This window comes from Pagrus pagrus (assembly GCF_965226575.1).
Source record: "Pagrus pagrus genome assembly, chromosome: 1".
NCBI lineage: Eukaryota > Metazoa > Chordata > Actinopteri > Spariformes > Sparidae > Pagrus > Pagrus pagrus.
The window spans coordinates 5542425-5686603 of record NC_140185.1 but is presented as its reverse complement, the minus strand read 5'-3'; the positions used below and the strand labels follow the sequence as shown (position 1 = coordinate 5686603).

At 41.3% G+C, this 144179-nt stretch overlaps 2 protein-coding genes and 1 pseudogene across 3 annotated transcripts in view; 2 read left to right on the top strand and 1 right to left on the bottom strand.

Annotated features, from left to right (window-relative positions):
- Positions 1-22400, top strand: part of aldh1a3 (aldehyde dehydrogenase 1 family, member A3) — a 25040-nt gene extending 2640 nt beyond the window's left edge. Inside the window, exons 4-13 of the mRNA XM_084349754.1 lie at positions 776-905; positions 7710-7771; positions 12299-12427; positions 13496-13609; positions 14456-14558; positions 15677-15861; positions 17045-17209; positions 20009-20166; positions 20323-20397; positions 20498-22400. Coding sequence (XP_084205880.1) covers positions 776-905; positions 7710-7771; positions 12299-12427; positions 13496-13609; positions 14456-14558; positions 15677-15861; positions 17045-17209; positions 20009-20166; positions 20323-20397; positions 20498-20567 — 1191 coding nt within the window. The 3' untranslated portion in view covers positions 20568-22400. The remainder of the gene's footprint in view (positions 1-775; positions 906-7709; positions 7772-12298; positions 12428-13495; positions 13610-14455; positions 14559-15676; positions 15862-17044; positions 17210-20008; positions 20167-20322; positions 20398-20497) is intronic.
- A 1304-nt stretch (positions 22401-23704) lies between these two features.
- Positions 23705-128352, top strand: lrrk1 (leucine-rich repeat kinase 1). The gene is made up of 38 exons (XM_084354121.1): positions 23705-23850; positions 29275-29421; positions 38173-38363; positions 46619-46790; positions 50374-50553; positions 55943-56079; positions 57216-57442; positions 58531-58658; positions 61477-61640; positions 63327-63464; positions 65587-65699; positions 66242-66312; positions 67622-67751; positions 69246-69358; positions 71519-71733; positions 79394-79558; positions 80405-80577; positions 80733-80853; positions 81323-81482; positions 82080-82258; positions 82359-82456; positions 83791-83962; positions 84056-84225; positions 84884-85023; positions 86550-86868; positions 91791-91960; positions 98005-98208; positions 98283-98422; positions 98607-98744; positions 103668-103862; positions 104241-104392; positions 104894-105011; positions 105976-106092; positions 112082-112279; positions 112405-112619; positions 122563-123012; positions 123887-123988; positions 125584-128352. The coding sequence occupies exons 2-38, from the start codon at positions 29352-29354 to the stop codon at positions 125759-125761; spliced, it is 6123 nt and encodes a 2040-aa protein (XP_084210247.1). The 5' UTR covers positions 23705-23850; positions 29275-29351; the 3' UTR covers positions 125762-128352.
- On the bottom strand, positions 70601-71350 carry LOC311259044 (prohibitin 1-like; annotated as a pseudogene). The gene has a single exon. The product of its transcript is annotated as a prohibitin 1-like (transcript).
- Positions 128353-144179: the final 15827 nt, after the last annotated feature.

Below are 144179 nucleotides of genomic sequence, written 5' to 3'. Positions count from 1 at the left end.
TTGCCACAATCTGTAACACATCACTACAGTAAAGTCTGAGCAACCATATGATCAGGCAGGTTGGAAATAAGGCAACAGTTTATCCAGGTGATCCTTTCTGTGGAGGTCAAACTGAACAGTTTGTCTTCTAAATATCTTTCCAGCCTGGTGGTTAGGACCCCCAAGATCTAACATAATTACTGTTAAAAAAACAATTGTGTTTTTTTCTTGTAAAATACTGCATATTTTTATGTCTTCCGACTCCTAAAAATTATTCAAATCAAGTGACATGAAAAGACAAAATCACTCGTTAGTTCAGTGGTTTTCAAACTATTTGTGCCCAAGGCACACCACAGGGCCGGCACAAAATCTCAAGGCACACCGGTATTAATTTCTTTGCAAAATAGCCTCTATACGGTGTTATCTAATCACTTGCACATGTCTATTATTATATAAAGGCCACATAAAATTTGACAAACATACTGGGACTTCCTGTAAGGTTTTTAAAGATTTTTAAAAATTTAAGTAACTAAGTACAATTATTATTATTACTTATATTAATGGTGTCCCAAACTGCAGAGTTCAGATCCAATTTGAAGTAAATTATAATTACCCTTCAGGTCAAAGCTACTGAATTTGTTTATGAAAAATGTTTTTTTTAGTGACCCTGCACTACTTACAGTTACAGTGACAAATCATATTCCTCTGGAACCATTATTACTTTGCCACAATTTTAGCAAACTTACAGTAAAAAAAGTCAAGAAAATGTATTGAATAGTTTTCCTGCTTTTTGTAGACCCTTGAGACTATGGACACAGGGAAGCCCTTCCTGCAGTCCTTCTTCATCGACCTGGACGGCAGCATCAAAACCCTTCGCTACTATGCAGGCTGGACCGACAAGATCCACGGCAAGAGTCTGCATGTAGGTGAGTGTGTCCTCATCTTCTTACTGTCAAGAATTCCACGAATGAAACCATCAGAGAGTTGAAATATCCTGTGTGGTTGTGGTTGTGGCTGCACATACAGACAGCTTTAGTAGCTTTAGCTTCTATCACAGGACAGGCTCAGGTCCAGTACTGCTGTTCAGGTCACCAGCATTTTAGCAGCACTCGGAGCTCAATTCACCATCAATGAATACATCATTATGTACATTTGAAAAAATAGACTTGAAGACTTTCCCTTGGTCACAGTTATGTGTAAAGCATGAGTGAAATTGAGCTATTGTGTGGCCTGTTTCAACGGCCTGTTTCAACAGCTTTAATGTTACAAATATCTGTTCTGTTAGACATAAAAAATGCTGCTAAAATGTCTCTTGTGGCCTATTGACAGGGGTATGTGCTAGTTTGTAGTGCACAGCATAGTTTATAATGTACTCAAGATAGTTTCTTGAGCACAATTGCTGTGTCACCTTGTAGTCAGGACCACCTAGTCATGGCCAAGACCAGAGTGTATGAAGACCAAAGCAAGACCAAGACTTTGAGGTGTTGCGACCAAGACTTAGAACAGTGTCCTACACTGCATGACACTCTTGCACTAAAATGTGAAGATCTTCATTTCCGTAAAAAACACTCACACAAAACAAATGACGATTCCTCTTCATCCACTTCATGTTTTCTATTTGCAAATACAAATGAACACTAAGCAGCTGAAATCATCTGACTGTCACCTTTATTCAACATTCTTTTTACATGTTTTACACAATACAATTTTTCATGCATGGAAAGGAGGAAAGGAAAAGACAGCAATTTTTTCCAGTAACGGATTACTTTTATGAAAAACTAACTCAATAATGGATTACTTGAATTGCAGAACTAACGCATTACGCTACTTGTTAAAACAAAAAAGTAATCCCGGTACTCTAACCGATTACTTTGTAACAAGTTACCCCCAACACTGATTGTGATGGCTGTAATTACTCAATTGATTTATTAAATTTAGCAAACATTTGAGAGCATGAAGTAATTATTTGTGCTCACAAAAAGACAAAATAGTGCAAAATGAGTATATGAATAAGAAAAGTTATTTAATTAAGCACAAGCTAATGCACATGAGATGAGTTTCCAGCGTGCACTAGAAACATGGAGGAACTGTCCCCTCAGGGGCTCTGTAATCAGTGCATCATTGGAAAACAAGTTAATTACCAAAGAGCAAGTGACTGGACCTGGCTCAGGACTGTCCTCAGCTATGGGTATTATCTCATCCGGCCTCTTAACACTTCCCCCTCTTGTCAGATCCTACTTTGTGTGTCCTCTGCGGGATAGCACATAGACAAAACACACTTGCCTTTTCCTCACGATTAGATGCCAATAGAGTGGTGAGAGACGAAAGGGACGGCAGGACAAAGGAAGAGGAAGAGGCTGAGATAGTAATCATTGAGGTGCAACAGTCTCTGAGGATTAGCAATCAGTGTTGGCTCATTGCCTCGCCAAGGCAGCAGCCACTTAGCCACTAATCCCCCACTTTTATACTGGAGCAGTCGTCATGAGGCACATGGCTGAGTTGTAGTTTGATATGACATACATTATATGTATAATAATAATACATTATAATATTATATAGTTCCGTATCAACTACAAAATCCTCCTTCTCACTTACAAATCCTGTCATGCCCTCAGACAGAGCCCTCAGGGTCGCAGCCCCAACCCTCTGGAATGTTCCTCCTGACAACATGCTGACATCTGTAACGCTTCCTCTCTGGACATGTTAAAAAAAAACTCCTCAAACATCACCTGTTCACTATATCCTACAACCTCTAGTCCGTGAAGTCCATTAATTCAAGGGCTTTATTCCACTTATACTATGGTCACCAAAGAAAAAGACATTAAGACAATTTGTTGTGTGTTTTCAATCAAAATATAGTTTTTCACAAGTTATAACTGCATTTCCCTGGCAACACCTGAGAGTTTGACTAATAGCTGAAACAATCACTACAATCCCATAAGGTTCTTTTGTATTGGAAACACTGTTCACTACTCCAGTAAATAGGATGGACCTCAGGTATGCTTAGCAACGGGAGAAAAAAACCCTCAGCTCATTGAACCGTTCGTCTCAGCCTTTAGCCAAAAAGCTAACATTATGCTAGCAAGATTAAAAGTTAATACGTTGTGTACGGTCGACAAAAATATAATAGAAATATAATTTCACAGCATGTTAAAACATTTCACGAACAAATGTCCAGCCGGCTGCAGCCTGAAGAAGTGGTTAAATGGCGAACAGGATGTGGAGTATCGCTTGATACAGCGCGTGCAGAATGACAGTGTAGCAGCTGTAGTGGGAAGTAAATGCACATTAAGTCAATTTACCCAGCTTTTTAAAAATCAAACAGAGTTACTGACCTATTTATAAGTTGCCCATTACTTGTTATGGGCAGTTCAGCCAGCGTACACTTGTTACCCACTTTTTAATTTACTGCAGCCTTGAGTGTAGGCTACTTGTCACAGCCTGTGTGTTACGAGCTCCACCTGGTGGTGTTCAGAGGATGATGCACTGAGGGACTACATTTCATGTTGTAAATAAGATATTCAGATTTCCCTTTTTTATTTCAAGCACTGAGGTGTCAGCCAGCTGATGCCGCTGACGTTGTGTTGTTCTGTTGTGTTGTGGAAGAAAAATCAATTGATAAAAATACAAACAATGCAAAAGTTGAGCTGAAATGAAAAAGGTCTTTCCATGCAAAAAAACAACAATTTCTTTACATTTTTGTATCAAAATCTAGTCATGTCTTTATCCTGTAAAAAAAAATGTCATGTGTGGTCACATAAGCTTGAATCAGGCAAGTATCAACCAATAATTCCATCCACTCATCAATCAATCTTTTATGTCAGAAAGATGTGTATTTCTGGGGCCAGGCCTCACTGATAACTGTACAAAAACACAAATGTTTAACTTTATTCACTAATTTGGGTGATACTGGATCACATTTTATGGAGACAATGTTTTCTTTCTGCTCTGCGTAAACCTTGTGTGATTTACAGAGTTTCCTGATAAACAGATCCTTGTTGCTAAAATAACAGTGACTAACTGTCCTGGGCGTCAAGTGAACATGGCCAAAACCAACTTTGGTCAGTTTGACATCAGTGAATCAAGTACTGAGGTTGTTTTACTACTGCTAGACAGTAAAGCCCAACCCTTAAACGGAGAGTTTAAAAAAAAGAGTAAAGTTTACAGTATGAAAACTGGACATTAAATTACACACAACTTGAAAATGACAGAGGACGATACAAATCCAAGGATTATAAACAGAGCAATGATGCAGTCCTGGTGACATCTAACGACCATTAAAAAACAATACAATGAATACCAACATCAATAAAATTGCTCCCAGACAAACAGTTAAAAGTATAAATCATAAAAATTACATACAACTTATTGTGATAGTTTAATATGCAATTATAACTTTTCCAATTCCTGGTGCCACAGAATCTAAAAGACCTGTTGCCCACCTTGGTATTAAACCTCACCAAGCACAAGTCAACAACGCAAGACTGTTGGTGTGAATTTCCCCAACACTATAAAGGCGTACTTTGAAATAGAGTTTTCTTATGTATGTAAATATTATGTATCACACTGACTTAAATATATATATAATTGTGTGGGTTTTATATATAAAATTACCCATAATGGTGGGATTTCTATTTCTTTATTAATGAATCAAGCATCTCTAATCAAAAACCTAGTTCTGTCATTCACTTTCTCCGAGGTATTTAACACCATGCTCTCACACCTCAAACTACTGTCCAATACCTCTTTCACACTGGACACTAACCCACTAACTTCTGGCTTCTGTCTTTGATGTGTACACCAAAATTAGCCTGTATATACAGGTTTTTTTAAATGCAGGTAAACCTGCTAAAAATAGGTGATTGACTCATTTTTCATTACCAGTGAACGGTTTGCTTATTTTGTTGTGTAGCATGTTCTTCATCACAAATGCCCTGGAAAAAACAGGGAACAGTAGAAAGCAGCCGATCATACACCTCCCAACCTCATCACACTACACCCAGGAGACGTTAACCTTATTTTAAAAAGTCTTAAAGCTGGGGCTGGCAAGACAAAATACAAGCAGAATTTAAAGTACGCAACTGAAAAAAATCCCACCTTCTCCCTTCAGAGCCACTCCTCCATAACACATGAATGTGCACTGCCTGACTACACAAACTGCCCCGTAGCTCTCGCTGTTTGCCAGCTGCAAGATGCATTAGCAGCTAGTTTGCTATGCATGCTACAGTCTCTTAACTTTTTAGATTAATAAATACCTAAACAAGCCCTGTTAAATGGCACAATCATATAAACACAAGCAAAATAGCCACCATGACCGTACCTCAGTCCAAAAAGCTACCCAGCACAGTACTTGCTCCTTACTGCTGTAGGTCTGTGCTTTGTGCCGGCGGAGGCTGTTGCTGCCTCTGCAGCTCTGTTCAGCTCGGGGTCTGTGTGCTTTAAGCTGACTTTAGCTGCGTCAGGAGTGTGTTGCTGCCGCAGGATTGGGCTGGATTGTTCGGATTCAGGGGTTGTGTGCTTTGTAGTACTCAGTGGCTGAACGACAGCCTGTCAAAGCCGCTGCTGCTCACTCAATCATTGGGTCAGAGGCTGTGTGCTTGGTTCTACTGCGTTAGCTACTGAGGAGCAGGCTCCATGGCTGTGTAACCCCTAACCCTAACCCACATTATCATCACTAACTATACCCAACAACCTCATGTCTCACACTGACATGGTAGAAAAAAACCTAACATTATCATAATGAACATAAACAACTAACGTGGCCATTATTAGTACTCACTGCTGTTAGTATTGGAATGTTTTGGCTGCAATTTTTCTGCCATTCCAGTGCCACTAGCTCACTAATAGCAGTATACCTGTCTAGCTCAGGTAGCGAGTCACTGACGGTGTTACAGTGGTTACTTTTTAATCTTTTCTTCAGTCGTTCTTTCAAACTCAGCACTGACTGATCCAGGTGACTGTTTTTATTCAAGTACAAATATTTCTGAAAAGACGAGCCGGACCTCAGTGACCTTGTGGTGATCTTTATGTTATATTGTTTTCATACTCTTCAAAGCCCAAATAGTTGATTAAGCATATAGTTTTTCACATATAAAATCTAAATATATTTAAATGTATGTAAATGTATGTATAACAAAATTATTACTCTTAAGTAGGTAACATTAACTTAATTTCAACCAGATTAAACAGTAAAATGCAACTTAATGCAATAATATAGAACTCAATATTATTTTGCCATTCTGTTACCTAATGAGTTGTTTTACTTTTGATTCTTTGAAAAACCACACCAGTGGGATATCGCTTCCTTCAGTGGAGCTCTGCCGCTGATTTTATATGTAGAACCTGGTATGAGAATATCAGTGCATGTCAGTGTTAGCATAGCCTGAGGCTGCCAGGCCCTCTGTATTCTTGTGTTACATACTGCTCCCTGTTACACTTTTGTACGGGGGACATTCCCCACTGACTTCCTCATTGAGTGAATGTAACCTTCAGTAAGCTCCGATTGAATGTGGACTCACCCAGTGACTCAAAGATAAAGGCAGCTGGAGGTGAGTTCTGTTGTGGAGTCTGCCAGTCTGTGATCAGTCACACAGGAAACTAGAGAAGGTCAGGGTGTAGACTGGGAGGCTAAGTCTGACAGTTGTATGGTGCAACTTTACTCATGTACATGGAGCATTGATCTCACTGTTGGAGCTGGTGGGTAAAAGAATGAATGTAAAACTGCTTAACAATACAAAAGATAAATTGCAACAAAAAGTTAAAGAGCACAGTGGAATTTAGCAAAAATGTATGGGGAACTTAAACATGGAATTTGGTTATTATAAAGCCCAAATTGCGACTTATTGCTCAACTTTGCCTGTTTTGACTTTGGGTTGTCATCATGGCAAAATGGGGTCCTGATGGCACCTTTTGTCTGTGAACAGATTTTTTGCCATGCAAGATTCAGTCATGAAACCTTACAGGTGTGTAGTTAAAACCAAAATGTTCGAGGAACACATTACCTACTTCCTTTAGAGAAGCATTTTCACTCCTACCATAACATGATTTTTTTTTTATAAAAGTTATTCAATTTAAGAGAAGTTTATTTAAAAAATCAATGAGTCCTCTGAATTAAATGTCAAGAAATGTCTACTTGATCATCCCATCACAACAAGGAAAATATTGCCATTGCTGCTAAAGACTCCAATGAGGGGCAGCATCAGAATTTCGGTTCGAACCCTTGTGTCCATGAATTTAAAAAAATAAAAATCATGTAAATTGATTTAGCTTTTTCCTCAAAGTGTTCCTCACTTCTGTCATGGAGGTAATGTTTTCACTTGTGTACATTTGTTGGTTGGTTTATCAGCAGGATTAATCAAAAACTGGAGAACAGGTTTCCACAAAACTTCGATAGAGGATGGGTCTTGGCCATGAATAGACCCCAAAAAGTTTTGGTGCAGATTTGGGTAAAGGAATGGATCCAAGAATTTTTTTCTCACTGTCTTTAACATTACAACATTTTTGTTACTCTCTCAGGGAATAATGTATGGATCTTGAACAAAATCAGGCGTATTTAGGTGGCTGGTATCCATGATTGAGTACAAAATGTGACTGTTGGGTCTTGGTGTAGGTATGCGCTGTACTGAGTGCCATTCTAGTTCCAAATGGGTCTGTTCATGATAAACAAATAAATCAATATTGGAAGTGCCCAAGTAAACAATTGTGATGGTGCTGTTTCTGTTTTTTTACAGATGAAAGCTTCATGTGTTTAACCAAACACGAGCCTGTTGGCGTATGTGGAGCCATCATTCCAGTAAGTCCAGGGGGGATCTGGTTTGAATTTACGAGCAATAATGTTGCTCGGAATAAGAATTCTTATTACTGTTCGTACTACTTTGGCATGGTGTGAAAATTAAACACACACATACACACTGGGGTGCTGAAACAAAATAAAACAACACATAGCACTGTTGTTTATATACTGTTGCTGCGTGTGTGTGTGTGTGTGTGTGTGTGTGTTTAAAATGTACTTCATGATGTGTGACCATTCTCCTGTAACACAGTCTGTTCTTAATAAGTATGTAAAAAAAAATCAGAACATTACGCAATAACTTTTTTATACCTCGAGGAGTCCAACACACTAATGTGGTGCGTATGTACTGTGGTAAGACTCTGCTGTAGTCTGGTTTACTGTATATCTACGTATGTTTAATAATCCTCACACGAGTATGGCCTCAGAGTTCAGAGTCTGAAAATATAGATATAAGTCTTATCTCTATAGCTCAGTACAGAAGGTAGGTCCGAGCCCTCAGGAGCAGAGCTGGGCTGTGACAATTATACCACAGTCGAGTTCACATGACTCACTGGGAGCCAGAAAAACAGCTATAAACGTCTGAAGAAATATTTCTGATCATGAAATATGTTCCATGTAAGGGCTGTCACTTTTTCCAAAAATCAAGGTAATAAAAAATGAAGGTCAAACTAATTTGCAATGACACGCGATGTGAGTGAATTTCATAGCAAGCCAACATAATGTTTACTTTAGCTTAATTTCCTGATCAGTCAGTAGGGCATACAATAGGTCAAGATGACAGTGAAGTTTGAGTGTGCCCTCTGTTGGATCACAAGGCAAACTACAACAAACCTGCCTTAGTGTTTTTCATGTCTGCCTGTTCCTTATATTGCCATGATCCTTACTATAACCTCATCCCTGCCTGCCATCTTATGCATTTGGGTCTACCTTCCCTGCTACAGCATGACAAACTTGAAATATGGCCCAAGGTCCCCCCAGATTTTCACTATCCTCTGACTTCTCAGTTGCTGATAAATCAAGAATCAGCAAAATTATAACAATTTGTCTCTATGTTTATTAGACTTGCAACCGAGAACACAGCAGTACCACATTTGAGCTTCCCACCCTGACATTATTGACCTTGTTTGCAATTTAAGCTGTCCTGTTCTACTGTAGTGTCTTAGTGGAAAATGCTTTTTGGGTCACAGGGAATTTCTATGTCTCTGTACCAGCACCGTACTGTAGTTTCCCACTGGGACAAACTGGCAGCAAGGCTGACTTACAGTATAGCACCATATCCACCTCTATTAATTGATTCATATATGGGACAAGCAGAGATAAAAAAGCTTTCAACCTTCTTATCTGACTCTGCACCGGCTGTAACAACCTAACAGTGTTCCTTTTAATGAAGGAAAGCCCTTCAGCAGGTTAAAGTCTTTAAGTGAATGGTTCTGTCATTTACAGTACAATGCTAACTTTCTTGGAGCTAGGCTTGATTGGAACCACTGAAGACTGTGCTTAATTTTCTAAGAAAGCACAGATCATGAATATGTAGTGCTAGTGAAGCAACTGTACTCAATTGAAAAGCAATGTGTGGGTGTGAGGATGGAATGAACCTGTGGTAAGTGCACTAGAAACCTTATCTTAATCTTTGCTGTCCCTAAACAAGACCTCCTCTCTGCTAATCCCTTTAGGGCTATTCTTAGAGGAACACACAGCTCCAATGCTGTGCTGCTTGTATTTACTTTCACACATTGGACTATAAGTATTTTTTTTCTTTTATTATAACTTCATCAAATTCAGGGTGGGGCAATGTTTGGTGTTTCACCGTATTGTGTTTTTTTGTCATAGCTCCAGGCAGAAACATGAGTATAATTTCAACATCAAGACAGAATATGGCCATTCAGTTTTTATCTTGAGCCTATAACCTCTAATGTTGCTTTGGCAACAAAGGAACAAAACAGCTGTTGTTTAACATAGGCGATGATATCAAAAAATGAAATTTATACTGAAGGACGTGTAATTACTGAAAGTACTGCTGGCACACACACAACATGAGTCATTGTAAGAGGCAAACAGGATACCTTTCTCTCAGCTTGTGATCCCAAGATCCCTTAATGGTGCTGTGTGTTTCCAAAGTGTTGTAAAAGTTAACAATGCCTAAATAATAAGCATGCAGCACTCACATGTATTGCTGTCTTATTTGGGTTTAAGTGCCCAATTATTCGTCCATTGGTTTCCAACATGGAAACGAGCAACTGGAAAATAAATTAGCTGTTTTTCAAAATGTGTTTACTTTGAATAATCCCCAGTCGAGATGATTTACGGCTTCTTTTATGTTCTTATATATTAGGGCCAGATCCAGAACAGCATCCAAGTGATGAAGCAAAGTACTGATGCCTGGAGTTTGTGCCTCTGACATGATTGATGTTATTTCCATGTTAGACTGTTGCAGTGATAATTAGAACTAAGTCATGGAAATAAACTAATGCTCTCAAAAAAAACCAAAAACTTAAACACAGGTCATTTGACATACTCCTATTCCAAAAATGACTGATTGCTCCTTAAAATATAAATAAACAGAATGTGATCATTTTCTGATCCTCTTTGACAATACACTTTCATAAGCAGTACAAAGACAACATATTGTAAATATGTGTTTATTCTGAATTTATTGGCAGCAACAAGTTGCAAACAAGTTGGGACAGGGGCAACAAAAGACTTGAAAAGCTGTGGAATGCTCCAAAAACACATATTCCACAGGTAAACAGATTAATTGATAACAGGTGGTATTGTTATGATTTGTAGATGGTTTGTAAGTCAGACCCAAAAGCAGACACCAAGACAGGGAAAAGGCTGAAAGGAATTTATTAGGAAGCTCAGGCTCTGGCTCAGGCTCAGGCTCAGGCTCAGGCTCAGGCTCAGGCTTAGGCTCAGGCTCAGGCTCAGGCTGGTTGCTCAGCAGGCGGATTAGCTGGGGCTCACGATGGTGCAGGCTGAGGCTAAGGTGAAGGCACCGGTGAGTCAGACTCAGAGAATCCACAGTAGAGTTAAGGCAGGTGGCAGAGGTGCAAGAGGCTGGGCGGCAGGATGGCTGTGCAGCTAGAACACGGACTTCGCACATGCTCTGGTGAAGGTGAAGAGAGAACAAAATTAGTCTTAAGGAGCACAAGAATACACAGGAACAAAGAGTTACAAATAGTAGTACAAGCCTTTTAGCCATATACCACAAGGACGAGCGGAAACAATCAGGCAGTGAGTGGAGAGAAGACCAGAGTATTTGAGCTGGCACTGATGATCAGATGAGCTGCAGGTCCGTTAGAGGCAGGAGCTCCAGCCATCCAGGTAAGCCATTCCCAGGCTCTGCAGAGCTCCTCTGAGAACACATAACACAAAAAAACAAGGCAGGAAGCAGAGAAAACTCCATACAAAGTCCAAATCATGACAGCTATCTTATCAGTGTCTCGGTAGCAGTGGCAGTAGGCTAGGTAAGGTACCTTGACATCCTTCTTAAAATGTTTGCAGGCCAAACTGGACATGTAGTCCCTCCAGTGCATTCTGGGTCTGCCCAGCAACTCCTCCCACTTGGACATGCCTAGAAAACTTGTAAAGGAAGGCACCCAGGAGGAGTCCTTATCAGAAACCCAATCACCTAAAGTGGTTTCTCTCAATGTGAGGCCCTGTTCAGACCTGGTATTCCCACCCCTGTTGAGTGATCCGATCACAAGTGGACAGCTCTACCCAAGATGCTTTGAGGATGCATTGGAGATCCGATTACTCAGACCACATTCAGAGGTGGTCTGGTTGTGACCACTTTCTTATAGCCATGTGTATGCACATTTAGAGTGAAAAACTTTCCAGGACGTTTGGTTGGTCAGGATCTCAACCACAACACATTATAACAGCATCCATATGATTATAAACAGTCAGTGGGTACATGTTTAGATTAACAGGGGGACACCGGGGGAAACACGTTGAACAAAACACACAGACGTCATCATCATGACGTGTACCATCACGCCTCTTTTGGATCTGCAGCGCTGGCGTGCTGTGTGAATTGACACAGTGGTGCGTCTTTATGCCGGAGCAGAGTCTTTTAAAATCACTCTTTTATTAATTCAGCAAAATGTAAACATGAAGTTCTTTCTTTCTTTGTGTAAAAAACATCTGCATTGCATCTGTTTCTTCCAGCAATGTATGTGTTTATTTGCATGTAGAGTGAGGAAGTGAGATCTGATCACAAGCAGTCAGTCGAAACACATGTCCAGACCCTGTTAAGGACAGGTTTGAATTGATGGACTTAATTTCAGAGCTGTCCACTTGTGATCAGTTCACTCAGGATGGATGCTAATTCCAGGATTGAACAGAGCCTGAGGGAGCAGGGGATCTACTCCAAGCTCCTTCCAGATGTACAAACTCCTCACCCTGTCCTGAAGGGTGACCCCCACCACCCTGCAAACAAATTCTTTGTGACAGTGTGCTTTAACAGACTCGTAGTGCCATTACCTATGAAAAGCAGTCAACTAACATGTGTTCTTTTGTCTATAGTGGAACTTTCCTCTGCTGATGTTCATGTGGAAGATAGCACCGGCCCTGAGCTGTGGAAACACTGTGGTCATCAAGCCAGCAGAGCAGACCCCCCTCACAGCCCTCCATGTTGGATCGCTCATCAAAGAGGTCTGATGTTGGGCTCAACATGTACAGTGGGATTGATCCAAGCTGTGGACTGAGAGTGGTTTTGTCTTTAAGCCTCTGACAGTCGTCTTCTTGAACAGATGTGTTCTTATAGAAAATCCTACTTTTTATGTGATTGGACTGCTTATGTTTTGGTAGTTACTGTTCACAGCAGGGGAGACAATCTGGACCTGAATACTTCAACTGTTTTCAAAGTGTGGTTTCACTGTCACTGTACAGTAATCTTCTAACAGCTTCACAAGAATGGACTTTATGTGCTAACATACACGCTTCAGAAGTAAATCAACAACATATTGGACAAAACTTTACACAAAAAGTGTACATTTTTTACTTCTGTCCGTTTATTTTAATCTGCCATCATAGAGTGCAGCTATTGCACACCTTAAGGTCGACAGGTGCGGAGGAGAAGACCGAAGGCCGCCAAAATCAGGAAAAAGACTCCCGCACACTGTCCACTTCACCTGCAATTAAGTTTATTGACAACAATGTTTCGGTACTTAGACCTTCATCAGTTTATCTTACAACAAAATGGGGGAGGCTGTCTTACGTAGGGTTGTGGACTCGCGTGGCCCAATCAGGCCACATCGTAGACAGACATCCCTCAAAATCTCTGGTGCGTTTGATGAGATTTTGAGGGATGTCTGCTGCAAGTGAAGTGGATTTTTTCTTGCAAAGCTTTACACAATAAAATGAAATGTAGCCTTCTTGTTTCTGAGGAGAAAAAATGTGTAGTTTAAGTTTACTCCAGGGTATCAGCAGCCCAATCTGTTAGTGCAAGAAAGTCACATAAAAAAGAATTAGGCCAATTATACACCTATACCTCTTTTCAGCCTTTTGACAGATGCAATTTAATTCAGTTTAATAAATGTTAATATGTTACAATATGTAGACAAAAAAAAACATGAGACACAGTGACAAGTCGTTTAATTGTTATATAGACAGATGGTAAAAACAATACTGAATTACTGTTCCATAAAACATTTTTTTTTGCTATTCCTTATATAACTGCTGATTCCCTATATCAACATGCACTCTGTGTTGCCATTTCAGGCGGGGTTCCCTCCTGGAGTTGTGAACATCGTTCCAGGGTTCGGTCCCACAGCAGGAGCAGCCATCGCCAACCACATGGACATCGACAAAGTGGCCTTCACTGGTTCTACAGAGGTACATTATCGTGTATGACAACCAGAGCTAGAAGTGGGCCAGTACTCACTGGTACACAGTACTGTAACTTCTCATAAGCTACCGATACTTTTTTCTGCCCTCTCCATATGAGATTTTCTGGGTGATTAATAATGGCCCTAAATAAACTGCATTACAGCCGACATGTGAGTAATGACAACACAGCTCTCCTGCATAACCATCATTTTGACAAACTAATGAAAGTTAAATACTCTGGAAGGCATTGGAGTGGTGCAGTGCTGCTTTTAACAAGATCAATCATTACCTATACATAACACTCACAGTCCTAATTTAGAGGTGGCTGGTGAATTCTAGGACTAAAGTAACAATTGAATTAAGTTCACAATTAACTGCAATTCTTCCTCATTGAGGAGCTGTGTAGCAGTGTGAAGCCACGGGACATGGTCATGGTAACACTTATTGACTTTTTGCTTCCTTACGGAATGTTTTATTTGTACACCTCCTGCCGTTTCGGAGAAATACTGCCATGGGTGGTGCAGTGAGCATTAACCTTTCTATGCACACGCCATTCACAGAGACCCACAACACAGTACCTTGCACGAGCATAAACAATGAACAATTATCATTATTCACCCAAGATTTTTTTTTGAATCCGCAGGACTCTGTTTTCCAAAGACTCAATTCTTTAACATAACGGTTTCATCAGCATTAAAAAGAGATTCCTATCATCAAATCATCGGCTTTACACTCACATCTCTCTGTTTCTCAGTATATGGCCTGGTATATGGTACAGGTTTTTTTTTTGTTTTCTTTGTATAATTACCCCATGACAGAGTCAGATATAGCTGTTTACTGTCATGTGTGCAGGTGGGCCAGCTGATCAAAGAAGCTGCAGCCAAAAGCAATCTGAAGAGAGTGACTCTGGAGCTGGGAGGGAAGAACCCCTGCATTGTGTTTGCTGACTGTGACTGTAAGTGAACATCCTCTCTGTCTCTTTCCCTTATATTGAATAATGACATGCAACATCAAAATGTTGGATTTTGATTATTTCAGGATGCACTGGAGTCACAATATTACCTAGTATATTGCTATCTCACACCTTTGCAGCCCCAGGCAATAATGAGAGGCAGATTTGACCTCATGAAAGTCTACTCAATTACTTTACTCAGAAATGCTTTGCTCAGAAATCCTGTGGAATTAAGCCTGCAAGTCTCATCTTTCACCTGTATAACTAACCTTTTTTGTGTCTTTCCTGTCATGTCACAACTGTAAGATCTCACAGACACACTGTCAAAAAAATACTAATTGATTAGTGGTTTAATGCACAGCTGCAGAGAACCCTGTCTGGCTTCAGCTACTCTGCTGCTGAATGTGCAGTAGAGCAAACTGTACCAGACTAAACTGGAAATACAGCCACTACTGAACCTTTCATGTGTAATATGTTGATATAATGCCATTTGACTGATGGTATTTGTGTTTGCTGGACTGAACACTCCAATGTCATGTCCTTCAAACAGTACCTGTTAAAAGCCAGTAAACAGCAATTACTCTCTTTGCAGACAACTCGAAACAAGCACTTTTTTGTATGAAATACATATGGAAGTAGTAGTGGTTAAGATTTAATGATATGAATAATTAGGGATGGTTATGGTTAAGACAACTAAGACCAACGAGAAGTCGTGACTGTAGGAATGACAAAGGAGCCAAAAAGTTGGCACATCACACATGTAAATTATAGCCCATCATCAACTCCCCATCATCATCCCAGACGGATGATGCATAATGGAAAAGAGAAAGTGTAATTTTCTCCTGAAAAAGCAAAAGTTTCTTTATTTGGATCCCTGTTAGCCTCTACATAGTGGTCACTCATCTTCCTTCAGTGTCCATAACAATTTAAATCACACATAACAAATAAAACAAGAAAAGGTGAAAAAATCAGAAGATCTGTAAAATGACTCTGCATTTGAAAGGATAGGCAATAGGAGCTTTCAATGAAAAAAACAACAACCAAATTGTCAAAAATACACAGTTAAGAAAAAAATTGAAAAGGTTCCAAAACGGATATAACCAATACCAATGTGTCCACAGTGCAGCTGGCTGTGGAGGAAACCCAGAAAGGAGCGTTTTATAACCAGGGTCAGTGTTGCACAGCTGCATCACGTGTCTTTGTGGAGGAAAGTATTCATGAAGAGTTTGTGCGTCGCAGCATAGAAAACGCCAAGAAGATTGTCATAGGAGACCCACTGGACCCCCGGACATCACACGGGCCACAGGTAGGAACACACTCAACATTCTAGAATACTTATAGACGATGAATGTTTAAACCTGCAGTAACTGCACTGTTTGCCAACCTGTAGGATTTTTTTATTTTTTTTTATTTAATTTTTTATTAATTTAATATTTTGTAGCAATGGTCCAGTGTGGTTTTTACACTGGTGGGACAATTTATGTGCTGTCTCTACTTCTGCTGTTCATGGATGAGGTTTGTCTGGATGGTTGCACTCTGTGGAAGTTATCTGATCAGCCAGGTGTTGTAAGGCCTCACCATCACAGGCATGAAGTGAGATGTGAACACAGACTAGAATAAATAAGCAAAACTCTGTCAAAATCTCTGTAAAACTTTCTGGTTGATTGAAAGGTAGTAAAAAAGTTTGACAAGTGTATGATCAGATTTTAAAATGTTTAAATGTTTCCTCCCTGGTGAATGCAATCAGAGCGGGAGAGCTGAAACTGCACCAATAAACAGAAACCAGAAAGCAAAACACCAGGCACCATCTTGTTGAGGGCAGTACACCCACTTTAATTATTGAATACTTAAGTCACTTAAGGAGTAGGTCAACAGTTTGAGAAATACATTTTTTCACTGTTCCTGAGTGACATGAGCTGATGGGTATTCATGTCATGTCTGTCTGTGTGTGAAGTACAGATATGGAGACAGGACATGGTTAGTCTCGCTAACTGAAGCAGAGGGAAACAGCTTGCCTGGCTCAGTCCACAGCTCATATATACATGTATATATATATATATATATATATATATATATATATATGAGCTGTGGACTGAGCGCACACATATATATTTATGTAAATATATATACGTGTGTGTGTATATATATGTATATATAAATATATATATATGTGTGTGTGTATATATATGTATATACATATATACTTAAGTGACTATATATATATGTATATATATATACATGTGTGTGACTCAATATTACACATTCATTATTTTATATGAAGGGAAGTCCGCTCAAAGACACACCTACCAACACTAAAAGTTCACTAATTTGCATGTTGTATGATGTTTATGTAACATGTGAGCTACACTGGGCTAAACACTATGGTTCAGTCTCTGTTTAGGGGCAACAAAAAAGTGAATTTCCCAAATTCTGGTTTTGTTCCCATTTGATAAAACTGTCTCCTTCCCTTGTCTACTTGTCTGCTTCAGATTGACCAACAGCAGTTTGACAAGATTATGGATCTGATAGAGAGTGGGAAGAAGGAGGGAGCCAAGCTGGAGTATGGTGGAACAGCTGTGGGCGAGAAGAGCCTCTTCATTCACCCCACCATCTTTTCTGGGGTCAAAGACCACATGCGCATCGCCAAGGAAGAGGTAACAGTTTGTTTCAGTTCATTGCAAACAGGCTGGCCTTACAGGATACGTGTGTAGTGCATGGTGGCTGCATTGCTGAGCCTGCCCTATCTGTTAACATGGAGTTTGACTTTGATAATTATCAGTAAATATGATCATGTGATTTTCCTTTACCCCACTGACAGAGCAAGAAAGTGGGAGGGGAAACAGGGAGTGAGGGAGAGAAAGAATAAGAGATTTCACAGGAAAAAAACTGCCCTTCACCTCTTGTGTGTATTCTCTTCGTGTGTGACATATTCTTACAGACACAGACTATAAAACATTAAGGGCATTTATGATTGATATGATTGTCTACAGGTCTTTTTCAGGTCTATTTTTGCAGAGAACCATGTGTGTTCCGTGGTAGAAATAGGTGGGACTCCGACTCCAGATGAAGCGATGCAGCAACCTTGCTGTTAGTATACATTCAGACTAAATCTGATGGTGGGGCAAAATGCCAGGTGTCACTCCAATGGATTACACCCCGCTTTTCCAAAAACCCTGCTGTTCCGAAAATAGACTTCCATTCATCGTAATGCCGCGGTTTCCCATTTTTTCTAAAGACCCCGCTATTCCGAAAAGGCTATTGTGGAACCCCTGACCCTAAACATATTGGGAAGTAATTGGAAGTTGAAAGTCGGATTCGGAACAGCGGTGTGTCGGAGTGGGGTGTGTCGGAATGGAGGTGTTTCGGAACGTCAGGCTGTTCCCACTCCAATGGTCCGTGTGTGTGTGACTGTTGGGAACCCCCGTTGATCAGTTTGCCTAAAGACGAAGCTACTATGTTGTTATGCTATTAGCATGCTGGTCCCACTGGTAATTGTTTGTCCTCATAAACGATCAAAAATTAACAGTAAACAACCAGGATGACAGGCAGATCATTACTGTGTTTTAAACTGGGACACAAGACGAAACCAAAGTGAAAGTGAAACTTAACGCTACACAATCTATTGTGTTCCCTCTGTAGTAATTATCCATGCTAAAACACATGGCCTGTAAGGGGTGGGAAATACCACAAAATTTGGTTTCCATCCAATACCAAGTAATTCAAGGCCAATATCCCGGATATACCAATACAAATACTTTTATTTTGAAAACAGTTTTTAGAGGCAAATAACAAGCACATGTATTTTATTAATGTAAAGTGAAAGTGCATACATACAAACCAGAATCAGAATCAGTATTCCTTTATTAGTCCTGCAAGCGGGGAAAATTCTTCTACATACAAAAAAGGTTATCATATATAATAATAATTATTATAATATAATTATATATTTTAAAAGGTTACTATATTCAGCCATTTTCATATTTCAGGTTTGAGATCTATAATTTTTTTTTAGTTTCATTAAAATAATTCATTTAGGTAAGTTCCAATGGGCTCAATATATTATTTGGATGTGTGAACAAAGTATGCCATATTTAAAAATAGCCAAATAGTTTGACTAAAACATTTATTTTGCTGTATATACCTGGATATTCCCTGCCTCTCTGAAAAGACTCTAACGCCATAGTATTGAACAGCTTTACTACACACATCACAGCTTCATCTACAGCTGTGAAGTAGCTCCAAACAATGCTCCTCTTGTGTTCAGCTATCACTGCATGTTGGATGAAACATAAATAAATGAGCACAACATAGAAAAATCTACAAAAGGAGTATGTAGTATTGGTAATACTGATATTTTTGGATCGATCCACCCACCCCTGATACCCTGCTACTGACCCACTCTACTCTGCTTATGATCTCCGGTCATGCCTCTACCACAGCATGCCTACAGTGATCGTCTGCATCCATGTATGTGTTTTAAACTGGTGCACAATGCTAAACTTAGTGAATACGCACGACACATTACGTTGCACTCCACTGTGGCTTCAGTCATTGTCTGATCGCCAGCTTGTGACTTCTCCAAAAGTTGACTCCGTCTCAAATCTTTCACCGCAGCTGGCTGCGTTTTTTTTTTGGAACCACCTACGGCCCGCACTGCCGAACGACCCTCATTAAAATGAATGGGATAACCTGTGTTTTCGCGTAACGGTGGATCCAATGTGAATCCAGCCTTAGGCCCAACACAGACAAGGAGAGTGTAAGTAAAGTCTGACACCCTGTGGACCAGTGTGTAATTACACCACAGTCAGTGCAGAGTAACAGGCTGCACAGTGAACAGGCGGAATTCCGAACCGTCCCCCTACCTACTGAAATCACAATAAATCTGGTCATATGGACAAGGCTAGTCCATCAGTTTTGTGAGCAAGCTCTGAACCTTCTGAACTACTTCTCCCAGGTGCTGGATCTGTGCACAGTGTTGATCAGTCTCCAATGTACTCTGTCGCCTGAGTTGTTCCAACCTGTAATCACTCTGCCAGGTCTTCAGGTTGAGATCATAGTTTTGCAGCTTTAAGTCCTCATGAAGTAATTTTTCCGCATCAGGTTGTCGTTCTCTGTACAGCTTGCAGCGGTGCCTGTCCATCTCAAGTTGTGCTAATGCATGGCTGCTAGTAATTAAGGCTTTAACATGAGGAAGCATGAAAACATGGCTTCACAACTAACTTTATGCACAACTTCCTATCTAAACTAACCGCACACTCATCAGCAGTCGACAGAAAACGAAACACAGAATCCACATTATTAACAAAGAGAAAGATAACAAGTTTTTCTCCCTCATTACCACATCGTTAACAAACACCAGACCTTTCTGCACACAGCAAGCTACTCACGAACATTGGAAAACGTGTGGCTCCACTCTCTACATGTGGCTGTGACTGATATCTTTCCTCTCTTAGATCTTTGGTCCGGTGCAGTGTATATTCAGCTTTAAGAGCCAAGAGAAGGCCGTAGAGAGAGCAAACACCTCACAATATGGCCTGGTGTCAGCAGTCTTTACCACAAGTATGGACAAAGCTCTGTCTGTGTCTGCAGCCCTTGAGACTGGCACTGTCTGGTAAGTCCCTGTCCACAGTCCTCACAGCAAAGAGGATTTGATTTATCTGTTTAATTTAATTTAGTTGAGCCGTTTAAAGGTTTTTGTATGTTCACTTGACAAATGAAAGAGCTGACAACAAACAGAATCAAACCATTACTCTCCCTCTCTTTTAAGGATAAACTGCTATAATGCCCTTCATGCCCAGACTCCCTTTGGAGGGTATAAGATGTCAGGCAATGGACGAGAGCTGTAAGAACTATTACTGTTTCTTCATATTTCATATTCTCTAATTATTCTTGTTCACTTTGTATTCCCTAACCTGCCTCATGTGTTGTCTCTGTCTTCTCAGTGGAGAGTACGCCCTGGCTGAGTACTCAGAGGTGAAAGCAGTAACAATCAAACTGAGTGAAACTCTGTGAGAAGAACGGGGAAAGTCCAGCGCTCTGCACTTCCTATTCCATCAAACCACATCACAATTCCCTACAACTCACACACTCTCTTCTTTGTCTTTACGCTCATGATGTTGGGTTAAGGGTAATGACAGTGGCTTCAGTAATGTGGCATTAATGTTCTTCTGTATTTCACAGTCTTATATTTTTCTAATAATTTAATCCAGAATTTCCCCAAAAATGTTCAGTTGCTTAATTTCCAAATAAGAATTAAATCTAAGTAATTACAAGCTAAGCCCATAGAGCACAGCAGGTCAGCTGAACATGTTGAAAAATGAATTTGTCTACAGCTAAGAAACAGATATAAGGACAAATATGAAGCGAGACTTCATATTTCTAGGAATACAAAAACTGAAAAATAAAGGAGCACTGATAATAAAGTTTTACAGTTGTCTTATTTCTGAGCCATGACAGGGGTGACTCTGGTCTTATCACAATGTCTCCCTCAGGCCTCAAGCCCTGAACCCTCACAGACTTAGCTGATGTCCCCTGGTTAGTGTTTGAGTGCGAGAGGCTGCAAGGGGCCGAAATAATAATGGTAATAATAAATAGATAATCACTTTATATTATAGGTTTGGAAAAAGTTACGTAATTTCCATGATGTTTCAGAAGCGTATTACTTTCTCATTGTTTAATTAAGTGTGATTTAACTATTTCTGTTTGTGAATAAAAAAACATTGCATACAGAATAATTAAATTAATCACATAGGCCTATTCTACGACTACAGCACCATTATCTGGATAATTAAGAGGGGGGGGGGGGTTCAGTACACAACCTTGCAGACTTACCTGGCACACACCTCAAAGAGTGTGGACATTGGGATTAGGCCTATCTCCTCTCCTTATACAACCAGAATTGAGTAACTAAAATTCCATATTAGATGACAGCTGAATCATCATGTGGCTGAAAAGCTGTGAAAAATTCTCCATAATTCTTCTTCAAATTAATCTTCCCAAGGTCAATAATATACGTTCTACTTCATATGGTCCTTTAACAAGCTGCAGACCCTGACCCAACATTGAGAATTAAATCGATGTTGTTGTTTTTTTCATTTTTTTTCTGTTGCTTGAACGTTTGAGTGTCTTCTCGGTCAACCCCAAGGCAAAAGTCAACAGAATGAGTCCAACTCCTACACAGGGAAAGCAGTGGAAGGAGATGAGAGGATATCTCTGATGTTGTTTTCTGTCCTGCTGACTGTTTGTGAGGTCACTGAAGCCAATAGTGTTCAAAAAGTACTCCAGTAGTTATAATGATAATTTTTTTCTAGCCTGGTACCTAAAACAGATTGATTACATGAGATACATAAATGCATAAAACATAGTGATTAATCAATAATGATTTTTGAATATAAATCAGTTGATTGACATGTGGTCATCACATATCCCTAAATGAGAAAATGTGGGAAAGTCTGAGAAAAAACACTGTTTATTTTTGTTATTGTTGTGTAGCTGATGTGTGCAGACACTTTCTGTTTCTGATCCGAAGCGCTGACTCTAACTTGGTGTAATCTACATTGAACGTTCTCTGCTGAGGAGAACGTACCTACCCTTTCACATGTTGGAAGGGCCTCTGTTTCTTGTCCCAGATAAGGTAACATTTACCTTGCCAGTTACATGTTAGTACTGTAACAGCAATAATGTTATCATTGCATTGATAGTGTCAACTTTAACTTCTTCTTTTCTTTTTTTTTTACCAGCTTTTGAGTTTCAGTGTTTAGTGGTTATTATCACACGAGATTCAAGTCTGTCTCTGCATTTTTATAACAATAGTTTGTATTTAAAAATAAATTCTGAATAAAGAGATTCAAATACACTTTGTGTCATTCTTTTCACCTGATTTATGGGAATGTATGGTATATTTTAAAGAAAACCTAGTAAAGTTGCTAAAATAATGCATTTTCCACATCTATGCACACACACACACACACACACACACACACACACACACTTTTCATCACTCTTGTCACTCTTGGAGATATTGTAAAGAAAATTTAAGAATTTACTTATGGAACTTGCATTTTGTCCCCATAAGGCTGACAAGTCCCCACAGTGTGAGTGTAAACACATTTATGTCCTCACAACGTGACAAATACACATTCTTTCTCTTTCTTCACAGTGCAGAACTGCAGAAAGCGATAAACACCATGACCCGATTACAAGATACTGTATCATCTAAATGATTCTGAAGCTGTTATTTTAAGGTAGAAAAAGCTACATCATGATACTTTAATGTTTGTTATCATTATAACAATGAACCAATGTCACATACCACATTACTTATAGATGAGATATATGGCAAAAAAGGAGCAAGGTATGGAGTGCCTCAATGGAACAATTGAGGAAATACTCTATAGAAAGCTGTTGTTCACAGTGACATGGCTCATGGATATGAATGGACATCTGTCAAACATTATGTGCTTAAATATTTCTAGTATTGGTGTTTTTTGATAGGCAACATATTGCTTAGGTAATGAATAATTCATGGAGCATTTTGCTCATATACAGTCAAAAGGAGTTGTTGTCATTATCTATCAAAGTAAAACTCCATGTAGACAGACAGACAGACAGACAGACAGACAGGACTGACTGTCTGCAGCTGTGCTGGGAGCTTGTGGACTGACTCTGATTCTGTCCTCTGTACAGCCCCATGCATTTAAATCACTCTTACTGTCACACACTGATCACAATGTCTCCATCATGCTTATTAACAGCAACACCTCGCTGTCTCTACCCATGCACCACCATAGAACTTAATCAAATCACGATAATGAGACATTAGTATGCATTATCTCGTTATAACATGAAACTTATTTATCACGTTTTAACTCACGTTATTACAATATGTCATCACGTGGTAGTGTTTTTAGTCTTCCCCTCCTATGGCAGCAGGACTGCTGTTGCCGTTGGATCGCTGCTGGTGGAGGATCTCCGGGCTGCTGGAGGATCTCCGGGGCTGCTGGAGGATCTCCGGGGCTGACGGAGCTGCCAGCTTTTATTTCGAGTTTTTATGTGGATGCGCTGTTTTGTCAAAAGCGGAAGTTGGACGTTATTTTGAAAATTATTAGCGGAACTGCCTCCCTTGTCCAACATGACTTGACGTGCGTGCGTCTGCGTTTGGATTGGAAAGTTTGCATCGTGAAGCAGGAAGCCCAGTAAAACGTTAGTGTCCAGCAGTGATCTGAGCCTGACGCTGCTAACGAGTCTGGACCCGTGAAACCAGGTCGTGATGCTCACTGGACGTGTCCAACATGTGGTGAGTGGGCAGAAATCACTGTTGTGTCAGAATATTGTGTGTGTGGTGTTTGTGGTGCAGCTGAGAGCAACAAGTCGTCACGTTCTGCTGGGATCTGGTGCGTGACGTTGTCATAGGAGGAACCCGATCTGTATTTAACAATCTGCCTAAAAACGCATTGTGTCCATTTATAAATAACTTACACTGTGAACTATGGTAGTTAGAGTATATAGTTTAATTTTCTTACTCCCGGGAAGGACTTCTTATTTCGACATTATTATGATCCAGAAAGAAGAAGTGATTTAAAAAAACATCTCAGGCTCCAGAATAGTTTTTAAACTGACACATGGCGCAGCAGAACACGCACCTTTGTGCTATTTAGTAACGTGTGTAGAAATTAATCTGGAAAAATATCCAAACTAATTATGAAAGTTAAACCCAATAAACCAAAGTACTGTTTTACATGAACTACTAACAGTCAAGTGAGTGCAGATCCGAGCTGACACTGGCTGAGAGGCAGGGACTGCAGAGTTTCAGTGAGTTCGGTTTTTAAAAAAGGGGACCCCACAAACACTGTATTGTCACGGCCCCTACTGATGTTGGCAGTTCTTGGCTATATAAAAATAAATAAATACCCAAACACAAATACTCACGCACACACACACACACACACACACACACACACACAGAGAGAGAGAGAGATGGAGAAGATTTCTATTTAAGAGACAAAACTCAATAAACTCACATACGCTTAACACATCTTATGGTTGATAAGAACTACTTTTTCATAAACTTTGACATCATGGATTGTCTTCTATGGGGTTCCATTTGTGCCAAAAATATGTCGCCATGCGCACTTGTCTGTCTACTGAACATGTGAGAAGACATTTGTCTATGTCTATTAAACGTTGAACTGTCCTTGTGTCATCTGACTTTGTCATTACATCCTGTCGTCATGATGTGTCATTTGACAAAGTGTTGTTATGATGTGTGTTGTGATGTGTTGTTTGACAGTGTCATTATGATGTGTTGTTTGACAGTGTCTTTACGTCGTTACTACGTGTCGTTACTACGTGTCGTCTTGATGCTTCGTCTGACAACGTCGTTATGCCTGGCTACTCAGTAAACTTTGAAGTTCAGTGGACACTCCTTAATGCAACAAGCCAAAAACTGTGTTTATTGCCAGAATTGGGACTTTTCTTGGAGGGCATTGTTGCAATGGACATTGGTGACAGTTGGCCCTGTGTTTCCAGTGTAGTTTTGTGTGAAACTTATATATTTTGACTTTTATTCAGATTGTTCTTGTTAGTAGGCTGTGATGCATGAAAACTAAATAAGTGTTAGGGGACAATACTGAAGTGGTACAGCTCTGCTGGGAGGGAACGGAAAGGGGCGCCCGGTGCCACCACGGTAGCCAGGCATAACGACGTTGTCAGACGACGCATCAAGATGACACATAGTAATGACACGTAGTAACGACACGTAGTAACGACACGTAGTAACGACACGTAGTAACGATGCATAGCAACGACGCATAGCAACGACGCATAGCAACGACGCATAGCAACGACGCATAGCAACGACGTTGTCAAACGACACATCAAGACGACACGTAGTAACGACACGTAGTAACGACACGTAGTAACGACACGTAGTAACGACACATCAAGACGACACGCCATAACACACATCATAACAACACTGTCAAATGACACATCATGACGACAGGATGTAATGACAAAGTCAAATGACACAAGGACAGTTCAACGTTTAATAGACATAGACAAATGTCTTCTCACATGTTCAGTAGACAGACAGTGCGCATGGCGACATATTTTTGGCACAAATGGAACCCCATAGTCTTCTACTTCTCTTGTTGATCTGCTTTTGTAGATGTCATTGTCTCTGTGGTGTCATCTTCTCTTCAACGCAAAATCCTTATTTTTGGAAGATTTTAATGACCTCTTTTCTCTTTTAAATAGGGATTTCCTTCTCAATGGCAAGAGAGTCTGTTTTACCCCTTTCACACTGGCCAAAAAATCCACTTACACTCGCTAACATGTGGCTTTTGTTTCAGTGTGAATGTGTATTACCAGGATTTATTCCATTGGGCTCGGCTTGGCTGTGATGTGAACACAACACCCGGTTGAACACACAAATTTACTCTCCTTTTTCAGGTGCGGTGGTATGACATGTGTTGAAGTTTAGGCCCTTGGCTTGTTAATATCTTTCCAATCTGTGTTAAGCAGTGCTTAAACATAGTAATGGTTGTTTGTGGCTGCTGTGTGGTCTCAGCCTAGTCAGCTGCCTGATTGATACTGCGCATCTGCAACTCTCAACAGAGATAAAAAAAGAAGCACAATGTCTTTCTCCTTAGCAACTTACAGTGTCTATAAAAAGTATTCATCCCCTTGGATGTTTTTCCCTTTTATTGCTTTTATAAATGGAATCATGGTCAATACAATAAATATACAAAACAAAGAATTTACAAAAGATTCATTTTGGTCTCATCAGACCAAAGAACCTTCTTCCAGTTGACCTTGTAATCTCCCACATGCCTTTGGATGAACTCTAGTGGAGGTTTAATGGGCTTTCTTCAACAGTGGCTTTCTCTTTGCCACTCTCCCATAAAGCTTTGACTGGTGAAGAACCCGGCAACAGTTGTATGCAGAGTCTCTCCCATCTCAGCTGCTGAAGCCTTTAACTCCTTCAGAGTAGTCATAGGTGTCTTGGTGGCCTCCCTCAATGGTCTCCTTCTTGTATGGTCACTCAGTTTGTGAGGACAGCCTGCTCTAGGCAGATTTACACATGTGCCATATTCCTTCCATTTCCTAATGATGGATTTAACTGGGGATGTTCAGTAACTTGGAAATGTTTTTGGATCCATCCCCTGACTTATACTTTTCAATAACCTTTTCACAGAGTTGCTTGGAGTGTTCTTTTGTCTTCATGGTGTAATTGTCTCCAGGAATACTGGTTAACCAGTGACCGGACCTTCAGACACAGGTGTGATTATACTACAATCACTTGAGACACATTCACTGCACTCAGGTGATCTCCATTTCAATAGTTTTGAGACTACTAGCACCAATTGGCTAGACCTTGTTGAATTAGGTCAGTCATTTTAAAGGGGTGAATACTTATGTAATCACTTATTTTACATTATGTATTTTTAATTAATTGCCATTACTTTGTAGAAATCTGTTTTTACTTTGGCATTAAAGAGTTTTGTTTTTGTATTTTTTTTGTATATTTTCTGTATATTGATCACGATTCCATTTATAAAAGCAATAAAAGGGAAATACATCCAAGGGGGTGAATAGTTTTTATAGGCACTGTATCAGCTCTGGAAAAAATGATGTGTTGATGTTATTGATTAAAGTAATAATCTCGAAGATTTTCATGTAAATAAATATCTGTTAGTCACTATCTATCGCCAAATGAGGTTACACAATGATGATTGAGCCTATGGCCCACTGATGAAAGCCCTTGCATTTACTGTAAAAGCGAAGATGTACATTGGGTGTCGGTGGTGACTTTCGTGGAAAAAAACGCAAGCGGTGCACAGTTAGTGACGCCTTCAGCCAGCAGTGAGCAGTGGTTGATCGGCCAGAGAGAGGAGGTGGTTTGCACGGGACATATAAGTGTGTGACTCACTACTGCAGTGCTCCTTCATTTTTTGTGTGTCCCAATTGGGGTTTACCCACTCCAGATTTCCATCCAGTCCTTCTCTTATACTTTTCATCATTCAGAAACAGTCTGTAGCTGAAGCAGCACACTGCATCATCTCATCTCGTTATTATCCATTTGTACAATGTAGTGTGACATATATCCTCTTTACAGACTGACCGTCCTTTTGCCAATTCTACAGTATATGTCTTTACTTATGTCAAGGCTTTTTCATGCATAACTTCACAGTTTTTTTTATATTTATTGTTAATAGTTTACTGTTTATTTTTGTATGTAGTGCTTTTAACATTTTTGATCATTTATAATTACACAAGTGTTTTTAACTTGCTAGGGTAGCCTGTCAGCTAGGCTAGCTGGCTTCCTAAAAAGATCTGCATATACACATAATGGAAGAATCAGTCACCCTTCTCTCTGATTTGTGATTTAAATCCCTTATCCAGCAGCAATGAGGTGGGCAGAGACGGCGCTACACCGGGGCAAGGGTGTGCTATAGCCATGCCACAAATCTGTATAGCCCTAGTTAAGCCCCCTCAAACATTTTAATATTTTATATCACTAAATAAAGAAACATGTAAAAGTTGACTAACTTGTCATTTATATTTCAATATTTTATTCAGTCATCTTCAATCATCGATAAACAAACATGACAAAGTATGCACTGCAGGGACACACGGACCATGGAGTGACACTCCCACACCGCCGCACCAACCTGCGGTGTTTCACCGCACCGTTGGATCCACTGTGAATTTAGCTGCCCTGGCTAATTGGCGTAAATCGTAAATTGACACGATGCACCAGCCCTTATATAGATAGATAGATAGATAGATAGATAGATAGATAGATAGATAGATAGATAGAGTTCATTAGCAAATGTTAAAGATATTTGTTAAAATTTGTTACAAATTATGTTTCACAAATTTCATATAGGATACAAAGTAAAAGAAAAAAGATACGATCAATTTGCATTATGGGATGTGTAGGTTCTTTTTTTAAATCTCTCTCCTGTTGTTTCCTCATCTTTTACGGAAGTGCAGTACGGAATCACTTTTATGTTGTCTCACACTGAATAACCTTTCTTGAGAGTCTTGTTTCAAAACAGGTCAACTAGTATACAGTACAGTACAGTACAGTAATATTGTAACACAAATACGCCTGTGCAATCTAATGTGATCCAACATGTTTGTTTGTTTTCTGTTTTTAGAATTTCTCAAACAATGAAGATCGAGTTCAGTAAAATTTGGTCCAGGAACAAAGCTAGTTTTTGGAACAGATGGACAAATTTATAAACTGACTTCAAAATATAGTGTATTGGAACATTTTTAAACAGCTTTTCTATTTTTATCCAATAAACTGTCCACTATAATTTAATACAGAAATTTTGAAAACTGCATCAGCTTATAAAATGGTAAATTTAGATGGTAATGTCTTTTCAGAGATACTGTACTTTGTGTTTTTTTATAGGACTGTATTATTTTTAAATGCATTTCTTACATTCTGTCCACTGCTATCTCTGTATACAATGGAGAAACATGGGAAACACTTTCATATACGTATTTAGCAAACCAATGAAATAACAACACATTGCCTCAATTTTTCAGAAAGCTTTACAAATAAAAATACTCAATAGTTTTTAAATAAATGTTGCACCATTTAGGCTTTAATGCTAAATTGTGTCGTTTTGACTAGTGTGTTTTTGTGTGGCTCCAGACAGCTGTGTGGTTTGTTCATTATCACTGCCACTTTGTCTCTGTGTAGGGTGATAGCTGAGTCCAGGCTTCCTCCCTGTGGAAGAACTCTTCTCTGATATTGATGAACCAGTCACTCAAGTAGGAATGTCCTACTGGTCAGTTGGCCTTCCCCAGGACTCTAGAGACACTCTCAGCAACATGGAGCAACAGATCAGTGAGTAATCTGCATGCAGCTCATTCATCTCTCTCTAAATTGTAACACTGTACTTGTTTTCTTGTTGTGGTGTTAGATGCATCATGCAGGTTCAAACTAAAATGAATTGATGTGTGAAGCCACTGCAGCAGTGTTTAAATTTAGCAAAAAGAGAACCGAAACTGATTGTTCGACCGCTACAACCCTTATCTGTTGCTGTTTTAACTGTATTTGTAAAGCACACTGTGCTCACTGAAAACAGGGAGAAAGTTTCAGTCTACATACAAGACTTTTCTAGCCTCGCTACCAGCATATTATAGTAGACTGTAGTAGTTGTGTGGTGAATGATTCCAGATAAATAATTCTATAAATATAGGATGGAGTGTTATGGAATATGGCAGATTAGATCACAGAAGTTTTACTATCCATCGTTTTTTTCCCCATCAAGAAGGAAGCTGTTGTGATCTGCTGTCAAATTCTTAAACTGCTTCTGAAGTGGAAACATGTCTTGTTGTGTCCCCCCTGTCCTGCAAGAGACGCCACTGAGTCTGTCAGGTAACTGTTCCTTCCCAGGCTGTGTTCACTTCACAGACGCTGTGTGTGTGTGTGTGTGTGTGTGTGTGTGTGTGTGTGTGTGTGTGTGTGTGTGTGTGTGTGTGTGTGTGTGTGTGTGTGTGTGTGTGTGTGTGTGTGAGAGAGAGAGAGAGAGAGAGAGAGAGACAGAGAGAGGGAGAGGAAGGGGCAAGATGGCAGACGTGGGCACGTCAGTGGGTACGTAACATCAGGGGCTGATCAGTTGAGGTGGCCGTGAAACTTGAACGAGACAATGCCGGAAACAGTGCATGGAGACCTAACACATGCCCTTTGTCATGGTGTGGTTTTGGACAGAGCTAAAATTTGGTGTGTGTCCTCACACATCAGATGTCTGGTTGAACAATGGCTTGCAGACAAAGTTGACTCCAAACAACCTTTTCACCAGAATGTGTGTGTGGATGTTTGCAGGTGTATGACTCAAAAAAGCGACAAAATGCTAGCTTTTAAACATACAATACATGCTAATACCTAGTTTCTGTCCAGACACTATGTGTACTACTGTATGTGTGTGTAGTAACAATTTCCATATTTGATTAACTCTCAACCAAAATGCCAGTCATTCTCAGGTTGCAGCTTTCTGACATTATCTGCTTTTCTCTGTTTTATATCAGTAAAACTGATTGTGTTTGGGTTCTTGACCATTGGTCAGACAAGACATTTGATGACAGCCCCTTGGACTCAATGAACAATCTAATAAAGGTTCCACTGGACAGTGTGAAATTACAGCAGATCATAGCAGAGACCGTCTGAGGGAGAGAGAGACAGGAAGCTCAGAGGCTGGCAGAGCTCTTAAACAAAGGAGCCTCTCCCTCCCTGCCTCCCCATCCTCCCTCTCTCCTCAGCCTGTCACAGGGTTAGAGAGGAGGGAGATCATCCAGGGAACACAGCCAGGATGGCTGAGGATGCTGGGTAGAAGCCACACAGCAGCTGAAGACAAGCTATGAAAAGAAAGTGAGCTTTAAATGTGATTGAGGCAGGAGTAAGAGGAGGATTCGCTGCGCTATGAGCAGGTTAGTAGGGGAGAGGAGCAGTGGGGTAGAGCTGAATGCTGACCGGAGCCTTGTTAATATGCTGCACATGTAGGACTGACTGAGCCTTAAAGCTAGTCTGCACTGAGCTCTGACTCTGCTGGCAGTTGACTGCTATCATATCTGGATCAGCTTTTGTGGTCTACAAATCCATGTGATGGATCTGATGACTTCTGTACTGTAGAGTTCATTATTACAGCAGTGGTATTTTAGGAAAATCCACTAACCTGACTCTGATGTCTCACTGAATATATTTGTTTCAAATACGCATGGATGGATTTCAATGGAGCAGTTGAGTGGGAAATAGTCTCAATGTTGCTTCAGATAATTTTCAACTCATTCAAGAATACATTTCACATTTAAAAGAATAAAGACAGATCCTGGAGTTTGTTGACTGACCAGTCTAGAGATACAGTAACGCTGCCGGGAACTGATCCCCTGGTGGAGGGGAAGTGTTCTGCACATCCTGTGTGCCGAAAGGTTTTTATTTATGTAACAACAATGATACCGACATGAGAATGAATTTTTACAAACCAAAGGAAAGTATTTCTTTATTAACAGAAATCAGATTACACCATTACACTATGTTGGTACAAAAAATAGGTAGTATTTATTGCTGTGTCTGCACTACTTTGCACATGAAGCTCATGTTGGCGTGATTTTATCTTGCTAACAGCTGGAGCTGGGTATCCCCACTGATATCCCGAATCTATTCGGTTTTGGTTTGAAATATTTCAGTAGCAACAGCCATTTTGCTTAGATATGAAAGTGATTTTAAAAAAAGCTTGTGCTCTAACCTGGTGCATCATTAAAGATATTAATGTTTACATTATGAATTGAGTTAAATGATTTGGGAGATATGTGGTTAAATCTGCTTATGGAGAAATTAATTGTTATGATTTTAGCTTCTAATTATTAAAAATTCTGTAGTAAAAGACCAAGAAAGTAATAACAGATGTAGGCCTATGTATCTCAACACAGGAAAATAGGAAAAAATACAAACTTTCCTATTTCAAATAACCTTTTGTGGCCATTTGAGTACAGATTTCTGAGTTTACATGGTGCATTCAAGTCCAGGACTGGCCAATTTCAGAGGAGTCTGTTTCCTTCGGTACAAAGCAGCCCTTTGCTCTTTCCAGGAGGATGGGATGGTGCCTTTTGTCTGTACCCTCTGCAAAAGCTTCATAGCCTGTATAGTAGCATAGGATATCGCTCGCATACCTTGTAAGGTATACCACTTGGTCCGGGAGCAGATACTGATCAGGCTTTTGAAGCTGCTATGTCATTATGCTGCTAGCATGCTGGTCCTGTCTGTCCTCATCAAAAATAACAGTAAACAACCAGGATGAGGCATGTCATTGCTGTGTTTTAAACTGGGGGACAAGACTGAACCGAAGTGAAAGTGAAACTTACAGTAGCGCGACACAGAGAAGTGTCTGCTGTGGTCCCTCTGTAGTATTTATCCATGCTAAATAAAATGCTACCGACCCGTTCTACTCTGCTTATGATCTCCGGTCATGTCTCTGCCACAGTAGGTCAAACATGCCGGTCCTACAGTGATCGTTGGCATCACAGTTTAAACTGGTGTGCAATGCAAGACTGAGTGAATAAACACGACATATAACACACTGATTGCCAGTGTATGTGATTGGCCACCAGATCGTGAGGTCGGATTTTGTTTCTCCAAAAGCTGAGTCGGCTTTAACTTTTCTGCCGCAGCTGGCTATGTTTTTTTTGCAGAACCCCCTGCGACACACAGCGCTGCGACCCTCATTTAAATGAATGGGGAAACCTGTGTTTTCGCCGCAATGCTGGATCTAATGTGAATACAGCCCTAAAGGCTTTCCCCCTTAGTGCATCAGTGTGGCTCTTTGAGAAACTCCTCAACAACTTCCTTAGGGCTAGTCAGTCTCTCTGATCTTGCTTCACCCAACAGATTTTTTGTGAACCTGTTTGGGTTCTTGATGAACGCTTTGCCTCTCTCTCTCTCCTTCCTCATTCTCCAAGACCTCTCTGCCTTTCTCAGTCTGCACAGTTTCCCTCGAAGTCCACTGGTCAGATCTTTGATGCCCACCTTTTTCTCAGCGCTAGCTCTTTTGAACTGTCTGTTGAGAGTCTTGATTTCCCTTCTCAACTGCAAGAGCTCTGTCTCTCTCCTTGGTGTATCTTTAGTCCCTTTAAGTTCTTACAAACCTTTCTGCATTGGCACTTGACTTCCAACACTCCACCTGTGAGTGTAGAACACTTCTTGTAATGTCTTCAGACATGGCCCAGAGTTCACACAAGTGTCAGCTGACCTCAGACCCCCTGTTTCACTTCACTGTGCCCATTCAAAGATATCAATATATTAACACATCAATGTATGTAATGCTTATGAGATGATTGCCATTCAAAATTTCAAACTGAATTAATAATGTATGTCATACATGTCTGAATATGTGGTATGGTGTTAATTTATTAACACCATACCACATATTGATTTATTATTAATTTATGTATTTGATATTTGGTATAATTAAGAAGCTTGGAGTGCCACCTTGTCAAATCTCTAAACCTCAACCTCGTCACAGACTTTGATACAATTTTTATAAGATTTAAGTAAAATGAAAGTTTGATAACTGAGAGGAACACAGGGGAGGACTGAAGTGTCACCTCTGATGACATCACACATACAGAGACACAGAGAGAGACACACACACACACACACAGACAGAGACACGCACAGACAGAGACACACACAGACAGAGACAGAGAGACACACACACAGACAGAGACCGAGGCAGAGGGCCATATTTAGACGGTCTATAGCGGATGGTTTTAAGTGCAAAGCGCGAGTGAGTTTAGGGGCGTGTCCAAGTCCATTCTGCTCATTAAACGGCAAATGATCTGGGCGCAGAGTGCAGCACACGGCACAAAGAGGTGGCATTTAGACTCTGAATTAGTTGTGTATGTTTTGGGCAGAACATAAATTAAACCAATCCGAGTGTCATCTCCCGTTCCCTTTAAGAGCCAGGTGCACCAGGGCACATATTAAACAGTAGCACTTGTCTACTGAGGGACAGGGATGTGATCCCCAGCTGCTGGACCCTCTGCCCCGCCGTTACACAATCATCTGTCCCATCAACAACTCTGTTTGACTGCATATGAAAAAATACACTGATATTAAACTGAGGAGGAGGAGGAGGAGGAGGAGGAGCGCTGCTGCTGTCCCTCTGTGTGTGTGTGTGTGTGTGTGTGTGTGTGTGTGTGTGTGTGTGTGTGTGTGTGTGTGTGTGTGCGTGCGTGCGTGCGTGTGTCCATGGAGTCCATGGATCAGGTTTCTTTCCTCAGCTCCCCACAATCAAATCACACTGATGTTTAGTCTCCCCTACTGTTAATTCATGTACAGTAAGTTGGGAATGTGTGTTTCCTTTGATGTCTAAACCAGATTGACTATTGAAAGGGAAATTCAGTAATGGAGGAGATATTGACAGCGTCATTAGTCTAGAGGTCTTTTTTTAGCTTTCCCCGATTGTGTAAGGATGTGACTGGGGAGTACTGATGGTGGATGGGAGGCACGTATGGGTCTAATGGATTTACTCCTTTGGGCTTTCTCATATAGCCTCAGCAGCCAAGCCAGACTGTCTTTATATTAATTATTCATTGTGAAGTCACCGGGCGGCAGGAAGCAGGCACATCACAGCTGAAAGAGGAAACAGAAGTGTACGCTGGTAAAATGAATAACCAGTCTAAGTGTGGTTCAGATACATCAGCATTGTGAAATAAAGAAATGTATATGCAGTATACATGGTATGTAGCACAAGAACAGCCCTGAAAACTAGAGATTACCAACTGCTAGTTCTGATTAACAGGCTTATTCACACATTTTACTGCTGAAAACCAGGATACATTTTCTGTGGTCTGACTACTGCTTTTATAGGACTAATATTACCTGAAGAAGTTGACTGATGCCTGACAGAAATGCCAGAGCTGTGAATCAGTGAGCGATTACAGAGGAAGACCCCTGTCCAGTGCAGGCCCTGGCGTGCCACGCTGTCACATAGTGCTGTACAGTGTCTGCTGTCTGATAAACTTCAAGGATCTGAAACTGGCCTTGTGCCATAACATCGTGCCCCAACCAAGGCAACCTTGTTTTTCATTGCAGTGCTGTTTTTGGTCTGGATGCATGGTTTTGGAGTGTGTGTACCTCTGATGTGTTTTAAGGATATCTGAAGTGCTGGTAAATGCAGGATTAGTCACCATACATTTCTGACTGTCTTATGATGATGCTGGTTCTACGACAAAGAAGAATTCTCAGTACATTGCAAGACAGTAGGTCCTGGGTTTGAGAACTAGGGCCTTTTTGTGAGTTTGCATGTTCCCTTCATGCCTGTGTGGGTTCTCTCTGGGTACTCTGGCTACCCCGCCACTCACCCAATGTCAGCTGGGGTCGGCTCCAGCCCCCCAATGACCCAGCAAAGGATATCCCAGATTGTTCCTCAGATTGAGCAAGACAGGAAGTCAAACACTGAAACAACATAAAAAAAATCTGGTTTATTTTCAAGAATAAGTGTTGACGCCAGCACAAACACGAGACAAAACTCCTCAGTCCCCCCACTCCAGTTTTCCGGCAGTGCTGCGATGTGCTGCACTCAAAGCGCAGCCGGTTAGGTGTTGACGGACGAGGGAGTACGGAGCAAAACTGCAGCTGAGCCGTTCTGCAATGCACATGCAACAAGTGGAATTCTGGAATAAGCGGTTACAGATGATGGATGGAGCAATCAATAACAAATAACAATAAATACCAGAATAAAGATTAAAGTTAAACTAGAATGGCACTCAGTAGAGTGCATACCTCCACCAGCAGTCCCTTTTGAGTTAAATCAAGCCCAATCGAATATCAACCTTGATATCACTCTAAATGTTAAATCTTGGTGCTTTATTGTAGGCAACTGGACGTGTTTCAGTTTGTTGAAGACATTTCACCTCTCATCCAAGAGGCGTCTTCAGTTCTAACTAACTGGAGAGGAGTTGCAGGATTTTAAACTCTGTATGGAGGTGTCTGTCTCATTCCTTTGAGGACAACAATGTAAACATCTTGGCCAGAGAAGACAGATAGATGGATTCTTTTACTCCTCTTTTAAACTATGTCAAACTGGAACGGCCGTCTTTGAACAGAGGAGGTGGCCTAAGACATTACTTATCACCCACCTACAATGCAGTACTGAGTTCCCTCCCCAGACAGCTTAACAACCATTCACACCTGGGCTCACCTAGCCTTAGAAACCCACATGAAGGCCAGTTGGGCCAATGACCCACAAGTGGCCCTGACGTCTCTAAAACTCAGAGCTCGCACGTGTCCTTAACGACCCTGTAAGGACACTCCCACACATAGTTTAAAAGCCTGCAACTCCCCTCCAGTTAGTTAGAACTGAAGAATGAATGAAACGTCTTCAACAAACTGAAATAAGTCCAGTTGCCTACGATACAGCACTTAGAATTACCATGACCTGGATGACTGAGAACCTTCATCAACATCTAAATGTTAACAACCTATAACTAATTAACAGCAATTTAAGCTCACCAGATCTGGGATCTGTATCAAATTGTACTCACTCATAGATACCAGCCACCTACCTATTTTTTTCCTCAAGATTCAGGCATTATTCACAGAGAAATTAATTACATTGTAAAAAATTCCTTATCACACAATGTGAAGGGAAGTGAGAAAAAAATCCTGGATCCATCCCTTAATCCAGATCTGGACCAAAAGTTAATAGAGACCCATCTTTTTTAATCCAAATTTAGTGGAAATCCAGTCAGTTGTTTTTGTGTAATCCTGTTGAAAGACCAACCAACCAAATGGACACGGGCAAAAACATGAGCTCCTTGGCGGAGGTAAGGTACACAGGTTAACACTAAAAACACTACACCAAAACATCTGTGGAAAGCGGAAAAGACACCCCAGAATCCAGGGTACAGTCCCTATCTCACAGCTGGGAATAGGGCAAATGATTTTTTCAAACTGCCAATAGCTGGTTGAATCAAAGATCTTCATCAGATTGGTGTTTGTGCAGCCCCTAATGTGGATGTCTGAGCTGTCAAACCACTGTCCTCAGTCATCTTAGTTTGCATGCTAGTCTTCTCTTTTATCTGCTCTTTTTCTGTTATCAGCCTTGTAATGTATTAACTCTGTGTGTGTGTGTGTGTGTGTGTGTGTGTGTGTGTGTGTGTGTGTGTGTGTGTGTGTGTGTGTGTGTGTGTGTTGGGTCACGTTTGTAGTCCTAGAGACATCTATTGTTGGAGGATGCAGCTTTGAGTTTATGTGACTATCTCTTCAAAATGATTGATATTCATAATATTTTATCATTAAGAAGATTTTATGATCATATAGATGCTAATTCATTCTGAGAAGGACTGACTTGTCATTGACCCACCTAATTGAGCTAATTCTCGGCTTTGATGAAAGACATCAGCGGTCTGTGTTTTATGATGGTTAATGCTGTCTATAGGAACATGGTAACCTGAGTTGATTTGTTATTCTGGGAATCTGGTCAGATGCTGCTTCTGATGTTGTTAAAATTAAGACACAATCCTTTTTATTTACATGTTATATTTCTGGGTCACAGTGCAAGTAAAGTGCTTTTTAGGTTAGGTCCATATTTTTTATAGCGCAACATATTTTAATTTATGTATAGTTTATTTCACATCCTGTTAACCCATACTGAACAGATTATAGGTATCTCACTTGCTTGTTGTACTGATGTACTATTTCTATTTTATAAATGAGTCCTCAGAAAATGAAATCGTTCACCACACATCTAGCTGGAAAGGCTTAAAACTTGCTATCAGTAGATTGGAGATAGAAAATCTGAGCTAGATATTGGGCATTTTAAATCCTGATATCAGTGTGTGATTTGAGTTAGGTCTCAACTGCTTCACCTGCTTCAAGAGGCTATAACTCATTCACTGCGTGCACTAATCTGCTCAGCTGTACTTGCTATGAGAGCATTCATTGAGAGGGTGACCTAGATTTGGGCATGTGCTGCTAACAAGACTCAATAATGTGTGTGTGGTGTTCAACCTGCAGCATGCTGCCAAAAACCTCCTTCCCATTCCCATTCCTGCCATTAGCCACTGTTTTCCCTCTGTGTGTCCTATGTGCTGTCAGGCACTGGGGAGGACATGGGAGCGAAGGCATCGTCGGTGGAGGGTCCGGGAGCCGGCTCTGCACTGGGTCCTTCTCCCACCCTGGAGAACATCAAGGCAGCATACGAAGAGAAACAGGAGGAGGCTGCCAGGGAGCTGATCCAACAAGCCTGCTGTACGGAGTGCAGCGCAGGATTTCCCCGCATCGATGGGGTGAGTACCCCTAATGTATACAGTACATGGCAGTCACAGTATCAACTGCCCTGCTGGTAGGCTATAACAGTATGTGCTATCATGGTGGAAACTAGGTCTTTACCTGGCGTTAAAGGGGAAAAACAGGTTTTTACTTTGATTATATATTGTCAGTGTGGTACAGTGTTAGAGAAATTTGTATGACAGTATGTACAGCATGAACTAGGGCCTCACAATTTATTGAAATATAATCGAAATCACAATATGGACAAGTACAATATCCAAATCGCAGACCCTTAATTTTTTGAGTTCTTCAATGCTGCAGAAATGCCCTGGCCAACAACTCTTGTTCTCCAGATGTAAGAAAACATGTTGGTTTGGTACAGACTCCATCAAAATCATGATGCTTTTTTCAATGTTTGCAATTGTGATGCAAAAATGGTCATTCCCATCATGAATCATATCACAGAAAAAAAAAAAAGATCTGTCAAAAATAATTGGAATATAATTTTTTTTTAACATCTCATGCAGCCCTAGTATGTACAGCATCTGTTTATTAAAATGTTTAAATGTCGTGTTGATGTTAGCTTTGGCTAATAAAAACTCAAAGGTACGTCACGAATGAAATAAAAATGGTGATATTGGAGCTCTAAGGCAGTAGTTCCCAAGGACCAGGATCAGGACCCCATCAGGGTTTACAAGATAAAATCAAGGGGTCTCCAATTAATCAACAGTACAGGAGAGCAGAAAAAAAATAATTTTCCTTTAAAAGAAAGTGAGACACTCAACGGTCCTATATTTTGTCTCTCAGGACAATTTAGATCCACAAAACACATTTTTGGCCATAGACCAATAATTCGTGCTGATTTTGAGAATTTTACCCAAATATCTAATAGGATTAAAAGATTAAGGGTTGGGCTGACGAATGATGTCATCAAGAGTGGCAAGAGTTGTTGTTGTTTGTGATATGTGGGGAGAGGAAATGAGAAGAAGTATGTTGCTTCCCAGTGCACCAACAGTATGTCTCCATGTCCTGTTTTTAATTATCTTATTAAACCAGCTCAGTTAGGAGAACGCAAGACACTCGGTTAAATTTGTGGCAGCAGTGTTTCTTTTCCTGCAGGCCGCTGTTTCTCTCAGTTGTGCCATTTTTACAGTTTTCTTAGCTAGTCGGCCAACATTGTTTTATGCATACAAGGCTGAACAAAGCTAAGTTGGCTAAGCTGGATATGTGGTGCGGAGACAAGGACGCTTTTACACATATAGCATATACCTCGACGGATATATGACATATACACCGATCAGCCACAACATTAAAACCACTGACAGGTGACGTGAATAACATTGATCATCTCATCACAATGCGATGTTCTGCCGGGAAACCTTGGGTGCTGGCATTCATGTGAATGCCACTTGACACACACCACCCATCCAAACACTGTTGTGGACCAAGTACTAGAGTTGGGCGGTATCCAAATTTTGATACCGTCAAACCTCCTCCCTATTTTACCAGGGTATACGGTATTACCGTGACTAATTAAAAATTATGACGTAAGTCTCAGACGGCGTCACCAAACTTTTGGCTTGTGCCCACACCGTTCAGAAACTGAATACCCAACACTAATATTGAAACAATAACAACATAACATGCACAATATTAACAAGTTTTATTAGCAACAAATAGCAGCTTATAAAAAAGTGCAAATACAACAGTCAAACAGAATTAAATTAACATAAACATCCAGCACAGTTTTCACGCACACAAATCATTTAAATTAAATCACAGCCCAAATAACTTTTAATAACAACAAAGAGCAGCACTTTTTCCGGCTTTAACAGGGCACGTTGTGGACTGACAACTTTACCTGCGGTGCTGAAAACCCGCTCCGATGGTGCGCAGTATTGGCGAACCGAACCAGTGTGAACTGATAAGCTGGCGGCGCGGAGCGAGGGTGTGTCGGTCTGATGGTGTTCACTGTGTGATAACTGTACAGATCCTTCACTCAACAAAATATAGAGAATTGTCCCACAAAGCAACGTTACAGGACCAAACAACAGTAACGTGGTAACTGGTCGTTTCTTTGGCAAATTATATGAGGAAAAAAACACCACAGTTATACGTGGAGAAGTGTCTGTCAGCCTGTCGGTCCGACCGACTCTTCATCACATTTCTGCCCGAAAAACAGCGTCCCCGACAAAAAACTTTAACTCACCAACTGTTTGTCACTGTGATTTTTCAGTGAACTTTCCCCCAGAAAACAGCCTCTCTTCCCGAGTGACAGAGTCAGACAGCGTCCTGTTGACTGATGGCGATTATGTAATTATGTAATTTAGAGAAGAACGTAACTTTGTCACTTTCCAGGATGTTTGGTGGGCCAGGATCTCATCACAACACATTATAACAGCATCCATATGATGATAAACAGTCAGCAGGTACATGTTTAGATTAACAGGTGGACACCGGGGAAACACGTTGAAAAAAAACACACGTCATCACCATTCGTGTACCGTCACGCCTCTTTTGGAGCTGCAGCGCCGGCTTGCTGTGTGAATTATACTCTGGTTCATCTTTTACTCCGGAGCTGCTCGCCTCTGTGTGAACAACCAACGGCGGAGAATTGGAGAACCGCTGCTGCAGCGATAATGCGGCGACTCTGTGTGAAAAGGGGGTGCGCTGTTGTTTCGAAGATGCGTCCTTATTGCACAATTTACAAATTGCCTTGTCAGTATTTACCGCCTCTCCCTTCTCGTTAGCTCGGAACCACAAATACTGCAACTAAATACATTATATTTAATATTTAATCCTTATCTCCTATATAAGTACATCTTTTTTTTTTTTTAATGACGGTATTGAAAGGCAATTTTGGCAATGGCAAGTTTTCCAAAAGTGGGAAAGGTAAGCAGAACTGAGGGAAGCAAAGTCAGTGGCAGGATTAGTGTTAAAACAAAAGTAGAAAAAGAGTAGTAAGTAGTAGAGGCAGAGAAAGAAGGAGAAAAACAAAATTATGGTTCTACCTCCATATACTGTCTCAGTACCTACAGCTCCTCCTCCACTGGGGACACCTCTTCCACATGAGGTTGCATGAGGTGGATGCCACCCATGCAGCTAAACAACTTCAGAAAGGCTCTGTATGAGGAGGGAAGGGAAACCAATGTACCCTGACCTGTCAGCCCTCTGACTCCCAAAAAGACACAGACTAATCCCAGAGTCTCCTAGTCTCTTTCTCGTATAGCAGCATCTTTTAACAATTGGCTTCGGAGCCTGATGCCCATGATGATGTTTCCCAACCCTCAGCCACACCCACCAGAAGTGTTGGCAGGGATCCAGAAGTGTTTGTGTATAGGCCATGGCAGCCAGATAACTGAAGGAGGTTGCAGAGTGTCGTGGTAATTTCTTGTGAACAAAGGACTAAACACAGGAGAGTAGTTGTTTCTTTATTCAAACACTTGCAAGTGGATGCTTGAACCATCAACATGAAATGCTCGGGCTGAAGCCGCAAAATGCTTTCTTTTGGTTTTTCTTATAAACATCTAAACAAAAGAGCTGCATTTAATACTACAATTTGATACGGCACATAAAAAACAAACACTCAAAGGAATACAACAAGTTTGCTCAAGCAATACAGGCAAAGGCACCAAAGCAACAAACACTTCACGGATACTTACAAAAGGAAAGAGAAATATCTTCGAGACAGCGACATGGCCAAAAATATTACAGAGAAGGTAATTTAATTCATCGCTCTGGATAACGAGCCCATCTCCGTGGTCGAGGATCAGGGTTTAGTTACTGACTTTGTTTACTTGGTTGTTTTTTTGTTAAAAAACAAAAAACAAATGAAAACCAATGTTGCAATACGATATGCAGAATAAGAAAGAGCCGTATGAAAGTATTTACTTTGTTTCAACAAAATAAAAGAAAACCTATTAAGGAACAGCTTGGATGCAGGTAATTTTTTTTTAATGCAGCTGTATTATTTAGGAAAATATTAGTTAGGGCTAAGTATTGGATCGGGACTCTGTATCGGCAGATACTAAATATTAAATGACTCGGATCGGGATCGGGGTTAAAAAAACCTGATCGGGACATCCCTAGTTAAGATATTGTTGTGCACTTAACTACAGTATGTCTTGAAGCTTGTCTGAAGGTAAAAGCTGCCCTTCAAACTCCACAACATCTAGCCTGGAGACCTGTTGACGACTCCAACTGCGTCCAGATAGCTAGGGAGGCATGGATCCTTGCATCCTAGTGCAAACCTTTTCTCAGCAATGCCTCTTCTGAGAAAAAGACAACCTAACCATGCAATTAAACATATTTGAGATTCAGAAATTGATGTATGGATTAGAACATGTCCATACATCATGTCAATCTCTGAATGGCAAATGGCTGACAGTCATTGTCCTGCAAAACATTAAAGGGCCATTGCTTTGGGGAAGGCATGATTGACAACTGTCATAAGGTATGTAACCACTGTTATGTTGTTACCTGACGATATATAAGTCAAGACAATCTGGAAGACTGGGGAGAACACTGTGGGTGTTCTGTCCATGATGAATGTTTTAAAGAGATCTGATTCATCACACCAAGTCTGTAATTCTTTAGAGAATTAGCATCTCTCAAACCTCAACAAGGAGAATTTCCCTTACAGGGTACATAACATTTTTAACTATCAGTAAGGCTGTCCAATAGAAAAAATGCCAATTGCTCAAGTGAGTAGGGAGACTCTGCACCAGCTCTCTAGTGTAGTCAACGCTGCTTCCCACTGTCGCTCTGACAGCAACCTCCGACTGGAGCTGGCAGCTCTCGCATTCATGCCTGGCGAGTGTCCAACATACACCTTTTTATCTTTGTCTCTGCGCCACATGTTACCTAAACTGAGCTGTGATCAGCCTCTGAAGCTTGAAACAAAGTTAGCTGGCTAGCAGTATTAAGGAAGCCAAGCTAAGAATAGCTCAAATACGAATGGCACGATTAAACAAAACACACTAACAGCGGGCTAGAGAAAAGAAACATAGCTGCCACCAATGTATCTGAGTGTCAGTGCATTGACCAGCAGCAACAGTTTCTTTCCATTTTTTCTCCCACGTGTCACAAACACCAACCACTCACATACTTGCAACTCAAAGGGGACACACTACTTTTTTGTACTCTCTGGTGGAGGGCCTTTTTAAATCATGATGTTAGGATGGTACAGGGCTCAGTTGTTGATGACTGTCACTGTCGATGGACGATGGTATCAATCAGCGGCCCAACTCTACTTTCCAGGCAGTACTGCAGGAATATTAGAATTCAGTAAACAACCAATTCTTCATTCCTGTCCTTATCTTCAGGTGGTCCCTCATATAAGCTGTTTCAGTACGATTGCTTTCTCATGTTTGCCTATTTTCAACAGAATCCTATATGAGGGCTTATTTCTTAAACAGGGTTCCCCTTAATCATCCATGTTACAAAACATGTACTTGACACAGTTCTTGTTTGTCTCAAATGGTTTTGAGGAAACAGAAAATCTAACAACATGATGCTTTAATAATCTGATTCATGATAACAAGGAAGTGACATTCATCTGTTACAGATATGCCAAACTGAAGTATTAAAGGAAGCTTGAAACCTTACTTCTGTTCAACCTGAAAAACCAGTCCCACATGATCAACATGCTGCTTAAAGTCGAGACTAAAACTAGTTCTTCACAGACCTTCTTCAGTCTTGATTTATTTTGGAGACTTAAAACAGAGAGAAAATTTAGTCTGTATCCCAGTCTGTTCAAGTCTGCAACTCTTTTCATGGAGGCTCAGCAATGTTTCAACAAAATATATTAGGTTTTTCCACTTTGCCAGCTGTTTCAGCTTATAAATGTATTTATAAGATTGTTTAGAAATATTCCTTATAGTCCTAAAAATGTTTCTTTATTTATATAAATAAATTGACGGGCAGATAAATGCCATCCCCAATTACCACGCAGACAGCAAAGTATCAAGTTGAATATTTTTGATGTGGTAACTGGAAGTAGGGTAAAACAACAATACACCTGAACATCAGGATGATGTCCCTGCCCCTGGCTCTGTGCTTCCTGTTTCTCCTATTTGTTTCTCATTGCTCTTCGCTTGAACTGGAAGTTGCTCCTGTCCACAATCTTGCACTCGGCCCCAATTCTCTTATTTGCGCTTCACTGAAGTCTGTTACAGACCGACACGCCCAATTAGTTATTGGTTGGACACTGCAGCGGATCTGACTGATCTGATACATCACAACATCACTGGAGTTTCATTCTGGAGTGAGGACAGATAACAGATTAATTGTATAACCTTCAAGTTTTAAATTTTGTTTGTTTTCTGGTTCACCACAGAGTTAAAATGTGTCAGCCGGACTGTAGGAAAACAAAAGCACCTGTAAGATAACTTTATTGATTATTTAAATCTCTGGCCATGTTTAGTTCTGTGTCATACTTAAATAAGTATAAGTAAGTAAGTAACTTTAATAATGGCATTTTTGGCATAAATTCATCTGACTTCTCTACAGCTGTTAAAGCTTACTGACGCCTGATCCAGCTGTGATCAACTACAGCCGTCATCAGAAGCGGACGTTGCTTCATGTGAGGCTGCAGAGGAAAGGACGTCTAATTTCTCTTAAAACCTATTTCCTTGGTCCTCTCTCCTCCCATGGTTTCCTTGCGTCTTAGTCCCACCCACCGAAGATTTGTGGACAGATGCAAAGTGAAAAAACGCAAGTGAGGGAAACGTGTAAAACAATTTAGGTGAAATGGGAAGCACCCCTTGAGGACAGCCGAGTTAGACTGACCAACCCACCAACCCAAAGAGATATCACCAAGGACATTCTCCTGAGGATGTTGGATCCATTTATTGATAAGGATGGCCTATTGCGAGTTGGAGGACGCATAATCATTCCTGGACAGCATCATGTTGCATCCTTCCTTGTGCAACAATGCTATGGCGAGTCACAATATCAACAACCTGTCTGTGAGGTTTAGACCTCGTATGGCATACAGGAATGATGCCTACCAAGCCCTGTAACTTTCAGGACGATCGTTGAATTGCAGAAGCCCTGAAGACACAAGTTCCCATCTTACGAAAAAACCTGACAAAGTGAATGTGAGACTGTGCAGAAGCCTTGGGTGCATGCTGTGTCAGTGTCAGTGTCTGGTTGACTAACTCTGTCAGTAGAGGCTCCTTCCAATGCAGACATAGACTGAGAGGTAACATGCTTTGCCTGCTCTTCTACATATTCTTTGGTGCGCTCCACTTGATCATCGGTCTGAAGATCGATTTTGGAGCTGAGGTCCTCACTGTGCTCTTCCATGGCTGCATCTAAGGCTGGATTCACATTGGATCTGGTGGTGTGGCGAAGAACACAGGCTTTCCCATTCATTTGTAGGGCAGTCCTATTTAGCTGCAACAGTGCTGGCCGAAGGTGCCTCCGGCTGCAGCAGAAACAGTTGAAGCTTTTGGAGAAACATAGCCCGACATCATGATCCGGTGGCCAATCACGTAAAAGGGGCGGAAGATGGCCCGAGGAAGAATGAGACCTTGTTTATCTTGTAGCTTTGTAGGATTTTTTGTTCAACTTTGCGGTAAGGAAAGGAGAGGAAGATCCGGGTTGGGGCTTAAAAGCTGTTCTTCTTCCCTTTTCTGTCTAATGGGGGTGGCCAAACGGCTTTTTGGAACAATCCCACCACCTTCTTGATTGGGGGATGGCGAAAGATCCAAACTTGATGGGTTTTTTTTTCAGCACGACTTGAATATAGCAGACCAGCAAATGCATCAGACTGTCAGTATAAGAATGGAGAATTTGAAAAAGTTTTAATGTCATCAGACCAATCAAATGAAGACTAATATAACACAGGCTACTGAGTGGGGTCAGAAAAGCAGTAAACTACTCTATCTGTTCTCTTTGATATTCACTGACAAATAAGACTTGCTCAATGTCTTAAGTCTTAATAGCTTGAAGCCTGCCAAGATTAAGGAGTTACATGATCACACAAATCCAGCTGCCTCATAGGGTAAAGATTAAATAGCAAATTACACAACTTTAAAACTATTACACCCTTTATTCTGCTGATCGGAATACACATTTACTGAGCAATTTTCCAAATCTTTTTTTTCCATTACAGTTTATTGCTTTATTTGCGAAGATTGCTTGCAACTGTGCGATGTAGGAAAAAGACTGAACACTGACATCAAAATCAACTTCCCTCAATAACGATGCATATTCCTAACTCTCACCAGTAGTGATTTTCTCATTGTGTTTGTGTGTGTTGTTATAGGTCCGTCTCCTGTGTTTGGCCATTCAGAATGGTGATCTGCAGAGTGTATGTTATCTCCTAAAAGAAGCTCGTATCACTGTGCCCCAGGAGCCATCCGACACCAACCCAGCCATCCTGGCAGCTTACCTCGGCCACACCAGCCTTGTCAAAGAGCTGCTGGATTCCATACCTGGTAGGAGACAGGAAACAGCTCAGCAATCATGATGTATTGAACAGAGCTGGCTTTAATTTTGTTAATAACATGTATTTATTTTAAATCAAAGGCTACTTCATGTCCTGTAACTTTGACACAATGACAGTTTATTTAATGACATACTTATGATGTTGCTGTTGTCAGAGTTGATGTATTAACACCTTACAATAGTGAGTTTGCTAGTTATGGATAGTACTATTCATCCTGTTAAAACAGTTGTGTAATGTCTCCTGTTGCTGTTCAGGTGCTGTGTCAAGTCTGAGAATAACCCTGATGATGTAATAATGATGTCATGAGGGTTATCTTTGCCTGGAGTTGGCCTGAGTATAAAACTTACGTACATTTGGTTCCATGCTTGGGGCTCGTGTCCATTTATATTTTTTCAGGCAGATATCTCTGGCAGAGTGCTGGGGAGCACTGGGACGAAGTGCTTGGGTGGCGAGACAAAAAAAAAACATTGCATGATATGATGTCAGAATAATGATGACATCATTATGACATAATAATTATGTCAACATTGTGATGTCATAAAATAAGATGTACCTTTATTGTTACCCGTAGGAGAAATTCAATTTAAACAGCAGCACAAGTTAACAAACAGTGTGTAAACAATAAGAAAAAGTAGAATAGAAAAGAATAGAATAAAATAAAAATATACTTAAATCAATAAATAAATAAGACTGAGTAGAACAGAACAGAAATGCTTTATTCACTAGAAGGAATATGTATGCATATACTTGTGCAATGTTCATGTAAATGTGCAATGTCTGAGATATACACATTGTGTATACACTTGTTGGCTGTTAGTATATACATGTGCAACATCTGTCATTAACTATAAGTGCTGTATGATAGGAGTCTTAAGTGGGTTAGGAGGTACTGGGTGCTGTGGTGTTGTTCAATCTGATGGCTGATGGTACAAAGAGGCCCCCCAAAGGCTTTGAGGCACGTGACTGGATGAGTCTGTGGCTGAACGTGTTCCTGAGCTGCCTCAGTTTGGCATATAGAGAGTAAGAGACGGATTGTCCATGGTAGCTATCAGCTTTCCTCTCATCTTCTTCTGAATAACTGCCTCCACACTCCCCATTACATAGTGGCCTTCCTGACCAGCTTATTCAGTTGGTTTGTGCCACAGCTGCTGATGGCACCTCCCCAGCACACCACAGCAAAGAAGATGACACTGGCCACCACAGACTGGTAAAATATCTGTAGCAGCCTAGTGCACACATTGAAGGACCCGCGCCTCCTCAATAAGAACAACCTGTTCCAGTGTTTCCCACAGAATCAGACTTTAATTGTGGCGGTGGCTGTCCAGCTGGGGTGCCATAGAGCATGCGCACTCAAGACTTCCATCGACTGAGTCGGCTAACTTCCGGCGCAGAGCTAACTTGGATGGGGATAAAATGTAATCTGGCGGCTCTTCTAGACTCTCCAAATTTTATTGGACTGAATTGCTCAAATTCTTTTTGTGCATTTCATGTATTCATTTCAATTCTTAATTCATGTACAATTCATAACAGCCAAAAACTACAGAGAAAACAAGCAATAAACTAGAAGAAGGACACACACCAATAATAACAAAGAAAAAAAAAGAAGAAGGAAAGAGAGAAAAAGCAAAAAACAAAAAACATACTCTCATGAGACATAGCAGTCATGATCTATCATTTTGTTTTAGGTATGGCTAACATCCATAGTGTCCAGACATCAACAAACTAACTTTTTTTAACTTTTTCCATTATGAACACCTCGTTCACCCCTGGGGGTAGGGGTATCAAATTGTGAAATGAAATTGTATTTTAATTAGAAAGTAAATGTATTAATTGATCACTATTAATTTTCAAATAATCTTTATACATCCCCCCTTCATAGTATTCGACACCAGGTTTGATATTACAACTTCATAGATCATTTAAAGCTCACAAAATAATTGTTTTTCCCTCTAGAATAGTTGCAGTTACAGTGAATCTTTGTTAATATAACGTGGTGGCTAAAATGTAATAGTACAGTGCCTATAAAAAGTATTCACTCCCTTAATTGTTTTCCTCTTTTATTGCTTTTATAGATGGTCAATATGCAGAAAGTACACAAAACAAAAAATGTACAAAAAGTCTTTCATGTTAAGGTGAAAACAGATTTCTATTAAATAATGTCAATTAATTAAAAATATATAATGTATAATAAGTGATTGCATAAGTATTCACCCCCTCCAAGTCAGTATTTAGTAGATGCACCTTTGGCTGCCATCACAGCACTGAGTCTGAGTGGATAGGTCTCAATCAGTCCTGCACATCTGGACGCTGCACTTTTACTCCATTATTCTTTGAAAAACTGCTCAAGCTCTGTCAGGTTGCACAGGGATCAGGCATGAACAGCCCGTTTCAAGTCCAGCCACAAATTCTATATTGGATTGAAGTCTGGGCTTTGACTCGGCCACTCCATAACATGATACTGCCACCACCTTGCTTCACGGTGGTGATGGTGTGTTTGTGGTGGTGTACAGTGTTTGTTGCTCCATTTTGGTCTCATCAGACCAAAGAGCCTTCTTCTAGTTGACCTTGGAGTATCTCACAGGCCTTTGGATGAACTCTAGTGGAGATTTAATGAGCTTCCAGTGGCTTTCTCTTTGCCACTCTCCCATAAAGCTTTGACTGGTCAAGAACCCGGCAACAGTTCTATGCAGAGTCTCTCCCATCTCAGCTGCTGAAGCTTTTAACTCCTTCAGAGTAGTCACAGGTGTCTTGGCGGCCTCCGTCACTAGTCTCCTTCTTGTATGGTCACTCGGTTTGTGAGGATGGCCTGCTCTAGGCAGATTTTCACATGTGCCATATTCCTTCCATTTCTTAATGATGGATTTAACAGAACTCCGGGAGATGTTCAGTGACTTGGAAATGTTTTTGTATCGATCCCCTGACTTATACTTTTTAATAACCTTTTTACGGAGTTGCTTGGAGTGTTATTTTGTGTTCATGGTGTAATTGTAGCCAGGAATACTGATTAACCAGTGACCGGACCTTCAGACACTGGTGTCTTTATACTACAATCACTTGAGACACATTCACTGCACTCAGGTGATCTCCATTTCACTAATTGTGAGACTAATTGGCTGGACGTCTGTTGAATTAGGTCAGCCATTTTAAAGGGGGTGAATATTTATGCAATCACTTATTTTCAATTACATATTTTTAATCAATTGAAATTACTTTGTAGAAATCTGTTTTCAGTTTTTTTTTCTGTAGATTTTATGTTTTGTATAGTTTTTTGTATATTGACCAGTGTAAATACTTAACTAGAGAGAATACAAACGGAGTACCCCTTTATTTTGTTTGACCTTCTCAGTAACACTAAAAACCATCATTAAGAAAATGATCTTTGAGCCATGACGTCTCATTTCAAAGTCAGCTCCTCAAAGTTTTAAACTGTCTCTCCCTGTTTGAACTTCTGCCAGATTATTCAGTGGACTAAAATAATTTCCGTGGTCCAGTCTGTGTGGTTGTTAATGATGTAAGGAAAGTCTTGGACCTGATCTCCTCTGACTGGTTTTGATTCTCTGCTTCCCTCTCAGGTCCGTGTCTGAGGAGAGACTTGCTGAACTGGATGCTGGCCACATCTTGCGAGCAGGGTCACCTGGACACGGTCCAGCTGTTGGTCCACAGCTATGATGCAGATGCCAAGGACTGTGCCATCCATAGCAATGAGTTTGCAGTCATCACTGGACTGCCTCTCTATGCTGCTGCAAGAGCAGGTAGGGAGACACACATGAATACACTCCAGACTTCATTGATATGATACTCCAGACTTATTTATGTGGGAGATGACAAATTACGGCAGCTCATCAATCCTGTGTGTTTTTGTCTCCTTTCCATTTTTTTGTTTTTGCAAAGGTGCTGTTTTGTGTTTAAATTCTTGAACCACATGTGAAGTGCCACATGTTATGACATGATGTGACATTTATGACATAAGATACAGTCGAAGTAAAACAGAAATAGCATAGGACTATTTGACTGATGTTTCATGAATTTAATAAATCCATTCACACCGTAAGAGCTGTGCAGAGAAACAGCGAAATATATCTTCACAATCATATCACTGTCAGAGAAACAAAACCAAACTATCCCTAAAATAGCTTGACAATTCGTTTCATTGTAAAACGAGCCTCCTTTGTGTAATCAATTACAAAAAACCATCCAAATACAGTCTAAATAAAAAAAGGAAAACAAAGTGTTGCAAAACAAAATAGCTACACGTTTTGGCTGAGTTAAGTACGTAAGTAACTAAACAGCAAACAACGAAATTAATAACATATTTCATACCTTGTTCCCTCTCCAACTGAGGCACTAAATCCATACACTGTTTACAGAAACCAAAACCTCCTGTCAATATCGGGTAATGTTAGAGTTTAACTGTAACTACCAAACATAACAACAGGCTCTTGTTCATAACCCTACGGTACTTTTATTCTTAAAGGAATAGTTCACTCTAGAACGAAATTCAGTCATGATCGACTTACCCTCATGCTGATGAGAAGTCCGGTGTAGTTTCTTATTCCTCAAAATGCAGCTGGAGACTCGCGGGGGTACCCTCCTGCAGCAAAAATCCATATAACGGGCGTAAATGGTGTCCGAGAGAAAAGGTCCATAAAACTACACAAAAACTTTCTAATGTTCCTCCATACTGCTTGTCCGCTGCAATCCAAGTGTCCTGAAATGGCAACATCAAGATTTTACTCGAAACGACGTCATTTAGTATATTTTTCTAGCCTAAACAGTCACTATACTATATTTGCCTGGAGACACGCTCCCGCATGCACGCGAGTCTCCCTCACGGCCACTCACACTACAGAAGCTGCGCCAGACAAGATCAACAGAACTCGCAATAGATACACACCAGTATTTACATCCTGCTGTGAGTTTCAAAGTTTCAAATCACTAGTGCAGGCAGATTCCTCTTGTGTTTGTGTGTCGCTCGGTCGCTCACATCTGGATGTAAATACCGGTGTGTATCTATCTATTGCAGCCACAACCCTATCAGTATGATGCAATCCAGAATTCTGTATTCCAGTATTCTGCTACCGCTTCTGTGTGTGTGACGTGGTCTAGCCTGCTACATTAGCTTAACAGATAGATAACAGTTTCCCAAGAGAAGGAATGAAGCTCGAAGTCTTTTCCAAACCTTTACTCAGGAAGTACTGTAAAATTTGACAAACAAAGGAATACATCTCAGTATTACATTCAGTTACGAACATTTTTCAAGCGCATTACGATAGAGTTACCACTAGAGGTTGCTCCAGATAACAACAGGACGTCACAGAGAGTTTTCTCACTTCTAAAGAAGAACAGCTTTTAACATTTAAGACAGATTTACAATAGGGGCCTGCTGTCCTGGCATTGGTCGGAAGTTCGTTCCACCACTGAGGCGCCAGAACAGAGAAGAGTCGCAACTTCATTGAGCGGCCTTTGTTTGCTCTCAGCGATGGCGGTACCAGCCGGCCAGCTGATGTAGTAGAGCGTAGTGCTCGCACTGGGGCATATGGTCTGACCAGTGTTTGGAGGTAGATAGGTGCAGTTCCGTTGACGGCCTTGAAGGCCAGAGCCATTGTCTTGAATCGGATGCGGGCTGCAACGGGAAGCCAGTGGAGGTCACGGAGGAGGGGGGTTACATGAGAGAATTTGGGTAGATTGAAAACAAGGCGCACTGCAGCTTTCTGGATATGTTGCAATGGTTTAGTTGCGGAGGCTGGGATTCCAGCCAAGAGTGAGTAGTCCAGGCGGGAGATGACCAGCGCTCAGACCAGGACTTGCGTTGTGTCCTTTGTGAGGAAAGACCGGATCCTGCAAATGTTGTAGAGGGCAAATCTGCAGGATCGGGCCACCGCAGTGATGTAGGGGGTACAGGATAGTCTGTCGTCGAGGATTACGCTCAGGTTCCTCGCAGTCGATGAAGACGATACTGTGACATCCTCGGCAGTGACTGACAGGTCCATGTGGGGGCAGTCTTTCCCTGGGATGAAGAGGAGTTCAGTTTTACTAAGGTTGAGCTTGAGGTGATGCGCAGTTGTCCAAGCGAAGATGTCTGCCAGACATTCCAAGATGCACGTTGCAACGTGGGTATCGCAGGATGGGGGAAAAGAGAGGAACAATTGGGTGTCGTCTGCATAACAGTGGTAAGAGAATCCATGTGATGTGATTGCAGAGCCTAGTGATCTAGTGTATAGTGAAAACAGAAGTGGTCCTAGTACAGAGCCTCTAGGGACACCAGTTTCCAGAAAGCAGTCGTTGGACAAGGAGCCATTCCACATGACCTGAAAGGTGCAATTTGTCAGGTATGATGTGAATCAGGTTAGAGCAGAGTCAGCAATGCCAAATTCGGCCAGAGTGGAGAGTAGGATTTGGTGGCTGACTGTGTCAAACGCAGATGATAAGTCGAGGAGAATGAGGACTGATGAGTGGGACGAGGCTCTGGCGGCACGGAGGGACTCAGTCACTGTGAGGAGGGCCGTCTCAGTGGAGTGAGCAGTCCTGAAGCCTGACTGATTAGGGTCAAGGAGGTCGTTTCGTGAAAGATAGGAGGACAGGTGGTTGTAGACGGCGCGTTCCAGGGTTTTAGAGAGGAATTAAAGATACAGGTCTGTAGTTGCGGATGTCAGTTGAGTCTAGGGTGGGTTTCTAGGGTGGGTTTGTTATGTTATGCCTGAGTGTTTCGACAAATTGTGTTTTGATGCTTTGGCAACATTGTTGTAAAACTTTCATGCCAGTAAAGCCCCATTGAATTGAATTGAACTGAATTGAATTGAATTGAATTGGGTTTCTTTAGGAGTGGTTTTACTGTAGCTGTCTTGAAAGGAGCTGGAATACGGCCTGAAGTGAGGGAGGAGTTGATCAGGGTGGTAACGAAAGGCAATATGTCATGTGAGATGTTTTGGAGAAGAGAGGAGGGAATCTGGTCAAGGAAACAGATTGTCATTAGTGTGTGAACATCTTCAGAGGAGACAGGGCTGAAGCAGGTAAGGCTTTCATAGGTGAGGGTTGGGGGAGGTTAATTGATTAATTATTAATAATGAATTCTGCTGTCTACATATGTAGACACAGGATACATCTTATTACAATTAGCGAAGGAAATGTTGTAGAATCCTGATATTGTTTAGTCAAATAGTGATGAGAACCATTCAACTGAACCACACTTCGTCTCTGGGACCAGAACACCCACAGTTCGCCATGCAGGGGTTCCGTCCATCACATCCAGTGCTTTGTCCTGATCGAGTTCTCAACTCCGGAGTTGCCTTCACATTTAAAAGTAGGCTAAACCACCCTCTCAACTACTCATGACTTGGTCAAAATTAATATTATAATAATAATAGTCTTATTGACAATAATTCAACATCCAATTTTCACATTGCCTTTCAATATTAATTACTTGAATCTGTAGTGAACAGATCATTTCCTCCACCATTCCCCAATTCCTCACTCAATTCACTATCATCATTTTGAATGCTTGTATTTGGTAAATATTCATGTTTGATCATCATTTCATTTAAAATCATTTGTGTTAATATCTACTAAGTTAATACAAATTTTCATTTAGATCCAGTCGGAATTCTGTGTATTCCTTTGAAGTGGAGAATGGAGGTCAATTTAATCGAGAAGTCAGACTTTTAGATATTTGACTGATAACTTCATATAAATTATTGATTTGATTTCAGTGGTGGTGCAACATCATTAAGATTCTGCTACTCTGTATAACAGACCTTATCTCTGTCTTGTGGGTGTCCTTTGTCCTTTTGGCCCTAGGTAATTCCACCAGGCCCCTATTGTAAATTAGTTTGATGTTTTTATGGCTGTTACTTGAGCAGGAATCGGTTTGTTTGAGTGTACCTAAGATGACTTTGTTGTGGAATGTAACAGTGCTGAGCTGGATCTGCTACATAAATAGTGCTGTGTTTATGATGACGGTTTTCGTTTTAACAGCTAGCCCCCAGGTGTTGTCCAATATGCACCAGGCACCGCGGACTTGATGCATTCTGTGACTTTTTCGCTCCCCCTGACCCACCGGGCAGTGCCCTCTGTGCTCCCAGAACTTCTGATTTACAAATTAAAGACTGGATATTAAGAGTGCCTTTTTTCTGTGATTTCAAAGCAGAATTAATGAAATAAATTCATGATGAATTTTGTCTTGATTGAACTTGTGACAAAAATCTGGGGTTGAGGGTTTGAAAGTACCTTCATTACTTCCATGATCTGTGTGTCTCAGCCACCGCTGCTGCAAAAGTTGACACGTTTAGTAAGCCATTGGGCTAAACTACAAAAACCTTCATTTTCCTATTGCTCCTAACACTGACATGCACATGTCTCTTTCATCTCACGGAGCATCTTTCCCTCACATCTTTCCCTCCATGCCACCACTGTCACAACTTTCCAGGAGGGCTTACCTTACAATTTGAAAATATCTGGACTAGACGAACAACGATTGTACCTTGCCCAATTCCATGGTCTAATTTCCTCTTATGGCTGCTGTCAAACTGTAGTTAGCTTATGCTCATATTATTGGAGTAGTAGTTGAAGTTGAAACTGTAGTCTTGACTGAGACTGCTGTGCTACAAAACTGAATGCTATTGCTGAACAGACAGACTTCTGTATACAACTTGAAGCTGCCTACAGCTTAATGTTTGTATTTTTTGTTTGTATTTTCTCTTCATAGGAAAATTTTACAAATAATGCTTCCTTTTATCTCTTTTTGTCAGAATTGTAAAGGGTGTAGTCTTCTTGTTGGAATAGAGTTTATCAGACTAGACAAAACAAACAGCAGGTTCATTATGAGCATCACATCATGGCTAATCAATTTATCCATACACTGTATGGTAACAAGTAGTGTGATATAACACAACATACAACAACACTAAATCAGAATGCCATCAAGACTATGGTTGTCTACAACACATTGAAAAGATCTTTTTAGTTAAAATATTGTTATATCTCTTTATGACAGAAGCACAGATTAGAAAAATATAAAGCCATGTATTTGCAGAAGAGCTGGAGATGTACTGGTGACAGATACTGAGTGAAAACTGTCCACGGCTGGTACAGTGAACAGAATAAGTGGAGTGAGTAGTGGAGTGAGCAGTGTGCTCTGTGTTGCAGGTAATGAAGAGATAGCTCAGTTCCTTCTGCAGAATGGAGCAGGATTCTCCTCTTACACTCTGATGGACCATCCAGCTTTCAGCAAACACCTCCTCAGACTCAAACTACAGGAAACCTCCACCGCAGAGGGAGAGGAGGTATGTGTTCTGGAAATGTGTTTCTGAAACTATAAATGTGGGGAAGCGCCATCGTTAGGGTGTATATTTATCATTGTTTCTTCTTCCTGTTTAGCTTTTGACCACAACAATGAATTGTGACCGATGTTCTCTCAGAGAGCTCTGCAGGGATAGATGGGTATCTAAACAATATCTCTGTAAGATGTGGGCCCATGTAAGGGGTAGATAACAATGCAGAATAAAAATAAAAACAAATGTGAGAGTTTATATTCATGCCATTAACTTCATGCATCATAAAAGTAATCAGTGTGATGGTTGTGTAGAGTTCAGGTTTTTTACTTGGATCAGTTTTTAGGCAAACTGAGGAGAAGAAATGAAAGAGATTGTCTGGGATTATGAAAATAATGAAAAAAAGTGCAAGTACAAGTAAAATTTATTTACAAAAAGGTAAACAATCTTAAATAAGTAACCATTAATTATATGGTCCTCCTGCATTAATTGAAGAATAAATAAATGGCGGGCAGCTCTTTCAAGTCACTCAGGAGGATATTCATGATTTTCCCAGTTCAAGTGTATCCAGATAATGATTTCACTACATCAACTTATCCCGAGTTTTTAATCACATTCATAAAATCTTATTTTGTCCCATCCCTCGCGTGTAACAATAAGCAGTTTTCAGCAAGTTTATAATGTAAATCAAATGACTGAAAATGCCCTTATATAAGCTATCATGATATGGTGATGATGACTTTTCAGAAGCACACGTATCCTTGTTTGTTTGTAAATTGGAAACCTGTCTATCAAAATAAAAATGCATGAATAAAATTGAAAAACAAAACTCTGAAACGTGTAGGAGATCTTTTTGTTTTCAATTCATCTCGACTAGACTGGATTTTAAAATTTCTGACTTAAATCAAACTTCGTGTTAAGCTTCAAAGAATTTATGCTTATGAATAAAATATTTAACAAATACAGTAATACAAAATAACAGTTAAGTACATTTGTTTGGATATAACATAGCATATAGCTGAAAATGGAAATACATTTGCTTCATGTTGTCAAAAATAAACGTGATTAATCAATGTCTGTGTGTGTGTGTGTGTGTGTGTGTGTGTGTGTGTGTGTGTGTGTGTGTGTGTGTGTGTGTGTGTGTGTAGGCTGTCAGTGTGTGTTGGAGTGGTCTGCAGCTGCCCTGGTTGGAGCTTGACTGGTTCATGGATGTCTCATCACGTATCACCCACCTGGATCTGTCTTCCAACAGCCTGGCTGCCCTGCCCTCTGTGGTGCCCTGGGGTCTCATCCGCCTGCAAACTCTAGATCTGTCTAATAACCTCCTGAAAGAGCTGCCGGCTGCTCACACCTCCCAGGAGGTCATCTGCTCAAGGTAAATACATCCAAGTTAAATGCAGTTGAGACAAATATATTTTCACACCAGGACACCAGCAGCTAGTCAGTGTCCTCCATCTTGGATATGATGGATGTCCTCCAGTTAAGGACGTGCAAACGAATACACATTTTCTGTCCACATTGTGACATGAATCAGTATCAAATTCAGCTGTGTGTCCATTACAGAGATATCTCTGCAAAAAAGTTTACTGGTAAGCACAATGAGGAGGAACAGGCAGCTTCCACCAAAAATAACAGTGGTGAACAATGGTCAAGTACTTTGCACTGAAATGAAGTGAAAGTCTGATGTACTACTCTGCATTGCAGATGGAAATATTGTGTCTTTTACTCCACCTCATTTATCTGACAGATATTACTGGTTACACTGCAGATTGAGATTTTAAAAACCTATAATGAGCATATAAAACCAAATACATTCAACCACATAACTGTATATCAAATGGTTTAGATAAGCCCGTTCTTTACCAGATAGCAAGAAATGATACTTGCCTGTTAATGCATCATTGATAATAATTCAATATTATAATAATACAGTACTGAAAGAGGCTTTTCCCATTAGTAATGATCACTTTTAGTTTTTACAGTTTGCTGAAGATACTTCTGTAATCCTGTAGTTTCAATCACTTAAAGCCCCCACATTGTAGAAAATGAGATTTCATTGTCTTCTTTGATTATAAAGCAGGTCTCGGTGCTATATCAATACTGTGAACGTATCAGAACACTCAGTCCACAGAGAAATGTACACAGCCCATATTCAGCCTTTAAATGAGCTGTCAGGGGTCTGCAGTGTTGTGATCAAACAGTCTGTCTACAGTCATCGTCCGTCCTCAGCCATGTACCCAGCATGGACCAAGTTGTAAAAACACCAGCAAAGTGGGGGCAGAAAAATGGTGAGTGGTGCCTTATCAGGCCTGTGAGAGCTGACCGAGCAGAGTGGACTTTTTGGGATGGGGGTCTTAAAGAGATGAAACATTCAAACCAACACTGATCACTAGACTCAGTCATAATCTGGTGTATCTGTGTATAAAAGAAACCCTCTGAGCCTCTCTCTGTCCTGTGCTTCAGTTTACGGCAGGTCAATCTCTCCAACAACCAGTTTGCCAGTTTGCCACTTGGACTTCTCCATCTGACCCACATCAAGAGACTTTGTGCTGCCAAGAACCAACTCACTCTCCTGTTTGACATCCCTACCAGTATGTCCCAACTCATCTTATATCTAGCTACGTATTTTGAAACAAAATTTGAATATGGATTTTATATAGATTTAAACAATATAGAAACTAAATTGTAGTCAGTTCCTATCAAGGTCATTTTAAAAGGGTTGCATCAGTGAAGAAAGCTCTGCAGCAGCAGTAGTTTTGCTGGCGGTTTTTAGATGCACATACCGGACATACAGTCCTGGTCAAAAGTTTACATACACTTGAAAGAGCGTGTCCAGTGTATCATGACAGTCTCCAGTTCGAACTATTTCTTTTTTTTTTTATGACCAAAATGTTTTTTATTGTTTTTATGTTTACAGAACAAAGTAACTGTCAGAAAATACAAAACAACCACAACAAACAATAGTGAACAGACCTCATAAATCAACAAAAACAGAAGGAAAAAAAGGATAGACTGTACTCAAATATATGTAAAATAAGTACAATAATAATACACAGCTACACTGTACTGGAGAGCTTAGTTGTCTACTAGTTTTAAATGCCAACACTGAACCACAGGGGCCGCATGCCTACATCACCAGCTCACAATGAGTCACTCATTCAGTCACTCACACCTGTATGTCAACTCTTCATAGGCTGCCGCTACACTTAATTGGGTAAACCATAGACTGGATGGAGGAAGATCCACCAGTTTCCATTCTCTAAAAAGGAGGTTTTGGCCCATGATGACTGGTGGATCCACCCCGCCAGTGGTTTAGGGGAGCCCTTTAAACGGGCACAATCACCCAAGACATCCAGGCTAGGTAGCAATGGGATTTCCTTACCAACAACCAAAGCAATGTTGTCATGATTTGCTGACCACCATCTCTGAACCTTGGGACAAGACCAAAGTAAATGAACAAGGGTCCCTGGGGTGCCCCCACATCTCCAGTGTGTTGAGTCCTCTCTTAATCCAACCCCATATCATTTTGCAGGGGTCCAATAAACCATATTTTGAATTTTGAATTGCACTAATTTGGTCCTAATCTCACGAGAGGATGTTTTAGTGTTTAGTGCACAAGATGGCACTCCTCATCACTAAATGACTGATTGAAGTCTGCCTCCCATGTCTGTTTGAGGCCATCTGTATGATCACCTAGCCTATCCCACAGCGGCGTGTTTTTGACGCTTCCTTGCTCTTTCCAAAGACATTAAGTGTTTCACCAAGGGTATCGGATCCGAACAGAGTAACTTGAGGATTCGGAATAGGCTGGTTAAGTAAATTGGAGATATTTCCAAAATTGATTCTGAGGTGTATGATATTGCTCCTTTAACATAGTGAACTATTTAAGTACAGACCCATCATACATATCCTTTAAGGACATATGCCTTTTTTGGCACATACTTTCCAGTAGAAGGGTTTCTTATCTATACAGAGCTTTGGATTAAGCCACAGACCTGCTGAAGGGAACATGTAAGGATTACCTCTCTACAGAGATAAAAAAAAAACACGTCACAGAGTTCAGCAATGTCTCCTGTTACTCACTGTATAAATATTTTGGCCATAACCATTACACTTTTTTCTAGACCTGCAGGAGTTTGGGAGGTGTTTTCCCATTCATTCTTATGGGGAAATTTTCAACTTTGGTTCTGCTACTGCTTCAGCTTTATGTTCAGCTATCAAAATGTTCAGCTTTCTAAGCCCATTCAGCCTTGTACTTTTCAGCTTTTGAAAAATTCCGCTTTTTCTGCAAAATCTTGACCATTCATTGTTATAGTTTTGTGCATTTCAGGCAAGTATTTTCCAGTATATTCAGCAGTTTTTCCCAAATCACTTCAGCCGTCAGCATTCACACTGTATTTTCGCAGGATATGCAAATTTTCTAGTTAATGTTTAACTTCATTGTAAATTCATTGATAGTGTTAGTCATTGGGAGTCATATTTATGTTGGGATACATAGGCCTGTTTGTGAAGGAGAAAGCGTGTACATTACAAATAAAGAAGTTAACATGAAACATCACATCGCCATATAACTGTTTATTGTGATCCTAAGTTATATTCAAGGCTCCATTTAGGGACAATATGTGTGTTTTTGTCAACACCGTCAAACTATGTGTCACCACTGTCCGACAGCAAATCTGACAAGAGCGGTGACAAAAAGAGACTCATGAGTTGGATACAGCAGCCATCTTGTTTTCTTTCTGTAGCTAGCTGCTTCTGACTTCTTCTCAAAATGCATTAATTTCTGTCATAATTTAAAATAATCCTGACATGTGATGGCTGTGACATCAATAAATATGTGAACATTATAGAAAAATACCCAGTTTATAGCAGCTTTTCTGACTTTGATGCCTTTAGCAAACTTGGAGGTTGGAAAAGACGTCCTCACGGGAATAGTTGACCACGTGGGGGTCTGATTGTATTGCTTTTTCATAAATATATAAAACTTGAGACACATTTTGACTAACCACAAAATAAAAATAAATGTTGCTGAAAATTCACTGCTTTTAGTTTGAAAGATATTTTACATTCTACTCTGTAATATGTTTTATACATCTTACATGATTTTTTCACATTTCTATTAATCAAGTTCAAATGTTTTTGGACAACTGGTTTTGCGGGTACTGGGCTGACATGTAATCATATCAATTATAAAATTATAAACAAACATACGTAAAAATGTTACACTTGTACAAAGTACCCACAGATGATCAACCATGACTATTTTAAACAAGAAAATGAAATGTAATTAATTTTCAACAGAATGAGCACTTTTCTTTGTGGGACATGTTTTTTGATGAAGTCTCCAGAATCAGTGAGTTCTGATTTACACTGTGGTTCTGTTCTTCTCATCCCATTTCACTCTGTCAGCTACAAACTGGATCGGTCTGCGTAAGCTGGAGGAGCTGGATGTGTCTGATAACTGTCTGACCAGTCTGCCCACAGCAGTCATGCACTGTTTGAAATCCTTGAGCTTCTTCAATGTGTGCAGGAACAAACTGAGCACCTTCCCTGACCCCTGGGCCTGTCCGCTGGTAAGAAACCAGACGGATCGTCATCCACCTCCCGTTTGTTATATCTGGTGATTTCACAGGATTGTTCTTTTAATCAAGTTAGCATATTCCAGTTGCTGTTGCCCATGTTCTCTGGGTATTACTGTATGAAATTTGTTTTCCAGTATAATTGTTTAATAGTGTACCTAATTTGCCTTCTATAGGTAAACAGTCACAGCAGTTCATGTATCATGTCTGGATTGTTGCAATCTATTTTAAGTCAGGCACTCTGTTGGATCGAGTAAAATCTGTTGGAGAGGTTTCTCTGCCAGAGGACAATCAATGTTCACACTAAGTGTTTTTGAACATATGCATTGTGTTTTGTTATTGTGTGTTTGTACACATTTCTTTTATCATTGTTATCCGGCAGGAGAGTCACAAAGTCTTGTGATACAGACAAACATCTTGGTGTTTTTGGTCTTTCCCTGAGATTCATTTACAATAAGAACAATGTGAAACCAGACCAGAGACCGTACTTTTGGAGAGAAATTTGGCAATAGAATAGAAAATAATTTGTATGGTTTAAAAGCACAGTTCACCCCAAAATCATTATCTACGCCAACCCACACCATTGGAAAGTCAGGTGAAGTCTCGTAGCCCACCAAACGTTTCTGGAGCTTCACAGAAAAACAGAGTTGTAGCATTCTGCTAAACAACTGAAGTAGATGGGGACCTGTTTTAAAATGTGACAGTACGGTGGAAACAGAGCAAACATAAAATGGTCTTAAAGAGTTGAAAAAATGTTATGTTATTTACATTCTCGACATGCTGTCAAGATCATGCACACACATTAGACTATTATTATTAGACTTTTAGTTTTATTAATATTCATCTTTCATTTTTTACAGCTGTAATTATTGTTGTGGCTTCTGTACATCACCATTAAAGTGTGTCGCTGATGTGACCGGTCTTAAAATGTATGAAAGGGTCTAACAAAGGTATTAAAGTATTAGACGTAACTCCAGGATTCCTGCATGTACCCTGCCTGTTAGAAGGCAGCTTTTTCTCGCCACTGTCACCAAGTGCTTGCTTATTGGGGAAATGTTGGGTCTCTGTAAATAAATGAATTAAAGAGCATGGTCCAGACCTGCTAAAACTGGAAAGTGTCATGAGATACCTTTTGTTGTGAATTGGCTCTATACAAATAGAGACTGATTGATAAACAGGCCTTTTAATCTTAGCAGCTACAGTGAGGATTTCAGTTAAAAGCAACGGGTATAAATAACTTCGTAACACATCAGTTTAGGATCTCTGGGCTTCTGGAGACTTGGAATATGCTGGGTAAGCTGTATGCAGCCATGTGATGTTCTGTTCTGTTTCCATTGTACTTTTACGTTTCAAAACAAGTCCCCATCTACTTCAGTTGTCTAGCAGAATGCTACAACTCTGTTTTACTGTGAAGCTCCAGAAATGTTTTGTGGACTACGAGACTTCACCTGATAGTTTAACCAGTTTTTGGTTAAACTATCCAAATCTTTTTCCATTCTCTTGCCAAATTTCTCTCAAAAAGTAGAGACAAAAACAATGTAGTGGCAACTATCATTGCATTATCTAGATATATGTTGATATAGATTTATATTACTATATTTCTTGTGTAATATTCAAAATCACAAAGTAACAGCTGAAATGTTTCCACACATAAATATTCTTCTTTCTCGTCCTGTACAGAAACAATGCAAAGCTTCTTTCAATGTAATTGAGAGTCTTCCAAACACTATCTCCATCTTCTGGAGGACCCAGCTGCAGGAAGTGGACTTCTCTGAGAACAGCCTGAAGGAGCTGCCCTCATATATCTTTGAACTGGAGGTAGGAGCCATCATCTGGATCTGTTGTTGTACATCTGTATCAGCACCACACTCAAGTGCAATAAATAACTAAAAGTCTATGGATTAAACAAAAATAAATACATATTAGTTAAAGCAAACACAGTAGTCAGACTCACTCCTATGTGTGATGTATTAAGAAGCCTCCAGATGGCGCTGCTGCTGTGTGGTCGGCTCCATGTTTGGCTCATTGATTTACATTCTTGTTGTGCAGCTCAGAAGCACCAGGAGTTAGTTTACAAGTTAGATGTAAAATATTTGGCTCACTGTGCCAACACTAACGATGGAAACATGTTGGGATTGGATTATAGAGCTATTCAATAGAATAGCAAACCAAATAAGTGTGTGGGACATGCCCAGTGTGTGAATGTAGCAACACAAGCAGAGAAGTGCCAAATCATACTGAAAAGGAAAAAGCAGAAAGAAAGAAGTGTCCAGCTGTGGGCCTCGTACAGGAAACATAGATGTGTTCTGAAGTGGCTCGTATGTGTGATTTCAGAGAATTGACCCATTCATTCATTTAGCATGTCTCATTAGTTAGATGTACGTCATGGCTGACATGTGACCTGTAATAGAATGTATTCTGTCCTCCCATTTTCAGCAAAACATGTTTTATCATCTAACTTCATGTCAGACCATTCTTCTATTTCTGTCCTTCACAGTACAGCTCTCCTCTGACCGTACCGTGTTGACAGTATCAGTAATGTTTCCCTAACACCACTGCTGACAGTGGCAGATGTTTCATGGTTTTGTCAGGTGATTTCCAAATGTCAGACGTTAAGGCCGGTGGTGTAAGCTTCCTCTTCCTCTGAATGAAACTCACCTACAAGTGTAGCAGAACAGGTTGTCATATGTAACAGGTTTCACAAGGGTGTTGATGATACTTATGACGTCATCATATGAATACCAAGTTTCATTCATCAAGTTGAAACAAGCAGTTTGTCATGATGTCTGTCAGAGAGTTTGCTGAATCTACCTTTTTAATCCTGTGCAAACAAAGCTCACAGAACAAAAGGTGAGATTTGGGATTTGGGAGCACAAACAGGTTCTTGCATGAGGCCCAGTGACCTTTTTTGTTTTTTTGTCATTCAGTAATACAAGATTATATAGGAAGCTACTCTTGTGTCCTTGTGGTTGGCTGTAGTGCTCCATGCTCCACTATAAGTCCACTATAAACTATATTAAAAAGGGTTGTAAATCAGAGGGTAACTCAAGATACCATTCATGATATGTTGCCCACAAGCGATTCTGCGATAACAGAAACATTGCAAGACAATTGTCTAATGATAGATCACAATCTGTCTAACTCATGAACACAAAATACCCCTGAAAAAGGCAAAGTACAGGAACTTTGTATTTATTCACTGCATTGTCGGGTCAGTTTCACAAAATCTGACATGAACTGAGAAGGAACAGAAACTTGTAAACATCTGTCATCTCTCCAGTGTAAGACAGCCACAAACTGCCATGCAGCAGAGCAGTTCTGGAGTTCAGATGTTTAAAGGAAGGTTACGATGGCTCACACAGTTCTTCTCCTCATACCACAAGGAGTCATGAAGTCAAACTCTCAGGGGAATCTGCACACCAGTGTGTCGATAATCACATCACAAGAGGAAGACTACAATACATTATGTGGTATCGATATGTCCCACCCCTGCTATTAATTGATAATATGTAGATATATTTCACAATTAATCTTGAGGGTTACTTGAAACAAGTCTTTCTTTCTTTCTTAAGAATCTTAAACACAGAACTAACAAAGTAGGGAGAGAGAACGAGAGAAACAAAAGAATAATTGTGTTCAAACGCCACCAGAAGTTGTAGTCCACTGGGTTCGTTCTGACCAATATTTTCATACAAAAAGTATTCAGTGATTAAATGGTGCATTATTATAATGATTATTTCAAAACAAATACAATTAATTGAAATAATGAAAACAGATGATATCCATGATCGAACTGATTGATGTGAGAAACCACACGTTCATCCTGAGCTCAGTGAATTATAGTCACCATGTTCTGATAAGTCTCTGATAGTCTGTGACCCGTGATCCAGTCATCCAGCTGATTGTGTGGTTCATAGTATCTCACCCCTCCTCCCATCAGGGTCTGGTCTTCTTAAGATTATGTGGGAATCAGATTGCAACACTTCCAGCCCCCGGTAAGTGGAAGTGTTCTCGGCTCAGGACCCTCGATCTTTCCAGGAACCAGCTGGGCAAGTAGGTCCACAGAGATAAACACTTTATCGTGTGTGTGTGTGTGTGTGTGTGTGTGTGTGTGTGTGTGTGTGTGTGTGTGTGTGTGTGTGTTTACACTGTCACTGAACAACTCATTCATCCTCAGTGGTGTTAATGACCGTGTGAAGAAACATGCAGCTTTAATGCACATCACAGTCTGTCTGACATTCAGTCAACAAGTTGGTGATCCATTGTTTTCTAGATCGAGATGTGATTTATTCTGATTCAATTTGTATATTTTTTATTAAGTATACCTTGGTTAAATTTTTTACATTTCTTGATGACTAATCAGGCATAATTGACGAAAGGTACAGTTCAGATCTGTTACCTATCATGACTGTTTATCTCTTCAGCTCAATACCTTCGCTCTTTCTCTTGTCAGAACAAGTGGCATGCTTATAAATATTTCTTGACAACTGACTCATATTAAGCTCAAATACACGTATACTGTCAGATCATCCTTTTCATTGCCAGTGCACTCTGTTTATTTGACTTGTTACTATATTTCAAATTGTGTCTTTTAGGACAGAGGAGGAGCCCAAATCCAGAAGGCTGGCCTTCCTCACTACATGGCACAGGAGGGACCCAGACCCAGGTAGATCTGACCGACATACATGGAAATAATTAGACCCGACATACAAATAAACTTAAAGATGCGATAACAGTGTTCCTGCTTGCTACTAATGATGTGGAATTTAGATTTTAGGGATGGTGTCAGGACAACTAACATTGTTCGTGTCATTATTTCGACTCTTCATTGGTATGAACTTGTGATTGTAGCAATTAACATACATTCAAACATTTGTCAGTATTATTTTTTGTTATTTAGGTGAGACCTCTCTTTCCTCTTGAAGATTAATCTCCCTACAGAAACTTTTTATCTTTGACTGACTGTGTAAATAGACTTTTGATGACATGCAATATTTGCCTATTTCCATTGATCGTGTACCGTGAGTTGAGTCCACAAAGTTAAAATTTGTGTTTTCGGGGCATTTGGTCTCATTTTGGTTCTCATTAATCATCTTCATTCGATGGGGTCCTGGTTCACTACGTATTGGGAACAGCTGCTCTGTGACATACCTCACCAGGACTCACTGTGGCTGTCAGCAACACACTTTCTATCCTCCCCTGTGAATTGACCCATCTGTGACCCTGTACAGGCTGGACACACTGGATGCATGGACAGCGTGCGTGTCAAGCAAGGCTGCTGCGTCACGTCATCTAGAGATTCGGATTCTAGCCTACCGTGTCACATGCGCAGTTCTTGGCAAAAATCGTCCTGAACACGACCTGTAGACAGTCATATGGACATCATCATGCGGCACTGCAGCTGCTTATGTGAACACAAACAGGCGAGTGAGCAGCAGCAGCTTGGCAGTACACAGGCGTCCGGTGTGTCCAGCCTGTTACTTCACACTAACCTTTTGATATTTCAAGCTTTGTTGGAAATAAACAGACCTGAGAGGAAGACCTACCAGACAGGCTTTAAATCATTCATGTATTACATATACAAAATACAAATACATACAAAAACATCTGCACCACCAAATATGATTTTCACCCCACTGGATGTATTAACATATTATCTGATTACGGTCCTGTAACTCCAACATGGGTCATGTCCATCTCTGTTACAATGCTGTCTGATTAAAGACATCATTATTGTGTAACAGTGTATTTTATTTTAGTATTACACAATGCTTCACATGCTGTGTCAGAGAGATAACATCCTGCCAACAATTCACTTCTACGGAAGATGATGAGTTGTTTTTCTTGTTTGGAAATGTTCGGCACAGACGAAGCCAAACGAGTCCAAGTCAGCTCCAGTGTTAGCTACTCGCTACTAAACCTTACATAGTGATTTGCTGTGTGCTGTGATCATCTGTATTGCTCTGTCTTGGCAGTGTGTCCCATAGAGTTTTCCATGATTCTGCGGGATTCACTGGAAGTGCTTTACTTGAACGACAACCAGCTTGAGTGTGTTCCCCAATCAGTGTGTGGTCTGCACAGCCTCACTGAGCTCTACCTCTCTAAGTGAGTCCCTCTGTGTGTCTGCAAACCTTCACCTTCTTGATGTTATGTTTGTCTGGTTATACAGAAATCCCCTGATCTGTGGTTTTCCAGCTCTTCATTCATAGACAGATGATGTCCGAGAGTTGCACAAGTTTTAGACTCTGATTTCTCTGCAGGGGGAACTCTTGTCTCTGTCAGTGCTCAAGATAAAGATGTAAAACATACCAGTTTCTGGATGCAAGATCATTTGTCCATACACTAGCCAAGATTCTCTGTAACTGGGGCCATATCCACCAACACTCAGGTGCTCACAGAGCTGGCAGGCAGCATGTCAGCACTATCTGTTCCACAAGGACCAGATTAAATGTAACCTTTTTAGCCCTCATGAAGTACATCTTGAAATAAACAAAATTATAATTTAGATTGCCAGTTTGCTGCTTGTTTTCAGCACTGCTGCTGGTTATAAGTCTGTCACAAATCCCGTATTCCCATATACTGTGTTGCATTTGGATCATTAATGTGATTAAAACAATGTAGGAACTGGCAGACCATTTCTGTTGCAGAGTTCAAAGGGTTGAGTAACAAACCACCCAAAACATCTCCGTCCATGGGAACCACTGCTTGTTATGAGGTCTGTCGTCCTGCTACAGCTGTTTGCAGCTGTTTTATGCGAGAAACACACAGCTCTGCTTTCACACACCCCCCAGAATGATTGAATAGTTTAGGAAGTTGTGGATTCACAGAGTCCTACTGCTGCCAAAAATTTCTTTCGCAACATATCCGTCTGACTCCAGTCAAAAATGTGTTTCTATTCTTATTTCTTGTTGAATGAGCTTCACCGTGTAGAATGATGTATGTGCATAGTTTGACGTGAGAAGGCTGTTTTCACATTCATTGCTCAGCATGTAAAGTTTCTCTGTGTTCATTGATCTTGATGGATCATTCATCTAGCTTTAGAGGCGGGCCTGTAGGCGTGATTTGCGACATCACCAGTAGTTTTGAAGTAGGGGTGTCGCGATGTACTGATTTTGACAAAACACAAGGGAGACAAAGTTATTGATACATTTGACTGATTATCTTCTATAGATATTGCAATAATATAGTTATTGTGAATTTGTTTGGCCACAATAATCCTGCTCTAATTATCAGCATATACAAGTGTGATGTGGGAGCCTGAAGCTTCCAGTGAAGAAGACAATCTCCTATGAAGTAGTTAAACTTTTTAAATGACATATATTTGCATATTGATAGATTCAGGATTTTTGAAGGAGTAGATGTAGTTTAAAGGATTTTAACATGATAATAAAACTAATGAGTCACAGTTTGTTGTTTCTGGAGGGGACCTTTAAAACCCTGGTTGCCTCTTTCAGTGAAAGTCCATTGAATGTCATTTTATTAGGAATTGTTTAACTTATTACTTTATTCAAATCTGACATGTGGATGATAGGTGTCTCTGAACAGCCTATCTTTAATATGAACTGCTGACTCATGTTGTCTCACCTGCTCTGGTAACAGTAATCCTGGGATCCGGGACCTTCCAGCAGAGCTCGGACAACTCTCCAACCTGTGGCAGCTGGACATTGAAGACCTCAACATTGCCAATGTCCCCCAGGAAGTGAGAAAAGAAGGTACAGTCTAAATGTCTTTAAAGACACTTTCAAAAGAAAAGGACCTCTTCAGTTTGAACAGCAAGCAACACGTGTTTTTCACTGTTCATCTGAGCATCTGAGCATGGCTTTCAGACATACAACTGTGAACATCTCCTTTAGAGGAAAACTATGGTTTACATGGTCAAAAATCTGGTTTGAATTGAAGTAGTTCAGTGCCATCATGGAGTGAGTTATCACGTCACCAAGTGAATAACCTGGGTTAAGATCTGGGAACATGGTGATATCTCTAAAAAGGCTTAAAGTAAGAAACTGGTTAAGGAACATAAGCGGTCAGACAGTTAATCCAGACTAACTAAAGCGCTTTGTCTGGAGATCAAACTGACAGTGAGCATGTTGCTCATCATCCCTCACTGCAGTCTGTAAACAGAGAGTCTGGATAATAATCTTACTGCTCTCCTTCATTTCTCTTCTAAATACTTTGTCTAACATGGAGGTTATTGGGCTTTTTCTTCTTTTTTTAGAAAGACAGTTTCATTAAATTTAGCCATTTCTGCATCATGGGGCTTTTACATTTTCTCCACACAAGCTCCACACACAGGGACGATCGTGAAGAATGAAGGCTCATCCTCCAACAGGCACATTCCAGTAGTTTGGGTTTGCCTCTATTATTCATGAAGAAATCATTTACTAGAAGTAGAACTGTTCCAGGCATTTAATGGCTCTGGCAGATCAGAACACAGAGAGAAGTGAAGTCATAAGAATAAATCATCTCTAGTCAGTTATGTCAGTGAATCCAAAGGAGAGCCTTTCATTTCAGATTAAAATATAAGCAGTTAAACAATGTGATGAAACTTTCCAGCACAACACTGACAGAGTAATGGCATCATGATTTATTATCTTTTAAAGGAATCACAAATTGACTTCCCTTTGCTTCCACACATGCAGTGCTTTAAATCACTGTGTAGCAACGACTAATCTTTAGAGAAGTTATCACGTTGTCACTTCTGAAAAAAAGGAATAATTAATGTATTAGATATAGTTTACCCTCCACTTCCTCACACATGGGTGGACTTAATAACTGGTCCATCGCAGACCTTTCGTCTCCCTCCGCGCTGCTATCAGCAGAGTTGGTTAGAGAAAGAGTGGGAGGAATGTGTGTGAAGTTGGGAGTCCTTATTGAATCCTCCAACCAGCCCTTCCACGGCCCATGTAATGGCTGGTGACAGAGAGAGTGAGTAGACGTGAGGCGAGACGTTGTTATCACTGGGACAACTGGAGCAATGTACCCTGTCCTGAGGGCAGGGAAGTGATGTCCTCTGCTTCCGCCAGCTTAGTAGTTTTACCAGACCATCACCAGCCTCCATCAGCGAGTTGGAGGCAGCCTGTGAATCTCCCTCTGCTGAGATGATGGCCGCCAGCTTCTGTTGCTCTGCCTTTTCTATGATGAAATGGGCCCTCAGCCACCTGCTGAGCCACCTGCTTCATCTCAAAAACCTCTGTGAATTATTTGCCAGAGCTCAAGTGTGTCAGTGAAACGTCATCCAAGATTAGGGCGAAGGTGGAGGCCATTCCTGCAAGGTCCTCACTAACCTGCCGAGAGACGAGCTCTCTCTGGGTACTGAGCTCACCAGCATCAAACCAAGCCACTACAGACTGTAAGACATCTGTGATGATGGATTGCAGCAGTCTCTCATCGTAGTCCTCACTAATACCAGTAAAGATGCGTGGCAGCTGGCTGGTCACCGGCTGGAAGAGGATACGCAATGTGAAGATTACATTCTCCAGATCTTTGCTGCATGTGATCACAGGCACATTGAGTGGACCGGAGTGGCAATCAAAGATGGTTAAGTGGGTCCCTTCACCAACAACGCTATCTTGCACTCCTCTGAACCGGTCAGATGCCACAGCCCAGTGCCCTGCATCAACACTGAAAAGTGCAGAGTTCACAACACCTCCACCAACAGCGAAAGACAGCCCCAACTTCCCAATAGACTCAAACAGCTTGGCCATGACAGCAACCTCAGTTTTGCTCAGATGTCCATTTGTTTCAGCCTGTCAGCTCACCTGACTAGACTAGATAAATGTAGGAGTGAAGTTAAATATCCGTGTGTATGGTTTCGTTGTAATGTCATTTCTAACACCCTGAAAAACAAATCTTTATCTCACTGATTTTTTCAGGTCCTGCTTCTGTCCTGGCTTTCCTCCGAGCACACCTTCGAAAGGCAGAGCCTTGTAGACTGCTGAAGATGCTTGTGATTGGTCCAGCCAGGCAGGGCAAGTCGACCCTTCTGGAGATTCTACGGACAGGCCGGGCGTCCCCCTTCTCCCTAACAGAGCACAGCATCTCCACCTCTACCTGGGAGCTGGACAAGCCCAACGGAGGCAAACACTGCGTGAGAACAACACAAACAGCACATTATTAGCTCATTCTGTACATTCAGTGCATGCCCGCACACACACACACACATGGTCTGTCTGTATTTTTCAAACCCTAACAGATGTTTTTTAACCAAAGACAGGGGAACTTTTGAACTGAGCTTAAAATCTAGTAATTACAGTCCGACACTGGTGCTTACTTTGATTAGCTTCTTGATTTCTGTGTCTTTCTTGTTCTTGTTCTTTCTTGTTTCTTGTGTAACAGACTGCACAGAACTGAGAGCATTTCCAACCAAAAGCACAATTAGTCATTCCCTTTTGAATTTTGGTAAAAATCCTGTCATGGTGACTTTGAGCCATGCCAGCAGCATGTTGGTCTTTCTGTCGGTCGATCCACCACTTTGGTCCAGACTAAAGAGTGCAGAAGTCACGGCCCTCCCTGTTTGTCCTATTGGATGTTATTTCGGAAGAAAATACGTATAGTAGTGAAAGGTGAGAGACAAATAACTTTTTGATCCTGCTGGAATTGTGCCATCAATTACACAGATGATGTTTATCAGTTTAAAAGATAATTTTTCAACTTGACAAAGTCGTAGTTTGTCATAAAACTAATAAACTATAAGACTGTGAAAATACACAATTATAAAGACTACACAGCCAGCAGTCGCTAGTGCCGTCGTCTCGTTGAATGGTCACCAAACCCATAACTTAAAAACTGTAGAGCTGAATCCTGATGACTTTGGTGATTCTCTGACTTTCCCTGTAGCAACACTAGGAAGACATTTGGGGTTTTGGATGAATTGTCATGAAATGTGGCACACACATTCACATTTGCCACAAGATGATAAATCCCATGACTTTTTATCAAAGGCCAACAAAAGGTCAACATGCAAAAAGTAGTATTAGTTAGCTAGTAATTAACACGTTAGCATGCTAACATGGTAGACATACTGCTAAATATGAGCATGTTGGCATTGTCACTGTAAGCATTTAAGCATGCTCACAACAAACTCCTAGGGCTCTATCGCACAGTGCAGCGTGAGTGTCATTGCTCATTTCAGACCAACGCAGTTGTCATTTTCACGCCCAGCGCCCACGCTGTGTAAACAGCAATTGTATCTGCATTCACCTGTGCGCCGCTGGGTATATTCATCTTAAATGAGGTGTGGTCAGGCGCACTGATGGCACACTGCGATCTTGATGCAGCAGAAAGTGACTGCACCATAGACAAACAAAAAGCTGTTCTCAATGCGTTGTCTGCTATTTTAAATTCAGACAGTTAGATGCACTGACATAGATAGCTTCACAAAAGTCGTACACTCGGCTTTAATGAGATGCTGCTTTCACATGCATGCAGTATTGTCACTATAACAAATATTGTAGCATATTTAAGCAGCAAAACTAAAAGCTGTAGTTATAAACTTGAAACTCTCCAGAGGTATCAAAATTAAACTTTCATCCTCTGAAATAAATATTTTAGACAATATCTCAGGATTTATCATTTGATTTTTCTCTTGAAAGAAAGACAAATCTCTTCATCAGAAATCATCTGAGTCACTGAAAGGGCGGCAAATGAATGTGTTTTCAGCACATTGAGTGATTTAACTTTTCTTTATGTAGCATGAAAGCAACGAACATTGTTTTTTGCCAGTAGTGGTGTTGAAACATGAGAATCACAATTTTTAATATGTAAACCAACAAATGTGTTCCCTCATTGCATATATTCTGTGATAAAGCCATATACATGCCTCATAATGCTTTTAAAAAACGCTCAAAAAACATTGTTTTTTGTAAGCTAGTGTAAAAGCCCCAATTTTGAAGAAGTGTGTGTGTGTGTGTGTGTGTGTGTGTGTGTGTGCGCGTGCCACAATGTGTTTTAAACTGCACTCCTTGGCACATCTATTTCTACCTTGGCCTAATTGTTATCGGTTGCCATGGTGATGGTAACTAAATTTTTACTGGTAACAGACAGAGAGAGTTGATTTTATAGTGATTTTAGCTGAGGCTCACCTCACATTATCACGTTTCTCCTCGAAGACAGTTACTGCTAACACTTAGATGGTGGTATGGTAGAAACTATGAGAGTCTACTGAGCACATTGTGTAATTTTTGTTTGTTTATTGTAAAAAATGTGGCTCGTGGAGCAGTTTAGAAAAGCGGATATGTTTGCCTGCCAAATATTTTTCCTCTCAGTTTGATGGGACTTATGTGGCAATGGGGCAGTTGGTTAGCACTTCTGTCATTTAAAAGCCCTCTGAGCCAAAAGTATTTGTCCGATTGCTTCCAGAGGCACTTGTGTGCAACAAGCATGCCATTTCCTACAAGCTGATATTTAATTTCCTTATGTGAAGTAAACATTCTGGTAATGGGAGCAAGTTGAAGACAAGGTTTTTAGAATGTTTTACAGCTCCTTCCGACTCTTTCAGTAGGTAACACTTAACAAAACGATGCATTCCTTGTTTGTTTAGATCAGTTGGAATGCAAATAAGGCAGGAAGAGGCATCTGTTCGATCAGACAGAATGAAATTACAAGAAACAAAAGGGAAGGAAGGGGTGTGTTTGCATTCAGACCTGCAGGGGGATCACAGTTGACACGATTAAGGGGTCAAATTAGGATGGGGCATGAGGGACGCATAGCTGGCAAATTGAAACATCAAGGTAGCTGAAAGCTACTCTCAGAAATCACTTGATTATCAAGTCTCCAGCCCAAATGTCTATTTCTTCATCACTCTCTTCATACCTTTGCTAGGTCCTCCCCCCTGGTCGACGCTGCTTCTTTCAGGGTCTTGCATGCCACTGTTAACGAGTCAATGAGTTCATAAGCCAAAGACCATAATCCTTTTATGCAAACAGGCCAAGGTTCACCCACTAGAAGGTTACACTATGTACTGTAGCATTCAGTATGATCAACCATTAGGGAAACTAACACAATTACATGTGCATGATTAAAAGGAATTTCTTTTACATACCATTAAAGTCTGAATTAATGAGCACTGAGCGCACGTGGGACATTTATTCATGCATCTTATAGTGAATCCACGAATACATTCACGCACCAATTTCATCATTTAACGTTATTAGAGAGTGAATTCTGCTGCCTGTTTTATGTCATCTGACACTTCACAAGCAGTGAATGATGGGCTACTCTTTGCTCACACTCTATATGTAAATGGATGTAATGGATGTTCATTTATCCATGCAGTGGACATAAATAAACATAAGAAATATCATGAGAGACTGTTGGTCAAGCTATTACGCTAGTTGTATAAGGCAGTTTTTTTTTGTTGTTGTTGTTGTTTTTTACATCTTCTGTCCCAGTCACACTGCAAGAAATGGTTCTTATTCTGATCTGATCCTCAAGAGCTTTTGTGTCCGTCAGAATTGTGTCTGTCAAAGTGTTTCCTAGTTTATCAGTCTGATAATGTATATAAGAGATGATGATTGAGATAATAGATTAATTAAAGTCATTGTAGAAGATGGCACAAGAAACACATTTTCCCTGCTCTCTCCCTCTTTGTTTTACTTCACCTAGCCTCTACATTCATCTGACAGCATCCAGGTCAGACTTGTTAATAGGAATGTCAGAAATGTCACAGGGCCGACTGAGCAAGATAAGTAAGTACTTTATGTGCTTATTCAGACATTAGAACAGCATGTTGAATTGTAGTCAGATTAACATGAAGGCGTTTGAAGGACACATAATGCATAATGTTCACACTTTTGGGTTACTGCTAGAATAGGTTTACATACTCTATGCTCAAAAAACACATCATACTGTCCAGTGCTGCAGCTCTGTAGTCATCCTCTGTCTGAGACGCTCTGTTTTAGCTCCTGTCTCTTTAAGCCCCCCCTCCCGAAAAGGCCAGTCTGCTCTGATTGGTCAGCTCACAATCCCTAAGCTAGCACAGCTCACCGTTTTTAGCCTCCAGTTAAAGGCACTACTACCATAAATATCACCACAAGTACCGCTTCTAAGCCAAAGATGTCACCACCTCACATGTTAAAGAAGGAATATGATCCGTATGACCCTCAGTCTCACTGCCCAGCAGGCCACAAACTTTATAACGGTCTTTATATGGTGTTGGCAAGTTCACTGCTGGGTGCTTACAAGCTCTCAGGAAGAGCGGCAGGCTTTGAAGCTAGTTTTTGTAGTGGTCAAACCTTGTAATTACGCCACGTGATGCCCAAAAAGACTTTGCGTAAGCTAACATTGTGAAAGAAGCGTCGGTGGATAAATTATTTGGAGTATCACGACCCCTGCGATATGACTCGTTTCACTGTCATAACTGGAGCCAATCGGACCAATAAAATTAAAATTAAAATTATTTTATTCCCATTCAAGTTTGCCAGGGCGCTAAACCGGAATCTAGCCGGCTCGGTCAGCGGAAGGCTCTAGTGTGCTCGCTCTATGGGCTGCACACCGGCCTCCAACAGTGTCCAGAGTTAATGTAACATGTTTGGGTGCTAATCAAAGACACACACAGTTGACAAGCAAATGAATTCCTGTAGTTTGACCATTCCTTTTGTACATAACTAAATATTTGTATAACAAAACTAATGCTAGCTGCGGTATGAACGCAAAAAGCAATATGAAAATAACGGCCCCATACCTCCTACTCATTATTTATTTGGTGTCAAATGAGGCTTAACATTGCCCTGGACTGGGAGAAGCCACATTTCCATAGTGAAATGCTCACGCCTGATTCAACAGGCTGACGACCTATAAAATAACAGTAATGCAACATACAATAAAACATGGCAAAACTTAGATCTTCTAAGTTTGAAGTCGGGTCAGAGAGAGCACGTATTGATCTATTCTTCAGCTTGTACTGTTACAGTCCCTCGTAGATAATGCAGTGCATCGTAAAATCAACTCATGCTCGAGCTTGTGATTTTAAGCAGTCCGTGATTGAAACACACACAAACATCCAACTGTTTTCCAGTCAATGTGAGGACATTTCTGTCATATTTCCATCAAAGATAAAATGAATCCACTGGGTCTTGGCATCCTCAGACAGGAGTAGATGAAGACGTTTGTGTTGATTCTTGCCGCCAACAACAGAGCAGCTCCCGTGCTAACAGGCAGTGGACACGTGCAGTGCTGCTGTGCGGCGTTGCTACCTGGCGTTACCGCTCACTTTGCATTTACACTAGATGTAGAAGCCGCGCTTCTCACACGTGTGTCAAGCTGCGTTGCTTCATCTGGACATTCGGAGTCTTGCCTGTTTTTGCTGCAACACACGCACAGTTCTTGGCAGAAATCGACCTGAAAATGATCTATAGACAGGTCAGATTGACCATCGCACCAGCATTTCACTACAGTTTTAATGTCTGTATATGTAGAATATGTCACAGACATGAAGAGAAGACACAAAACAGGTGAACATTTATACCCTAAACAGGTGAAATGCAGTTTTTTTTTCTGTGCACTCTCTTTTTCTTTCTCTGTAAATTGCCATGATACACCGATCAGGCATAACATTATGACCACCTGCCTAATATTGTGAAGGTTCCCCTTGTGCAGCCAAAACAGCTCTGACCTGTCAAGACATGGACTTAAGACCTCTGAGGGGGTCCTGTGGTGTCTGGCACCAGGGCGTTTTGTAGTGGATCCTCTGGGTCCTGTATGTTGGGGGGTGGGGCCTCCATGGATCAGACCTGCTCCAGCACGTCTTACAGATGCTTGATCAGATTGGGATCTGGGGAATTTGGAGGCCCGGTCAACACCTTGGGCCCTTTATTGTGTTCCTCGAGCTGTTCCTGAGCAGTGTTTGCAGTGTGTCAGGGCACATTGTCCTGCTGGGGGGCCACTGCCATCGGGTAGTGTTGTTGTGATGAGGGGGTGTACTTGGTCCACAACAGTGTTTGGATGGGTGGTGCGTGTCGAGTGGCATTCGCATGAATGCCAGCACCCAAGGTTTCCCAGCAGAACATCGCATTGTGATGAGATGATCAATGTTATTCACGTCACCTGTCAGTGGTTTTAATGTTGTGGCTGATCGGTGTATATACATAACAGGGTGCATGAAAGGGTCTTCTGACTCACATCTGAGAGGACACAAGAGTCAGCTGTTGCTGGGAAGCCAACCTCATTTAAAGCCCAATGAAATGGTTCATATGTTTTGAATGATCATGAAATTTGCTGATGGGGCATTGCTAATTCAACTTAAAATATCTAGTTTTTGTTGCAGATCGTTTTTACAATTCACAAACAAGAAACATAAACATAAGAAACATAATCTGTACTGTTGTTGAGTCAGGGCGAGCTGCCTCACTGGCAGCAGATGCCTCATGTCCGGCTCCAGTGGTTTTGTCAACAAGTTTCACATTGCTGTGTACACCAACATCAGATGCTCCAGTAAATTAAATGTTGTATTTTTGTGGTTGAAAGAGTTTTTGCTGCTCGCACAAAGTTTGCAACAGACCAAAGAGTTCTTTGCATGTTTGACTGAGACATACGTCTGTCCCTCGTCCTCCGTCCTTCAGCGTTTTGGCTTGTAGCCGACTTCTGGCAAAATGCTCTCTTGGTAATTTTGGACCAGAAAGAAAACATACATGTTAATGAACATCCTTATATAATGTACTTGTATAAGTTAGTACCTTGATGCACATTTTTACCCTAAATAATTATTAAGAAGAGTTAACAGTTACCTAATACTTATTATTGTATTAATTAACTGTTAATGCCTCTAACTGTATTAACTGCTGTTCGATAATACACCCTGATCAATTGGTACAGTTACCTCTTAAATGTAGATACTGTGTCAAAAACATAATCCTGGTAATAAAAACAGTAAATACAAATTAAAATAACAAACTTTTGTTTTTGGGATCACAACTATAAAATTCAACTTGTACAATCTCTATCAAAACATGTCAGTCATCACAGCTGGCTACGAAGCTGTGATGACCGACATGTTCTGATAGAGGTACTAAAGATGTGGAGCTCCAGGCAGGACTTTGGCCCAGTGTGCAGCCATGCTCTCCTTTACAGCTGCTGCTGTTTCTGATAGAGACTCTGGAGCAGGAGCAGGTTGTTCTACAAGTTTTTATTGAGCTTTGATGGAATTTGTTAAGACTCACCTTTTCCCTCTGCTCGTGTCACTCCCTTCATATAGTTCTGGTTTCATTTATCCAGGTTTCAGATATGATATCACATTTGAGACAGGCTGAAGACAAACAGTGGAGTTGAACTGACTTTCAATTGTAGCATTAAAAATGTACAATAAAAAATGTAACAGCAGTGTCTCCTCTCAGAACCAGCTAGTCATCAGTCAGTCTTTATGTGTGTAGTGCCAATTCACAACAAAGAGGGAGGGGGAAGAGAGAGTGTATAATAATAATAATAATAATAATATTAATAATATTTGAAATATGAATATTAATAAGGCTGAAAATATAATAAAAATAGAGAAGATAATGCACAGACACACTGTCGACACACAGGGATTACTTTTTCATGGAAAAGTAGTTCCCATTAAACTGTTCACAGTCGGGTCTGTGGATCTGTTGCTCATAGAAACTATGACAAAACCAGGGAGAGGATCTTTCATGACTTTTTGATATTGATATTGTCAGAATACCTCCTGAAGAAATTTTTTTATTCCTGACACATCACATGCTCACTCATCAGCACCTTGTTTAGAGTTAACTTAGTTATCGTCTTGTTACCCACAGAAGAACTCAGTGGTGTTCAACGTGTGGGACATCGGTGGTCAAGCCAGCATGTCCACAGTGAACCAGTGTTTCTTCACTGATAAAGCTCTGTACATGCTGATCTGGAACCTGGCTCTGGGAGAGGAAGCTGTGGCCAACCTGCAGACATGGCTGCTCAACATAGAGGTACAACTTAGCTCTCACATACACACACACACACACACACACACACACACACACACACACACACACACGATCCAGCTGTTCTTCAGTGTGTCAGAAAGTGAAAGGTGTGACTGTGAGAATGTGTCGGTGAAGAAAGAGCTGGTGGGAGGAGAGTGGTCTTATTTCAAGTGAAGTCATTTGGTTGTTACACCACATAAACCAACCACATACAGACAGGTGTCATTTATTAGAAGTATGATGACATCACAGATGTTGAAACGGCTTTCACTCAAATGGTTCACTGAAGCCTATTTACTAACTGTAACATATAACAATGCCTTTCTTTGCTTCCCACTGATTTGTGTGGTTAGTTTCAATAATTATTTGTTTTACGGGCTCACTAGAGCAATATTTTCCTCTGTTGTAGCTTTGTCTTGTGGAGAGTTTTTACTCTGGACCTACCTTACCTGCAGGCTGCTGATAAGGGCCTGTATTTATCAGTCCTGAATATAACATTCAATACAAGCACTGATGCTTAACACACTAAGGCATTGATTGACACATGTAACCACTTAAATATGTAGGTTATAACATGTTTTTTTGCCAACAACAAAAGCCAGAGTTTGGACATTGAGTTAAGAACTGTTGTCGTTTTGTGTTTTGTTGTTTGTTGTTTGTTGTTCATCGGGCTAATGTGTTTTGCTTGTTATGTTATATGCAGAGATGGCTGTTTGATATACAAATTAAATCTAACCCTCTAAAGCAGTGTGGAGCACCCTGATTCAACCAGTATGTTAGCTTATATTCCATGTTTTCTTGAATGCACATTCAATAAGCAGTTCAGCTCTTGTGCGTTGTGGCTTTTAGGCACGGGCACCCAACTCAGCAGTGGTGGTGGTGGGAACGCATTTGGATCTCATCGATACCCGGTTTCGCACTGAGAGACTGGCTACACTCAGAGCTTATGTTCTGGCTCTTTGCCGATCCCCATCAGGGGCTCGAGCCACCGGCTTCCCTGACATCACCTGGAAACACCTGCAGTAAGCTCACATTTTGCATTCATTGTTTGTTTATCTGTACTGATAAGTACAGGCTGCACTGTTTGTGTATGCTTCATGCCAGTTGTGGTTGTATCACTAGTATGACAGAAAATCAGTCTGTGCTCATGTATGTGTGTGTGTGTCTTGGTGCTCAGTGAAGTGTCCTGTAAGACTCTGGAGGGTGTGGATGGGCTGAAGAAGCTCATCTACCAGGTGGCTCTCTCCATGAAAGACAGCAACAGCTCAGCGTTTGGCAGTAAGCTGCTGGGCAGACTGGTGAGTGATGCTCTGCACTGTGTCACTGTTTGGACCAGAGGAGAGAAACTAGTGAAAACCTGCAGTAGTACTTGCATACATCCCTGTTATATCTTAGTGTGTTATATCTGATTCAGTGGTGTGGAATCAGGTTTATTGCATCATTGTACTTTTTAATAGAGCTTGTCAGTGTGAAATAATAGCAGTTGAAATCTCCCTCTTCACCTGTACATGCTTTAGCATCAGTCCAAATATCAAAGTCACACAACAGTAAATACCAAAAAACGGCACAATCACAACAGGTGATGGCTTATTGTTGTGGCAAACACAAATCTACTGAAGAAACTTTTACAATAGTTTCTGAGGTTAGTTTTAATTTAGTTTAGCTACTATTTTATTAAAAGGCTCCAGATTAGATTAGATCATAAACCTGTCAAAATGATCAAGCACTTAAAATCTTCCTGATGTTGACCTTTGTCTCCTCCATCAGATCCCCAGGAGCTACCTGACACTTCAGGAAGCAGTGATAGCAGAGAAACAGAGGCGAGCTGGTGAGGGAGAGGTCCAGTACCTAACTGATACCCAGCTGGACTGCATTGTTGAACAGAACCCTGGAAGTGACATCAGAGACTATGAGGACCTGCAGACAGGTACTGAGACTTATTCAGCCAACACATTTAATGTGACAATAATTAGTTTGACTTGTCAAAATACATGTCCTTGTACAAAATAGCACAACATTTTTTTTGAGAGAGCTTGTCGCTGATTGTGGAAGTATCAACCAGAAATAACGCAAAGAATCAGGAACCAAAACCTGGAAACATACACCGGAGAGGAGGCACTACACCCAGGCACATAATCACCATGGGGGTGATTACGGTATTTTTGTTACTCAAGGGTCATCTCAGTCAAAGGTGCTTTGAACAACTCCAAATCTTCCTCAACCTCATGTCTCAACTTTTGTATTTAACACATGTAGAAACAGAAACTGAGACATTGTGATTAGACAGCAGCCCTACAACTTGGAGGGATTTACTGACCATCCAGCAGCTTACTCAGCCTCTGTGACTGCACACAGCTCTCAAAAAGTACTCACACCCTCCCTCTCTAAAAAGAAAACTAGTTGGGTAATGTGAGTGAGCCAGACAAGACCACACACCATTTTTACAAGACATCTTTCGAAATAACTTTCACTTCACATTTATGAATATTTTATGACTTTCCTGTGTTTTTTCAACCACCTCTAGCCATCAGCTTCCTGATAGAGACTGGGAACCTGCTGCACTTCCCTGACACCAGCCACGGCCTGTGTACTCTCTATTTCCTGTGTCCTGTGTGGCTGTCAGAGTGTCTGGAAAGGATCATGCACCTCAAGTCGTCTCACTCTGTGGCCAGGAATGGAGTGATCCGAGTGGAGGACTTCAGGGTAAGCTGACATTTCAGGAAAAAAAGAAGGGCTCTCTGACTTGTGTTAATTGTGGTACTGACTTCCAGTGGTGATGTCAATGATGATGTCTGTTGTACAGATGCTATTGGTGGGAACAGGGTTCACCCAGCATACAGAGGAACAGTATTTCCAGTTTCTTGCCAAGTTTGAGATTGCACTCCCTGTGGCCAACAACAGGTAAATATTGTCTATATACTAGTTGAGACTAAATTGATACAAATACTGATTTTCGGTTGAGTTTTGCTATTTAATTGTGTTTTATTATGCTACATACAGTACCTAACAATTAGCTCTGTATAAACAGGTAACCAAACTTAAGCTGCCACTTAAAGACGTAATATGTAAGATTTCTACATGAAAATGTCTAAAAATAGCCCTTTGTAATATACTTTGTTGAGTTGTTATTCAGTACATTATTCCAAGTGATTCCAACAAAGTTCAAACCAGAGAAGTTCACTCAGGTATCTCTGCATTTTATTTGGTCGCCTGTCACTACAGTATGACAGTGACAGGCGACTTTAATGGCGTGTTCACCACCAATGAAGCGAGTTAGACCACAGGATCATTTGTGTTTATTCGCGTAGCTCGGTAACAGCCAGATAACTTTACTGTACATTAGCCATAAGCTAGCGTGCAACGGCATGCACCAAAACTGTGTGTGTTTTGATTTGTCCTCTCTCCTCTTTAACCCATGACCAATGTTACAGAGAGGAGAGGGTTAAAGTACATTGGCCCTCCAGCTCCAGTCAGCAGTCAACATTACAGCACATACACTCCTGACAACTAAGGGTACATTCAGACCAAATCAAGTTGGTGCGGCAGTGTGGGAGCGTCACTCCATGGTCCGTGTATGTGATGTGTTGGGAACCCATGCTGATCAGTTAACCGAAAGGCCAAACTGCTATGTCGTTATGCTACTAGCATGCTGGTCCTACTAGTGATTGTTTGTCCTTACTGATTAAAAATAACGGTAAACAACCTGGATGCGAGGCAGATCATTACTATGTGTTTTAAATGGGGGAACAAGACCAAACTGAGTGATCACAAGTGAAGCACAGCGCTAAACAGAGAAATGTCCGTTGTGTTACCTCTGTAGCATTTAGCCATGCTAAATGGCATGCCTAGCCACTTACCTGGCTCTGGTCATGCCTCTGCCACCGTAGGTTAAACATGCCGGTCCTACAGTGATCTTCGGCATCCACTCAGGTGTTTTGACTGGTGCACAAAGCCAAACTGAGTGAATACTCATGACAGATAACGTTTACAATCCACTATGGTTGTAGTCATTCATGCTGTGAGTGATTGCCAGCTTATGTAATTGGCCACCGCAATGTGACTTCCGCTCTGCACCTGACTCTGGTCTCCAGAGCTGGCTGGCTGAGCAGCGTCGCAAATATGAAAGCAACAACAAAAACATCCTGGCAGTAGCACCAAGCAGCCATCATACCTGCAGTTTCTTCATTTTCTAGTTTAAAATGTGTTCTTCATTTGATCATTTCCTGTTGTTGTAGCTATCTGCTGCCCCACCTCCTTCCCCACAAGCCAGCCATGGACATCCACGGCTTCCGCCAGCAGACCAACAACACCTTGCAGCGCCTTATAAAGATGAGCTTTGTTCCTGCTGGGTTTTGGGAGCGCTTCATCGCCAGGATGCTCATCAGTCTAACAGTTATGGACTTACAGGTAGTGAAATCAGCAGATTGTCAGCATTCACCTGTTGCGCTCATATTCTTACAGCTTTTTACATTCATGGCCTGAAATGTTGTGTTTGTGCAGTCATTTGAGCCCAAAAAAAACACCAGGAACCAGCGCAGCAGGAACTCTGTGATCTACAGCTTTGCTGGAACCCAGCAGAGGAACCGCTGCAGCACCTTCAGAGTCCGACGCAGCAAGACCATCTACTGGAAGGAGGGGCTGCTGGTCACTTTTGATGGAGGTTACCTCAGGTCAGAGCTGGGGCCAGAAGGCCAATAATGAAATAATACAAATGCTTAAGTGAGGAAATAAAGAGTGTGAGAAATGGAATGGAATGGAGCTTCAGTTAGATTTAGAGCCAGTTCTGAATCGGGATCAGCAGACTTGAGTGAAAAGCCTGTGGAGGCAAACAGTAGGATGGAGGAAGTATTCAGTCAGCTTCAAAGAGATATACTGGATTGCACTGAAAGTGGGGATGTTCACAAGTTCACAAGTTCAACTGGGACATTACAGGGGATTTCTGAAAAATGTTGTCTTTTTTAGAAGGTTTTAAACAATCAGAACAAATAATCTTTGTTCAAAATATGCACCGAACATATTACTGCGTGTCTCAATGTCTTAAGTCAGGGGATATTTAATATAGTTTACCTTTATATATCACAGCAGTCTCAGTGCTTTGATTTACCATGACACATAATGTATGAAAACAGAAAATCCTGTAACACATTAAGGATTAAACATCTCTAAAATCAAATAAATCTAAAATAATTGCAATTAATCAACGGGAAGACAAAATGAAAAAGTACTGCCCCACATCAGCTGCCGTGTACAGGCTGATAGGTGAGGTGTTGAAAAGTGGATGAAACTTCCAGTGAAATCAGGTGGTGACATGTGTTTGTGTCTCGGCAGCGTGGAGTCATCAGATGTCAACTGGAAGAGGAAGAAGAGCGGAGGCATCAAGATCATCTGCCAATCAGAGATGAGAGATTTCTCTGCCATGGCCTTTATCACAGATCACGTCACTTCTCTGATTGAGCAGTGGTTCCCTGGTTAGTGCACTGCTCTTAGTAAAGCTCTTTGTCTTTAGATAACATTGAACACTGACTCAATTCAACTCAATTATTACAGGAGAAAAAAGGTTTGTCAAAAAAAGCAAAGCAAAGTTATCAAGAAGTCTTAAGTTGGTATTTGCTATATAACATATTGACACCAGTGTTAAAACGTTTGAAAGAGACTGTCTATAACACCATTAGACTATGCACAAATAATAAAATTCAAAAATGTTTCCATGCTAGAGTAACCAGTATAATAAGGCAGTAGTCATTATTTTGATATATTTTGCTCATTTTGGATAATTATGATCCTCGAATGAGCCGGCCCAAAACCACATTACTTCACTGCGTTTGAATAAAAGCTGATCAATAATTAACCCACTCTTAGTTACACTTATGGACAATACAGATGTTGTTAAAAAACTGTTATATAATTTATGATATACTTAATTGTTCATACCAAATACTTAACATGTTTAGGGGTTCTATAATGTTAAAGTTGCATAGTTGATTGTTTTTGCTGCTTGTGGCCAGGCAACAAGTTGAAAACATCTCTTTATAAACTTGTTGGCCAAATCTTGACACATGAAGCAGACAAAGAGCAAAGTTAGCATCCAGATGTAGTCATGTCTTTGTCCACTTGTTAAAGTAACATAACTCTTTGAGTCATTAATGTAATCAACATGAAGCTACCGATGTTAAAATGTGAGTCATCTGAACATCATTTAATCTAACTTCAGCTGTGTCCAACTGCTGATGAACAAACTATCTTCAGTCTGCTATCTGAACAACACAACTGGTTGCTCTCCTCTGAACACCATCCAAGATTCATAGAACCCTAGTTACATATGTATATTGTTTACGCTGTACATATATGTATGTATGTGTATATATATATATATATATATATATATATATGTTTATATATATGTACACACACACACAGTGTGTATATACACTGATCAGGCATAACATTATGATCACCTGCCTAATATTGTGAAGGTTCCCCTTCAAAGCCAAAACAGCTCTGACCTGTCAAGACATGGACTGAGGGTGTCCTGTGGTGTCTGGCACCAGGGCGTTTTATAGTGGATCCTCTGGGTCCTGTATGTTGGGGGGTGGGGCCTCCATGGATCAGACCTGCTCCAGCACATCCTACAGATGTTCGATCAGATTGGGATCTGGGGAATTTGGAGGCCCGGTCAACACCTTGGGCCCTTTATTGTGTTCCTCGAACTGTTCCTGAGCAGTGTTTGCGGTGTGTCAGGGCACATTGTCCTGCTGGGGGGCCACTGCCATCGGGTAGTGTTGTTGTGATGAGGGGGTGTACTTGGTCCACAACAGTGTTTGGATGGGTGGTGCGTGTCAAGTGGCATTCGCATGAATGCCAGCACCCAAGGTTTCCCAGCAGAACATCGCATTGTGATGAGATGATCAATGTTATTCACGTCACCTGTCAGTGGTTTTAATGTTGTGGCTGATCGGTGTATATACACACTGTATATCTTTTATCTCTGTTGTAGCTTTGACAGCCAGTGAGAGTGATGGGAGCCTGCTCATAGAGCAGTATGCCCCCTGTCCCCTCTGTGCCTCACCGGGCCAAAAGAAGCAGACCAAGTCACCAGCCAGCCAGCCCAGCCAGTTGGAAGAGAGAGGAGGAAGTGGAGAAGATGATGAAGGAGGAGGAGGAGGAGGGGCTGCAGGAGTTCATTACTTTAATATGGAGGACTGTGTGCTGGCTGCAGTGGAGAAGGAGTATATCATCTGTCCTCAGCATACTGACCAACCAGTCAACCTCCAAGAGCTTGTCCCAGAACTCTTCATGACTGACTTCCCTGCACGGTAACCTCTCACCATTTAATGGATCTTTTCATTTTACAGACTGAAACTTGTGGAAGCGTTGGTATTTTGTTTTTGTACTACTTAATTCTACAAGTCCTGGTCATGTTTCCATCTGTTCCATCTGTATACACAACCTTTGACCTTTCTATTTCTTCTTTAAGTATGTGAGTGTATTTTTGGGCCTCAGGTTGTGTAGTCTTATTACAACTCTTGTGGTGGAATACATCCAGTGACGCTGACTGAGAACTGAAGCTGCTTTTACAACACTGCTGGTGTAGACAAGGTGTAGGGTCAGCACCTGGCTCATCTAGTCTTACTGTTGTTAGCCTGTCTTAAGGAGTGAATGTTAGACACTGAAAATTTAAGATTGCATGAAAATTATATTTGTATATCAAATTATGTTGTGTGGGGAGAGCCAAGTGGAGCGGTGTGCACAGCCACTGCTCAGGCCAGCTCCGGAGGAGAGAGTGGGGTGTAGAGCCAGACCTTCTGGAGGGATTAACACCTAGGGCTCTACAGTATTTTATGCTCGGCACATAGTGTCCTTGCTCGGTCCAGACCGACATGGTTGTCATTTTCATGCCCAACGCCCATGTTGTGTAAAGAGCAAATGTACCTGCACCCACCTGTGCTCCCCTGGGCGTGTTAGTCTTAAAGAGAGGTGTGGTCAGGTGCACTGATGGTGGATTGCTGTTTGGAGGCAGCAGAAAGTGATATAGACCAACAAAAAGCTGTTCTAAAGCTAAAGGTGCAGTCTGTTTCCTGCTGTATCAAAGGACGCATTATTCAAAAGATGCTCCTACACAGGCGGGTTCACACCGTGCACATGCTCTGATTGTATTTGAGAGGCTGCTTTCAGTTATTTATAAAACATTTCCATGCACGCAGTATAAGTTTGTACTGCAGCAAATATAATGGCGCATTTAATCAACAAAACCAAGAGCCGTTGTTCTGTTGCTGGAGGATCGCTGCAGGTAGTGTCATTTATATTTTCCTCATTAAGGACATATTTCACTTCTCTCATCCCACCTAATAATTAATGATCATGTTTTTTTCATGCAGTCTAACATAGTTGTTGATGGGACAGATGACTGTGAAATGGCGGGGCAGAGGGTCCAGCAGCCGAGGACCAAATCCCTTTTCCCTCAGCAAAGACGAGTGCAACTGTTTAATAGTAATGCTCCAGGTCCCAGTGCAACTGGCTCATGAAGGGAATAAAAGATGACACTCACTGGTTTTATTTATGTTCCGCCCAAAACGTAGCCATGAGTAATTCAGAGTCTAAACACAACCCCTTTGCGCATCTGCCGTTTAACTAACAGAATGGACTTGGACACAAAAAAATGCACTAGCGTCTTGCACTTTAGACCAAAAATGTACTTAACTCCATGACTGTAACATTAAAAAGAGAGGGGGAAAGAAGGGAGAGAACTGGAGTCTGTGGTGAGTGCTGAGATGAGTGAGAGGTTGACCTGAATTCACAGACACACAAATCCTCGTGCGTGCTGTTGCTAACTAGCTTAAGACTAATGTATACGGCCATCTGGCTATTTGGGGTGAATACACATGAACCCAACAGATAAACAAATGAAGCACATGGATTTCTCTGGGTTTGAACATTTGGGTTGTATTGAAATGCAGAAATCTGACACATAATAGATTGAGATGCAGTGGTTTCATTTATAAAAAGGAGGAAATGCTTCATAGCAGGTGTGGGTGGGCGGACAGTTACGCAAGCATATCTCTGTCTCAGTAAAATAGCACAGACTCATGGAAACCTTTGCTGCAACAGTTAAACAGCCCCTCCAAACATTAGTACAATGGAAAATGTTTTCTTCTTGAGCTCTTAAAGAATGTAAGAAGTGTGCACACATTGAGTTAGACTGGTCTTTTATTACCTCCACCCAATAGGTTATAATTTTGCCTCTGTAGGTTTGCACTGAACGGAATTCTACCAGGCTTGGATGGAGGATGAGTCTCAGCCCAGAATAGACCCTATTAACGTTGGTGTGGATCCAGATATGCTTTTACATTGTGAGATTGTGAGAGGGTGTTTTTCAACATTTCCAGTTAAAGTGAACTCTTCTTTGAGACTATATTCTGGTCTGGTTTTTGTTCCCTTATTCCAGGGTGGTGCTCCGTTATTTGATTTATATTAATAATTTTTATTATTAATTTTAATAATTACTATTAGTAATTATTGATTACTATTAAGCAAACCTGCCCTACCTTGTACCCAAACCTGATTTTGGATATTGTTTTATCATGATATGGCATTAGTGTTGTCTTTTCCTGATTTTAAAGGCTGGAGTACACTGATGTAATTTTCTGAATTTACCAAGCTGTTCTACTTGTTCTAATATTTGCCCTTACCCACTCAGTCATTATATCGAAATTACTGATGATTATTTATAAAAAATCTTACTGTGTTACAGTTTTTGCCTAATGCTTAAACACTAAAAGTGGTTGCTATGCCCAAAGCATCACAACCTCTAACTGTGGTGACCATGCCCTAAACAAAAGCACCAACCCTGCAAACATATGCTTTGCACTGTGTTTGAAATTCTCCAGCACACTTATTGCAAAACACTACAGACTGTTTTTTACATAAGACACATTGTTCAAAAAGGAAATCTCAGGCAATCATTGGGAAAACACATCTATTTAAAATACAAAACACAACTAAAATTGGACATGAAAACATTGAAAACATTTAAAATCTCATTGTAGACCAATCAGTCTAAGCCATAGCACTACAAATACACCTGATGTGAACTCAGCTCCCTCAGCATGGAGGCAGAAAGAGGAAGAGGGAGAGTAAGAGCAGTAGCAGGATGAGGAAGAGGACGAAGAAGGGGAGCAGGCAACAGAAGGAGACAAATATCTGATGCAGGGGTGCAGATCTGATGTCAGGATTAGGGGGGGACACAAAAGTGATTTTTTTTTTTTGCCCGTATGCAACTCATACCATGCCACCATAAATCACAACTTCGTAGAGGCTCGCCATATCATTCAAAAAGTCCTGCATTTCTTTTTAGATGTGAATCTAAAATGTGAAGAATGTGAAGTCTGAAAATACATTTGTTGAATAATTTAGGGTATCTTTATTGGGGGGGGACATGACTATGTGCAAGTAAGCCGCCACCATTTTGATGCTAAAAACAGTTTTGAAATGGGATTGTTAGGTTTTGTTTCAAGAGTTTCATTTTGCCGTATAAGTTAGGAGTTTATCTTCATGTGCTGTGTCTTACTCGGCCTGTGTGTTAAGTTATGACACAGTGAGCCAAAGTCTGCAACATGTGTCAAAGCATTCGGCAAAAACTGTAATATTTTGTTTAAGTACCAGTCGTCATACCTACAATATTGTTTCAATATCTCAAGGTATATGGGGATAGGTAAATATGGTAATATTTGATTATGTCATTAAGCCCAAGCATTTATGAGGAGCTTTTGAGCAGATTTTAAATATCTCAAGATACAGTATATATCATATATCACATATCACATATATAGCCTAAATATATCACAATATTATTTCAAGGCCATCACCTAGCCCTACTCAATACTCCATACTTATTGGTACAGACACACTTAAGTCAGTTCTGAAAAAGTAGAATGAACTATGTAAGTTAATCATATATTGAAGTGTTTGAGCTGAATACACACAGTTAGACATGTGAGATGAGTGTGATTAAAATATAGTTTGATCAGCTTTGAAGCAGGACTGAAGATCTGTTTGGGACATCACTACCCTAGTCCTTGGAAGATTTAACTAATCAAAAAGATATATTAATTAAAAGCAAATGTGAGCTCAAACTGTAGCAGTATTGTTCCCGCAGATTTACATCCAGATGTTGGACCTTTAAAGTATGTCACCATTCAGACTGGAGGGCGTGAGCTCATTGAAGCCGCCATCTTGATTTTTTTTGTGCACAGACACAGACACCATTGACAGGATTATAGACATGGCAGTATACTGCAAACTCTATTCTATGACACAATGGAAACCAGTTCAGAGACCTGAGGTCTGGTGATATGTTCATTTTTCTTCATCTTGTTCAGCGAGCAGCAGATTCTGAATGGTTCTTTGGGGGGAGACCTGAATGAACTTGGTTGCTGTTGGATGTAAAAAAAAAAAACAACAGTTGATCCAGTTTCAAGATATATTATGTAACATTTCTGTGTTCAAATCTCTAAAGAATGACTTTGTTATTTATTTTGTTAATACAGCACAATATATATTTATTTATATTTTGTTGTGTTGTGTACTTACATTATCTCAAATGTTTCCAAAAATATTCTATCTATATTCTAACCAAGACACTCCAGTTATCTTCTTTGTTCTTCTGTAATGTTACATTCATGAAGTAAAGTATGTTTCCCCTCCAGCTCCAGTCAGACCTCAACATTACACTACATTAACACCCAACAACAGTGGATTGCTGCTGCAGTCAGGTTGATAAACAGGAGTGGAGATAAATCCACTTTGTAATCCCAAAAGTTAAACAACTACCTCTGAGCTCTCTCCCCATTGGTAAACGTCCCTGGATGGAGCATGATCTTGTAACTGAGGTTGTTCATTCCTCCAGAAGGTCTGGCTCTGCACCCGACTCTCTCTTCCAGAGCGGCCCAGCTCTGAGCAGCTGAGCAGAGGCTCTGGAAATTAATTACACTCACTGCTTTTTTACCCAAAGTCAGTTGAGGGGATTACCAATTTCTATACTGGATCACTGTGTCCAGTATACAGATAGGCCAGGGACTTGTTAAGCCTTTGGACATGACTACTGAGATGGAGAGTACTGTCACTGCATCCAACAAATCTGTTGTAAAACCGAAATGTCTTGTTTTCTTTGCCTGAGCTTGAAAATACTCTATGTGTGTGTGTGTGTGTGTGTGTGTGTGTGTGTGTGTGTGTGTATTAGGCTCTTTTTGGACAGGGACAAGCTTGAGTACTCTGAGGAAGACAGTAACATCCTCGGCCAGGGTGGCAGTGGGACCATCATCTACCGAGCCCGATATTGTGAACAACCAGTGGCCATCAAACGCTTCCACTTTAAGAGGCATCGACAGCAGGCCATCAGCAGTGACACAGGTATGAGACCATTCCTCTTTTTGAAGAAGTGTCTGGATTTTCCAATGAAATCGTGAACTGGGTCTTTGAAAGCCAACTTTGTTATTTTGAATGCTGCTGATGGACATCATTTGGTGTCCAACCAAGAATTGTTGACTTGTCAAGGTGAAAAAGCTTCTGAAAGGAGCATGTAGATGCTCACATGTATGCATGTGCATACATAAACACGTGCAAAATGTCAAACCCAAAACCAAAACTTTGCCTTGGTCTTGACATCGCCCCTCCCCCTGCCTCCTCACACTTGCATCAGAAAATTATCCCATTAACTCATTAGTTACTCCTTTGCACTACAGAACAGGGAGAAGTATTCACAATAGCTACATTTGGTCAATACTGAAGATCTGTATCATCTGTGAAGAAGTCTCCTCACACCTCAGCTGTCTTCCTCTCTCGCTCTCTGTAGAAATCAAACACCCCATTTAATGCTCCAAAATCGAAACGGATGTCGCCCAGTTAATCCCTCATTTATTTAGCGAAGGACCCTGAGTTCTTTAATCAATTAAAGCTATGGTCTACGATTTGAAAGATTTGTTATTATTATTAACATCATTTAGATGGTGTTTATGACCCAACAGTACCACCCACACAATGTGAAGAGTAAAAGGAACCAAAAAAAAACATTCTCTCTAGTGTCTGTAAAACTGAAAAGAAATTGACCAATAGGAACCATCCGGCCCGGATGGCTCCCTCGCTCCCTCGCGCCCGGATGGCTCCCTCACGTCTGGTCCCGACCCACTTCCGCATTTGAAACTACAAGCGGACGAGAGGTTTGTTTTGCCCTGAGCAGTTCAGCTGCCTCTGCTCGCCCCACCGACAAAGAGTAAAAGAAAGAAAGTCTGTCACTGAAAAGACACAAAGCGGAGATGTGAAACAAAGAGGGCTCAAACCGAATAAACATCGGGTCATCATTTGAACGGTGGCGAAAGGTCCGTGAAGATATGGACCCGGTGCTGATACAGCGGCGTTTCTGTTGAGCAGGTAACCTTCGTCTTTATTGTGGATGTTGTGACACAGATAAGTTTCATGCCGATGCTGCTGATGACTGTGAAAGCTGCTGTTAGTTTGTTTCTGTGTTATTAGACGGTGTCTGTCTGCAGTGTTGTCAACACTTGTTTACTTGTTCGACGGAGACGTTAGCCTCTATGCTAGCATTGTAAGCTAACAACAAGCTAACATTGCTATCATGTTTACACCAAATTAGCCTATGTATTTGCTCATGGCAGCTAAATGAAGCAGCAAGTAATGCAAGTAAGATGGATGAATGAAATCCCAACGCGAAGCGGAAAGGTTTCGGATTTGTTTCCGGATTTTTATTTTATTCGTCCGGATTTATTTCTCCATAACAACCTCTCGCCTGGTCACTACTCAACTGTTTTGCTAACCCTCCTCCCGGTCCTGTCCGTTTGTTTTCAACGAAGCCTTTGCTAAATCAATATGATGGATTATCATATAGGCGTTACGATGTGTGTATTTGTTTGTCTTATCTGTCATAAACAAGAGATTACGGTTTACGGGCACGTTTGTGTCACGGTCGGCGCAGCTGTGTGTGTCCCAGCTGCACCAGACATCAGCTGGGACACACACAGCTGCTCCGAGACTCACACAGGTTTGTTTTTCAGCCACAATGTGGAAGCGATGGTTGTGATGAAAGCTGACGGCAGCATCTGTTAGTCTCTTGGCCCTCAATAACTTTTAGAAGTGGCTAACTTAGCTGTTGTAACTTATTACGTAGCTGTAAGGTAACGTAGCTGTAGCATGCTAATGACGTTACGCTAGCTTGGCTGTGGAGCTTAGCTGTGGACATTGTAATGACTTACAAGATTTACATGAGTTTCAATGTGCATTGTAATAACTTTACCTGTGAATCCGACATCATTACTCCGCATTCAAAGCTGGGCTGTATTTGGTTTCTGCTGGCTTGTTGCTCTTGTTGCTTGTAGCCGGAGGGGGTGTGTCGCGGGGCTCCGAGGGGAGAGCGATACGAGCTCGGAGGGGAGGAGTTAAGGAGCACAGAGGGGAGGGGTGTGTGTGGGGGGGTGCTTTTTTCAAACCTTTCTCAGATCGTAGACCAGAGCTTTAACCTAACTTATAATAATGAATAATAAGATATGTATGTTTCTCTTATGCGAGTACATTCTTTAAATTGTCTTGGATCTCTTTTAACAAAATAATAAATCACCAGACTGAAATCCGTTTTAAAAAGTAATTAAAGCTGGAGTTTGTAGAATATGTGAAAAACCCCATGAGACTGGGATGGAAACAACTGCGCTCCCCCCTCCCCTCCCTGTTTCAACTCATGGCTACACACTTTCACTTTCCACTCTTGTGGACGCGCGCTAGGAATATTCACGTAGGAGCTTTTCTGTCATACACTTGCCGTGGCCGAATTACAGGTAAGAAAGTACTTTACCTTTCTCTCGTGAACAAATTGAACGCATGAACAAACAAACATTACTTTTGCATCGTTTAGAGACCGATGACAATTACTTCTTGCTAACGTCTCAGCATGACAAAGCCTACATGTCTGGCTGGAGGCAACCGCCATTCCGACATAACGCCATTCCGACATTAGGCCCTAATTGTTGGAATGGCAACACTTAAACCTTTAATGAAACATCCCATCATTCCGACATTTTTTGCCTCCTAAGGTCGGAATGGTGGTATTTATTTCTTTTTTAAATGTCTTGCCATTCCGACACATCTTTTAAAAGGGTTAGGGTTAGAGTTAGGGTTATGGGTTGCGGATTATGGTTAAACTTTGTTGGAATGCCGGGACGTTCGCATGTCGGAATAGTGGTATGTCGGAATGGTGAATTGTCGGAATGACGGTATGTCTGACTTTTGGGATGTCGGAATTTTGGGATGTCGGAATGCCAGCATGTAGCCATGTCTGGCACTAATAACGCTACGATATTTGTCATACTGACGTGATACTTATGTAGCATAATCTAATGACAACAGCAACACTTATATATCACGGGAAAGAGGTGTGAATGCTAAGAATAATAAAACTTATAACGCTAAAGTAAACAATTACCCCCACATGCACGGACTATCGGAGACAACCACTTTATTCAGACACTTCTTTCTTTTCACCGCAACCTGGAAATAAATAATAACTGTCACATCCATATCTACACGACACACGTCCTCTGTATGTCGTGTATATATAACACTTCTGACAATACATTTGAAGTTGATTTTGGCTCTGATTTGCTTGTAGCTGTCGTGAACCTTTGGCTACGGTTAGCATAAAGCTAATCAACTCACAACATTACTCGTCAATTCACCGCAACCTGAATATAAATAATAACTGTCACATCCATATCTACACGACACACGTCCTCTGTATGTCGTGTATATATAACGGTACTGACAATACATTTGACGTTGACTTTGGCTCTGACTTGCTTGTAGCTGTCGTGAGCCTTTGGCTACGGTTAGCCTAAAGCTAATCAACTTACAACATTACTCATCAATTGTGACCACAAACCGCCTGCTTTATTAGATTCACGGTCATTTCAACTACACAGCCAATTACTACCACAGATTATCAGCTATGTAAACTTACATTGGAGGCTCACCTGTCCAGGAGAAGAAAAGGCAAGCTCAGTATCCAACTTCAGCCCGATGCTATCGCTCAGCTCTTTTCACCTTGGATATGCTTGTCTAATGTTTACACACGATTTATTCCATCTATTGTCAGTCTCCCTCTTAGTCTCTCATTTCTCTTCATCGGTCTTCCTTTTTTTGGCTTGCTTAGCCGTGTAAAAGTAAAAAAAAAAATAAAAGTGTGGTACCTACTTTCAGCGTTCTAAGTCGAGTCGGCAGGTTTACCATTCTCTCGGTCTCTGATGAACAAAAGGGCGGGCAGGTGTCCTCAACGGCCGTGGTCTGCTGCTTTTACCAGTCTCTTGTTCTCAGTGACGAACAAGATGGCACGCGGGTGTCCAGCAACAGCGTTGTCTTCTCCAGCGAAGAACTGTGAACACTGAGTGTTAAGTTGATACTGTACTGTCAGCTCAAAGCAGTCTCTGATAAATCTTCAGGGTTTCCACACCAGAAACAATGAATTAAAGCCCTGTTGTTAACTGGGTTAACTCAACAGTGGCTAACAGTCGCTAAAGAACACTTTGCTAATGAATGCCAACAACATACACTCTGTATGCTAATGTGCTAACAAACACGTGAAGCTAATGCACACACGTGAACAACTGTACGACACACTAGAAATGTTTAGCTGCTCACAGAATCATGTAGTGTAATCTGTGTGTCATTCCTTCTTTTAATATTCAATTGGGAAACCCAAAATTGGAAAATGAAAAAAAGATTTTTTGTTATTCGTATATGAATCTGATACCATGAAACAAATAAGTTTGTTTTTTCATACTTAGATTTTATGCTCTGTTTTCATGTCTAGACCACTTGAGACCAGGTCCAGACAGAGATCAAAAACCACTATACTTAGACTCATTAATTCTAGACTACATTGTCCCAGAGGGGTTAAAGATTCTTTCTTTCTTGTGAAACCTTTAGTCTAGTTGTGAAAAAAAGGGCCATGTCACAGCTTTTTTCAGAAAGCCACTTGTTGTAAATTGTAAATCTAAGATTATTGTGTAATTGTTATTTTTCTTTTTTTCACAAATACATGAAGGTTTCACGAATCTGAGTCTCTGGAGTCTCCTCATTGTGGTCCAGATTTGACTAGTCTAAGTATAGCAGTTTTGCACCTGGACCTGGACCTGGACCTGGTCTGATGTGGTCTAGACATGAAAAAGGATGTGAAATGGCCCTTTTTTGTATTTTCACAAATAGAATAAAAGGTCAACAGGAGATAAATGCTAAAAAAAAAGCTAAAAATAAATTGTGAAAGTGCCAAAAAACAAGTGCAAAAGTAATGTACTGTACATATGTATAGTGTTAATAAACGAATAGATAGTAAGATATATACAGTATGTGCAAGAGTTACATTAGGCAAAATATAAAGTGTGTATAATATACACTGATCAGCCACAATTTTAAATCACTGATAGGTGAAGACAACAACAGTGTTCATGTTGTTACAACATAATGTTTTTTTTGCTGGGAAACCTTCGGACTGGCATTCATGTGCGTAGATACCTTTTGAGATGCACCACCCAAACACTGTTTCAGACCAAGTACACTGCCTCATGGCAACTGCACTCTCAGATGGCTGTGACCCTAGCAGGACAATGCACCCTGATAACGCAGAAACTTCTCAGGAATGTCTCTAGCAATGTGACAAAGTGCTCAAGGTGTCCGCCTGGCCTCCAAATTCCCCAGATCCCATTCCAAACAAGCATCCTTGGGATGTGCTTGCCCCACCCTGCAACCCACACGACTCCAGTGCCAGACACTACAGGACGCCACAGAACGGCCCCAGAAGTTCTATGTCCATGCCTCAAGGGTAAGAGCCAAGTTCCATCTAAGGTGGAGCCACCATGAATCGTCTTGGTTGGGCATATCCCACAGGGATTTTTGGAGAATTTGGAGTCCAGATCAATCTTGGGGCCACTCCTGAGAATTTTTTCTGGTGTGGCAGGGTACATTGCCCTGCTGGGGGTCCACTGCAATCGGAGAGTGCTGTTGATATGGGGGGGTGTACTTGATCTGCCATGCTGTTTGCGTAGTTCATGTGTGTCAAGAAGCATCCACCTGAATGCCAGGTTTCCTGGCAGAACATTGCACTGTAACGAGATTATCAATGTTATTCACCTGTCAGTGATTTTAATGTTGTGGTTGATCGATGTGTATGGAGAGTAGTATAAACATATATGGGTCTGTGTGAGCATATATAGTACAGGTAAGTGTATGTACAGTAGTAAAGAATGGTAGATTCGTTGTAGTTGTAAATACGAGAAAGTTTGTGAAAATGAGTTAATATGAGCTCCCTCTGGGTACAGATCTATTCTCTGCACATCCTATTTGAAAGTATAATGTTTTAACTTTGATGTGTCTTATCCTTCTTTTGTTCGTTGTCTCAGACACCATGGTGAAACATCTGCAATCTGCAGATGCTTGTCGGAGCTTCTCTGAATTTCGTCAGGAGGCCAGTATGTTACACTCTCTGCAGCATCCCTGCATCGTCTCTCTGGTGGGCATCAGCATCCGTCCGCTCTGCTTCGCCCTGCAGTTAGCCCCCCTGGGCAGCCTCAACACTGTTCTGGAGGAGAGGCACAAAGGCAAAGGCACGTACAGAGATCTTCATCCTTTAATTTCCCACTTCAATGTCTGTTATATAAGTTATTTGTTGTCTTTTTAGGCTCCAGGTACATGCCTCTTGGTCACATGCTAACCTTCAAAGTAGCATATCAGATTGCAGCAGGACTGGCATACCTTCACAGGAAGAGCATCATCTTCTGTGACCTCAAATCTGACAACATCCTGGTGTGGTCTCTGGAGGTCTGTACATCAATTACTATAAACAAACCATTCTTTTTTTTTTTTTTTTTTGTCCACCTTTATCAAGACTGAGGCAGGCTTCTGAAATGTTATAAATGGAAAATTGACACATATGAGCAAATACTATTTTTTATGAGGAAACAGATTTGTTTCTATAATTCATCGCAGCTGTGTCTTCTTCCAGGAGAAAGATCCAGTCAACATTAAACTGTCTGACTATGGCATTTCTCGACAATCCTTCCATGAGGGGGCATTGGGGGTGGAAGGCACACCGGGTTACCAGGCTCCTGAGATTCGACCAGGCATCGTATATGATGAGAAAGTACTGACCACCTCTTCTTAACTCACATTATGTAATGTGTGTAGCATTTGTATTGTTTGAATCTTGTATCGTTGTTGGGCTGATTGTGGTGCACTTTTTCCCCATTAGCAGTGAGGAGTATTGTAAGGTTGGTGTTGTCTGTCTGTAGGACCATAAATACACACAACAAGATATCTTGTTAACTGCTTGCCAGATTTTTTACATTAAGTATGAACAGTCAACTAAAGTATAGTATATATGTAGACTGCTTTGGTATGCTAATAGAATATCAGTACAGCAGCTGAGTCACAGAATCACAAACCAAAAAAGAGAAGGAAACTCATTACTTTGTGAGGCAGCTGGATTAGCGAGATCAAGTAATCATGTGATCTTGCAAATACATCTTGCCAGGCTTCATGCTAAGCGCTTGTGGCCGAACACATAGGGGCCAAACCAGTAAGCAGCCTTTGAGGAACTGCTGGCAGCTATGGATGTGGTTAAGGTGTGATGACTAGAGGGAGAAGCAACTATTCGTTGGAAAACAACAATGGCTGCTCCCAAAAAGGTTGACTCAGATGCTGCTAAAGCATCAGTTATATCAGAACTGAAGAGATTATTTCATTGAAAGAAGAGCAAAGAACAGAACTGAAGATGTTTTCACTCTTCTCTTGACTGGCTTTGGTAAGAGACTGATTTACCAGCTGGTTAGCTGGTGGTAGTGCTCCACCACTGTTGATTATTAAGTTATTTGTTATAGATGGTGATAGACAGATGGTTTGTCCAATCATTTGCCGTGTGCCAACCCTTTTTCAAGTATTTTCCATTACCAGTTACCATTTCCATTCCATTAAGACTAGTTAGCTAGCCATGTCATTGTCCCCAAATCAATATCAAGATTTTCACAAACAAATGACTGGCCATGTGTATTGTCAGCCACAACCTGAATTAGAGACTTGAATAGTGCTGTCAGGACATAAATTCAGCAATGCACATATAATCTACATCTGTCTGCATTCCAAACTGAAGACAGCAGGATTATCTCAAAACAAAGTCAAGTGGAGTTTATTCCAAAGGGGGTCACTTGTTATGGTCTCCACTTTGTCCATGCTGCTGCTCTGCACTCTACCTTAATGTGATTCATTTTTCCTTCTTCTGTACGTCTGTATAGACTCACTTATTCCTTACCTGGTAATGTTGAAACAGTAACAGGGCACAAGTGCTAACATTAGTTTGACCCACTGATGGATGAGCAGAAAGTGTTGGGAAGGAAGGAGTTTCCCCTGAAACCCTCTGTATTTATTTGACTCATCACTCCAAAGGGTTCACAGTTAGCTGGCTGCTTCCTCTCTGCAGCATGTTGCCATAATGTCTGATTAGTTCCACATGTTTGCTTTAATGGGAAAGGAGGAAGAAAAGCGATAGATACATGCAGGGTTTACTACGGCTGTATAGTGCATAGCTCTGCAGGCACACAAGACCTGACCTGCAGTCAGTTCCACTACAGATACCAAAACAATGCTTTCTCTATACTTTACTTTGTGGTAAAAAAACATTTTCTCCAAAACCAAATGTCTCAAATGTTGAAAGTTGTTTAAACATAAGAACATTTCCTTAAAAATAGTCTAAAATGAGCAAACTGTTGTGTTTGGTTGCTGGCAGAGCCAGAAACAGACACAAGGTGTTGAGTAAAAAGGTTTATTTTCACAATGAGGGAATTTGACAAAGACGAAAGCAGGCAGGTGAGCTGGTTGAGGTCAGAGTCAGGGTAGAGAGGTCTCACTGGGTTTCCAGAAAGGTGCAGGATACTCAGGTGAGCAGGTGAAAACAATGGCGCTGAATGCTGAGCAGAGAGATGCTGGAGAGATCTGCACGTGAGCCAAGCAGAAAAATAGCGTCACACAAAGACATGAAAAATCAAACACGAGATCAAAAGCACAAGATTCGATACTTGAGAGTACGCTGGAGAGTCACCGGATGAGACGGAACAATCTGGCACCAGAGTGAAGAGAAGACCAGGCTGATCTGGTGGCAGTTAATGAGATGATGATTCACATGTGCGTCTCTCTGCTGCAGCGGCGACACCACACCCACAAGCACACACACCGGAAGGAGCACACGAGGGAAAGAAATGAATGATATATCTGTAGATTAGTATATAAGAATTAGTCAGTCTGTGAAGTGCTATAAAACGATTTCCAATTGACAATACAGTAAAACAGAGAAAACCATGAAATCCCCACATTTGAGTGGAGGGAAACGGAATATATCTTTGATAACTATTTAAATAACTTAAAGGAGCAATTTGTGATAAATAGCCAGAATTAGTTAATTTAGTTTAAAACATTCCAAAAAATGTATTAACATTATCAACAGAATGTGAAGAAAACGTGTTGATATTGCCAAAGTGTCGAAGGCGAATTTCGGCTGGGAGATATATGTCAGTGGCTTTTCCTACATTTTCCAACAACAAAATGAACAAAATGTAATGAAATAAAATACTCTTACACCTACAGAAAAAATACAACCATGCACCTTCCCAGTTCAAGTTTCTCTCTATTACCAAACTAAGACTATTTAGTCGAGTGTTGTATTCTACAGTTGTCAGTTACACAATTTGGATAGTGTATTGTTTTTTATCGGCATCAGAAGCAAGAAAATGGCCACATTATTGGCAAACACAAACAGATCATTGATCTACTTGACTGAGTTCTAGAGTTTGAGCATCCAATCAAATTGATGTATGATCTGTGTGCTGACAGATCACAGCAGTGTGTTACTCTGACACAGCTGGACCAGTCTGCTCTGAGATCCTAGACTCCCCAGGGAGGCTAGCTTTACTAGGGCTTACTGTTTTACAGGGCCCTGCCTCTGTGGAGGAGCAGAAATTTATTCCTCAGCCCCTCTCACAGAGTCTGCTGACCTCAGCAAATCAAACACCTTTCCTCTTCTACTGGGTTAATTTCACCGTTTGATGTGGTTCAGCTGCTCTCATGAGATGCAGACGAGGCTGGAGAGAGAATTAATGATGGAGAGAGTGGGAGAGGTCTGAGAATTGTAATAGGAAAATAAATGAAAATGGCTGTTAATGTGTTTGCCGGCTGCAAATATCTTGGCAAGAAATGGAACATTTATTTTTCAGTGGAAGATCTGGACAATATACAGTAACACAAGCAGGAAGTGTTTAGGACATCAACACAGCTAAGTGACAATTAGGAGTCCCAAACATGGACTGTTTATTGCAGTTAGAAATGTCATGAATGTCATGCCGCTGCATGTGTCATGTCATACAGCATGCTGGCATTGCGGAACCAAAAGAGTTGTGACTGTAACGTCACATCATAACGTTGAGATCTGTGTTCTTCCACCAGGTTTGTACCCATAAATCAAAAAAATTAATCTTATGGATGCTGTTACATTGTGTTGGGATCCTGACCCACCATGCATCGTGGAAAATGACAAAGATACATTTTTTGCTCTCAATTCCATCACACAATCACCATCAGTAAATAGCGGACTCTACAGAGAAATGCTGTTTTCCAGGGGAAGTTCACCAAAGACCAGGTTGGGAGGGCTGACCGGGTTGCAGTGACTTCATCTTCATGTCCGTATTCATTTAAGATAGCGGAAAATAACTGAATGAAGCAGTGTAGGGTCTTTATTTGTTTCAGTACGTACTTGGGGTATTTACTGCCGTACTTTATGACGGGACAAAACAAGAAAATCTCTTAAGCTTGTCTGACCACAGACCGTATTTCAGGTATCTAAGCAGAACCCATTCAAAACTGCCATTTATTTTGAGATTATTCAAATTCATTTCAGTGTTTTAAGACTCAATCCTGCAGCAATCAACAGCAGCTGTGGGCTGATGGCGTCTCTTTGTCTTTGCAGTAAGGATATAAAGTGTAAAGTGAGAAGGTTCTAGACTCATCAGATTGAGATCAGGAGGACTTCCTTATAAGAATATGCCATAGTTTTCCACAGCCACTGTTTCTGTGGTATGCTATGGCATGACAGTATATCTGGAGTCACTACCAAGTGATGTCCCCACAGAAGTAGCTGAGTGCTTTTGGCAGTGCACTATTGTTTGTCTAAGTTAACGGCCGTGGCGACTGCAAATAAATCCAAGGCAATCAGAGTCCTGAGTATACACAGATGAATGAGCTCCAGGAGATAACGGGGGGGGCCGGGATAAGCCAGCATTGTGTTGCTGTTGAGTATCTGCCAAACAGTGTCTCCATTATCAGTAAAAGTCAAGCCATCACTGCCATTCACCTCCTCACACATGATCACTGATAACTGTGGGACTATAGTTTTCATTTAGCTTTCAAAACAGTGTTCTGGCACATGTGTGTATGTTTTACACCTGTTTTATGGCATCATGCCTTGCACAGGTTTCTTAGTAAAGTGTTTCCATGATCCTATTTTGCTATATTCCTTATATGTAGGGCCGAGCACTAAGGGTGACAGGGCGAGAGGTTATCAAGTCATTAAAATGTTGTTTTTACGTTGCACACTGTGCCCGTGGCAGCGTTGTGAATTCAAGGTTTCACCATGAAAGTGGAAGTTGTTGAGGGGCAATGGATGCTCAAAAACACACCAAAATTAGCATATGTTTCAGAAGCAGCAAATATTGAATTCTTATATAGGTCACAGGGTTGGGTGGGGAAAAATGTCTGCCGCTGCCCCAACACATGCAGGGGTACCAGATTAATCACATTTACTTCTGCTGTGTCGAATTGCTCCCAAAGGTGTCATTTCAGTGTCATCTTTGTCTTACTGGCCTTCTCTACATTCCTGATATGTATTACTTAATATTTCATGTGTGACAACAGGGTTGACAACCCTGTTGACAACAGGGTGACAAAGGGTGACTGAGGTCAGATGTGACTGTGAAATCTGACGTTGTTCTGATGTTGTTATTTCTCTCATCATCACTGCCTAAAGGTGGACATGTTCTCCTATGGTATGATGCTGTATGAGCTGCTGACTGGGCGCAGGCCAGCACTGGGACAACACCAGCTTCAGATAGCGAAGAAGCTCTCCAGAGGCATCCGGCCAGTGCTGGGCAGTCCAGAGGAGGTTCAGTTCTGCTGCCTCCACAGCCTACTGACTGAATGCTGGGACACCAAGCCAGAGAAGGTTAGCCTCCCCGCTTGTTCACGCCATTTATTTTTGTCCAACAAAGTGTCCAATCAAAAACAAACCTTGTACAAGTACCTTGTTTGCTTTGCTTTGTATGAAATAGACTGATTGTTCACAGTGTGGCTAAGATAGAGGATAAGCTGGAGACCCCAGAAAAGACATTAAAAGATACTAAAAAAATTCTCATTCACCACCACAGAAAGCCGGGGTCATTTCCTAATGGCTTGGTTGTGTGTTCCCTTGAACAAAACAAGTCATCTTTGTGGGCAGAAAGCCTGTGAAAAAATGTCAAACAGCAGATCAGACTAACCCTGTGTGTGTGTGTGTGTGTGTGTGTGTGTGTGTGTGTGTGTGTGTGTGTGTGTGTGTGCGCAGAGGCCGGTGGCGATGCAGTGTCTGAGGCAGATGCAGGAGCCCAGCTTCCCCTGCCTCAGTTATGTGTTGTCCTGCGACAGCCACTCCCAACTCTTCCTGTCCCAGCTGCAGGGATACAGTGCTGTGTTCTGGAGCGGAGACAAGGATGACAGGTTTGTTTTTCTTCACTTTGGACAGCGAACAACTGCTTTTCATTTGGCTTTAATGCAGGAAATAATCTTTCTCTTTTTAGTCATATATGTTTTCACAAAGTTAACCTACCATGAATTCTCTGCAGACAAGGTTTCTTTGCATGTCATCCAGACATTTCTGGAGCTTCAAAAAAGCCTTGCAGAATTCTACTAAACAACTGAAGTAGATGGGGACTTGTAAAATGTTAAAAAAAATAAAATAAAATGGCTCCATACAAGCCCTGAAATCCAAAATTGATTTGAAAAGTCTGCAAGTTTGCAGACTTGATGTTTGCAGTGGTGGGTGTGTGCGATATCTTGATTATTCAACTTAATTTTCGAACTCAGTTTTTCAGACACTGACTGTCTGGTGTGTGTGTGTGTGTGTGTGTGTGTGTGTGTGTGTGTGTGTGTGTGTGTGTGTGTGTGTGTGTGTGTGTGTGTGTGTGTGTGTGTGTGTGTGCGTGTGTGTGTGTGGTGTAGGAACTACAGTGTGGTAAATGTAGAGAAGGGTCAGATGGAGGTGAGGAGGATGTCCTGTCCAGGCAGTCGGATCTGCTGTCAGATGAAGATGGGTAACACTCTGTGGATGGCCACTGAGGTACACACCACCTGAAGTCATATTTACTTTTTTCATGCAAATTAATGTCAATTATGCTTGATTTCTAATTAAATATTACAGCACCTGTTCAGGCTATAGTTCATGTAAGATGACCTGACTATACAACTGAATACTGAATAACAACTGAATATACAACTGAACTGACTTTTTCCCAAAGTGAGGTTGACTCAGAATATCCATGATGGCAGACACCATGTTTCCAAGCTTGGAGTACCTGGAATTTTTTCAATGAAGCTACCTCAGAAAATTTGAGAATCAATCGAAATGTCCGGGAAAACAATTGATTTAGAATTTGTTCATTTTTCAATGAATATGGGGACCCATTGTTCAGGTTAAAATCACATTGACACAGTTGGACCACAGACACTCTGGAGCAGGGAGTGCTCTTGAACAGGTTTTGTTGGTTAATTCATCTGATATTTTCAGAACCTCACTTCTTTTGAGAGAGTTTTGCTTGTAGCAGGTTTTATGAAAAGCCTTTGAGAGAGAAGGAACCAGAGAAAACAGAGCCAGGATGGGTCCTGTAGTGTGTCTGTCAGACTAGTGTTTGAGATTGTTTGTAGTCTTTGGTTCAGAGCCATCACAACAAATCATGTGTGTAATGACCACACTTGTTAGATAGTAGATAAAAGAGTTCAACATAGTTCCACCAAATATTTGTTTTCCTATTGTTCAGATTGAACAAGCAGGTACACCGTGTTATTGTTGCTCTGTGGATGTTTTAACTGTGGACAGAGCCAAGCTAGCTGTTTCCCCTGCTTACAGTCTTGCTAAGCTAGGCTTACCTCACTCTGACCCAGCTCCTTACAGTGAGTTTTTAATGATGGAACATCCATAGAGAACATTTAATAATGATGTGAACAGAATTATACATGTATCTTCTGGAGTTTTACACACAGTGTGTTCATTATCGTGTAATCATTTTTGTGTGTTCATGTGATAGGAGCAGGAAGTGTTTGTCTACAGTCTGAAGGACATGTGTCCACTCAGTCAGCCCCAGAAACAGTTCTCTAGTCCAGCTGTGATCACCTGCATGTACCCTGTTCCTGAGAGAGAACAGGTAAGGTCTCAACACACACACACACACACACAAAGATGTTGTACTATATGTCTGTGTTGTTCATCTCAGTGTCAGTTCTGTGAGGCTGAACCTGTTGGCTAAAAGTAATAGTTGGTATTACCCAGAAAAGATCTGAGTAAACTATACTGTTCTTATTTATCAGTAAGCTGTTGGGATAAATGTGCTTTATCTTTTATGCACATAAATGATTTTTACCCAAATTGGTAATTTGTTCCCTCAAATTAATAATAATAATAATAATAATAATAATATAATGACTATTTGTATCGCACTTTTTAAAACACGCAGTTACAGTGCTTCACATGTAGGATAAAGTGCACAAGTCAAAACCCAGTGCACATACATACATATATACATACATACATATATACATACAAACAAACACAAGAGTCAAGTAAGGCAAAGCTGGGGGAATTTATGGAAATGCTAACCTACAGAAATTAGTTTTCAGCGGTTGTTTAAAACGGATCACAGATTCCACAGATGTAATGGACTGGGGAAGGTTATTCCAAAGTTTCGGTGCTGCCACCGTAAAAGCAGGGTTACGTCTGGATTTGAAATGTGAATGGGGAACAGATAAAAGGCCCTGATCAGATGACCGGAGAAGACAACCACTAGAATAAGGGCTCAGTATTTCTGTTACATATGCAGGTGCCAGGCCATGCAGAGCCTTATATCTGATTGATCAAATTTTGAAATTGATTTTGTGCTTTACTGGAAGCCAATGAAGGGAGGCAAGAACTGGGGTAATGAGAGCTGAGTGATACCTGTATCCTATCAAATCAAATCATTTTTATTTATATAGCCCAATATCACAAGCATGTTGCTTCAGTGGGCTTTACAATCTATACATGAACAACATCCCTTGTCCTTAGACCCTCCATTTGAGTAAGGAAAAACGTCCTATAATCAAAACAAAACACTTTTTGCAGAAACCTCAGGAAGAGCCTCAGCGATCACACCTCTCCCAGGACGGGCAGACATGCAATAGATATACCGGGTATAGAACAGAGTATGCAGTTTTTATTTGACGGAATATCTGATAGAAGTACAGTACAGAAGTACAGTATGAAAATTGTAGATTCACACTGAAGGCATCAAAACTATGAATTAACACATGTGGAATTATATACTTAACAAAAAAGTGTGAAACAACTGAAAATATGTCTTATATTCTAGGTTCTTCAAAGTAGCCACCTTTTGCTTTGATTACTGCTTCGCACATTCTTGGCATTCTCTTGATGAGCTTCAAGAGGTAGTCACCTGAAATGGTCTTCCAACAGTCCCAGAGATGCTTAGCACTTGTTGGCCCTTTTGCCTTCACTCTGCGGTCCAGCTCACCCCAAACCATCTCGATTGGGTTCAGGTCCGGTGACTGTGGAGGCCAGGTCATCTGGCGCAGCACCCCATCACTCTCCTTCTTGGTCAAATAGCCCTTACACAGCCTGGAGGTGTGTTTGGGGTCATTGTCCTGTTGAAAAATAAATGATGGACCAACTAAACGCAAACCGGATGGAATAGCATGCCGCTGCAAGATGCTGTGGTAGCCATGCTGGTTCAGTATGCCTTCAATTTTGAATAAATCCCCAACAGTGTCACCAGCAAAGCACCCCCACACCATCACACCTCCTCCTCCATGCTTCATGGTGGGAACCAGGCATGTAGAGTCCATCCGTTCACCTTTTCTGCGACGGTGGTTGGAACCAAAGATCTCAAATTTGGACTCATCAGACCAAAGCACAGATTTCCACTGGTCTAATGTCCATTCCTTGTGTTCTTTAGCCCAAACAAGTCTCTTCTGCTTGTTGCCTGTCCTTAGCAGTGGTTTCCTAGCAGCTATTCTACCATGAAGGCCTGATTCACACAGTCTCCTCTTAACAGTTGTTCTAGAGATGTGTCTGCTGCTAGAACTCTGTGTGGCATTGACCTGGTCTCTAATCTGAGCTGCTGTTAACCTGCGATTTCTGAGGCTGGTGACTCGGATGAACTTATCCTCCGCAGCAGAGGTGGCTCTTGGTCTTCCTTTCCTGGGGCGGTCCTCATGTGAGCCAGTTTCTTTGTAGCGCTTGATGGTTTTTGCGACTGCACTTGGGGACACTTTCAAAGTTTTCCCAATTTTTCGGACTGACTGACCTTCATTTCTTAAAGTAATGATGGCCACTCGTTTTTCTTTACTTAGCTGCTTTTTTCTTGCCATAATACAGATTCTAACAGTCTATTCAGTAGGACTATCAGCTGTGTATCCACCTGACTTCTGCACAACACAACTGATGGTCGCAACCCCATTTATAAGGCAAGAAATCCCACTTATTAAACCTGACAGGGCACACCTGTGAAGTGAAAACCATAGAAAACCATTTCAGGTGACTACCTCTTGAAGCTCATCAAGAGAATGCAGAGTGTGTGCAAAGCAGTAATCAGAGCAAAAGGTGGCTACTTTGAAGAAACTAGAATATGAGGCGTATTTTCAGTTGTTTTACACTTTTTTGTTAAGTACATATTTCCACGTGTTAATTCATAGTTTTGATGCCTTCAGTGTGAATCTACAATGTCAATAGTCATAAAAAGAAAGGAAACTCATTGAATGAGAAGGTGTGTCCAAACTTTTGGTCTGTACTGTATATATAAAATATATGTGAAGAATGTGGATCTAGGGCAGAACCCCTACCCATTGTACATTTGTAGCACGGTCGCAGCACCATGGAGAACAACACAGAGAACATGACTTAATTTACTGACTTTTCTGTGGCTTATTTTGTGTTGTTTTGGTCATAGACGGCCTCTCACATTCCTGGATTCCTTGATTATGCAAGGTGGCGTAATACACTCGATTAAACTTATATGAGCAACTGTACCAATACCAACACACACCTCTTCCAACCTTGTCAGGGCCAAGAAAGTGTGCCGTGCATGGTACGGAGCACTGACACTAGTCAAACAAACTGGACTTTGGGGGTCAAACCTGCTAGGGTACGGTATGGATTGCCTAGTGTGAGTGCGCCCTAATATAAAGGTTAAGAGACTCACCGAAACTGAGACCAACCCATCAAAGAAGGTAATGGAAATAGGTGCGAGGGCTGAGCAATCAAAGTCTAAGGACTAATTAAAGGTTAAGGCAAAGCACTAAGTTTTGAGTATCGATTTTAAAGGCCTCAATAGAGTCTTATTGTCTAGTGTCAGCAGGAAGGTTATTTAGGAGGAAGGGGGCAGGATAGGAAAAAGCCCTGCAGCCAACAGACTTCTTTTTAACTCTGGGAAGCCTGGGAAGTCAGGAGCCATGAATTCTGAGTAATACACAAGGTGGAAAATATGGTTTAATGAGGTTGGACAGGTATGAAGGGGCAAGCCTGTTTACAATTTTGTTGGTCATCAGCAGCACCTTAAAGTCTGATCTGACATGTATAGGAAGCCAATGAAGTGAGGCTAGGATTGGTGTAACATGATCAAACATTCTTGTTCTTGTTGATACTCTAGCTGCAACATTCTGAACCATTAGGAGCATGTGGCAGACCTGAAAACAAGGCATTACAATATTTCATTCTAGACGAAACAGGCAGAGTTCAGCATATCACCAAGCGGTAGAATATATAAGGAGAACAGAATTGGACCCAATATTGACCCTTGAGGCACACCATTTAGGGGAGGAGCGGAGGAAGACACGTAGTGGTTAATGTGAACATTGAAGTGTCTGTCACATAAGCATGATGTGAACCATTTCAGTGAGGTACCAGAGATGCCAACCCAGTTCATTGATCTGTCAATTCAGATAGCATGATCAATGGTATCAAAGGCAACAGATAAAACTAAAATGGCGAATCCCCTTTACCTGCACACATGAAAATGTAATTTGTTGCTTTAAGCAGAGGCGTCTCAGAGCTAAGTTTTTGACGGGCACTGGATTGAAATTTATCATCTTTGATAAACCTTCAACCAGCTCGAGAAGCTGGTGAGCAACAGCAAGATCAACTGCAAACAATTGTTTGCAAGTATGAAGAGCATGGCACAGTTGTTGATGAAGGTTCTCAGTCATCCAGGTCATGGTAATTCTAAGTACTGTATCATAGGCAACTGGACTTGTTTCAGTTTCTTGAAGACGTTTCATGTCTCATCCAAGAGGCTTCTTCAGTTCTAACTAACTGGAGGGGAGTTGCAGGCTTTTAAACTCTGTGTGGGAGTGTCCTTACAGAGTTGTTAAGCACATGTATGAACTCTTGAGTTTCAGAGTTGTTAGGGACACTTGTGGGTTGTTGATCCAACCAGCCTTCATTTGGGTTTCTAGGGCTAGGTGAGCCCAGGTGTGAATGGTTGTTAAGCTGTCTGGGGAGGGAACTCAGTACTGCATTGTAGGTGGGTGATAAGTAATGTCTTAGGCCACTTCCTCTGTTGAAAGACGGTTTGACATAGATGGATTCTTTTACTCCTCTTTCAAACCATCTGTCTTCTCTGGACAAGATGTTTACATTGTTGTCCTCAAAGGAATGATTTTTCTCCTTCAGATGTAAGTGGACAGCAGAGTCTTGACCTGAGGAGTTGGCCCTCCTGTGTTGTGCCATTCATTTATGGAGAGGTTGTTTTGTCTCCACAATGTACAAATCTGGTCAGTCCTGGCTGCATTGAACAGCATAAACTACATTACTCTGTTTATGTCTGGGTGTTTTGTCCTTAGGATGGACAAGTTTCTGCCTCAGTGTGTTGGTAGGTTTAAAGTGAACTGGGATATGATGTTTTCTAAAGATCCTCCTGAGTTTCTCAGATGTTCCAGCGACATAAGGAATGGCGATGTTGTTACGTTTTCTCGTTTCCTCCTCTCTGTCTGCTCTGGATCTTTTAGAGGTTCTGACAAAGGTCCAGTTTTGGTAGCCACAGGTGTTAAGTGCTCCCCTGATGTGCTTCTGTTCCTTCTCCTTCCCCTCTGTCTTTGTGGGCACGGTCTCAGCCCGATGGTTTAGGGTTCTGATGACACCCAGCTTGTGCTCCAGTGGGTGATGAGAGTCAAACAGCAAGTACTGATCTGTGTGTGTAGGATCTGTGTACTGCACAGTCCAAGAACGGCAGACTTTCTCCTCTGATATCTTCCCATGTGAACTTGGCATAGTTGTGTCACTGCCACAATCAGGAAGAAAATACAAGAAAAAACCTTCTGGAGGAAAACTCTTGTCAGATTAAACAAAAATTGAGTTGTTTGGCCACAATGAGCAGCAATAAGTTTGGTAGAGTAAGAAGGTGAGGCCTTGAACCCCAAGAACACCAAACCTACTGTCATGCATGGTGCTGGTAGTATAATGCTGTGGGGCTGTTTTGCTGCCAGTGGATCTGCTGCTCTAAAGAAAGTAAATGGAATAATGAAGAAGGAGGATTATCTCCAAATTCTTCAGGAAAACCTAAAATCAGCAACAGAAGACTGGCTCTTAGGTGCAGTTGGGTGTTCCAACAGAACAATGATCCCAAACACACATTAAAAGTGGTAACGAAATTGTTAAATCAGGCTAGAATTGAGGTTTTGGAATGGACTTCCCAAAATCTTGATTTAAACCACATCATGAACATGTTGACTGTACTGAAGAAACAAGTCCATGCCAAGAAGCTCACAAACCTATTCTGTACTAAGGACTAACAGAAGCTTGCGGATGGACAAAAGTAACTAGGTTAAGGTGAAAATGGCCGAGAGACATTTAACCAAATATTAGAATTACTGTATGTATATTTTTGACCCAGCAGATTTGGTCACATTTTCAGAAGACCTTATAATGAATAATAAATATATTATTGGACCAAACTTCATGAATGCTTTTTGTTACAAAGTATTATGCGTTCAACTCATTCCATCGTTGGAACTCAAGACTGCCATGATGTACATGTTCATTACAAGTGTCTGTAAACTGATAGGACACTACTTTTCATTACTGGAGTCTTTGATTTTAAGCAGAGTATTAAAATGTATAAATATTTCTCTTCCTTACCTGTTCAGAGTCTGGCCAGAGTGTTTGCAGGGATGTCTGATGGCCTGGTGGCAGCGTACAGCCTGGTGGAGGACCTCCCTGTGGAGGGGGAGACCTATTTGTGTTCACACACCCTTAATAAGACAGTGTTTGGTCTGAAGGACTCAGATCCCAGACAGAGACCCTACCCAGTCAGGAGCATGGCACTGGTCAGCAGCGGCTCCCAGGTGAGCACAGAATGAGTACTGATCATAAAGTAGTGTTTGATAAGTCACTAAGAAGGTAAATGAATTGAAAGACATCATGGCTTCTTAAATCAAACCCATGTCATAACTTTATTTGTGTTTATCAGTTATGGTTCTCAAATGGTCCGGGTGTGCTGGTCATCGACTGTTTGAGTCTTCAGGCAGTTCGAAGGCTGGAGCCCTATGACCCACCATCATCCATCGTGTCAATGACAACCAGCTTCAGTCTGTGGGGAGAGGAGGCAGTGTGGATCCTGGATGACCACATCAACACCCTTCTGCTCTACCATGCTGCCTCCTATCAGCTATGTGCCAAGTACTGGTGAGTGGAGCTTAAAGATGTTTCCGCACCTGTATATCAGTTCATTTGGTCCGGACCAAGCAAAAGAATAATACATTGTCACATTTAATTCTGGTCTGGTTCCTGTTCACACTGAATTTTCATGGATTAGTAATTTAGCTTTTTAAATCCTGTTAGAATCCCATATCTATTATCAAACGTCCCATGCTTGGTCTGCTTGCTTTCACACCACAAAGGACCGACCTTTTCAAGCAGTATCATTCCTGTTACTTTACACCAGGGTTTAATTGACAGTTTTCACACCGGCCCAAACAAACCAAAGTAATCGGGCAAACAAACCATGATCCATTTTAACCAGACCAAAGAGGTAAGGTTTCAAAGCACCCTTAATGTACAAGACTGCCGCAAGAAAGTGCCATCATCAGCTGCCAGTCTGGCCCGCTGATGAGGACTCAGCCTCCATTGGGCACATGCTCTCCAAGGTAACCAGGGCACCCAAGCCAGCCTAATATTGATGCATATTACAGATCAATCCGTATTCACATACAGTCAACTGATTGATGGCCTCCCTAAACCAATCTGCTAATAGGATTGGCTTTGCATTTTCTTGCTAACGTGTGATGAATGTGCTACATCCTGGTTGAATTTATGTGTGCCAAAGCTGTTCTGTGCACCCGGGCATAAATAATGTCAGAAGAACATCTCATATTGATTCAGTCAGTCACAGTAGCCTACATTTGTGACGTGCCCTATCAAAATCAGTCGGCTGCCGTAGCGACACATTTCTAGATAAACATGGATTTATGTCAACATCTTGAGCTACACAATTTGGGGGTTTTGTTTGATTTTAAGTAAGTCTTGGCCTAACCCTAACCCTAACCCTAACTTAAATAGGGATAGAATAATTTAATCGTGCAGCTCTTCTAGACTTTCTAAATGCTATTGTGCTCAAATTATGATGATAACCCCATCATTTTGTGGGGTTGTGACGCTTAAAAAAATTTATCAACCATTTTGCAGACCCTTCTTTCACAATGTTAGCTTATGGGTAAAAGTCTCTTTGGGCCGCAGTGCATCACGTGACGATGTAATTACATGGTTTGGCAACTACGAAAACTGGCTTCAAAACCTAGAGATCCTCCTTGGGGCTTGGATGGCAAGCAGAAACAAACCTCTTTGAGCCGAAATGGATAAAGAAAATGGCCTTTTGAATGGCGAGTTCAGCTTCAAAGCCCTGCAGATGGTACTATTTGCTGGCCGAGCACCCAGCTGGTGTAGAGGGTCCTCCTCCCCCTCGTCAATGGGTGGCTACAGCTTGCAAGGCCGATAAACATCTGCTAGCATGAGTCGTTCAAAAACCTTCTTTTTAGTAAACTGTGTACACAAACAATGTTCTCAATGCTCGTGTTCATGTGTAGAGACCCTGGTGATACTACGAGCAAAGTTTTCATGTTGTGTTGAGTCTTCTTAGTGTTAAAAAAATAGTGATTTTGATGCTACTGTAGTGTTGCACCTAGCACCCAATTGAAAATGATTTTGACCCGAAAACAGTGGCAAAAATATTCACAAACATTATGACAATAGTTACAGTGCACAGCAGCAGCTTTGAGTAAACGATCGTCTTACCTGCTGCAGTCACACTACCCATTACCGCCCGTTCAAGGGAAGGATAAGATGAAACCTGAGCTTGATGAATAAATATTCCCACGGTAAGTCATAATTATGAGAGACACAGTCATAATCATGAGATAAAAGGTGGAAATTATGAGATGAGAAGTCATAGTTATGAGATGTAAAAAACAGTTGAAATTATGATGGGATAAAATCAGATATGACAAAACGTCATGATTATGATATTAAAAAGTTTAAATTTGATTAGCTTGAGATGAAAGTCATAAGTATGGGATACAGTCATAATTATTAAGTCAAAATTAAGATACAAAAGTCAGAATTTTCACTTTCTAACTCATAATTCTGACTTTTTCATAAATGATCTGTCTTTAATTAGGTCATTGTGCTGCTAAATCTATTTTTAGTAACAATATTTTTCTAATTCCTTTTTAGTGCTTCTCCTTCTAGTATGCATGACCTCAGTATTTATGTATTTATTGTCACAACCCTGCATGCAAGAAAATGTCTCACCTTAAAAGTTGCCGGTAGTCTATGTGAATTAATTGTTAATTCTTAAAAAGAAAGCAACCATGTGCGTGCATGTCAGTGGCCATCACCTCTTAGGTGCACCCCAGTACTACAAATAGCACTGTATCCCTGGAAATGTAACTTGTATAATTCCTCTCCTCTGTCTCTTTCTGTCCTTACGGTGCCAGCAGACACCTAGAAACCTCCTGGCAGGGCATGCTTTGCAAACGCTTCGCATTTCAATATCTGTGATTTCCAGATATGGTGGAGATCATTTTGAAGGAGTTTCTTCTTTCAATAAACTTCTTCAACAGAGTGTGCTGACAAGTTTGTTTCTTACACTTTTAATTGTTTGAGTACTAATTTACTGAAGTCAGCCTGGTCTAACTGGTTATCTTGCATATGAAACTCCCCTCAGGGCCAATTTGTTTACTAAGGATAACTCCAATATAGCTGTTTCCCCCTGTTTTCAGTCTTTATGCTAAGCTAAGCTAACCAACTGCTGGCTGTTACTTCATATTTACTGTAGAGAAATGAGAGTAATATTAATTCTCTCATCTAACTCTCAACAAGAAAGAGAATAAGCTATTGTCAAAGTATTAAAAATTAACAAATATTGGTCTGTGCATCAATATGACGTTTTTTTTCACTTTCAAATGTCAATATTGGTGATGACCCAAGATTTTAAGAATTGACTGGGATATTGTAGTATCATCATTGTAGTGAGTGATTTTTCTGTCAGATTGCCGGTAACATAGTTTAATTTAAAAAAGTGCTATTTTGTCTCTGATGCAACATCCTCTCACTCAATGTCCCAACCATATCTCTATCTGATTGTAACACGTCACAATTAATAGCCCTTAAACACTGAATAATCTTAATCTGTGAAGTAGCTAGTAACTAAATTTATCAACTAAATGTAGTGGAGAGGAAGTATAAAGCAGCAGACAATGGAAATACCCAAGTGAAGAACCTCAAAATTGTACTAAAGAACATTACTTGAGTAAATTGTACTTTGTACTATTGAAAATATTTTGATACAAAGATTTTAATTTTTACTGCAAATGAATATGAAACGGTCGACCCCTAGTGACATTTATTAAAGGATAACTACCGTTTTTTACAACCTGGACCTTATTTCTAGCAAAATATATGATCATTTACTCACCCAGATAACTTTGGTGTCATTTGGCGTCGTTCGGACGAAATTAGATCCAGTGGAGCGCCGCGTATATCCATATAATGCGAGTGACGGGGCACCGAAGCGCAGCCTCTATGAGCATTATCTGCCACGAAACTAGTTCATTTCACCAATATTTTGTTACGTTACGCTAGTGCTATTCCCCTCTGAGTCCGGGCTCGTCTGTTGTCAACATCCGGGGTCTGTAGGTTGACCTACTACCTCTGACCTGGAAGATGTCGTCTCTGAGCTGCGCACGCACCCGCAACAGCCCGGCTTGTTTACCTGTAGCTGCTACTGCTAGTTTGACCCCGGATGTTGATAACAGCCAACCCCGGACTCAGAGGGGAATAGCACTAGCGTTTCATGACAAAATATTGGTGAAATGAACTAGTTTCGTGGCAGATGATGCGTTATATAGAGGCTGTGTTTTGGTGCCCCGTCACTCGCATTATATGGATATACCGGCGCTACACTGGATAGGTTCAGCTCAGCAGCTCCGTTAGGTGGTGTTTTCGGGCTGCCACATCCCAGCTATTACTATCCAATAGAAGGATGGAGGATTTTTGCCAGTTAAGTGGAGTAATCAAAACATTTGAGTCTGCTTCTATGAGTTTAACTGTTTCTGGTAATGATGAGTGAGGGTTTTGTAAAAACAGCAATATACTGTGTCAGCGGCAGACTAATCTTAAGATGTGCGTTGAGTGTTTGGATTCCATTGATGTGGTTGTTCTGACGATTGACTGCAGCTAGTTGTTCAATTAGAATGATGAATAATGAGGGGGAGAGTGGGCATCCTTACCTAGTCCCCCTCTGCAGTGTGAAACTTTGTACTATGAGTTATTTAAGATATGCCGGTGCCTGGCCATTAAGGGCTTTGAATGTGAGGAGAAGGATTTTAAATTCTATTCTGCATTTTACAGGAAGCCAGTGCAGAGAGGCTAATATGGGAGACATATAATCTCTAATAAGGTCTTGTCAGTAGACATACAGCAGTGTTCTGGATCAGCTGGAGAGTCTTTAGAGACTTATTGGGGCCTCCTGATAAAAGGGAATTACAATAATCCAGCCTCGAAATAACAAATGCATGGACTAATTCTTCTGCATCTTTTTGAGACAGACATTTTTTTCCTGATTGTTGCAATGTTCCGTTGGTGCAAACTTCTGCTCATCCAGGGTTTTACAGTTGTGGTCAAAAGTTTACATACACCTGTATAAAGAACACGTACAGTTATCATGGCACTCTTTAGTGACAATAGTTTCTACAAGTCCAATTTAAACTCCAAGTTTTTATTGAAGCTTATGTGCACCTCCAATTTACACATCTGCTTTTGTTGTTAAAGAAATAACATTAAAAGAAAATCCAAAATAAACAGCAATACTATTTACAACTCAGCAGACCCCCTTAACTAAGTTAATCTTGGCATGTTGTACATATAAAGAATTGTAACTCTTTGGACCGGGTAACATTAACTCAGTATAAATGTCACAGTCTATATCACAGTGCAAATCTATAGCGAGCAATAATAGGAGCCGATTAGAAAGATGTCCATCTTTACATGAAGTTTTGCGGTCATCTTTTCCATTGCAGACACTTTCATCACCCTCTCAAGCCATTGATGTGTGATGGGTGGTAACGGTTTGAGCGGTTTGAGATATAGTTGTCATTTTTCTGGCCATCAGCAGGAGGCTATGCAATAAATATAACTTTCTTTTTTCTAATGCTCCGTCAGGAATGGATCCAAAAAAAAAAACAGTGGGTTTAATGGTAATTCAATGTTCAAAATGATAAATATTTCAGTCTGAATCCCCTCCCAATATGATTTAAGTTTTAGACAGTTCCATAAATTTGGGTGTGGTCCCCAATCTGCTCATTCCTCCAGCAAAATGTGTTTTACTACTACTATCAAATTTAGATGTCAAAAAAGGAGTTCTAAAGTATCTCATTTTGAATTTCCATTGAAATTCTTTCCACAGTGGCTGTTAGTTATCTTATGCCCATCTTCACACACATTTTCCCATGTTTCATCTTCAATGATAACATTCATCTCTAACTCCCACTTTTCTCTTATATCTAGAGCATTCCCCAATACAAGTGGACGTAAACATTGATATATCTGTGACACAATTTTCATTCCCCTCTTCTCTTCCATAATCCTTGTAAAAAACTGTTATATAGGAGTGGGTCGTTCCTTAAGTATTTTCCATTCCTTATGTGACGTCAAATAACTTTTGTAAGTACCTATAGAAATATTTGGATGTCAGACCAGATTTATCTTGCAGTTGTTTGAATGACCTTAAAGTTTCCCCCTCAAACATCTGGTTTATGATAGTAAAAATACTTTTTCTGCCCATTCCTTAAACCCAGCATCCAATTTATCCGGCAGAAAATCCACCATCTCTACAATTTTCACTGTTCTTGATATACACTGAACAAAAATATAAATGCAACACTTTTGTTTTTGCTCCCATTTTTCATGAGCTGAACTCAAAGATCTAAAACATTTTCTATGTACACAAAAGACCATTTCCCTCAAATATTGTTCACAAATCTGTCTAAATCTGTGTTAGTGAGCACTTCTCCTTTGCCGAGATAATCCATCCCACCTCACAGGTGTGGCATATCAAGATGCTGATTAGACAGCATGATTATTGCACAGGTGTGCCTTAGGCTGGCCACAATAAAAGGCCACTCTGAAATGTGCAGTTTTGCTTTATTGGGGGGGTCTGGGGGGGTCAGAAAACCAGTCAGTATCTGGTGTGACCACCATTTGCTTCACGCAGTGCAACACATCTCCTTTGCATAAAGTTGCAATTTATTGTGGCATTCTAAAGCAAATGTCAGGATCCAAGTGGGGAGGGACTGAACGAGATATAATAGCCTAGGAAGGATATTCATCCTAACTATTTCAATCCTTCCAAAAAAGGACAGTGGGAGATTCACCCCATCTTTCTAAATCCTTATTTGGGCAATCAGTCTTCCATACTTTGCATTATACAACTGTGATGTGTCTGGGGTAATCATATTGCCTAGGTATCGAAATCCTTGGGCTGACCAATTAAATGAAACCTCCTTATCCAGTTGAGAGGGCCAACTTCCTACCAACATCATCTCTTCCAGCTTTGATTCATTAACTTTCAAACCCAATACCATTCCAAAGTCCCTTAAACAATCCATAAGCCCCTCCTCCATCCGATATCCCATATATTACCCAGATTCCACTGGATGCATGTCTGTTGCGTTACGGCTTGGGTACGGTTTTGCTCCGTCATCCGGCAACCCCCACCAGCTGCGTTTTGAGTCCACCACAGCGCAGCACCGCCGAACAGCTGGAGTTACGAGACTGACTTTCTGTCTGTTCTGTGCTGAATACAGCTGAATTGCTGCGTTGTGCCCTGGCATCTGCCAGAAATAGAAGTCCTGCGTATCTGCTTCAGAGGGCTGCAGACCGCCAGAGCTGGGACAGAGCAGATACACAGCACAGCGGACCCGGTGGAAGTTAACACATAGACTAGAGTGAAACCTATCAGCTCCACAGCAGTTACAGGGTTTACCCATATCATTTCTGCAAGTTGTTCTATGGTAATTGCGAATAATAATGGGGACAAGCACCCTTGTACCCTTGAGGGTATTACACTGGGTATGCCCATTGAACGGTACCCTGGACATTGGACTGAAGTACAACACTTTTATCCAATTAATAAAATTGAAATGATTTTGAACCAGTCTGATCTGGACTGATCAATTCTTGCCTGGATTCTTCTAGACAATATTGTGTTCAGTATTTTTTTTTTTTTACATTGTTGCAAAGCAAAGTTATGGGCCTAAATGGAGCAAAATTTGTAGGGTCTTCCTTGTGAATCACCAAAATAATCGCTTCTGACCGTGTTTTGGGGAGTCTTTCTCATTGAGAGCATAAGTGAATACTTGATTAAATCAACCCCTTTGAGTAAAGTTCCAATTTTGAGTGTCTTGTTATAAACAGAGAAGGCTTCCGCTACATCTTTGGGATGAAATAATATTTATTTGGAGGAGGGACACACAACCTTCCCAACTACCTGGCTCACTTGTGCTCTGCGTAACTGGAATGCCAATCTACTGGCTCTATTCCCTGGTTCGTAGTACTTTGATTGGAAAATCGCAGGGCACCTTCCGCCTTGTACACCAGAAGATTGTCCAACTCCTGTCTGTATTGACCAAGGGACTTCAGAATGGCCTCTGGCCATTGTTTGTCTTTTTGTGTTCTTGTGCCAATTTCCGAATATATATTTCTAAATCTAATAATTTTTTCTCACATTCTTTTTTCAATCTGGAGAAGAGAGCTATTCTTTTTCCCTCTGAGTACTACAGATGTTTCTCCTTTCAGAGGACGCCATTGCTGTGGCGTTAAAGGTGCCGCGACACGGCAGAAATGGAGGGGGGACTTTTATTTTATCCAGCTGATTTTGCATATAGAGTCAAGGGCCATTCGCAGAGATGCTGCAACACTATCAGCAAGATGATCAATCTGGAAGGAACTAGGATTGGCAAAAGAATCTATTGTTATATTTGGACATGACACTGAATTAAAAACCTATGGAATCATTTCCTTAAATTTAGCTACAGCACTATCATAGAGAGACATCTAGAATAAAAAACTTCTGCCTAGTGGCTTGAAGTCCATTAATAGGAATTCAAAAGTTATTAAATAATGCTCTGATGAAAGAGAATTCTGTGGGAAAACTATTACGTTCACTTTCAACACCATACGCCAGAATAAGGTCGAGGGTGTGGTTAAGGTTTATGTACAGTGAATGAAGCCAATCCAATCTAATAATGAGGTAAATGCAGTAGCAAGGCTATCATTATCAATGTCCATGCAAATATTAAAATCTCCCACGATAATTACTTTATCTGTTGTCAAGGACTAAACCTGATAAAAGCTCTGAGATTTCAGATACAAATTCAGAATAAGGACCAGGAGCATGGTACACTATAAAAACAAGGATTGGCTGTTTATTGTTTTCCAGGTCGGGTGAGAAAGACTAAGAGTAAGGCTTTCAAATGAGTTGTAAGTTTTAGGTTGAGTTTAGGTTTAGGACTGATTATTAGGCTTGAGTCAAATATGGCTACAATGCCACCTCCTCGGCCATTGTCAAGAGGAATGTGAGGAATAATATGAGTGGCAGAAGTGGATTCATTTGGTGTGACACATTCTTCATTACACTGCCAGGTGTCAGTAAGACAGAATAAATCAATATTATGATCTCATATTAAACCATTTACTAAAACAGCTTTGGACAATAGTGATCTAATTAAGATTTCAAATTTAAGGCTCATATTTTTTGAAGTTTTTATCTGAAACTCCTATTTATTTATTTTTAAATTGATTTAAGTGGTCGAGGACAGTCTTAACGGGGTTTGGGTGGGCAACTGCTCTAAAATTAGTGCAGAGGAGCTTGTAGGACAGCAGACCTGCCTCCTAAACTCAGTTCTGGGTTGTCATGGTTTTGGATAGCTAAAAAATTTGGCAAGATTTCTAGTAATGATAGCCGCTCTATCTAAAGTAGGATGAATGCCATCTCTTCTAATCAGACCAGGTTTTCCCCAGAAAGTCTGCCAATTATCTACATAGCCCATGTGGTTTGCTGGACACCACCTCCACAGCCAGCAGTTGAATAATGACATGCAGCTAAACATGTCATCACTCGTCAGATTTGGCAGGGGCCTAGAGAAAAATATGTTTTGCACATGTTAACACTGACTCAACATTCATTTTAGTGACTTTCGTGAGACTTTCACCATCCTTAACACCAACATGTATGACAATCTCATTGTATGTACAATTATCCCTAGCCAGCAGTTCCAGATTTGATTCAGTGTCGCCCGCTCTAGTCCCAGGAATGCATTTGACGATGGTCGCTGGTGTCGCTAACTTCACGCTCCTCACAATAGAGCTGCCAAAAACCAGTTGGTTTCTCAGCGGATGTGTCACAGAGTGTAGATAATTTATTTGAAACATGAAGAGGTTGGTGGTGAACAATGGGCTTTTTGTTCGTACACCTCCTTCGGACAGTCACCCAGCCTCCCTGGTTTCCTGGCTGCTTGGAGGAACTGCACCAGGCCGGACGGCACTGTCTACTGGGGCCTGGCAAACCTTGACAATTAGGTTTCCATAGTGCGGAACTGCATCATCCTACTAATAGATCTAAAGTGAGAACAATGCCTTATTTAGGTTTTTAACTCTTTATTTTGCACTTATTAGCATTTTTTTTTTCAAAGATTATATGGGGGCACACACTCCAGGCCTCCTATAACTATTCAAATATAAGGCTGTCATGTAAGCTACAGAAGTAAACCTGACTGTGAGTGATGTTAACTTGAGCTTCTGAGCAGAGCACAACAGTCTGTGACCTTCCTTGTCCGTGATCATTTGAAGCACATTATATCTTTGTTATCTCAGGTTGGCTAGCTAGAGCTAATTAAAACGTTGCACATGCACACCGATGATGTAACACACCTCTTTCCTAATGCAATCCTAATCTGCGTGATACTCCCAGCTGTGCTTTTATACTTGAGCAGGAGTAAAAAACAACTCCAGTTGAATCATAATTGAGTTTTGACATGAGCAGATGTTTCTGACATCATGTCATGGTTTGTTTTAGCTGCGGAGACAGCAATCCTCTACGGGACGTCTTCCCTGTGCAGCGTCCTGCAGGGCTTACTGCGGCGACAACTGCTGACCTCAAGACCACATACCAGGAGGGGAAGCCTGAACACAGTAATGGAGAAGTGACAGTGATCTACAGTGAGGAAGCGGGCACTCAGATGATCCTGCACCAGGATTCACTGACGGACTACTGCTCCATATCATCCTGCAGCTCTCTGGAGCTGCCGGGTTCAGACTGTTCCAGCACTGCAGGATGCAGCACAATAGCCAGCCACAGCAGTGTGCCACTTCCTGCAAAGCGGGAGGAGATGGGAAAGGACCAGGACCAGCAGGCATCCACCAACTATGAGTCTGAACTGGACTGTGCAGAGATCGTGAACTCCATATCGCCTCAGCTGCAAGCCTTCACTGTCCTGCCAGTGAACGGGACTCTGTGGATCCCCAGGTACTAATGCTGCACACCAACTGAACACTACACATGATACAGCTTCAATAGTCAGTCAGTTTCAGAGGAGTGGCTTTCAGAATCAGAAATACTTTATTGATCCCCGAGGGGAAATTGCTTGCATTGCAGCTGCTCCCATTCAAAGTCCAGAAATATGCAGAAAAAAAAAAAATAATAATAATAATACAAACTATATATAAGCAAGAACAACAAAAACAGAACAAAAATACAAGAAATGTACATTCTACTAGAATATATCCATATATACAGTGTAATAAATAATGCTACAGTTGCAGGGGGCTTGAAAAAAGAAGGGGGATTTTTTTTTGGTTGGATACTTTAAAAATGTAACTTGCTCCTGCCGGTGCTCCAACATTTCCAACTCCAGTTTTAATGCTCATAAAGACCTTTGTAATGTGTCAGTCACTTGTTAGGAAATATTGGAAGTACCATTTAACCGAAAAGTCGCTGTGGTATCATGAGCACAGTTATGGGGTCAAGCTGGCAATCCAACTGCTCATTTAGTCAACACAGGCTTGTAAAAGTATTTTGTGTGTTCACTACTATACTAATTCCAAATATTTCATATATTAGCCAGTTTTTTCAGTTGGTTCAGTCCCCTCCGCTCAGTAGATGCAAAAATGTAAATATTAAGAGCAGTCTGTTTTATTTTGATGATGTGCACATGTATATCCAGGTTTGAACTTTCGAGCCACAATACACTGTTACTGATAAGCAATCTAAAGGACATATTTATTCTTATCACATGATCACACTGTGTGTGTGTGTGTGTGTGTGTGTGTGTGTGTGTGTGTGTGTGTGTGTGTGTGTGTGTGTGTGTGTGTGTGTGTGTTGTTGTTGTTGTTGTTTGCAGGCGTGAAGGAGATGTGATAGTCATCGAAATGCAGTCACATGCTGATCAACTGAGGGGGCGTGTCATCGCTGTCCTCAGTCCACCTGAATGTTCCTCTTTAGGGTGAGCTAATTTCCTAATAAAAGTGCTATTTGGAAGAAAAGTTTCATTTCCAACTCGTCAAATAATGACGCTTTGTGATGGCTGAGCCACTCGAGAACGTGTATATAGGCACATCCTTTGACTGTCATGGAATCCAGCAGCATTAAACAACTGATATAAGTCATCCACAGGCTTGTACAGGCAACCAAGAAGGACAAGGAAGGTTTAATATTTTACATCCTGTTCAGCTCACCATTAAAAAAAATGATTAATAAATTAAAGAATTTCTAAATTGCTACAAACTGTAGCGATTTATTATATTAATTATATTTTCTCCCCTTATTTGACTTTTTTTCACATTTCTCTGTCATGTAAGGTCTTTGGTTTGTTGTGTTTGGTCTTGAATAGGCTTTTCAGTGCTATCTTGTTTTTGTATTTGAATTGGTCACACTATTGGACCAGCACACTAACATTTAGAGTCATTAATGTTCTGAGAGATCTAAAGTGGGCTTTCTTCCACCTGCATGGAGCCTGTTTTCAGCTATGCATGAAACCTTTTAACACTGGGGAGGAGAAGCCAACAAGCTATATATTCATTTATTGATGCAGCCTCAATAAAGCTCGGTGAGATCCTTCATCATGTACTTCATGGTCCTTCACTGAGCCTGTAATTAATTCTGTAAAGAAGCCAGCAGCTGGTCCTCTGCAGAAAGAACTTCTGTGTAAGCTTCCACAAAGGGGCCTGGCCTTTAAGCAACAGGCAATAAAAGGGCCACCCAAAACAGAGTCCTTAATAAGCAGTTATTACACCGTGCACCTGTAACATAGGCGACACATACGGAGGTACGGCTCAGGTCATGGGAGGGGTCGTCAGGCCTGCAGGGCTTCATTTATATCACGTAGCTGCTGTTTTGTTCTTTAAGTGTAATGATCAGGCATAATGCTGCCTGTCGCGGTGACTGGACTGCTTCACACCATTACAAATGTTTTAAACTCTGAGTTTATGTTTTAATGTGTCTGTTAGCTCACGTGTCAGCCTGATGTCTCCTCACAGAGCAGCCTCACCTGTTCTTGTAATCACGAGGCTATATATCACAGCAGCATCAGGGGAGGATAATGATACGCCCCAGAAAGATGAAACAACAATGGAAGAAGATAATTCAGGGTTGTTGTGCGTGATACATGGGTGGTTGAGCTCTAGATACAGGGTCACCAGAAGCCCTCCTTCCTCCCTGAGTGCTTTATGTCACAGCCTTCATAAATTAGAGTTTAGGGTTTAAAAGTAGATTCTTGAACATTATTCTTTGATTTATTTTACCTGCTTTCCCAGGAGACAGGCTCCGGGGTAGACATTTTAGAGCACAGAAGTGCAGGAATTACGTTTTTTACCAGTGTGTAGACAAATAGTGAGTTCTGTGCTCACAGTACATTCACTGTCCTCAGTGGCTTTCCTGGGACCGCTTCCGAGAACAGCCCACTGGCTTATAGGAAGAGATACAGTAATTACCAGTGCACCAACTTTAGCTCCCTCCCTGCACTGCATCCCTAACAAGATCAATCTCTTCCATCCCATCCCTTACTCCTTCCCTCTACTCTCATCTCTCTCTTTCTTTCAGGATCCTGAAGGAGGCAGCACTGGTGGCAAAGGACACAGTTGTGTGTGGCTTTCAGAAGGAAAACATGGAGTGGTGCCTGTGTGTCTGGAGGGGCTGGGGCAGCCATGAGCTGGAAGTCTTCTACCAGTCGTACGAGGAGCTGAGTCGCTTGGAGACCAGCATGAGGAAAAGAAGGTAGCTGTTGTGCTGTGACGGCGAGGTGCAGAATTGCAGCTCTGTATGGAGGGTGAGCAGAGGGGAATACACACTGACAGACTGCCAGTGTTCAGAGCTGCTTGGGGCAGCAGCGGAGGGGGAGGAGGTCTGCCTCGAGGGCTGAGCCTCAAGTGTTGCACACGTTTACGTCTCCTGACTGCATACTTCAGGACCAATAATAGGCCTGAAAAAATCTGTAATTCCACAGCAGACCTGAGAAGCCCCAAAGCTGAGTCACAGATGAAGGTTGCCAGAACAAAACTTAGATGCTTTAGTAAGGACTTCTGCATACAGGTTTGAGTGTGGTTGCATTTTAATATGCAGTGCTTTATGCTTTTTGGCCCCTGGCTGCAGTCTGTCAGCCAGTTTGGTATGACTGGGATTCACTCCGGGATGATAGACTGTTGGTGTATTTGACTCCAGCTGTTGCAATCCTTTGTTTATTCTGTATCTATTTTAGTTTTTCTTCATCAAACTATTTCAGTTTGCAACTTCATGTCCTCTGGAGGTAGACAGGCACATTTTGAAGTATTAGGGGTGTCAACATTTAGATTCAAAATTATAAATCAATCAAAATGAGCTTTCAGTTTGGATTATTGAAATCAAAAGCTGGATTTGCGATTCTACCAGAATATTTTTACTACTGCTACTTGTGTAAATCCAAAGGAAAGATGACAACCCTTTAACACTTTAAATACAACACAGCTAGCTTACCAGTAGCCTGCAGCTGCACTTCCAGGCATCAGAGATGTTGAGTTGATTTTCTTTGTCAGAGATCCTTTATTGATTTGTTTGGGAAGAGGGTTTACTTGTGACAGATTTGAGAAACTGAATTTTGTAACAGATTTCCTGTGAATTTCTATCTTTTGTTGTTTATTGTTGAATCCTAAAAGGTGTTTTTTCTTTGTGGAACTCTGGAATCTTTATTTTTGGTGAATTTTACTTGAACGTGTCTAACCCTAACCTGCAAATAGCACCAGGATGAGGTCAAGCTAAAATACTGTTATCTTAGGGCAAATTGTCAACTAGAAGAATCGTTACATCCCTATCCAGTATTGTTTGTTATTAAATGAACTGATATCGGAGTTAAAGGGGAATTCTGGTATTATTAGACCTGGGCCTTATATTTACATGTTTTGTAAATGATTCATACTTACCAAAAGTTTTGGAATCAGTCCAGTAGATGGCCTCAGCTGGCGGCTGTGACATGCCTGCAATGGCTGCAACGTGATCCTTGGAGGCATCTCTGACCACCAACGTTACATCTACTGAAAGTGCTTGTGTTTTTCTGGGGACTGGAGAGTTGCTGGTTCAAGACCCGCTTGGACCAGTCTATACAGAGTGTGGAATGGTAGCTGGAGAGGTGCCAGTTCACCTCCTGGACACTGCCTAGGAGCCCTTGAGCAAATCACTGCACCCCTAACTGGTCCCTGGCACCCTATACAGGGCAGCCCCTCGCTATGACACCTTTCCATTAATGCATGTGTATGGGTCATGTTTGTGCATGTGTGTGTATTTCGGGCCTGTGTATGTAAAGGGATTAATAAAGTACGTCTTCTTCTTTTGCCACTGACAGGCTCAGGTTGTTATTCTAAGTGTCTGACAACATTATGGAAATGATTCCTTTAGATAGACCTGTTCATTAAATAAGAATCCTTTATGTCAGTAGAAACAGTCTCATCCAATCCTCTTTGTGTTTCTGGTAACAAAATGGATCTTCTTATTTGATGAAAAGGTCTTTTTCTGTGGGAATCGTTGAGGTGATGTTGTCAGACTCTGAGAATAACAACGTCAGCCTGTCAGTGGCAAAACCCACAGGTTATAGATGGGCCAATGGCACTGACACCTTCACATACTCTAATGTTCCTCGTTCTTCAGGTGTATTTTAACTCTAAACTGTATCAAATGAATCTACAAACCAGCTGCAGCCCCCTGTTACCAAAGTGGCCTGTAAGCAACTAACTAACACCTGTGTTCTGTGCAACATTATGCAACAGAACAGAGGTTCCCAGCTTTACTGTCCAAAGCCTGGTGCTTTTGGCAGGGTCTTACAGATTACATACCATTAACATATTTTTAAATTAAGCTCTTTTCTGGCTTCAGACTCCACAGTGTGCTCCTTGCTCAACTCTGTCCACTAGCATCTGTGTCCCCAGAGAATCCAAAACCATGCAGAGGAGATGAAACATGTTCTTAGTAGTAGTAGTTTATATTTTTCCTGCCATCTGCCTTTCCTTCAGATGGTTCACATCACATGTACAAGGATTCTTTGGGTAAAGCATTTGTGGATAAAATCAAAAAGCTGTTAGTCAGTGACAAGGCTGGCAGCCACTGTAGGAGACCACATCTCCCAGCATCCTTTTACATATTTAAATCATTTTATCTTTCCAGCCAAATCATTTGTTAACTTAAGTTTGCCAGTGTGTTTTTCTACAGGGCCAGTAAAGAACTGTATATTTTCCACAACAGCCTTATAGTGAGGCAGAAGGTATTTGTTTATCAGAATGTATAATGACAGTGTATTACAACAGAAGCTGTTGTGTGGCACCAAATAAAGTTCTTATGATAACTCTGTTTCATTTCTGAGTGTTGGTTGTCATAATCATTGAGACAGACAGAAACTTCAGTTCACTTATGTTATGTTATATGTTTCATAACCCTAACCCACAGAGAGACAGAGAGAGAGACTTTGACTTTAAAAATAATTATTTAGTTATTCTCAAAGATACAGTGGCTTGCAAAAGTATTCATACCCCTTGAACTTTTCCACATTTTGTCCAGTACAACCACAAATGTAAATGTATTTTATTGGGATTTTATGTGATAGACCAACACAAAGTGGCGCATAATTGTGGAGTGGAAGGAAAATGATACATGGTTTTCAATTTTTTTTACAAATAAAAAACTGAAAAGTGTGCCGTGCACAAGTATTCAGCCCCCTTTACTCTGATACCCCTAAATAAAATCCAGTGCAACCAGTTGCCTTCAGAAGTCACCTAATTAGTAAATGGAGTCCACCTGTGTGTAATCTAATCTCAGTATATAAACAGCTGTTCTGTGAAGGCCTCACACGTTTGTTAGAGAACAAACAGCATCATGAAGCCCAAGGAACACACCTGACAGGTCAGGGATAAAGTTGTGGAGAAGTTTAAAGCAGGGTTAGGTTATGAAAAAATATCCCAAGCTTTGAACATCTCATGGAGCACTGTTCAATCCATCATCTGAAAATGGAAAGAGTATGGCACAACTGCAAACCTACCAAGACATGGCCGTCCACCTAAACTGACAGGCCGGACAAGGAGAGCATTGATCAGAGAAGCAGCCAAGAGGCCCATGGTAACTCTGGAGGAGCTGCAGAGATCCACAGCTCAGGTGGGAGAATCTGTCCAGAGGACAACTATTAGTCATGCACTCCACAAATCAGGCCTTTATGGAAGAGTGGCAAGAAGGAAGCTATTGTTGAAACAAAGCCATAAGAGGGACGTTTGCAGTTTGCCACAAGCCATGTGGAGGAAGGTGCTCTGGTCAGATGAGACCAAAATTGAAGTTTTTGGCCTATATGCAAAACGCTATGTATGGTGGAAAACAAACACTGCACATCACCCTGAACACACCATCCCCACCCTGAAACATGGTAATGGCAGCATCATGCTGTGGGAATGCTTTTCTTCAGCAGGGACAGGGAAGCTGGTCAGAGTTGATGGGAAGATGGATGGAGCCAAATGCCGGGCAATGTTGGAAGAAAACCTGCTAGAGTCTGCAAAAGACTTGAGACATGGGTGGAGGTTCACCCTCCAACAGGACAACGACCCTAAACATACAGCCAGAGCTACAATGGAATGGTTTAGATCAAAGCTTGTTCATGTGTTAGAATGGCCCAGTCAAAGTCCAGACCTAAATCCAATTGAGAATCTCTGGCAAGACTTGAAAATTGCTGATGCTCTCCATCCAATCTGACCAAGCTTGAGCTATTTTGCAAGGAAGAATGAGCAAAAATGTCAGTCTCTAGATGTGCAAAGCTGGTAGAGACATACCCCAAAAGACTTGCAGCTGTCATTGCAGCGAAAGGTGGTTCTACAAAGTATTGACTCAGGGGGGCTGAATACTTTTGCACGCCACACTTTTCCGTTTTTTATATGTAAACAAATTTGAAAACCATGTAACATTTTCCTTCAACTCCACAATTATGCGCCACTTTGTGTTGGTATATCACATAAAATCCCAATAAAATACATTTACATTTGTGGTTGTAACGTGACAAAATGTGGGAAAGTTCAAGGGGTATGAATACTTTTGCAAGCCACTGTAAATCAAAATCAGATGTGCATCACCGGAACAAAAAACAAACAAACAAATAAGCAGACAAACAAAAACAATATTTGACCAATCAAAAAGAGAGCAGCAGCTCTCTCTGCAGAGCACGGCACAGACTGGAGGATGACAGTATCTGTGATGTGATAAAGTTATTGTGCAGTAATGGTTCCTCCAGGAGTCACCTGCCAGGTGAAGCAGCAGAGTCCCTGGTGTGTTTCAGATCCTGCCACGCCTCCAGGACTGAGGTGTAAAAAGGTGTCAGGCCGGTGAGGTTCACTTCATCCAGCCGGACCAGGAACAGCTGTTTGCTGTATCCTAGTCTACTTACTCTCTGCAGAAGCTGCTCCACGGTCTCCTGCCACCGCAGACCACACTGGTACAGCAGCCTCTGGACAGTCTGCAGTCTGAAGGACATAATTTTAGCTCTTACATCCACCAGTCCCTGTCCTCTTTCCTCCACTGGAAGATAAAGAGCTGCAGCTCGGATCCAGTGCTGACCATTCCAGAAGAAATTCACCAGATGCTTCTGGATGTCGTCGACCAGGCTCCCTGGTGGAGATAGAACTTTCAGCCTGTGCCACAGTGTTGAGGCGACCAAGTTATTAATGACCAACTCGTCCCGTGTGACAGCTGAGGCAGCAGCCAATGCCATTTAGACAACCTAGCACACACTTTTGTCACTACACCCTCCCAGTTCTGTCGTTTAAATCCTGATCTCCCAGATACACACTGAGAAATTTCATCCCATTCCTCTTCCATTGAAGTCCTGATGGAAGAACAGACATCCTGTTTGTGTTAAAAGAGCCACAGTACAGAGCCTCACATTTGGCCCAGCTAACCTGAGCAGAGGAGGCTCTTTGATATAGTCCAAGGCTTTCTCTTAACATGCACACATCAGCTTGTCCAGTATTAAAAATGTCCACATCATCTGCATAAGCAGCCACTGTTAGAGGCAGGCTCAGTGGGCTGTTGGGCAGATGGAAACCTTTGAGTTTGTTCCTGATGTTACAAAGCAAAGGTTCTATAGCCAAGCTGTATAAATGACCAGAGAGAGGGCAGCCCTGCCTTATTCCCCTCTGGACCCGTATACGCTTACTCAGCCCCCCCTCAACTTTCACCATGCAGCTTGCACCATTATATAACAAGCCCACCAATGATGTAAAAACCTCTGTAACACCAAAAGCTCGAAACACTGAAAACAAATATCTATGATCGATCCTGTCGAAAGCCTTTTCCTGGTCAAGTGACAGGATGCCGATGTTCATGTCCAACACTTTGCAGATGTCGATTACATCCCTCAACAGGAAGATTGTCCATGATTGTTCTCCCAGGGATGCAATAGCTCTGGTCAATGTTTTGTTTGAGTCTGTTAGACAGAGCTCTGGACAGTATCTTGTACTCTATGCACAGAAGAACGCAGACAGGCCATGAGTTTTTGTCTCGCCTCCTTCTTTTCTAAATTAAAAAGAAGGCAGTTGGAGCATCCATGTCTTTGAGTCCAATGCAGCGGGATCTTATGAGTGCCCCCTTCACTCTCTCCTGTAATAAAACACTCAAGTCTCTTTTTTTCCCCCCCAGCATGTCTTTGTTTGACTGGACATCTATGTGTTCCTCACACTGCCTCATTTCTTCTTCTAATTTTTTAAAAGCTGCTTTAGCCTTGGCTGTGGAGTAAGACTGCTGACAGAAAACCCTGATCTGTGCCTTACCTAATTCCCACCACTGACCTAAAGAAACAAAATGCCCTTTCTTCCTTCTCCAGTTATCCTAAAACAAACAAAACTGTTGGCAAAAGGCCTTGTCCTGAAGTAGTTTATTTTTAAAGTGCCAATAAGAAGATGTTTTTCCTGTTTGAGAGGAGATTAAAGTGGCCATGGTGAGATGATGATCTGTAAAACCTACTGGTGTTATGGAGCTGTCACTGAGTTTTGTTCTGAGGCTGTGAGAGATGTATATCCTGTCTAACCTGGCTGCACTTACTGTGTTGTTGTGGTTATTTACTCTGAACCAGGTGTACTGTCTGTTACCTGGATGCCTGGAGGTCTAAATGACCAACCAAATTGTTCAGTATCATGTAAGACTTTGGATGAGGTTCTTCATTATGTAAAGCATAACGTGCAGTTCCAATCCCCCCCATTATGATGTTGTCTAGATTTAACTGAGACAGTTCATCCTTCAGCTGTTTCGAAGAACGTCACTGTCTGATCCAGTGTTTGGAGCATAGACATTAATAAAAGAAGAGGTGACTCCGTCTATTTCTGCCACAACCACCGAGGACCGTCCTCTCACTATTTCTACAGAGGACAAGATGTTAAAATTCAACCTTGTTGAGAGACAAATGGCCACTCCCCCCTTAAAATGTGTTCCATTACTAAAAACACAGGAGACATCCGTCCACAAAGCCCAGTCAGCCTGATTGTCAGCATCAGAGTGAGTTTCCTGAAGAAGCATAACGTCTAGTTTCCTCTGCTGAAAGGTTTCTTTAATTAGAGCTCTTTTCTGTTTATCCTTCCCTCCATTCATGTTTAAAGATCCCACCCTAAACCCGTCCATGGAAAGGGAAAGAACAGAAAGAAATAGCGGCAGCAGAAGACAGTCAGCCATAAGAAACACCTTGTGACGCATGACCATGTTTACTAGACTTTCATTTTTCTTCCATGTCTCTTTCTAAGAACAGCAGCAGTCTTTTTTAGTGTGGTGACGTGTTTCTTTAACCTGTAGCGTTTCTTTTCGTTCAGGGCATCAAAGCCAGCCAGTTTCTGTAAAATCACAGCTGATCGCACAAATTTTCCAGTGTCCTGAAAATAGTCCTTGACTTTCACAGACTTACCAAAAGTCTCATCTAAAAATCCATTTATCTCCTCCAGAGAGTAAAGGTCGTTATCCAGCCCCTGATCAGTACCAGGGAGCCGATCAGTGTCTGAGTCTTCCTCCTCCTCCTCATCATCTTCCCTCATAAATTGACCACTGAATAAAACCTTTTCCTCTGTAACCTTCCTGCCCTGCTCACTAGCAGACGGCTCTGCCACATCCACCCTGTCAGCGGACCCCCCGCCGACAAACACGCCTGTATCACCACCCCACTCTCCACCAACTTATAAACAAACTGCTCCTGTTTTACAAACACCACCACTGCCTTGTTCATCCGGGAGGCATAAACCAGCTGATCATGCCCCACCACTTCTCCCACAGCCAGCAGCACCACCTCCATCAGCACACCGGGCCCAGGGACCAGCCTCACGCCGTGTTGGAGGGACAGAGACGGCGTCTCAGCGGACGCCGTCTCACCCACCTCGTCACCGGCTTTCGGCTCTTTTTCCAACTTTAACCACTAAAAACAAATGAAACCCTTACCTGGACATGCACAATAAAGAGGAAAGAAAAGAAAGTAAAGGTTTAAACTAACGGAACAAAGGAGAAGTTAGGAAAAGTTTAGGAAAAACTGCAGCATCCACACCACGTGATCACTCTCAGACAGAGACAGAGAGAGAGACAGAGAGAGAGAGAGGCCTCTGCTGATGAAGTGATGATGACAGCTGGGTAACAGGACTCCTGCTTGTTCAGAGGAACATAAGAGGCTCTGAAGTTTTCTGCAGCTGGATTTCAAAGAGCTCCTGTCTGACCTTTTTCTGACTGCACACCTGGGTTACTTATGTTAAAGAAGTAACCCAGTGATTTATTATTTCCAATTATTTATTACTCAATTCCTATTAAGTGAGTGAGTGGCACAGACTGATATATCCTGACTTTCAGTCACTATTGAACATTTTTTACACAGTGGCCATTTTCCAGTCACAGTCAGGCTGGAGGCTTAACTGTAGTACTGCTGTGTTCCAGATTACAAGCTGTATAAACAGGGAATCCGACAGATTGTTAATATTTCTGCTATATATTTCTATTTACTGCTTCCAGATTGATCTTAAAAAGACATTGGGCCTCATGCAGCAACATTCATTAAATTGCCCTGATATTTTCTTTTACTTTTTTCAACTTCAGATGCACCAAACGCTCTTACCATCCAGATCTGCTCTAACCCAGGTGTGCTGAATGATGAATCCCACTTGATCATAAATTGGAGGCACGTGGCCGATTGTTTTTGATTAGAAAACAATCGGCCCACTAAACACCATATAAGGACAAGTGTTGTGCCGTGTGCAAATAGCCTACACTGGCACAGCAATTGGAGAGATGCCACCAAAAAAGGGTGGTAAGAAGAAGAATGTCAGCAGCAGTGAACTTGAGGTATTGTTAAATCAAATAAAACAACGTAAACATGTGATCGTCCACAGCGTCAGCACTGGTGTTTCAGGAACATCCACCTGGCCTTCAGCACTCCAACCGTGCGTTCTACCACGTATATGCCTGCAATCTACAGCACCATTGATATTTTGAGCTACAGCAAAACAAGCATTCTTAATCTCTATCTGCTGGTTAGCAGTGTACAGTAATGATATGTACTGGGGCATGAATGATATTATCGCTTTCAGTACTTTTGGAAGTGCACGGCTCAAAGAGGCCTGTGAAAAGCCTGGCCTGTCTCCTGTCTCTCTCTCTGAAATGATCCTGTGGCCAAAATTCTGAGTGCGCTGAGTACATGGAGATGTGGAGGTACGGGATTTGACCGGTGTGTGTTTCGCCTAAATTCCAGATTATTGCACAAATCCATAAGCAGTGCTTGTGACAATCTGAATGACTCAGCAGCCATTCATCTGTCTCATCAAACACGCTGTCTGTGTAAGGCCTGGTCTGTCAAAGCATCTAGTAGCAGTAGGTAAGCCATGAGTCTGGTGTTGAACGCACGCAATCATCCCAGGGTTTACATAGTCTTAATTAGGATCAATTGTAGTATTTTTAACCACGAATTAAACAATCCAATCATTAAAATTCCTCTAAAACATATAGGCTGATGATCTAAATTTGATTATATTAAGCATTTTGTTATGTTCCTATAATTCAAAATATATGTTTCCATGCATTGGACAAACAAGTTGTCTACTTTGTAAACGGGTTCTTTTTCTCTTTTCTTGGTAAGAGTACTCTCAACCACTCTTACAATTTTCTCTTACCAAAGAGAAGAGCAAAAATAAGAAAACATTGGTGAATCCCAGAAATCAGTGTGTACTCACAAAATAAAGAAAATTGTGGATAAGAACAAAAATAAAAGAAAAAGTGTTCGTATATTACTTATTGCATGAGGCCCATTGTATAGTAAAAATCCGAAGGGACATTGGGCCTCGGTAAAACAACATATTTGATGACCCTTTAGCTTCTGTCCACAGAAAAGTGGCAGGGTCCGCCAAATACAAACAAAGTAAAACAGTATGAAATTGTCCTTTAAGGCCAGTTTGTTTATTTAGTTTGTTTAGGCATAAAAAAAATCAGTCAATGAAGATCTTCCTCTTCTCATCTTCATCTTCATTCTTCATCTTCATCTTCTCATCTTCTCATCTTCTTAATCCCTCTCCAAAACTACACAGTGCTCCTTTAAGCCAAGAAGTTAAATACACTGGATGTAATCAAATGGTGATGTTAGCTAGGAAGTGGTTGAATGCTAAAGTTAGCTAATACATTATCAAATATGTAGCTTTACCTCAAAATATGGCCCAATCTTCATTGTCCAATAACTTTTTAGTTGCTGCTCGAACGGCAAGTGATGAAATGATAACAATTTGTCAGAATCCCTACGTTTATATGACCTGCAACCTGCAGCAGAGCAACATAACATTATCCCAGCATTCAAGCTTCCTACCCTGAGCATGTCGTCAGAGGAAAATGGCTGAATAGGGTCAATTAAAGGATAAGTGCACACAAAAATGTAAATTCAGTCACTATCTACTGACCCTTATGTAGCTATTAGCACAGAGACTCCAAACTGATTTGAAAAGACATGACCTGATTTTTTGGGCCTCTGGGCTTCTGGAGACGTGTGGAGCCATTTTAAAAACACATCCATATCGACTTCAGAAATGTTTTATGAACTACAATACATCACCTGACTAAGTAAACTTATGGCTTTGTCTGAGTTTGAACATTTTTGGAAACATTTGGGATAATATAAGTACACAACTCAACAAAATAGAGCGAAGTTCACCTGTTAATCAGTTGCATGTATATGTGCTAATGAGACCAGTATCAGCCTGATTTGAAATTCTCAGTAATCTGATTTCATACAGTATATGTATGTAAACATAACTATTTAGACTAGATATTAGGAAACATCACTGATGAGTTATTGTTCTCTGAGCTGTTTTCACCTTAAATGATCCAGAATCCTGAAAAGACAAGAAGCTACAGAGGTTTTCCTAGAAGTACCTGTGGGCCCTCCCATAGAGATGACAGAGTTGGTGCCAGGAGTTTACTCTGCAGTCAACATGGTGGCACTGCAAATATCATGAATGATGCTCTTGTCATTTAAAAAGACTTGGCCTTATGTTCTGTTCTGCACTGATATGAATAAATCATGCTCAGTCCTCGGCTGCTCTCATTTAACCTCTGCTCAGGCCAGAGTACCCACAGCAGTCCTGGCCTCAGTGCCACTCCACTCCTCACAGTGAATCATCTCTGTTCAGGATAACATTCATTCTTATCACTACAGGCATACTTTATTTGTAGTCAGGATTTACACACCTTTTTTAAGCTTGTCACATGGATTTATGTTTCAGTTATACTTAAGTTTTTTCCTGAAAGCATCAGAGGGCAGTAAATAGAGAAAACTTAGTGACAAGATGCCTTGATGCATCTCTGTTGTCTACAAGTGTAGTAGAGGTTTCCCCTTTGCTCTTCAAGTGTTTGAGTTTCATCCCAACCAAAATACATTAATGTACTCCAGCGAATAAAAGAGGCTCAAATGTCCCAAATTTTTGTCCTCAGTATGGGTTAAGTACAAAAAATGCTGGACTACATTTCCCATAATTGCATGCTTTCCTTAGAGTAAACCCAGCCTGCCTGGTAAATGTCTACATCTTTTAAATTACACACCTCCACTTAATACTCTACACATTTGTAGTCTTCAAACCCAAGTAGAGATATCATTAGTGAACTGACCTTTAAAGACCCTTACCTGGTAGTAACGTCCATCTTGAGTGATCCAAGCATAAGTGGACAGCTGTCCAACAGTTCACTTAACACCTGTGCGTCTTGATGTGCGTTGTGTAATCAGGTCTCACTTCCCCGCTCTATATGCAAATAAACACCTACATCACTGGGACAAACAGACACAATGTTTTTTACAAAAATAACAATGCAGTCTCTAAGAAAACAACAACCACAGGCATCCAAGCAAACTGACACTAAGACCTAGTTCAGACGGGTGTTTTTAAAAACACATTGTTTTCCTTCTCTGGTTTAAAAAAAATTCCTGTCCACACCCACGGTATTCAAAAGAAAGATCTCCGTCCACCGTCCTCCGCCGACCATTGACGCGAGCCACACACTACACTACTTGGTAGTTTAAAAGCTTCAAATGATGACCAAAAGCACTTGTCTTTCACAGTGAAGATTTTGCTGTTAATATACTGCATTATTACACAAAGAGGCACTTAATCAAACATAGGCATAATGGACTTTTTTTCATTGACGTCTCGTGTCACTGCTAAATCTAGCGCTAGAAGACACAACAGATAACTTCATTGCACTTAAAAATAAAAGCATGCATTTCCTGTAACACTGCCATCAGTAATGAAGTACTGTTATATGCATGTAAATTTAAACTGTATATTTCCCACAGTCATAGTAAATAATGTAAATAGCAGGTTTTAACTACATTGTATTTTAAAATCTCTTTCAAAGCTGTTTTTAAACTAAACATTTCACAATCAGTGAACAGTTGTTCATCACTACTCATTCAATCATTTAACTTATCTCTAAAGGGTTTATCAACTGAACAGGTCTCTTTAACAGACTGCCCATGGAAGTACAGACAGTACAGACAGTACAGGATTGTCCATCTCTCCCTGGAAACAGCTCTGTTTTCCTGGCCATTTTGTAGGTGTCTCACACTTGTGATCTGATTTCAAGTCCATCAGGTAGTCCTTTCGCCAGCTGTTCCAAAAGCTGGTTAACAGTCTCTGTCAGTATCTCCATCTTCAACCCATGTCCTCTCTGCTCACATTGGTTGTCTGAGATGGTGGAAGCATGGTCTTTGGTGGTAGAGAAGCCAGTCTTTTCCCAACCACAAAATTAGATGGTATGAGTGACTAGGGCTCTGATGCTTCATTATTTACATACATGTAGGAGAGAGGCCTGGAGTTCAGCACGGCCTCTACCTCTGCAAACATGGTTGTTAGCTCCTCAAAGTGTAGTGAAGCCTTCGTCGGACCCTCTTTAAGAAGGTTTTCATGGATCTCACAAGCCTCTCAAAAGCCACCACACTAAGCAGCAGGCTTAGTAATAAACTTCCAGGTGAACCCCTTGTCAGTGAAAAACTCTGTAGCTCTGATCCCTTGAATGATGTAATGATTTGATGTAATCCAATTTTTCAGATCTTGGTCTGCTCTTTAGAATGTCTCAGCATTGTCTGAGTAAATAACTCTACACAGTCCTCGCCTTGCAATGAATCTCTTGAAGGCTAGGAAAAAATTCTCAGTGGCCTGATCTGAGACTAACTCTAAATGCACTGCCCTTGGGACAGCGCAGGTGAAAAGTGCAATGTATGCTTTGTTAGGTTGACTAAATTTGACATACAAGGGCCCTGCAAAATCTACCCCAGTAACTTTACTAGGTGGGGTCTCTGTGACTCAGCTGCTGGGCTAGTTTCCCTTTCAGTTTGGTGCAAATGTGACTTTGTGATATCAGTGTTCACTTCATCTGCAACACAGTCCACATCAATGTTCTCTGTTTGATCAACTGATGACAGTGAAGTGGGTCCTTTCCACCATAGCTGGCTGTGGATGAGGTTCATGAAACTCTGGCCTCTGGTGGGTAAGTCAGCAAGATTGGTTTTGCCATTGCAGTGAGACCAAAGCTCTGGGTTGGTGAGACCTTGTATTTCAGTTACTCTATTTGCCACAAATAACTTCCACTTTTGGGTTGTGCTGCATATCCAATGAAAAACAATCATGGAATCTGTCCACAAGTTAAACATTCCCTTCCCTTTCACTGGCTTGGGAAGATCTTTTCCTAACCTTGCTCCAATTAGTGCGCCCATGAGTTCCAAGCGTGGCAGGGTCACTTTCTTTGACTTTGGTGCCACAAAACTGCAACAACCTTTCCTTCCTTGTTCTGTCCTTGCAGATAAGCAACAGCGCTGTGTGCCTTTTCACTGGCATCACAAGAAACATGCAGCTTGATTGTCTGTGATTTTTTTGAGTTTCAATTTGGTACCATCTCGGAATGGACACCTGGTGGAGCTGCAGCAGCTCTGCACACAATTGATACCTGGTCAGACTGAAGTCTGGGGGCAACTGTTCATCCCAACCAGTTCCCCTCTCCCACAGTTCTTGAAAAAGGCACTTTTCTCGTATGGTAAATGGAGTGAGGACACCAATGGGGTCAAAGATACTAGCCGATGTCTGTAGAACACTCTTCTTTGTGTTTTCTTTGCCTTTCAATATGTCCAGCAGTCCCTTCAGATCAAACACACATTCATCGTTCTCTGACTCCCATACAAATCCCAACACTTTCAGTACCTTTCCACAAGTGTCTGTTTCTGTTGTGTGCTCCACTCCACTTAGCCCTCAGTTCCAGTGAGTTTGTCACCCACTTGCACAAGTCCATGCTAGCATGGGACAGAATTTCCCTTGCTGTTGTGGTAACTGAAAAGACTTCCTCCACATTACATGAACTGGAAATTAAATCACATACACAGAGATACTCTCTGCTCAGTTTCATACTGTTTATGATATGTTTTCTTATTGTTGCAGCTAACGGAATGGACTGGGTGACACTACAAATACCACTCTTTTCATCCTCATGATGTGCAGCTCATTTTTAGTCTTTGGTTTGAGGTCCATGTAGCCACAGAAACCTATCTTTATCCTTTTCTGTAAGAGCTACATCTCACTTTGTGATGGCTGCAGTACAGGCTATCTGGTGGAGTCTGAGTTGTGTAATGATGCAGCAAAAACTACTCTCAGTTTAGTTGTTACCTTATCTTCTCAAAGAACAGCATGATGTGGCATGTAATATTTCACAGCCTCAGGTTGTTGCTGCTGAAGCGTAATCTAGTACATCCTCACAGGTGCCATGCTGCAAGTAATCCTGTCTGACATCATTGTACCTCGTGTACTGGGTTGAGTCAATTTTTTCAAGTTTCCTCTTGAGGCCTTCAAGCTGTCCTTTTGCAACTCTGAAGTTGTCTCAGAGATCTGGTCAGGTCACCATGCCAACTCAACTTCGTAACAGCCATCCTTGTATGTTAAAGTCTGTTCAAAGCTCTGAAGAGTTTCTGTTTCTTCTGGGCTCTGAGTTATCTCATCAACAATGCGCAGTGACTCCACCTCCCAAAAGGCGTGTAGCTGTTTTGAGATCTGAGCATCCTCATCTAGACTGATGTGCATACAGGTGGCATCAGCTAGACTGGTGTTGATACTGGTCCTTACAAAGCCCATCCAAAGCGGCTTTCTATGGCTGCTAGTGATTCTGTTATCCTCTGGACTTTTCCGGTCACTACTTGCCAGTATTAGTTGTGACGGCCTGCCGGTCATGAAGCAAATATACACCCAATCCATTCACAAAACTGCATGTTTCAAAGTTCACAAGGTAACCCCTCTTCAACTTTAAAAATGGACCATACCAAAACGGCAGTGGCGTAGGGAGTTGGCAGAGTCCACCCTAGAGATGCGATCAGCAGAGTTGTGTCCTAACCTGCATAGCAGAAGTAAGCTACCTGGCTGCCTTGGATGCTCGTTATTCAGAAAATCTTATGGATTGTAATTTTGCCGTATACAGAGCTTTGATCGCTGCACACTACTGTGAATCACCGGCGTCACTGGGGTGGGAAATCCCAGCCTGGACTCACCTGCTGGAACTATTTCACTAATGCACACATTTACACTCAACTGATTCAACTGAATATTCAACATTCAATATATTTATTGTTGCGTTTAAAGAGAAGTGTTGGAATCAACCTAGTGTAATGGAGACGCTGTTTTAAAAGCGAAATACACTCAGTATTCTATACATGCACCCTTTGACCAGACTCTGACTATTAAAATTGTCAGGTTCCGTCCTGACTGGCGTCCCAGCAACTTTAAGTCAAACTGCTTACAGCTTACGGAGGCTTACAGAGAAGAGGAGTTATAAGCCGTGTCTTCCCTCTCTCATCATGGGCAACGTGAGATTGCTGACTAATAAGATGGAGGAGCTAACGGCGCTAGCCAGGAGTCAGAGGGAGTACCGGGAGTGTAGTTTAATGTGCTTTATGGAGACATGGCTGCACCAGGACATTCCCGACGACAACATTTTCATCGAGGGCTATGAGACTGTTCCGCCAACAGGGACTGCACCGGGAGTGGTAAGCGTAAAGGAGGGGGGCTTGCCGTTCTAGTTAACAACAGGTGGTGCAGTCCTGCTCATATTACGATCAAAGAGTGCATCTGTTGCCCGGACATTGAACTGTTTGCTGTTGGACTCTGACCATATTATCTGCCTCGGGAGTTTTCACATGTTGTTGTGGTGACTGTTTACATTCCTCCCTCTGCCAACCCAACGTCAGAGTGTGAAGTCATCCATTCCGCCTTAACCCGGTTACAGACTCAGCACCTGAGTGCATTCATTGCTATCTCGGGTGACTTCAACCACGTCACCATGGATACAGCACTGCCCAACTTCACGCAGTAACAGTCCTAACAGAGAGGATAGGACCCTGGACTTGCTGTATGCTAACGTGAAGGATGCGTACAGCTCCTCTCCCCTACCCCCACTGGGTAGGTCAGACCACAACCTGGTGCACCTCAACCCCTGTTATGTGCCTCTGGGACTGGCAGTCACTTTGTGAGCTGCATGGAGAGGACATTGATGGGCTCACAGAGTGCATCACGGACTATATCAACTTTTGTGCAGACTCCACTGTCCCAGCTGAGACTGTGCATTGTTACCCAAATAACAAGCCGTGGGTAACAAAGGACATCAAAAAAATCCTCAATGAAAAGAAGAGAGCTTTCAGAGCTGGCAACAGGGAGGAGGTGAGAACAATACAGGGTGAAATGTGAAGATCAGGGAGGCTAAAGAAAACTACAAGAGGAAGCTGGAGCGGAAACTTCAGCAGAACAACATGAGAGAGGTCTGGAGAGGAATGAGGACCATCACTGGATTCAGGTCAGCTGGCAGTAGAGGAGCTGAAGGCAGCATGGACCGGGCCAACAAACTCAATCTGTTTTTTAACAAATTTGATACTGAGGCCCCTGCACCCCCTGATAACACAACCATCAATCCTACTGCTGTCTGCCAACTACCACCTTCTCCACCCCCTCCCCCTCCTTACAACCTTTCATCCTCCTGTGAAATCCTTCCCCACGCCTCCTCCCCAGGTCTCCAGACTCACTACACACTACAACCCAATGACTCTACACCTCCCCTCCCCTCCCCTACCTGTCACCTCTACAGTGAGCATCACAGCTGACCATGTTAGGAGACAGCTGGTGAGACAGCTATGTGGAGTACTCCACCATGTGTTCAGCATGAGCCTGAGTCTACAGAGGGTCCCTGTGATGTGGAAGACGTCCTGCCTTGTCCCTGTGCCGAAGATGCTGCGTCCCTGTGGCTTCAAGGACTACAGACCTGTTGTACTGACCTCCCACATCATGAAGACCCTGGAGAGACTTGTCTTGGACCAGCTCCGGCCCTTGGTCCCTTGGTCAAACCACTCTTGGACCCCCTACAGTTCACCTAACAGCCCCAACTTGGCGTTGAGGATGCCATCACCTACCTGCTCAACCATGTCTACACGCACCTGGATGAGCACTGTGAGAGTCATGTTTTTTGACTTCTCCAGTGCATTCAACACCATCCGTCCGGCTCTACTGAGTGAGAAGCTGACAGCGATGCAGGTGGATTCCCCCTTTGTGACCTGGATTATTGACTATCTGACTGGCAGACCACAGTATGTGCGCTTACAACACTGTCTGTCAGTAGGGCTGCCACGATTAGTCGACTACTCACGATTACGTCGACTATTAAAATCGTCGACAACTAATTTAATAGTCGACGCGTCGTTTGTTTTTTTTTTAAACTTTGTTTTCTCTCTCTGCTGCGGCACCTTCCACTGCCGCGTCTGCCTTTCTGTCCTTGACACACATGCGCAGTAGTGGTAATCTGGGTCAGCCGTGGTGTCACCTGAAGTTATACCAGACGGGCTCTCTGGTATCATGGCTACCCGGCGGCAACGGAGCTCAAAAGTGTGGGAGCATTTTAAGAAAACAAAAGAGAAAAGTGTGCGATGCAATATCTGCAAGACAGAACTCGCCTTTCACGGCAGCACAAGTGTGATGCACGAGCTCCTGAAAAGGAAGCACGTTGTTGCTGACAACGACGATGAAGAGGGACCGTCCTCTCGTTAAGCTAACTGGCTAGTTAGCTGCTAACATTAGCGTAAACAGAGAGCTAACTTACTACTTACTCATATTGATAGCTGTAAACGTTAACATTAGCGATGACGATTTGATTCATTAGCCTTAGGAACAAGAGCCTTGTGCAGTTTGGGATTATATAGAGTCAGAGTGTAGTAAAGTTGAATAAAGTTGTGAGCACTGAGCACAAAATGCACTTTTGTTATATTCAGGGATGCAAACAGCGCGCCGAAAAGCGCAACTCGCTTTTTTCGTGGCCAATTAGGTGACTTGTGTGAATCGTTCAGATCCGAAGACTTTTTGTTTTGGGGGGGGGTGCGTCTCAGCTCGGGTCAGTAAAATTAACAGGCTGACAGTGACAATCACGTGAAACTGAGGCGAACTCATTCATGGTTGCTTCTGATTATACTGATAGTAGCCTACCTATTAGTTTCCAATGTAGACGCGCGACATGCGCGCTCACCCAAAGCGGCGCGTAGCCGCGTGCATTCGGTGCGACGGCGACGCCGTTTTTCCCCCGTGCATGTCCGTGGAGCTGTGCGCCGCGGACGTGCACGGTTCCCTACGTTGCTGTGTCAGGCA

Excerpts from the sequence above, each read along its gene's own strand:
- lrrk1 (XM_084354121.1), top strand. The coding sequence starts at position 29,352 with ATGTCCTACTGGTCAGTTGGCCTTCCCCAGGACTCTAGAGACACTCTC. Across the intron at positions 29,422-38,172 it reads CAACATGGAGCAACAGATCA|GCACTGGGGAGGACATGGGA; the intron begins GTGAGTAATCTG and ends ATGTGCTGTCAG. Across the intron at positions 105,012-105,975 it reads CTCTGTGGATGGCCACTGAG|GAGCAGGAAGTGTTTGTCTA; the intron begins GTACACACCACC and ends TTCATGTGATAG.